Here is a 144,179-nt window from a genome sequence, read left to right on the forward strand (position 1 = left end):
CTGATGTATTTCTCCTTGCCTGTATATGTTCTCAGTTGTGCTTATTTCAAACTGAGACTTCTGCCTATATATCAACTCCAAGTAAAAGGAAGATGTAATTGCTGAAAGGATTCTTTTGGCATAGTGGCTATTTAATACAATTACCATTTATCAAGGAAGCAAGCATTAAAAGTAAGTCAAATTTTGATCACAGTTAAAATCTTCTTTCATGAACTTAGAAATTGAAAATATTTATATGGATCCCTTTAAAAATCACCTATGTTGCTTCTAAGTATTTTATGTAAAGGGCTGGGATCAGCTACTCCTCCAGTTGTTGTATATCCAGTGTTGTCAAAACCAGGACTGATTCCTAAAACAATTTTTGAAACAAGTAGTAGGTGGAAAAACTGTTTTCCTTCATAAATGTGTAACTTCCCACCTGCAAATCTGAGTATATTATAAAACAGCAGGTCAGATTTAAAGATACAGTATTTGCTAATTGAAAGAGATGGTATTGATTAATGAAGTCCACCTGATATATAAATAAAATTTAATTTATTTATTTATTGTTTAAAATATATTTTACTTTTATTGATTATGGATCTTTCAAACTCCCTTCAAGAAAAATATAAAGTACAAACACAAAGCCATGCCACTTCCAAGTTTCCAAGATCTGTTGGCTTGCATAAGTCCACCAAATATTTTATGAGAAAGAGTGTTTACAACTGTGATCAAGGAACAACTGAAGATCTAAGTCATCACTGATTCAACTAAAATTGGTGTTGCACTTATATGTTGGATTTTGGGATTTTAATGGTCTGCTTGTCTGGCTTTTTTTCCTCAAGGTGATGTGTCCATGAGGAAAGATACTTCTAGCCAATGAACATAGATTTTTTTTTAATGATAATAATGAATCGGTTGATTTTTGAAGGAAAGAATAGAGTCTGTGAAAGGGTAAAACCACTCTATAGAGGCTAAATGACCTGCAGGTCAGAATGTCAAAGCTGAAATGTTTGAAAGTGCACTTTGTCCTTCTCCTTTAATACAGCATTGAGATGTGCTTAGTGTTTTATTCTTTATGCTTTGTATTGATGGCATTTTTTGAAGATATTCTAGTATGGATTATTTAATATATATTGAGCTTTGAATATATATATGATATATATTGAATTTTGAACAAAGGGAAAGTATTTTTATTTAAATCGACCCTTCCTGAGACGTATCACTCTCTTTTTTCTTAAAATGATTTTTATATAGACAACTTTCAAAACTCTAAATGTCAGAATTCATATCTCTATTTTCCCATTGAATAAAAGTAATTGTTTTTAAGATTTTTCTTCATATTTATACTTACCAGGGCATATGCTCATCCATTCAGAATGTTAATTGATGGCAGAGTTCAATTTTTCTGTCATCACATGGGATTTGTCAAGGGCAGACAGCAAAAACTAAGAGCTGGGAGACTGCAAAACATGTGTCTTAGCTGAGAAAACATTGTCTTCCATCACAGCAGGCTTTCTGGTGTATTAGAAAAGAGCTATTATTAGGAAACTCCCTTCAATATTTCTAGTGATTTGAAACAGTGACACTCTTGCCTCAAATGTGTATGGTAGAATGTTGCTGAGTGTACTAACACTCTAGCCAACACTAACACTCCCACCCTGGCTGGATCAATGATGTGTGCACATATACCATCACTCCAAATCTGCATATATGGCTTTTGCATGTAAAATACAGGTTCTAGCACAATGCTTCCAAGTTCACTATGTCATGTATTGTAGCATTGTATTTTGAAAGTAGTAGCTGTTATCTGATATTTATGCAATGCAGACTCTGGGCAATCAGGTGTGTGGGACTGACAGCAACTTTTGACTGTTATTCTTTAAGAAGTTTGAGAAACTATGTAGTTTTGAAGGGCCATTTCCAGCCTTTTTCTTTCTGTGAGCAGTTCCAGACATGCACCACCCTGCCCATGGTTCAGGGCACTGTTCCAGCCCCCCCAGGCCATCATTCCCATCCTAGTGACTCTGGAGCAGGGCTGGTCTCCAGCTCCCCACAGCCTTGCCCCGCTGAGCAGGACCCACCCACAGCTTTGCATTCCCAGAGAGTTGCCTGATGCCCAGGGCTGGGGCTGCTCCTGCTGCCCAGCTGCTGGCTGGGGTGGGACATGCACTGGCTGACAGGCCCTGCCCAGATGGGTCTCCTGGGGAGCTCTCACCACCCCCAGTGTCTAACCCTGTAGGACCCACCAGCCCTTGTGGTGCTTGGAGATTGGGAATGTTTATTAAAAGCATATTAATCCAAAAGAAAAGAAAAAAGCTAGTAGGCCTTTTCTTAATGGAAACATTTCCCAGAAGACCTCTTCTTCCAAGCCAAAGCTAACATTCATAAGACTTTAGTCCTCTGTGGCAATATGTGTTAAATTCAATAGCACAAAATGAGTTGTGAACCACCACACTCTGAATCACCAAAATACTGCTGTATTATTACCAGACGTTAAACCCAACATCTTGTTTGAGTAGGAAGAGCAATGCAAGTTCAAGAAATCCTTGTGACTCAGTGGTGTGTGTAGGAAGCACTGTGGTGTTGTGTAATGGGACGAGCAGCCTGGAATTGATCCTGCCAGTTTTTCCTGGGGAAAACCGCCAGAGACTTGAGCTGTTAAGTCAATGTTGCGTTTTAATGAAATTTTTGGCACATCTAACGCTAAAAGTCCCCTGAAGGGAAAATATTGTGAATGCAGCTGGTAGCGCTAGAAGTTAGGTTTGTAGGTTGGGAAGGAGGTTGTTGCTTGTAGTGTTTGTTGGGAACTGGGCAGAGGTGCTGCTTCCTGTCCCGTGGGATTGGCCCTAGGGAAGTAGGGCTGGGAGCTGCCACCTGGCTCCTTGCTGTGAGGGAATTTGCTGGGGCTGCTGGCCCTGAGCCCTGGATGTGAACAGGGGGGCAAGAAACTCGATGGAACTACTGCATGGACGCTTGTGTCAGAGCTGTGATAAGTGAAATGAACCATGAGCAGAGATATAGGGGAATATACATGACATGTGTCTTGAGATATGTGTTTTAATATGGGCCAATACATCATGAACTTCATGACTGTGTACATAAGTGAGAAAGGAAGCAGTTGACAAAGTGTTTGTACTGAAATAAAATTTTACTTCAAACACTGCTTGTAGGCATCAGTCAATTTGGGAAAATGTGTTTTTTTTACTTGCCCTATGAGTTTCAGAAACCGTTTCAAAGATGCTTTCAGGGTACTTGCACTTGGGAAATATAGCTAAATACACTAGTGAAATATCTAATTAATAATGATGCAGTTATCAATTGATACTAATGCATACAATAACATTTAATTCATATCATAATGTGTGTGTGGATGTGTGGGCTTTCTCTTCCTGATGGCTCTGAGAGCAGTTCATTAAATTAGCAGCTGAAAACTGGAGAGTGTTAATAATTCCCATGTTATTTATGTATATCTTTGTGCATTGGACAGTTTATAGCCTATGTAGAATTATCACTTCTCTGTTGGGGTCTCTCTGTTATTTAACTTTTCTGCAGGATCCCACTGAAAGGAAACAAAAGCACTTCTGTCCCTCCCAGATCTGGACCCTGAAACAATCCCACTTCTGTTAACTCCTGATTATGGAACTGGGCCAGCTCAGCTACATTTCTCTGCTTCCAGAGTATGCAACCAAATAGTTCTACTAAAAGTAGGAGAAAGTTAGCTGGTGAAACAAAAGAGCACTTTAGAGAGATGATTTTATAATCTTGAGTGTATCTTTTTCTCCCATAATGTTATACATCATCAAAAGCTAATTTGGTATTCTCCAGGGATAAAGAAAAGGAGCAGATCTAGCCTGCAGTCTTCTGGCAAGCCCAGAATTCCTTGAGGCTTGTTGCCTCAAGGCCCTAAGCCTGTTTTGCTCAGTTTCTGATTGTTTATATTTCTCTTTCCATGTTTTTTTTCCATCATCCATACAAAAGAGCTGATTCTCAGATTGTTCCTCCTTTCCAAGAGTTCCATAGATTAAACATGGAGAGGTTGTTTTGCAAAGAACATCTACATGCATGTTGGCCACCCTGTAGTGTGTTGAGAAGCCTCTCTTTGGACACGTGGAGAAACTCAAGTGAGAACAAACCATTTAAGAGTGGGAAAGGCTGTGATGGAGCACAGTTAATCACATCAGTATGGAAGTTTATGAGATCTCAACATTCCAGGCAAAATATTTTATATGGAGGTAGAGTTCAGACACCTTGAGACTGCTCTGTGCTATGACTAAAAGTGGTGTTTGATTTATGAATGGAAATGATTAGGAAATTCCTTTTGAAAGCTCTGTTCTGGTCAAACTTAAAACAGTTATGTACACCTATAAAGTTCCAGCTGCTGAATTTGTTTGCAGCCTTGTGAACACTCATGACTTAATGAAGTCAACAAAAACTGCTGACAATTTTTCACATGCAATAGGTGCTTGAGTCTTTGAAACTTTGACTCATTTGTGAACTATTGTACCATTTTGATACTTGCAAGAAGAACATTTGAGACTATAGTATCTTCCAATCCAGATTCTCCACCTACACTGTGCTGTGAGAGTCAATCAATGAAAGAACTTTGACATAAAACAAAGTATTAACCCGGGAGCAAAAGATAATTTGATCATCAAAGCTACTGTTTTTGATGGTCTGTAGAGAAAGAGGAATGCAATTCTAAATCTAATTAAGCTGATGAGTGATCTCTCTCTTTCTATTAAATAATTTTGACATATGCTGAAAGCAGTTTAACAAAATTCTAAGCTGCCTTTGGAAGATCCCACTGGGCAAAACCAATGAACATTCAAGTGTGATTTCAAAGTTTGGCAAGACAAAACTGCAATGTATGTGAAAGAACTGAAGGCCACATACTTAATAACTTCTCTGCACGGAAAAGGTGGGGAAAATGGACTTTATAGATATCTCTAATGGAAAATAAAAATGTATGAGCCTTAAGAGACCTGGCTGTGATGTTCCATGGTACTGAAGGCATTAAAACTATACATTTCTTTAGTGAATCCTGACTGCATTTCTTCAATAGTCTATAGAATAAACTCTCTAGTTGACTTACTTGACTCTGAGACTAGCTCTACTCCTTAAAGCATGATGCTAATAAGACTGATGGTGGGAGTTCAATCCACTTATGGGACTTCAGAGTTGGATTTGGTGATGCTTCTGGGTCTCTCCCAACTCAGAATAATCTATGATCTACTTTAGATAACCATACTTATATTTGGGAAGAAATCACTATCTTGAGGCATATAGAACAGAGTCTTGGTTTGTGCTGGACTTTTCCGCACATGGTTTGCTAATGCAAACAAAAGCTACGGATGTGGCTTCTCTGTTCAAGATATTTGTATGGAAGCAAGAGGGGGAAAAATAGAGATTAAAGAATTATGCTTCACAATATTAGATGTTAAAACTCATAATAGTTTAAATTCTATGAAATATTTTTTTATAAAATGGTAAGATATTTCTGAATTTTGTCTCTGAAAGACAACCAAAGAACTTTGCCATTGCCAAAGTTAACTGGGACACTTTGTTGTGCTTTTAGGGAGATAACAATTAGATGTAAAACCATAATCTCAAAGATTCAGTAGTTTGAGTTTTATTACATGAAAAAGGGATTGAAGTGCTTTAAATCACTAAATTAGGTACAATTCCAATGTGATAATGAATTCAGCAAAGATCTTTTCCAGGAGCTGGTATATGCCAGGTTAGACGTCCGATGAGATTCCCAAGTAAAATCTAAGGCTCTTAAAATTAACAGCAAATCCATATTTTATTGTAAAATTAATATTTAATTTTTAATAGAGAAAATTAAATTGGCAATTTAAGGTATTTCACAAGCCCTGTTTATTCCAGTTTTCTCCTGCTCATTGTAAGCTTGTGTGATTGATGTTAATCTGCTCAGTAGCCTTCTCTTGGTTGTAGCGAACTTTGCCCAAGCTTTTTTCACCCTGGAGTGTTTATTTCCCCCCCCCACCCACCCACCCAGAGAGGGTGGAGGCTTGTGTGGTGGGTTTTTTTCTTTTTTAATTTTAAGTTTGTTTAGGGTTTCTTGTGTGTGTGTTTTTTCTTTTTGTTTGCTTGTTTTTGTTGTTTTTGCTGAGTATTCTTACTACCAATTGCTTTGCTTACTTCTAGAAGTGATGAGATTCACTGTGATGTTAAGGATGCATTGGCTTACTACATCCAGGGAACTTTTTGTAACCTCCTGTTTTCAGAGATACATGGCATGGAGTCAAACAGCTCTTCTGTAGCTCTTTGAATGCAAAATTCTGCTGCAGTCCTTTCACCAGCTTGGCATAATGTTCAGGCATACTTGCCTGTCTTGTCAGTTGTTCAAGAAGGTGCATCAGAACTTGTTTTTTAATAGGGAAATATTCTACTGTTTACCTTCTATTTTGCCCTTTTTTATGTTCTTTGAATGTAAAGGTGAATTTTCTAAAATGCAGGTTGAAGGAAAGCAGACAAGAAAGGTCCTCAGAATCGTATTTTACAGTGCTTGAGTATTTTGATACTAGTGTTATTGTCTCTTTCGAAACAGAAGTTTGCTTTTATTTACAAGTCTCCTGAAATTGTTCAGTTTTCTTCATATTTCAGTAAATGAATTAAGCATCCCCACTCTCCCATCCCTGTCTCTTATGATACTCTCCATATATGTAATATTCAGTAAAATCTGTCTTCCACTGTTTGCTAAATGTATTCAGTGTTTGAATCAATATTGAGGTTTGCTATGAACAGTTGCGGTCAAGTTTATGATAAATTATCTTTTCATCAATGTTATTAAATGTAGCATTCAGACTATTTGCCAATTAATATGCTGTCATCTTGGAGGAATTTGTGTGAAACTGGATTACACTTGCACAAAGAATTCCTGTAGTTTCTTCAGGATACAGAAAATTACATTTAGGATTAATCTTCTTTTCTCTCCACTTCTTTCCCCTCCCCCAACAACTTTTTTCCTTTCTCCTCCTTCTCTGTTGATGTACTCATTATTTTCTGAATGAATGCCAACACCATAGCAGATTTTTCAAAGACTCTCATCGTAGCAGACATTTTGAGCTACGGCTTTGACAGATTGCACATTTTGAAAGTGCGATACTGTAGCAAGCTTTTTAGTAAATTTGGCAGACTACATACTGTCTTGAAATCCACTGATGAAAAGTGAAAAATCTATTAGATGTAGGTTGGCAGGATACATGTGACCTGCTGACAGGCTGTGTACATTTTTTATTCAATTCTAGGAGCAAGGAATCCAATTCTCAGGGGTTTATGAAAAATTGCAGTAAATGTCACTTACAGAATGAAAAAACATCTTGGAAGATTTCGATTGAAGAGATGACTAAAAAAAAGTATTGCAAAAGTCTTTGTCTTACATACAGGGATTTTACTTAAATTATAAGCACTGAGTTATGAACTTGCTGGACAGCTGGGTGCAGAGAGTGGTGGTGCTGCATCCCTTTGGTTACCAGTCATTGGTGGTGATCCCCAGCAATCTGTGTAGGGTCCAGTCCTGTTTAATATCTTTACCAATGATCTGGATGAGGGGATCAAGTCTACCATTAGCAAATTCACACACCACCAAGGTAAGGGGGGAGTGTTGATCTGCTGCGGGGTAGGAGGGCTCTGCAGAGGGATCTTGACAGGCTGGATTGGTGGGCCAAATCCAACAATATGAGGTATAATAGGACCAAGTGCGGGATTGGGCACTTTGGCCACAACAACCCCCTATAGTGCTGGGGACAGATGGTGACCAGAGAGGGACCTGGGGGTGCTGACTGACAGCAGCTGAATGAGAGTCAGTGTGTGCTCACCAGGCCAAGAAACCCAGTGGCATCCTGACCTGTATCAGGAATAGTGTGGCCAAGAGAAGGGATTCTTCCCCTGAAATCAGCACTAGTTAGGCAGGACCTTGAGTACTGTGTCTAATTCTGGACCCTCATATTTAGGAAGGATGTTAAGATGATGGAGCACACCAGAAAAAGTTAAAAAGGCTGGTGACAAGTATGGAGTACAAGTCTGATGAGGGGTGGCTCAGAGAACGGGTTGTTTAGCCTGGAGAAAAGGAGGCTCAGGGAAGACCTTATCACTCAGCCATACAGGTGCCTGAAAGGAGGTGGTAGCCAGATGAGCATTGGTCTCTTCTCCCAGACAACCAGTGACAGGACCAGAGGACACAGCCTTAAGCTCCACACAGGGAGGTTTAGGGTGGACATTAGGAAGAAGTTCTTCACAGAGAAGGTTGTTCAGCACTGGAATAGGCTGCCCAGGTAGCTGGTGGAGTCACCATCCCTAGAGTGTTTAAGAAAAGACCGATGTGCTACTCAGTGCCATGGTCTGGTTGACAAGGCACTATTAGGTCACAGGTAGGACTTGATGATCTCAAAGATCTTTTCCAACCTAATAGATTCTGTGATTCTGTGAGAGGATTGGTAGAGAATAGCTAGGAACCATGATAGTAGTGTATTTTATAGGGCTAAAGAGCTGCTTTGATGATGCCCCGTACTTGAAGAAAGAATTTGCGAACAGAGGAAAGCCTTTCATTTACTAGAGTTTAAAATATAGCTTACACTTGGAGTTTCAACTCTCCATTTTTGATGTTGGGGCTGGGATACTCAGCATTCCGTGATTACTCTGCAGGAAGGAGCTCAGCTTCCAAAAGGAGAAGTTTTACAACAGTTTATTCTCAGGCAGAATGCTGCTCTGAGGAGTTTCCTTTGTGGCTTTGAAACCTGTTACCCTTGGTGGCTTCTCAAAAAGTGTATCTATTATACACATTCTTGTATGGAAGGGTTAATACCCAGTGCATCCAAATACCAGAAGAACCCTGTGAGTGTGCCTGTGGTTAACCTGCAGTATCCTGAGTTTAGTTTGAATACTCTGGTCATGAATCTGGCAAAGGGGTGACAGGACCCTCCTCTGCATCCTTGACAACATATTGTCACTTCATCTCCACCTTTGTACTGGCATTGCCTTTTGGCAGCCTATGGTTAGTTGAACCAAACTGCTAATCTAGCTCAAAACTAATAAAAGTGCAAAACAAAAAAGAAGTTAGCTTACAGCTGGGTTGGGGGCTCAATGGGCACATGGATAGTAGTACTTGGGTAAGAAGAAGAGGAAATCTACTGTTAGGGAAGACAAAGAGAGGAACTACATTTCTGTTAGTGGCTTAACTTTGAAGATTTCTTTAATTCTGTGCCATTTACACATCAGAGAAATAATTGGCTTCCTAATTCTTGCCAAAACTGTTGTAGGACTTAGATGATATTCAAACAATCACATGTAAAAGTGGAGGCATCTACATTGCACTTCATTGAAGTGTAAGCGCATCCTAATTGTTGCTTTTTTATTCCCCTCATAAAAGTCCTACCCTAAATGATAATAATAGTGAAATATTAAAACAGATCTTACCAAAACAGGTAAATTGTCTATCAAATTTTCTGTCTGTATGTGTTTGGGTCTTTCACAATTTTGCATTGCAATAAGAATGTACTGTTCTCTTATTTTAATATTCTGTATTTCCATTGAAAATATGTAGCCTTAGCACTGACGCTGTTGTGATGTACTAGTAAAAGAAGACATAAAAAACTTTACTTAATACTTTCTGATTAACATTTGTACAGGCTAAAGCAGATGTATTTCCTTTCTTTGCAAGATTTAGGGATAATAAACTGGAAAGAGGATTGATAATGAAATGATGAAACAGACTGTTTAACAAGAAAAAGGACTATAAAAATTTTTAAAACTTAAAACTATTGATTTTGGAGTCCATAACTTGGGTTTTAATATTCAAAGCCGATTCCTACTTCTAATACTAATTTTGTGTCTAAAAATATGAATAATGAATGCATTTCTCAGATGAGAAACAGGATGTAGGAATTATGATTCCTAACAAATTCTCTAAGTTAAAGCCTTGGGTTCTTCTTTTTAAGACTTGAATAAGAGACCTTAGACTGTTTTATGGAGACCTATTCTGTTTTAGAAAGAAAACACTGGAAGTTATTGTCCATAACTTAAAATGTCACAGGAAGTTGCAGATAGAAATGTTCTAGGGGACTGGAGGTGTTTATAGTTTCTCTGAGTGAGGAAGATGTGTGAGAGAGAAATTAAAGATGCTTACAAAGATGCTTATAATGAGATTCATACTGATTTTTACATATGAGACACAGCCAGCTGCTGATACTCAGTGTGGGTCTCTCCTATGAAGCATTTACACATAGCAGATAGATATCCAAGAGAAATGTTGCACAATTGTAGACAATCAAACAAATCTTGGCCATGAGGAAAGGATCTGAAGATGTTGGGAAAAATAGATTATTGGGAAAGGTCCTCTTTCCAGCACAGATATTCTCCCATCTCACCCCAACCCTGCATCAGAAGCTGCTTGAAGAAGCTGCATGGGTCAGGCAGCCTGGTGCTGATGTCTGAGCACACTGGAGAAAGAAAATTAAAAATAGATGATACAGAAGGAAAGAGGATGGGGGCAAGGGATGTTGGGAGATAAAGGCAAGCAGACATTGCTATTAGGGAATTTGGAGAGCCTGGGGTAAAGTGAAAGGAGTATGCATGTAAGGGCAGAGGAGGAAGTATTTGGTGTTTGGCATCCTTTACTTTGGAATGCAGGGTTGTCTGACTTGTGGATAACTGTACAGAGGTTAGAGAGATACTAAAGTGGCGAGAGTCATAAGGCTGGGCCTGGCAGGGTAGATGATAACACACAATAAACTATAAAAATCAAGATGGCATTTCCATTTTTGTTACAAAGGAAATATTTATAAAGAGTTAAGATGATATTTTCTGTGTTTGCTATAAACAGCATAGTATTTTTCTGTGAACCTCCAGTGTATTCTATTGTGAAGGGCAGCATATCAGGCAAAATACAACATTTTTTGTTTTGCTCCACTATGTCAGCTCCCAGTTTAAGTACTAATTTAGAATAATGTACCACCCATCAATCACAACCTCCATGTCTTCCTACTTTCCTTTATTGTCATCTTCAGTCTTAAGCTAGCATGTTCCAAATATGTGTCAGTCTTTAATCAGTGTAGCCAGAATGGCATCCAACCTTTTGCAAGTTCTTGTGTACTTTTTCTGAACCGACATGTGATCTGTCAGATTCACACCTCTTGAAAATGTGAAGATGTAGGCAACAGGGTTAGTATAAGAATTATGTAATTGTGAGACAAAATGTATAAATGCTTTTCAGTAAATTCCTTTTCTTAATACCATATATAATAATACTGCCAGTTCATAATTTCTAGTAAATGTGTGTTTAAAAAAAATGGTTCCTCAAATTAAAATAATTCTCCCAATAAAGACATAAATAAATACATAAAATTATCATCCTTAGGACTGAAGGCACTATCTTAAGGAAAAAGAAAATCGCATTGATTGCAGATCCTTATTTGTAAGGCACAAGAGAATTGAGAACTGTAAGGGGTGACTTTCAAAAGGAGAAAAAAGAAACTTTTTTTCTCCTTTCAAAAGGAGGAAAAAAAAGGAGTAAAAAAGGAAAAAGAAACAGATTTCTTACTAGTGGTCTTTGTTGCTCTCTCCTTTTTTTTCTTTTATTTTTAAATAAAAAAAATATTGTTTCCTCTTTGAATGCGCACTAATATATTTTACTGAGCTATGAAACGACTTTCTTCAGATCACTGGGGAAGAATTGACATTCTTGCAGATGCCTGTGATCAAGCTACTTATAGAAAGAATTGAAAATGCCTTGCCAGCTGCATGCATTGTATTAAATTCAAATGTACAAATATCTTTGGACTAATCAGTTTTGCCCTCGTGTGTCATATACAGAGGAATCTGCGCAGACAGACTGCACTGAAATATATTAGGGACTGAGATGAAGCAGGCATCCACAAGTGACTGAGGGCTAAAATTGCCATGTGAACTGTTCACTTGCTCTCAGGTCCCTGTTCAGAAATATGAAGTCCCTAATCAAGGCCTGTTGTGTCTCAGAGATAGTGACAGGTGAGAGTAAACTATGCATAAGTCCTGGGAAGAGCTTGATTTGTCAAGCAAATGAATGACATACTGAAGATGATGAGTTCAGTTTATAGTAAAGAAACACTGAGTAGCATAATGGTTAGAGTACTTTTTCAGCAGGGAAGATCTAGAACTAAAATCATAACTTTTGTTAAAGAGATATGAATCCTGACCTCCCACTTCCCAAAAGAATGCCATGGCCTGTATCAGGGTACAAGCAAGTCTAAGCTGGCAGGGTGAACAATTTCACCTGTGACAAAGGGTACAGAAAGAATGCTCAGCTGAGATCCTGAAGAGAAACAAGTTGAAACCTAAGTATGAACACTGGTGGGAATGTTAGAGAGTGAGGAGAAAGGATGCTGCTGGTGTTGCCTGTGCATTCTGTGTTAAGGACCTACAGAAGGGGTACATCAGCAGCACTGGAAAACAGGATCACACCTTACCACAGAAAATCCACAAAGAAATGGTTTGATTTTATTAGTATAACAATGCCATTTGAAGTGCTTACTTACTCATTTACATGGCTCTTGTCCTAATCAGAAGCCCTCTGAATTTGATGAGCTTGTCCATTTCCAGTGTAGTCTTAGGCTGTAAATTTAAAATTGCCTCTGCCTGTTTCAAAGAAGTGTTGTATTACATTTCAGACAATGTTTACTGGTGATGATATGAGTTGTCATTTTGATTACAAAAAGAGGCTCTGAAGGGAGTTGCTAATAGTAGCTCTAATAGAGAGTCAAACCATAAAAGACTAGAAGGATTCAATATAAATTATAACTGTGCTTTAATTTACTATTGTTGTCTTACAAAATGTTCTCTGAGGAATCTTTTAAAAATAAGTCATCCATACAGCTGTTTTTAAAGGAAAAGAGACTCTGGCAGAATGGCATTGTACCTGTGGACAATAAAAATATTAGTATTATTTTCTTTTAATAATACAGTGCAAAATAAAATATTTGAAGTACCAGATAAGATATTTAAAATTGAAAGACTGTGAGTCTAATTCCTTTTCTCAGCAAAATGTGGTCCCTTCATTTATTGCATCTGAGAGCAATACGGTGTTAACCCCAGGCAGCATCAGCCATAAAGTTAAAGTGACAGCAAGATGTTCCTCAAGGGAGAATGTGAAGATGCTTCTTACATTTGCATCAAAGATCAAAGCACAGTTCGAGATAGGTGCGGGCTGAATGTACAAAATTCAAAGGACATTTAAGGCTAATAGCTCTAATTAGTAGTTCTCCAGACTGCTTTAGTGGCAGAATAAGAATTTCATACAACAAACATAAAGAAGGGAGTCTCTGTAGCCGAAATGAAAAAAAAAAATCTGATTTCAGACAAAAATTTACCAGCTTTTTTGTTTGTGTTGCTATTTTTTGTTATCTACTATGGAATAAGGTAAAACTAAGATTTTTTTTTGTTGTTGTTTGATTTGTTGTGGGGTTTTTGGTCAATATATACTTCTCACCTTTCAAAACAGTAACAGCAGTTTAAGACTATAGAAGCAATTTTCAGAGTATGGCAAGATGCCATATGCATTATCAGCTAAGTGATAATTTGTCATAAATTAAGTCCTCTTCCTTTGTGTATGGCAGGAATAGGCAAATCAGATGCTGTCCACAGCTCATTAATAGTGTTCTGAGACCTTGGGCAACAGGAGTGCTTGCTGCAGTCTGTCATCCTGACTTTTTTTCTCTCTCCATGCATTAAGCAATATTTAGAGTGCAATCAAGAAATCAGGCTGTTTTAAATCATCCTATTATCATATTTATTTCTTGAATTTAACTCCTGTGGTGAATTTAACTATCTGCTATTTTATGTAATTTCTTATATAAAGCCTCAATTTTAGAGGTTCCACAACTAGAAATAAACCACTTATAACCACATGCACTAGCATGGTTAAAATGTCCCTTTGTTCCCATCTGCTGCTTACGCAATTTGAAATTCTGTATGCGGGAAGTAAGGCTATTCAATACCCTGTGAATTAGCACAGAAGATTGACCCAAAGTGATATTATATTTTTCCTGTAATTGCAATGCATAAAAAAAAAAAAAAAGAAAAGAAAGAGATTCAATGACTTCTTTGTTTTTGCTGTAGTTTAAAATTTGTCTTTTAAAATAAAAAAATTTGCTTAGAGAAGTGAAAAGGTATCATTTGTGACCAGAGTGTAAGAACTGTAATATAATATGTCTAAAAACTTGTTTGTCTTTCTCTATTGGCTAACATCTGATTTGCCTTTTTCTATTGGTAAGCTTTCCTAAGCTCTGAGCTCAAGCCAATGAATCCTTTAGGGATGGACAGATATGCCCAAAAAGGCAACCTGAAGCCAGATGGCCCTGGGGATGTTGTGAAATGAGTACACATTTCAAAAGAGAAGCCCAAATAAAAAGAAAAAAAGATGCATGTTTTGCATTGCTCTTTGGGTTGGCATACCCAGTCTGGAAGCACAGAGCTTCTTAGGCATTTTGAAGGTGGACATATGAAATTACACATACAATGAGCTGGGATTCTTGGTCTATAAGGTTTTCCAAATGCCTCTTGAAACAAAAGGGATATTTTGCATATTAAATCAATTCCCTGTAGAATCAATAAGCCCATGGTAAAATATGGGGCTGGTGTGGAGTGGCAGCAGTATATAGCAATCTTGTACCTGACTTGAGAATTCAGTAAAGGAGTTACTCTGAGAGACTTGAGCTGTCCAACAGACCAGTCCCCATTTCTTGTTTCTCTGGAATTCTGGAACAGGGTATTCCTATATATCAACATAGTCTCTGTGATACTTTGCAGCAGGCTTTGAGGGTAAGCTCTGGATGCTAAATTATGAACACTAAAAATACGGCTACTGAAAAGAGTAGTTTTTGGACCTTTCTTGCTCACCTCATTAAAAGCTGCACAGATATTGGAACATTGCTCTTAGGGGAGATCTGAAGGTGTGCATGAATCTTTTAATTAACAATTTAAAAGAAAAATTATTCTCTTTGTGCATATCAGCTTATTCTTAAAATGGTGATCAAAATTATATTCAAGGTACAAAAAAACCAAGTCTGGCGTAACATGTTATACCTGTGGTTAGATTTCAGATATTTTCTGTATGCGATTAAAATTCATTATATCTTTGTACAAAAGCTTATTTAAGAAGTCTGGCATGAAGAAATTATTTGAGGGATTTGACTTTACCATATTATGCATTTAGTAGTCTACTAAAAATGAGTGTCCAGAATTGACAATAGTTTTGCCTTTAAAAAAAAGAATTCCAAAAGTAACTGCAATAATGAAATCTAATATATTTTTACAGAAAATCCCCAGTGTTTTTTATCAATTCAATTCAATTAATCCCAATGAATTCTTACACTAAGAATGCTGTTTTTAAAATATTGCCTTTATAAGGATTGTCAGAAAAGAAAGTACCGAAGTAGAACTTGGGAAGAGTGCCTTGCTATTTATTTGTATGAGATGCTCCAAACTTTCTTATAAAATAATGTCTCTTTCTTGATGTACATATCTTGAATTTCCAGACTTGGTTATTACTTAGGGATGGATCAGCCACCCGTTGCCTTGAGTGTCCTTTTTCCTTTTATCTTTTCAAGGTGACTTTAGTAGTTATGTCTCAAGACACAGCAGGAGCAGAGAGCAACAGGGAGGAGAGAATATCAGACAGCCTGCAAATATCTGGGCCATAAGCACAATTTGATATGTCACTATGTACTAACTGGCTGTTAAATTGTAGGGACAGCCAGGAGCTAACTTCACCTGGTTGATACATACTAGTACGTTAGTGCATGGACATGGAAATGAAAATAGCTATGTTTCTCTCCAAACCAAGTACAATTATTCACATGAAAGAAATTTTAAAATATCTTTAATCAAAGCCATCTAGACACTATATTAAGTACTGAAAGTATGTTTCCTAATTGTAGCAGCTGTAATGAAATCTTAGGCTAAGAAAGTGACTGAGGAGGGTTTAAGTTCTGTATCTGCCGAATGCCTACTTGTAGTTTAAGAGGAGAGTTCAATTCACAGCTGTCACATATGGGCATGCTGGAGTAATATCACAGACTCTTGCTCTTTTTCCTGTCTCTACTACCCCTCAGAATCTAAAAGCTTTTTATTAACAAAAGGAGAAATTATAATGAGGAGCTGTCTTAGCATAAGAAATATGGGTCAAAATGCAATAGGGCTTAGATAATTATTTTCAGTAAAGCACTCTGGCTGTTTTTGCTCTGAAACCACTTATGACTAAGAACTGGCCTCTGTGTGAAGCAGAAGAGCCCTGCTGATAGTGGGTTGATGTTCTCCATAGGAATGTGAGCTGCAGAGTTTTGGCAATGAAAGCAGCTGCCATTGTGGCCTTTTTTTCCCCCTTTTCTTTTCCTCTGTGTCTATGTCTCAAGAGCCTAGCTGATAAATTAGAAACTGTGATTTGTATTCAAATTGAAGATGGAAGAATATCTACTAACTTTCAATTTAATTGCTTAAGTTGCTGAGTGGGTTGTGTTTGAGGTGTTTGTTGCATTGCAGAGTGATGGTTCTGAAGTGAGAAGACTGCTTGTACCACTTAGACACTGCTTGTTTTGCTCAGAGGGGGAAACCTGAATGTATTGCTTTATTCCTATGTTTGGAATACAATGAATGAAAATGGTACCTTATGCATTCTGGGATCTCTGCCTGAACTAGGCAGACTGAAGGAACTGTAATGAATGCAAGAACAAAACAGTCTGTTAATGATTCAGTTTAAAAAGAGAATGGAAATATCTTCTGTCAGCTGACAGAAGTGTCTGAACTCTTAATGATAGTAGTTTAGATTCAGTAGAAAAATTATCTTATGAACAGCTGAGTAAACTAAACAGAGTTTAGTTTACTGTTGCTTACTCTTGCCTTTCTTGACTTCTATGCAACAAATAGGCAAAGGGAGGAATTGAACTTGTTTGAAAAATTGAATCAATTAAAACTGATAGAGTGAATACTTGTCTTGTCACAAGTGTATTTATAGCTCTGTTTAAAATAGGAAAGATGAGAAATTCATCAAAATGAAAGTGGGGACTTGAATGGATATAATGATAAGGGTGTTCCATTACATTTTAGATTTATAGATGTTTTATTTTGTACGTTTTCACTGCTTGTGGAAATGAGACAAGAAAAACTCCTGTCTGTGTTTTACTCACCTAACTGAATTGGCCCTAAACAGAAACTCACTTCTGCTGATTTGCCTAAAGTTTGTGAATTCAGTAGAGAAGGCTTGTGGTGGTGTTTCCACAGACAAGAATGCATGTGGTTTACACTACAGATGGAAGTGGATCTCTTCTCTGGGTTAACCACATATTCATGAAATGGAGGCAAACACTAGAGGAAACTAGAAGAACAGGACTTCTTTACTGGCTTTTTAAAACTACTACATGAATGTCCTTTAAATCCTCCCCAGGGATTTGTAAGCATATGCCAGAAATAAGCAGCTGACCTTAGGAAGAGAATTCTCCCCGTGCATCTGCTTGGGCTATAGGTTTATGGCAGTACTGAGCTGTGGAAATCAATCTTTTGTAATCTCTGCCCTTTATGCTTTACTCAGAGGGCTGCTGTTGCATCTATAAACAATCCATTTGTGGATCTGTTTGAAGATAAAAGAAGCTGGCATGCAAAAAATCTTTGACATGCTCTCCAGTTACATATCCAAAAGTGAATACTCAAAACCTGGTTTTGGGTTCACCTGATTGATTTAGATGTTTTTTACTCTAAAATGGTGTTAATGCAGATTGCATATTCAAGACAAGGCTTATAGTACAGGAAAGACTTAAAATTTTATGTTGCCTATAAAATCTTATCAGAATAAACCTGTCCAACTATCCTGTAAGCAAGGGCCCAGTGTATAGAGGTAACACAAATGAAATATAAAAACCTGCAGGTAGAGCTGTTTATGTCTGTGTACTGTACTTCCCCAAAGCTGTCCAAGACAGGAGGGAGGAAGGGTTGGTAACATTTTGTCACAATGATTGTATTATTCTTAAGTTTTTACACCTTCAGGTATGTTGACTAACTGAAAACTAGCAATCCTAGATTGGAAAAAAAACCAACACCAAACATCTGTTACTGTGGCTCTCTTTCCAGAAATGGCTACATTATATTTAACGGTACATATATGTAATCTTTTTCTTTCTTCGGTAACAGATTTATTTTGAAGTCTTGTTAATTTGCCTCATTGTGGTCCCTCCTCCTTTAGCCAGGTGGGACTGCTTCAGCATTTTTCCTCTTCTCTGTTTCCTTGGAAGAGCAGAAGTTTTCCTTATGTGTCTAGGTGACAAGCCATGGATGAAAGATATTTTTTTATTACTTTAAAAATATCTTTACGATTCCTTATCTTTAGGGACAAGGCTGTCTTTGCAGCAGACCACAGAAAGCTGAAGAGCCCTATGACTTAATATGGAGAGGGGAGAGAATTATTTCACTTCAGAAGTATGGTTCTCCCACTGAGGGTGTGAAGGGCAGGGGGGCCCTTATCTTGCAGCTTTAATGCTAATTGAACTGACCTTCTGGTAAGTGTGCTTTTCCTTGTAGGTTTTCTTCAATGCTGGATCCATTTGGAGACAGCATTTGTTATTTTACATAGGGGCTTCTAATGATGCAGAAATCCAAGTCTTCTCCACCATTTCCTTTGAGAATCTTAGCTTGTCTGCTTGACTATTTTTAGAAAGCCTTTTGTTATCTTTTCCTGGCTTATGAAAACTTAGGAGGATACCTTGAAAGTTATGTTAACATAGATTCTCTGATTTTGCCACAGTTTTCTTCAGTGATCTTTCTTCTAAAACCTAAAGCAGCAAAATAATGTAGCTGTTTACTGCCCCCCTTCCATTGGTGGGTAAGGGCTGAAGTGCCATGTAGACAAAGGCTGTCGTCTTCTGTGGGTCACAGAACAGCTCACTTTGGGGTAGAAATGGTGCTGTGAGGTATCTCATCTTGTGTTCAGCTTGATTCTCATCTGCTGTTTTAGGTACCACTGTTACTTTTGGCATAGGTAAGATCAGCACCCTTAGTTAAGTGGGTGACCTCAAGTTTCACTGACTTTTGAGTTTGAAAGAGAATTTAATTTTTCAAAGATCTTTTTATAAATTGAGTGACTGGTGTAAAAACAAGGTCAGAATTATTTACTAGAAAAGAAGGAAAAAAGAAACAAGGATGTCTTTAAGGCTGACACAATGAAAACGATCATGTAGAAAAATGGTAAATACTATGCTCACTACAGTGAACATCCAAATTATTCAGGCTGATGAACTGACTTAAACTACACTCGTTGCTCTGTGAAAGTATACTGAAATCATGCATCTTTTCTATTATCCTAGGTCCTAAAAAGAGCTCAATAGAAGTAATTGGATTTGCCATTGTTAGGATGGCAGCAGCACTATCACCCTGTGTAACTACTGTGTTTAGCTAAGGTTACCATTTTGTGAGGATGGACCTTCTTCATCCATGGTATTCTTCACAGCAGGCAGTTCTACCAACTCTGATCTCAGCTTCCATTCCAGTTGTATTCATTCCCCTCTTTCACCTTATCACAGACAAGCCAGAGTTCCTCATATACCACTTATGTAGTTGCCTTTCACAGAAAAGTATTGCAGAGGCATTCTAGACTTGGACAAGAAATTCCTGTTTGATGAGAGATCTGAAATTAAATTATAGTTTACAGAATTTAAAATAAATTTTGGGAACTATGGTTTAAAAATATTTGCTTTATTTCCTTGCTTTTAACATTCTCAGGAAGCATGAATATGGCCACTGGTCATATAGCTTATTTGGATGCAGTGTGCTCTGCAACAGCAGTGATACAAACATTGGAGTCCTCAAAAAAACCCCCAGGAGTTGTATCTGACTGGAGCAGCTGAAATAGTAATGAGCAGCAGTTAATGTGTGAGAGCAACTGGATTGGGCAGAGAGAATTTACAAAGAACACACTCTTCAGTTCTTCCTTGGATGCCATGAATTGTAGGCCAATGTTACTGCCATAAGCAGGTCCATATTGTAGAAACTATCTGTGAGTCTCTTTGTGTGCAGGCAAATGTCTGCTAAAATTGAAATATTTGTAGAAGCTAAAAAATGACTTCATAAAACTTCTTGCTAAGTACATATGGGTGACTGTTCTAGGTTAGGTAGCTCTAGGGATATTTAAATACCAGATCTCTCTCAGATGTTGGAATTAGTGAGTTCTGCTAATTACAGTTCCGTGTAAAGTTTACAGGAGGCTTGATATTACCCTGAAAAAATTGGAACTTCAGCTCTAGCTTTCAGCTACAACAAGAAGGATGTTATTGAGCTATTAGGATAAATTGCAGAAAAAAGTACCTTTAAGTATTTGATTTTGGTTTGTAATTGAATCTCACAAACTCTGCAGAAGCTCGTTTAGCTTTTACCTTGACCTTTCTGAATATTTAATATAGGTATTGTTTTAATGGCATACACACCTGAAATAACTATTTAGAGCCCTCATTATTCAGAGACTATATAATGTACGGTTACATCTGGTAATAGAAGACAACTGTAAAGCACTTTAGACAAACATGCTTTGCTTTACTGTTGTCATAAAAAAGAGAAACATATGGAACTTGGTGTTCCTAATGGAATGTATTGGTCTGGAAATAGAAATGCAAAATGGAGAAATCCAAGAGGTTAATTTCCATTCTACATTATGAAATTAGAAATATGCTGATCTGAATAGGAACTGTAAAAATGCATAATGTCTTTTGACAGAGATCATAAATCATGGACTTTTCAAGGCTATTAGAACAAAATTCCATCCACATTGGCAGAGCTGTTTTGAAGTACTTTTGTTAAGTAATGACTTGTGATATGTTTTGAAAAATATGGTCGCCTTTCTCAAATTATTCAAGTTATTTAAAAAACTTAATTTCATACTCAAATTTTCTAATGCAGTGGTTCTAAATTTATTGATATGTAAACTGCAATGCTTTTAAAATCAGGATGAAATGCTGAAGATAAAACCTTTGTATGCACTGGTATTATTATACTATCCACTAGACAGTAAAACAGACATGTAACCACAAGAATTACTGTGGGGTTTTTTTTCTGTAATTAATAATGTGCCTTGCTGTGATTTTTTTTGGTGTGTGTCTAGGTTTAAAAACATTTTCAGATAAATTATCCTGGAGAGGCTTTATAAAAAGTTCTGAAAGTAATAATCTTGTTCAGAATCTTATGTTGATTAACATTTTCTGTAGAAAACTGTTAGTTAAGTGTTACTCAGCATTAATAAGCATATCAAAGTTTTCTCCAATGATTGCATGGCATGGAACATCTTACATTACTGAAGAGAAAAAGGCTAATGTTAAATGACAAAAAGGCTTGCAATGTTTGTCCTTCAGAAAACAGAAAGGAGTTTTGGGTGTCCTGAAGGCCTACTGAAAATCTTTCTTTTTATCTCAAAAATGAAAACTAAAAAAGCTTTTATGTGCATTGTCGGAAAGGAATCAATATTTCTTAAAACTCAAATGTTTTTTTCTGGCAGTTCATGTGTGTAATAATAAAGACTCCAGTCTAAAAATGAAGCTTTGCTAACAAAACAGGACTAAAACTTTTATTTTTAGTGGTAAAAGATAATAAAGGAAAAAATGATTCATTTGAATGTCTATATTTATGACGATGGCATTTGATGTTTTTTTCCCAAAAATGTCAAAGCATTTTAGAAACACTCATATAACATAAGCTGCCAACTAAACACTGAAAAAACAAGTGTCTATTAGTGCCTCTACTTTGCAGAAAAATCAGAGAGTAGCAGAGTGGACACTGATTTTCCTGGGCATGCACACAAAATCACTGTCAGAGTAATGGAAATAACTAAAATTATTAATTTCTTATCTTTGTTTTTAGGCATGAAACCATGGCCTCTCCAGTGTGATTGAAATGTGAGGTTAAATGTGGCAAATGAATGAAGAAAAAATAAATGTTGTTTATATTTCCAGATAGTGAAGTCTCACTTCAGGCAAAATGTATGTGAAAAATTATGTTTTATGACTGAGGTAGTCTTTCTTAGGGCTTTCTTGGGACACTGGATTTGTGACAATGTGTTCAAAGCAATCCTTGAGTTGCTGAAATTTGCTCTGAATAAAAAAGTCCATACAACTATTTGTGAATAAAATAGCCTAAAAGATTATCCTGCATTTGAGGTATAGATTTATAAGACCATACTTCTATTAACAAGAAGAGTCAAGGTAAAGCAGAACCATCTGCTGGCTAGAAAGAAAGGAAATCTGGCAGTGTTTATAAAGTTGGTGATCTACCTCCACAGTTTTGTGTCCTCTGTTAGCCCACAGCTATGTTTATAAACACCCTTAGGTGAGGGATAGGATCTCAGGCTCAGAAAAAGGAGCCAGGGAACATTGTCTTGGTGATGTAGGCAGGAACCTGAGCAGATGTGGGAGTCTCTGCTCTGCCTCTTTATTGTATGATTGATGCATGACCAATGCTTGCTTGTATTTTCAGGAAAAAGAGGAGGGAGAACAAAGGAAAGCACTCTCCTTTCACATTGCCCCCTTATGCATCTGTCTATGGCTCATTTCATAAGGAAAGTTTATCCCAGGATAAGCTTCTCATTTAATGAAGATATTGATAGATGCAGATATTGGTGTGGCAATGACAAGGCAGACCCACAGATTTTAGCCACCTTGGTGGCTACAATCCTCAGATCATGCCACTAGGAGGAGTTTTATTGTCAGTCTCTGTTATGTTGTGCAGTTATGTTATTTAATGCATGTTGCTATCTTAGCTGATAGATACCACCTACATTACATTTGTGGCTATTTAAATTTTTCCCACCCTCCTTAGCCATCAAGTCAATTGCAGTCACTTTTAGCAAATCTTTTTCAGCAAGTAGATCTTAAAAGCCTGTTCTGATACCTGAGTATATATTGCACAGGTCTTTGCATGCATCAGGAGGAAATGTCACCCTGCTTCTTTTTATGTCAAAAGAGAAAATTGCTTGAGTATCATGAAGCAGCAGCAGCTCACAGGAAAGTGTGCTCAGCTAGCCCAGAGCCTATCCTGTTGTCCTGTGTCACATTAACACTCCAAATAGGATAATCAACAAAATAGTCAACAGGAACTGTGAGTCTGAGAGTCGAAATCCAAACCCTCACAATCTCCCCTGCTTCATCCTGAATAAGTGCTACTGGTGGAGGCTACAGCCTGATTGGTTTTTTTTAGCTGACTCCTCCAGACAGGTGACCCACTGCTGTTTCCAGTTTGATTTAGTGGATATTTAGGCACTTTCAGGACTTAGATGTATTTTTTACCTGTTTGTATGTCAGTGAATCCACATGCTTAAATTTCTCAGAAGAGGCTTCTGAAAGAGTTAAAGACACAGGAAAATGGAGATTTAGAGTTTTTGTGACATTAAGCTTAACTCCAGTGCAGCATGAATGCTGTGTAATTGATTGTTACTGTTGACATGTTACCTAATATGTCCTGTTTTCCTTCTTTTTTAACAGCTTAGAATATATTAAGTCCATAGTCTTGATAACTGAAAATATCCTTAGATTTAGGATTTTAAAATTACATTTAAATAGGAAATTAAATTGTTTAGGGGGAACGAGTTTTCTCTGATATTCTCTGATTATAGTTTATGACTTCTTTACCTTTCAAACTGATTTTAATATTTTTCATTAAATTTGGTATAGTCCTTCTTCCCAAGAGACCTGCCTCTTCATTATAACCATTTCCATCAATGACAAGATCACAGAGCATTTTTAATGTTAAATAGGATAGAAGGATAGAAATTAGTACTTAAAGGGTGAAACTATTAGTATTTCTGAGTGCTTCTATGTATTCATCACTGCCTGATACAGATCAGTATTAATAATGGGACTAGCCAGACATAATCCATCTGCTGGATATTCCTTTTCTTTCTATGCAGTGACTGTCTTGTCTTCTTTCTCAGACAGTGCCTGCTCTGGTCTCCAGACAGGAAATCCAGACATGGCCATTCATCAATGCTGCTATAATCTGTCTGATTTTATTAGCTTTTGAATTTTATCACCAAAATGAAAAGGAAGGGGGGGAAGGAGAACCCAGCAGTATGATTCTTCTATAGCTATGAGTCCTCCTCAATACAGTGAATTCAGAACAGACAAAAATTTAAGCAGGAAAAGGTACCTGGCAAATTAACTACCCCCTGCTACCTCCCTCTCCCATACCCATCTTTTACCCCCCTACCCCCCATGTTATTTTTAAGAGGTTAATCACTTTTTTTTTATTTCTTCTTCCACAAATGCATGTGGTGTACTGCAGTGGAGGTTTCTGGTTGATTGATAGTTTTCCTTTATTTTAGATTTTTGTGGTGCATATTGAATATTCCCTGTTGTTATAGGGCCTGCCTAGGATTGGATCTTGTTTTGGGGAGCAGACATGAGCAACCATTGGAAATTGAGCTGTTTGGAGCTGCTCTATGGATTGAGAAATTCCAGTGCCAGTGGTCCCAGATGAGTTGATTCCAGTTGGAATAACTGGTTAAGGCAAGAATGTTAAACATGGTAGAGACCAATGGAGAGAAAGAAGGAGTGGACTAAAGCCTTTGATTGTTTCTGGCAAAGTGGCATAAATTGTTTCTACCCAGGGCACCAAAACAGCAACTCACTGAAGACAATTAATATTTTAGTTGTCTTTACCCCCATTACCAAATTTCTGGTGAGGGAGAGAGGGTAAAATTTATGTTGTGAAAAAGTGTCTGTCTTGGAGCTGTGTGGAAATGATCAGATTTTCTCAAGGAAAACAAGCTGTTTGTGGATTCCTTTGGATATCCTGCTGTGGCAGTCCAGCTGGAAGATGAATGTGGATTCATAGAAGTGTGGTGTGTGCATGCAAGGAAGGAATTCCCTACTTACTGTCCTCTGTAGGACTGAACAGAAGTGAATGAGTAGTTGCCTGCCTCCAATTCTGCTCTTCATCCTGCTGCTGGGGAGGGAAAGGGGGAGAAGGAGGAGAAGTACCATTCCTAAGCCACAAGAAAGAAACAACATAAGAGTAATAAATTAGCTTTCAAAACTATATTTATTTGGATCTCCCTTTGCAGGGTATTTGAGCACCAGCCCAGTACACATCTGCTCACTTATGCAGAGGTTAGAAATGTCCACATTATTGAACCAGAATCTGGAAAAGACATCAAATTGATATCTTTAAAAAGAAGCAGATTAATTTTGGAACTTCCTTGATTCCATGACGAAATTCAAACATTCAAAAGTGTAATGATGTCAGTGGTATTCTTCCAGAAGGATATATAGCAGTCTGTAGTAGCAGCATTGCTATGTGGTTTGCTGTATTTTATAAATTCACTTGGCATCATAGTTTTAAGTATTATTACTGTGCCTTTACTGATTTTGCACTTTGGCATGGCATGTGGAACAAAGCAGTAAGTATTCTATCAGTAGAGATCAAAACAGCTTTTGTAGCACTTGATATGTCTAGAGTCTTGGTATGCCAGTAATTCTGTAGAGAAATGTCCATGGAAACATCTGTAAAGAGTCTAAAGTTTAGTGTTGGCATAAGTCTACAAGCACATTTATATAAGCTTGCATAAAATGGAGCCTGTGAGAGAGAATTCCTTCTATATTTTCAATTCCTCATTTTTGGAAAACCAAGAGCTGCTCCATTGCAGTTTATCAGAACTGTAAATACAGAAAGTATAGCTATTTGGCTGATCAGGATTTTCTTTCAAAAATCATACACTTCAAAACTCTGCCTTTTTAGGTTCATAACCTTGCCACCAATGGCTTGTGGGGTAGAACTTTTGTATACAGTGACTTTGTCCTCAAAATACCCATGCAGAAAGTAGGAAACTCATATTTGATCCTTTTGCCCTAAAGTGTTCAGAACACTTGTTCAAAACACACAAAAAGACAGTGTCCTCTGTCCTTCAGAAATTAACTCAAAATATCTTGCTGCAATTTGTTCTTAGATTTTGCAGCCTCCACATCTCTTCTTGGAGCTAAGGAAGTAATTAAAGAAAAAAAAGAGGGTAAGATTGCAGGGACAGGAAGACAAGCAGGAGAATAAAGTGAGTGCTGCTGCAAAAGACCACCTGGGTTTTAATTTGGTTGTCAGTGAAGTCTTGTATGGGTGAAGAGCAGTAGGTCACAGGTCTTGCTCCAAGGGTTGCTCCTTATAACTGAAGTACCATCACTGCTTCAGCAGGTCCAGTGTGAGAGGAAGCAGTGCTTTCTAAGAAACCAAGTGTAGGCAGGATGTGAGATGTGTACTCTGTTATTCTGAAGTCAGGCATTGGATAAGAGTAACTGTTACTAAAAAAGGTTTTAGAACTATAAAAAATACATTATAGAATTACTAAAGGACATTTGAAGTAATTACTGCCTAAATTATAGTCTTAAGCTATATGTAAAGACGGGGGAAAGATCAAGGTGTTACAGTGCACACCTTGGGAAATAGTTATTAAAGAAACAGTTCTTAAAAAATATATTTTTTGTGCTTTTGTTGTTTTTGTTTTAAGCTAATTAAAAACACCTATTAACATTCTTTATGGGAAAAGGTATTTAAAGCAATAGGAGCCTCTAATCAAATCAAATGGTCATTTCATGTATGAGGGAGTGTGCAAGACTTATTATTAATTCCAATAGCATAGATGGTTTCTCAAGGTATTTTTCCAGTTTAAGAAAATGCCTGGTTGTAGTGGTTGGACCTTGGCAGGCTGCCAGATGTCCACCTAGTTTCTGCTCTCTCATTTCCTGTCCTCTTATTTCCCTTCTTCTAAAGGACAGAGGAAGAAAGGCAGATGGAAAAGCTTGTGGGTCAAAATGAAGACAAGGGAATAATTTACCAATCAGTTTCACAGCAAAAGAGACAACTTGGAGAAAATCAATTTAATTTATTACCATTTAAAATAAATTAGGATGGTGACAAAACCCTTCCCTCTCCCCTCTCATATTTTCCCCAGGATTAACTCCTCTCCTTTGTTCCAAATCCTCAATTTGTTTCCCCACTTGAATGTCACAGAATGGGTGACTCCTTGTGGCTGCTGCTTTCTTTTCACACTTTCCCTTATACTATCTTGGGTCCTCTCCAAAGGCTGCGGTCCTTCAGCAAACATCTGCCTTCTCTGCTTTGGGGTCCTCCATGGGCTGCAGAGGGGATCCCTGTGCTCCACCATGGTCAGTCCACAGCTGCAGCAGAACATCTGCCCCAGCACCTGCTGCCAGCACCTGGACACCTGTGCACTGGTAATCAAAGAAAGTGAGGACACACCTACATAAGAAGGCATATTTATAGAATCATGGATTCACAGTGTCCCTGGGGTTGGCAGGGGACAACTGCCAGAGTTTTGAGTTTTTAACAGGAAAATACTTGGTCACTTGAAGTTGATAGAGTGAGGTCTCCTACCAGCAATTTAACTTGCAGCAATTCAACATAGGATCTGAGTGTAGAAGTGGGTGAGCATGGAAATGAAGGCAGTAAAATGCACATCTAGTAATTACTAGTGTACATACTAAGCATTGTGTGATAGATTGTCAAGCACCCATCAGTTTCTCTTCCAAAGAGATGAAGTCATGCACAAAGGCACTGTCTGAAGCTCTCCACTTTCAGTGTGGATGTGAGGTTCTCTACAGAGTGCTTAGCTCCCTGCCCATGCAGTTAGGACTGAGGACTGGAGCAAACTTCTTTTCGGGTTAATATGTAATGTGGACATAATGGCCTAGAACAATTGGATAGCAGCAAATCAACTTCCAAGGATACCCTCTTTGCACCACCCTTAAAGGTAATGGTTACATTCTGGCTCCATTTCTTAGTGAAATCATGGTGCCAAACAAAGAGTGCACATGGAGCTCTCTTTCTGCTACATAGTAGGAATAAGGAGAGAGCAATTATTTTTAGTCAGAAATCCTGATTCAAACATGCAGCTCTGAATCACAATACTTTATTTCTATCCTTTCCCAGACTTATGTGACAAAATTATTCACTTTAATTTCTGGGGGTTTCGTGTTACTTTTAGCTTCCTACATACATAATTAGTGTCTTCATCTCCTTTTTAGTGCTTTCTTCAGGAAATTTTCAGCTTGAATGGCTTATTTTTGCTTAAGGCTACTTAACAGGGATATGGCTTTCCTTGTTTCAAGCTAGCTTGCTTAATAAAGGAATATAATTGATTTAGCCTACCTACATTCCAGTCAGAGATTAGACAGATAAGAAATTCTTAATAAAAGAAGAAATGAAGAGAAAGTAACTTAGGATGATTTAAAACAGGAAGGATAGAAATGAAATACACATTAATGGGCTGCTTTACTCCCTTGAGACAAGAATATTTACTTGTGTCCAACTGCAAGGAAATGTTTCTATGCTTGAAGATAGAGCAAAAACATATAGCAAAGAATGTTGTCTGTATTCAAGCTGCAGATTGCTCTAGTTAGTTCTTGGTTACTGTCTTACCTGTCAAAGTGATATGTACAGGACAGTTACAGTAGACTTTAATCCCTTCTACTCCCCAAATATAACAAAATATGGTAAGGGGAATGTAAATGTGTTGTAGCTGTATTGTTTCAGGAGCAAAAAATCTTACTACTCCCTAAACAAAAGAATTAAGTAACAAACTGGACTAAAAACTATGTTATCTTTCATATGAATATCTATTCCCACTTTAATGATGATTACCCCTTCACTGTAGTCTTAAAAGGTCAGAGGTGAAAAATGGCAAGACATTAAGGTCAACATTTCTTCCAGCAGATGAAATATGCATAGCTTGGCTGGCCTTTGCCCTGCAAATACAGAGAAGTTTAAAAAATGTCATCATTAAGTATGACAAATACCATTGATTTTTCCTGTTAGATGAACCATCTGCCTTTTTGATGCTAGGATGAATTGTCTGCTTCTTGTCAGTAGCAATGGTGGTATTTGTTTTTTTTTTTTCACTTGAATGCTCAAAATTTTTTCTCATTGAAGGTCTGCATTCCTGGAGCACAAGAGGTTTCTGTAGCCTTGTGGCACGAACAAACCATCTGGCTTTGTTGGTGTAAAGGTTATTGCCCTCAGCTCCTTGTTTTTCTGTCAAAGGTTATTGTCCTCAGATCTGCCTGCATGCTGCTCATATAGCCACTCCCATTTTTTCCCAGAAAAAATGAACAGGCTAGCTTAAATAGTTTAAAATAATAGTTCTGCTGGGCAGCCTTCCTTTTTGATGGGTGACTATTGATGACTTTTAGAATCATAGCACCATTTTGGTTGCAGAACCTTTAAGATCATCAAGTGAAACCATTAACCCAGAACTGCCAAGTTCTCCACGAAACCAGGTCCCAAAACACCACATCCACATATCTTTTTTCTACTTCCAGGCATGGTGACTCTACTATTTCCCTGGGCAGTGTGTTCCAATACTGCCTTTTCCTGAGGAATTTTTTTCTAAAATCCATTCTGATACCATTCTTCCCTGGTGCAACTTCAGGCCATTCCGTCTTGTGCTATTACTTGTTTCTTGGGAGAAGAGATGTACCACAACCTTCTTTCAGGTAAGTGTAGAATGTCATGAGGTCTCCCCTCAGCTTTCTTTTCTTCAGGCTAAACAACACCAGCTTCTTCAGCTGCCTCTCGTAAGACATGTTCCAGACCCTTCACCAGCTCAATTGTCCTTCTCTGGACATGCTTCCAGCACCTCAATGTGTTTCTTGTAGTGGAGGCCCCAAAACTGAACACAGGATTCAATGTGTGGCCTCATCAGTGCCGAGTACAGAGGGATGATCCCTGCCCTAATCCTGCTGACCGCACTATTTTTGATAGAAGCCTGGATTCTCTTGGCCTTCTTTGCCCTTTGGGCACATACTGGCTCATGTTCAGCCGCTGTCAACCCCCAGGTCCTTTTCCAGTGGGAAGCTTTCCAGCCATACTTCCCCCAGGCTGTAGCTCTGAACAAGATTATTGTGATTGATGTGAGGGACCCATCACTTGGGCTTGTTGAACCTTGGCCCATCAGTCCAGCCTGTTCAGATCCCTTCCTACCAATTAGAACATTAACACTCCTGCCCAGCTTGATGTTGTCTGCAAACTGATTGAGGATGTCCCAGATCTCATCTGAACCATCCATTAGTCTATTAAATGGGACTGAACCTGATACTGATCCTGGGGAACATCATGAGTGACCATGTGCCAGCTGGATGTAACTCCCTTCACTACCATTCTCTAGGCCTGGGTGTTCAATTATTTTTTACCTAGTGATATGTATTCCCATCTAAATCAAGAGCAGCCAGTTTCCCCAGGAGAATTCTGTGGGAAATGGTGTAAAAGGCTTTGTTAAATCCCAGGCAAACAAGATCTACAGACTTTCACTCATCCACTAAGGAGGTGAAGTTAGTCAAGCAGGACCTCCCTTCCTAAACCCATGCTGTCTGGACATGATCTGGTGTCCTACATGTGCTGTGTGACCACACTCAAGGTGATCTGCCCCTGCAGACCTCCTCCTGCACTGAGGTCAGGCTGACAGCCCTATTATAGTACCCCAGATCCTCCTTCAGACCCTTCTTGTAGATGGGCATCACATTTTCTGACCTCTAGTCAACTGAGACCTCTCCAATTAGCCAGGACCACTGGTAAATAACAGAAAGGGGATTGGTGAGCACTTCCCCTGCTCACTCAGTACCCTGGGATGGATCCCTTCCAGCCCCAGACCTGTTGTGTATAAGTGGTGTAGCAGGGCATTGGCCATGTACTCTTGTAATATGGAGGCTTCATTCTGCTCTCCATCACTGTTTTCCGGCTCAGGGGCCTGTGTATCCCCAGAGAAACTGGTCTTTAGGTCTGAGGCAAAGAAGGCATTAAGTACCTCAGCCTTTTCCTAATCCTTTGTCACTATGTTTCCCCTTGTGTCCAACAAAGGACAGAGATTCACCTCAGCCCTCCTTTTGTTGCTGGTGTATTTACAGAAATCATTTTATTGTCTTTTTTGGTAGTGGCCAGTTTAAGTTCTAGCTGAACTTTGGCCTTTTTGATTTGCTTGCTACATAACCTCACACTATCCTTGTAGTTAGGCTGAGTCACCTGCCCCTTCTTCCAAAGGGCATAAATTCTCCTTTGTTTTCCTGCCTTCCAGTCAAAACTTTCTGTTCAACCAGATGAATGTTTGCAAAGAGCTGGTCTGTGTATACCTGAGACAACCACAGGTGTACTTTATTCTTCACCCAGAGTTAAACAAACTTGTTTCCTGTCAAAGAGTATTATAAGTTCTGGCTATTTACTTTATCTCTGCAATCATGTTTTGGAGTATTTCCCTCAGAAAAAGATGCACTGATGCACCTATAGTCTGTGTGATGTACATTTCCATTTCATAATTACTGGGTCAATCAATTGTAACTTGGATAAAGTATAAGCTGCTTTCTGAAGTGCATGAGCTTTATGCATTCAGAACACTACAATGTGATTTATAACATTGAATTACTGTAACTTGCTCAAAATAGGTTTGAGAGTAAACAGATTGTTTGCTACATCTTATTAGCACAGTGGTCAGTAGTGTCATATCAAAGTAGTCTGGATGTGTATAATTATGCCACAGTGTATAATGAATAGAGCAAAAAAAATAGAGAAAATAGAGAATTTGATCAAATAAGCACTTTATGGAAATTTTTTCTGTAAGACTTTCCAGACTGCTGTGAGGCACTAAATTGTTCTGCCATTCTTGGCTTACAGAAATGCACATACTACTCATATTTTCTCACTGCTCTGTGAAGTATTGAAGTGGAAAAGTGAATTGAGCTGTCACAGTTCTTGGACCACTACTGCGCTGGGGACGTGGCAGGGTGTTTAAGCAATCTCACTAAGTCAAGGACTAAACTACTGCTGGATTTCTCAATTCTAATTTTCTATTTATCTCAGTATTATAACTGTAATTTAACCAAACTGTTAGTCAATTATATGCTTGTTGTAGACTCCTTGGCTCAGGCATTCTTAATGTTTTATTGTATATTCAAAGATTATGTTAAACATTATGGAATTTAATCATTAATGAATGCATTTTTATTAGGGAGGAACTCTTTCGTAAATTAATTAAAATTATCTTCTGTCAAATTCTGTCATTTGAACACCAAATCCTAATCATGCCAATCTTCGGGAATTGAAACTTTTGCCTGTCTTTTTGTTTTTTTTTTTTTTTTTTATCTTACAGTATTTTCTATTTTTGGTAATTGTTCTTAGCTTTAGTTCCCGAAGAACCTTTGAAGGCAGATGCACCTGACACCAGAGTAGTTTAAAAAAATCTCTCTGATTTCTGTACAATCATTTCACAAGTTTTCATACTCAGCAATGTCTGTACAAGTATGTAAGAAGTAGCTAAAGGGTCCTGACTCTCAGGTTCTGGTCCAGCAGTACCGTAGGGTCTTGGACCAAGCCTCTGAAACACTGAACTTAGTAACAGTTGGTAGCATTGTCTGCTCAGGACTTTTTTCATTCATGAGGAGTCTCCTTGTGTTTTCAGCCATTCCCTGACAAAGCGTTACAAAATCCAACTGTTCCATATGAAAAATTATATATGTTTTATTGCACATCTCTTAGTCCAAGAAGAATAACAGGTTTTGTTTTTCACTGAACCATACATTTATCTAACATCCATAGAGTCAGTGCTAAGGGAGCTCAGGGTCAGAACTTGGACAGAAGCCTAAACAAGCCTTTCAAATGTCTTTTTCTGAAAAGCAGAGTTTGTATTTTTACAGTCTACTCAGGATGATTGGGTTATACATTATATATACTGGTTCTTACATATCACCTATGCTTTGAAAGGCGACCTAGAATAGAGGCTAGACTGTGATAAAGGAATAAGGTATTTATTGGAAAGGCCTTCAGAGGCCTTCACCTTGAGCAGTACAAGAGCCTGGCCGTGGCTCCACCCAAGATGAATGATAGGTCACAAGTTTTCACACTATTATAAGTTTTGACCCATTTACATATTGGGGTTAATTGTCCAATTAAAGCTCCCAGATTCTCTCCTCAGTTTGCTGCTGTTTATACTTTTTGGGCCTGAAGCTGCAATGGTGTCCTTGGTTCTTGGGCTGGAAAAGGATTGTTTAGTCTGACTAAACTGTGAGTACTTGCTAACACTTTATAGGAAGTTCAGAGCTATATACTAGTGCAGTACAGAATCTGGAAAACATGAAAGCTAAAACTTAAGGCATGATCAAGTGAAGGTATGGAACCTCACTTTTGGTGGATTTCATAGAGCATTGCCTACATGATTTGGACATACTCCAACTGGAATCAGAAAACCTGCCACCAACTGCTGTTCCATTCACACTTTTTAGACCATTACATGTTTAATTTAGCTTTAAGTTTGGATGCTCTGACTGGTAAAATAGTTTTACGATTTTAAAAAATTTTGTAATTTTGTTTTAATTTTGTTTTTTTTTTTTTTGCATGGGCTCTCTGACCATGCTGCTTCATGAGATCACTACTCCGAGGGTAACTATGAGTGGAGGTTTGTGCAGATACACAATAGAGAAATGTAAATTCTCAGATTCTTCAATTCTCACTGAGCTTCTGTGCAAGTGATTCCACATAGCTGTATATACCCCTCATTTTGCTGTCACCTTTGAAATCCTGCTAGTGGCTGCAGGATCTGAGGCAGCTGTCTGGTTTGAGGAATGCTGCCCTAGCCTACACAGAGGGATGTGTGAAAGCTCTCCAAGGCTTGTCAGCGTGTGCAGTTTCCACTGTGACCCAGGGTTACTTATGAATAGGTGGAGCATGCTCATTGTTGTGTCAGTCCTCTTCCCTTTTCTGGTACAGAAGTGATCCTATCAATGATTTCTAATCACACAGCCACAACAAACACAGGCTATATCTGGTGCACAGACATCTTCCTTTCTGCCAGCAACTCAAAGCAGGAGAGGCAAGTAGGCAAACCAAAAGTTGCTCTGTACCTTACTATTCACTAAAGGACCTGCAGTGGGAATGCAGTCGGAAATCTATTTTAGCCAGCTGAATGTTATTCAACCCTCAGCAATATCTGTTAGAATCACCTGAATTCTCTGGCTGAAGGAAGTTTTTAAGACTCTTAAGAGAATCAATATTCTTAAGGAACAAACTTCAATTCCGGTAAAATCTTTGTGATGCATTATTAATTTCTGTTTAAAATGTCACTGAAAATTTCGATATAACATATCTAATGTTATTAGTAAGTCGGTAATTCTGAACCATGTGTCTGGGCAGTCCCATTTAAGACAACAGAGATACTCATATGACAATCTGATGTGCCTTCCTCTTTAGAGTGGCATTTTGATGTACTCAGGAGTCTTTCTATGGGTTATATTAACAATTTTTTCTTTGATGATTTGAGAATATTAGCTTTTACTATTGCTAAGTTTAGGATTTTCCTTCTAGAAGGGTTACTAGGATTAATTCACTTTGACACTTTACTGAGACTGCTAGAAACAAATTTGTGATTATTTTGTTTGCTCTAGAGTGTGACTTGAAGGAATCATAAGAAAGGGTTCAATTTTTTCCACTGGACAATTCTGCTTAATGATCTTTGGCCATTTCTATAATATAGCGTTTTGTCATTGATGATTAAAATATTTTCAAGAAGACAAAATATTTTTCTAATGGATTTATTATGTATTTTATTTAGGCAAAAGTAGCTGTAGAGCTCAATTAGCATGCTCAGATGCAATCTTAAACGCTATAATTTCCTGTAGTACCTGCAGTGCCTGTGTTGCCCTGCAAGCTGAACTTTTTAAGTGCTCAAACTCTTTTAATACAGATTTTATTGATGCAATTGAAGTCAGGATATAATTATATTTTAAGGTAAATTTTAAAGTGAACTGATGATTTGTGGTCAGGTATGATGGTGAAAAAAGTGTGAAAGGTTACAGATTTTGTAATTTGTGAATTAAAATGGGTTTGTAAGTGGTGTCGTGGTTGCACACAGATGAAGTCCAAAACAAAGACATGTGTCCAGACCTTGCTTATCTCATGCAATCACACCTGGTGGATGTATATAGGCTCCTAAATTAATATTTCCAAACAGTATGGGAAAGAGATATACTTTTTATCTACCTCTAAAAGAAAGTCCAAAAGAATGCCCAAACAACAGACACCTGTGTGATAGGGACATTTATTAAATATGATGAAGGTTGTAGGACTTGTTTGTGTGCTTGATTTGGAATAAATGCATTTCTTTCTCAAGTAGACTGTGAGCCCATGCCTGCAGTCTCTTAAGAAGTGCATTTTTAGTAACTAGAACAAAACATAAAAGCAAGTGCTTGAAGAGCAAAGAGAATTTGTTAGATTTTTTTTGTAAACAGCTTTTTGAGGTCATCTGTCTATATGGCTTCAACAACCCTCTGTCCTTTTTTTTCTGCAGTAGTCATGTGTGCTATCATCATCTCTGTGGATGTGAAAGTACTCAGGGCTGTGATCCTTTTCCACACCTTCCTTTACAGACTTTGAAAGTGGCATGCAAATAACGTACTCATTAATAATAATGTACTGTGAATAATTAGATGCAGATAGGTAAATAACCTTTTACTCTCTGTTGATATGTGAAAACAGTAATCAAACACGATGGTCCTCCTGCACACATGATGGACACATTTAGAAGTGTATCAGACCAAGAATATGAGTTGTTTGAATATAGAGGGAGTCACATGGCCATTTTGCACCAAAATAAAGCAACAAAATATAATATCTACAGGTGTATGTGTAGTGATTATAATGTGATAATAATGTGCAAGGCAGAAATGTTGGCTGTATTGTGCATGTAATGATAGTGTGATAGTCTGGTACGTAGGAAGAACCAAATGGTTTATGACCCACATAATCATGTAGAAAGATCATTGCTTGCCCTGCCTTGGATTCTATGAAGAGTTTTTACTCAGCTCTGGATCCACACAGGTTTAGTATATGCAAATTAGCCTGACTGCATTTAGGTTTCCCATGTCAGAGGACCAGACTCTGCTTTGAATTGACATTTGGGTCTACTTAGAAATAACAGTAACTTAAAAGTAAAGAAATCTTAGCTCTAACAAAGCTCCTTTTATCCGCCAAAATGAATTACCCCATTCCTGTAAGTTACATTATGTGATTAAAACAGAAAGGCTCATCTCCATGAACACAAAGGAGGAACTACAGAGGCCCAGAGGAACAACAATATTGTCAAATTTTGTGAAACATTTCTAACTGAACTGTTAGGAAAAGTTTGCTACACAGGGAACAATGCAGGATAGCATCTGGGGCAAGGATGTACAGAACCATTGTTGAAGGAGCTATCATGCAACAGCCAGGGACTGTGGGCACTGAATAGGTTTTGATCCTAAAAAATTACTTTCCCAGATGCCAGTGGAACTATGTAAAATCAATCTACCTAATGTTTCAAGAAGATGGACTATCATGTTCTCCACTTTCAGTCTGATAAAAGTTGAATAATATCACTGAATCCTGTTATGTGCCTGCCAAAAGCCATCTCGCAGCAGGTCTTGTTAGGTGAGATAATTCATTAATATAGAAAAATACCATAGACTTTTATAGTGCCATAGACTTCTTTGGGGTGACAGATGCTGTAGATACAAATCAGTATTTCTAATTGCAGTGGTTCAAATTTCTCTGTTCCTGTCCATAAATTACTATGGTGTTGTTGTGCACGCCAGTTATGTGTGTGTATTTTGGGGGCTAGAGTGAGGGGGCAGAGAAAGAGATGGAGAAGAGAGAGAGAGAGGAAGAGAGGGAAGGAGAAAAAGAGAAGGGAAATTTCTTAAGAGATCTGAGAAGATATGTTTGCAGCTGGTGAAAGGTACATTTGCTAAATAAATGATATAGTTCTCTTTTCTACAAGGTTTTCAGCAGAGGAAAATGGCTTTAGTATTTGTTGACTGGTTTTAGAATAATGTTGAGAGGCTTTAATCTTGCAGAAAATACAGATACTTTGAATGGACAGACATGTGGAATAAATGGCTTATAGCTAATCCCCTGTGAATAGACATGGCATGTCTAAGGCTGGTTATGGATCTCCTGTGTTAATTGGTGAGAATGAAGTTGAGTTCTCCAGGAATAAATCAGAGCTGTCAAACACTATCTAAAATGATAGTCATTTCCTGGTTGGCACAGATAATAATGCTAATGGTTGTCAGTGGAATCTTTGCACAAAAGATATTACATTTCCCTACTATTTTATCTTCTAGTAATGTCCTTATTTTCTTTTCACTCGTTAAAATCTTAAAAGATGCACACTATTAACCCTCAGCTATTCCCAACAGAATTTACAAGTTAGCTACAAATAAAGCAGTGGACTGGTTCAACAATTGAAGAACATGTATTTTGAAGTGAACTTAAACTGAGCCCATTTAGGACGTTCTTCTCCACTGTTTTCCCAAGATATTTCTTCCTTTTTTTTGGAGATGGATTTTGAAGACCTCTGGCCTGCAGGATGCACTGGGTGTACCTCACATCCTAAAGTCCTGCAAATGGTGCGACATTTATTTCCAAGGTCATCACATCTAAAATAAGTTAGAAAGGACAGATCATTCCTGTTGACATGGCACAACATTGATAGAATGAAGCATAAACTCTATTGAAACACATAGAAAAGTGTAAGTGAACTTATGCTTTGCTCAGGATTCTTGCAGATACAAAAATTTCCATTTTCTTATGTCTGTGTTATTCATTATAAAAACTGAACCTCTCTTTTCCTTACTCCATGGTGTTTCACTAGAATATTATTTTCTAATATGAATTCTTCAGAGTCCTCAAATTTCTTTCTTGTTTTGATTTTTTTGCACTTTTACATATGTTATGAATAGAAAAGAAATGAGTCTATTTACTGCAATCTTGGGTAGACAGGGAAAACTCAGAAGAATTCAGAAAGAAATTTGTCATGGATTGAAATGGGACTTGCCCTCCTAAAACTTAAGAGACTTCCAAATTATTTTTTTGTGTCCTGTAACGTGCCCAGCCCTGATTACCAGCACTCAGGCAGGCTTGGGCAGCTAAAAACAGATTTGGAAAAAATTTCCAACTTTAGACTTTGCAAAGGATTAAAAAAATATTAGTTTTAAAACTTGTTTACTTAAATAACTTAAACAAAAATTCAAATGTTGATATTTCAGATGTGTGTGTAATTACAGCAATACAAAATTTGAAAATTTCTTCAGAAGTCTAAAAATATGTTTAACAACTGGAAAAGAAGGAAAGTAGGGAGAGACTTCATTTCCTCAAGTGGAAATAATGTGATTTAGATAACTGGTTTCTCAGTAAGAGTAAGAGATAACATTGTTAGATCTTAAAGGTTTGGTTTGGATGTTTCTATTTTTAGATTGCCTTAATGACTTAATTTCTAGACAAAATCAGCAGTTTCTTAAATAAGCACAAGAAAACTGCTAAAGAAATGCCACCTGACACAGGACAGTAATTTGCTATCCACCTGTGTATGGAAAAGTGCCGTAAACCTACTTAGGGCAGAGGGTTATGCCATAAACCTCCCCTTAGAGGCTCTGTGACCTCTCTGGCTCTCAAGGTGCTGAAACTCCCATTACAGCCAATGTAGATGAGATCACAGGTGCTTGTGGCCATTTGAACCACTCAAGTCACGTTCAGATATTACACGAGGAAAGCTGAACTCTTGTGGAGTGGTTCTAGAGGCCAGGAAGAATAACAGACCTTCTAGATGGAATTATGCTCTTACCTCTGGATAATTGAATTTAGCACCCAGTTAGTATGGTGCAAGGAGAGACCAGGAATAGCTCAGGGATTGTTGGCCAGCCCTAGGGATACTACATTCTAGTCATATTGATAATGTATTAAGGTGCTTCAAATGTAGTGCTTTGTAGACCAGTGTGTTATGACAACGAATGTGTTTTAGAAGAATGTGACTTGCTCTGATACTACTATAATGGAGGTTATATAAATGCTTAAGTGAATCAGATATGCAAAAATCAGCTACATCATAAAAAAAAAAAAGGAGCTTAATTAGCTGAATAAATAATTAACTGAAAATAGTTCCCTTGCCCATAATACCAAAATTGATTTACATAAACAATGGAGCATATTGTAGGAAGATGTTCTGTTCTGCCACTCATTGAGAAATGCAGCAGGAATTCTTAGAAATGAAATAATTTTCATACAGAATGTTTTACTTCACTCTAGCAACTAAAATATTATTTATATGAAATCCTATTTAGTAGAGGCATTGCCTTGACATAGGCAGATTAAATATATGTCTTGAGAACCTGTCCAAGCTCTTTCCTTCTGATCTTTCTGGGTATGCATCATGAGTCCTTACTCTATAAATAATGGTCTGTTCCTGATGAAGAAAGCCTGTTTTCTCTCGAGTACAGAATGTGGTGTGACCATCGATTATGTTTTTCACATATAAATACCTGAAGTAAAACTTTGCTTCCTCAAAGACTAGTGGAATAATTCTGCAGTTGGGCTTCAGCACTATTATGTCTTGTGATTTACTCAGCTGTAAAGAGTACTTGCAGGTAAAATGCCATGTGATACAGTGCTGCCTTCAGAATGTCAAGGACTGATAACATTGATTTTTCAGAAGTGTTTCACTGAAAATTTTCAAATCAAGTAACTAGAGCTCACTGCATTAGAGATACAGGAGTAGATTAGATTAGCTTTGCAGAGTACAGGCATCTAAAAGCACTGGGAAAAACTGCAATTTCACTGAAGTCTGAGTTCAGCCAGGGTAGAGCTCAGGGAGATGGAATTGGTTTTTTTGAGCTAGTATCTGTACCTTTTGTGTTGGATGGATGTCTTGTAAGGTGATCTCTTCCCAAGTACACCAATACACTTATGCAGGTTGAGTGTATTTCAGTATTTTGCCTATAGGTACCTACAACTGATTATCCAAAATTCACAGATCCTCTTTGGGTTTTCACCCCTTTTTATGAAAAAACAGCTAACAGGTCCTAGAATGTTTAATCTTCTTTCAAGGCTCACAATTTCAGAGCTGAAGAAACAAAAGGATTTGAAAGCTTAAAAGAGAAATTAGAGAAAGAATGTGAATATTCATAATACTAAGAAAATGTCTCCTTGTAAATGACAACTTTATCTTTTTAATATGATATAGGTGAAATGCAAGCTCATTTAGCATTAACTTCTCACTAAAGAGATAATGGAGGTTTTATTCAGGCAAAACCTGATCTTTACAACTATTAAATGTGTATTTAAAAGTTTATTTTATGAGTTCATTAAACTATTGTTTTCATCAAAAAGATTTTTATTTAGCAATTATAAATTCTAAACTTTCTTTTCTTTAACTTTTATGGTGATTATCATATAAATATACATACATATATTTAGAATTAACACAATTGGGAAAATCTTTCTTAATTTTACTGCAGTATGAATTACTACCTTCAGAAAGGTTCTGAAGCAGATTGCAGGTGATATGTCTTCATGACTTTTGGGAGAAAAAAATGCTGTTTTCGATATTCAGCTTGACAAATTCCTTGCTTGAATGCCTTCATGGAGTTTTCACTCAAAAACTACCCTGTGCTGTGCAAATTGCAAGAAGTTGAAAAGATAACACACTCCATCAGGAATGTAATGTAATACACTGATACTCTTGAAGTGAAGCCAAGAAAATGAATTGTCACTAACCCTAAATCTGTTCAGTTAGATAAACTCTCATTTGAAGAAAAAGAGGTTCCAGAATCTAACATTATTAAGCATTTATTTGTATGCTCACTTCTGTGTAGATTTTTTGTTTATACATTGTGCATTGTATTTCCAGATACAACTTCTACAGGTGTCTTAAATATTTCAGTGAAAACTATAATACAATAATGCATTAAAACAATAATACATTGAAAACTTTAGGATGTAAACGCTCTAAGAAAGCTGTAATAATTTCAGAAGGAAATCTTGCTATCGAGGGAAATTCAATTGAGACATTCAGCACAAGGAATCTAAATATCTGAAAGGTGGGAAAAGGCCTATTTATGACATTGGAGGAAGCAGGATCTATCCCTAAAAGAACTTTATAAACCTCTGACACATCCTGAGTCTTAGCTCCCTGCTGTGTCCAGGGTGATGGACAGCACCCAGTCAGCAACCATGGCCTGGGAAATACCCTGCAGCCCCCAGTGTGTGGGAATTCCCACCAGCATTAGTCAGAATGGAGAGTACACATGTGAAAATACAAACTCTGTAACATTTACTAGGTAGAGGTAGGCATTTCAGTTAAACTGATATTATTTTAGAAATCTTTTCAAATTTTTAAACTTCTTTCAGGTTTCCATTGGAATATCACCAAAGTTTGAGCAATATAGTTTACAGGGCCACAGGTGGACATTACTGACTTGAGCCACTTGCATGCCTCAAACATGTCTTTATTACTTTGAAATCTGATATATCATATGTAGTTTGTGTGAGTCCTTGAAAATCCATCCTATTTTTGATTAATGCATTCCTAGATTTAGGATTCAAATATGATTCTATTGTATTGCTAATTTTCTTAAAATGAGTAATCAATTTGCAGCTGCCATTTCCTTAACAATGCAAATACATTAACGTGCTTCTAAAAGACAAAGGTACAAAATTATTTTCAAATATTAGTCATTTAGCTAGCACTGATTAGAAGCCTTATACATTATTAAGACTGTATAATGAGTTCTTCAGTGTTAAAAATGATTTTGCATTGAGATTTATTAGATGCTTGAGCTTCTCTATATAATAATAGAACCAGTTGATCCACCCTGGTCCCTCCCAACTTTACCCATTCTATGATTGTGGGAATCCATGACTTGACTTGAAACCATACTCATTCATTTATTCCTTTTCCTAGAAATACTTATGTAAACTTGTAAGTTCCATGTCTAACTATGTACTCAAAACATGGAATGCTATCTATTATTTATATTTTTATTTGTTGAGACAAAAATGATGTATTGATATTCTATGATTCTCTTTTCAGCTGTAATTATACTCTAAAGACTAGAGATCATAACTAAAAGTCTCAAATTCTTCAGTTCAGGAAAAAGATTTTATCACCATACTTTATGAAGATGTGAGTTGAATTAAGGACTAAGAATAGCTCTTAATGTGCAGACATTTTTGGTACCAGATAATAGCTGAAAGTATTAATTAAATGGAAGTGAGAACTGCAGCAACTTCCCCAAGAGGTGTCTTCTAGTAGAAACATGAATGCATAAGGAAAAATGGAACTTCTTTTTCAGCTCACTAGTCATAGCAATGTTCTGTTTGAAAGACTTATAATAAAGTCTTTTAAATTGGGTTCAGCTTATATTGCTGAGTTTTTGTTTGAATTGGAACATTCAATTTGTTTTGGTAACTATTATTTAACTAAAAAATAGAAATGCTTTAAGTTCCATTAAATTATTTGTAATAGAGTTGTGAAACCTTCAGAGAAATGAGATGAATAAACCAGTGATGACTTGACTTCACCATTTTTTTTCTCAGATTTCAAGTTTAAATTATTCTGTGAACTCAGAATTATCTTTTCAGGTCTAAAATGTAGATTAGGATGTAATTAACTCCACCTGTTTTTTAATTATAGAGCAGGATTTAGAAGGGAGTATTTTTCCTGCAGTTTAAGGTCCAGAAGTGCAATCAAAGCAATCTGCATCCTACCAGTAGTACTGTCTCAGGATTATGTGAAATACATTGGTTTCCCTATTTTTAAGAATAAATTTGCCATTGAAGCATTTCAGAGTTCTTCTAGAGGCCTAAAGTGGATGCATTGAATAAATTATTTTGGTAAGTAAAAATTAAAGAAAGTTGTAATGAGCAAAACAGTAATATCAAAACAAAGTCAGTTAATCATCTTTCTGGAATAACTCAGTCTGACAAGTGATAATTTAGAAGATTTATTTTGATTGAAAACCATGACTACTTACAGAAACAAAAATGCAACTGTCTAGTTTGCTGCAAAAGAGAACACAATCTGAAATGAGCTCATTAATTTTACTGTAATATCTGATTTTATTTGGTTAATTGCAGAGTAGCACTGATTAATTATTTAATTACCACAAAACAGACTTCTGTATCTCAAGCCCGAGAAAAGTCTGGAGCTTCATTTAAACTCATTAAAATGCTACTGTGTGGGCACATGAGAATGTCTCTCTGGAGACTGAGATCAGAGACAAATGGAGCTGAAGAGGTTTCCACCTCCACAGACTGCAGTTCAGGTCCCCTTTGTCCCCTGGAGCAATATGGGAACAGTCACTGATGGCTGCTCTCTTGGTTTTGGTATTTGCCACTTTGTGTTCATGCAAGTATAACAGATGCAAAGACTCTTCTCCAAATGAAGGCATGAAGTAGTACAAGTCTTCATGGCACATCCACATGGAGTGGATATCTGAGCACTGCAGCCTTTGGATAGCTAACCAAGGGAGTCTGGAGAGAGATTTAGCTCATGCTGACACTGGGTACTATGTTGCTTTCTGCCATAACTGGATTTGCCACTCCAGAAAGCTTTTTATAGATCTCATGTCATATCTCCCATTCCCTGAGATCTGGTCTTTCTCAAGGTCTTGGGGTACCCTAAGTGCCTTGCCCTATTCAAATTTGTAATGTGATTTGTGGAAAAAGGAGCACAATCTGTAAGGAGCCAAGAATTTCTTGCCTGCCCAAGTGAAATAGGACCACGGCAGGTGCTGGTCTGGTTAAATTATACTTCTGCTGACAGTACAAACTGACCAATTTAAATAATTTAAATTATAGAGATGAAGTTAATAATGAAATTAAGATATATATCTCTATACCTCTATCTATTGAGGAGCAAAAGAAGCAGAGCAGATATGTCAGGGGGTACAAATGAGGTGCCACAGGTGAACCCTTCTCTGGCCATGCCCTCACTCAAGTGTGCTGTCCTGAAGACAGTGAGCAGAGCTGCAGTGGTGACAACAGAGTCCAAACTGTAGTAACTTTATTGCTTTGTAACTAAAAGGATCAGGGCAACTTGCACTGTATGGGCTGAGTAGCATATCTACTGTCTGCAGGAATGTTTGGGCAGCAGAATAAAGCTCCATATCTCAGCTGACAGTGGCTTGTGGAGACTCTTTGTTTTGGGAATCTTTATTTCAAACTGCTCCACCCAACGAGCTGTTAACAGCTCCTGTACAACAACAGCACTGAGACAATCACTAATACCATTCAATATGACATAGTATTAAGCAATGCTATGAATATTTAGCAAATGTCTTTAGTGTGCCCTCAAGTGAATTCTTTAAAACTTCTCTTGCCACTAGCGCTAAAGATGAAAAAAATTTTTTATACCAGCTCTAAGAATGGAGATCAAATACTTGGGAATTTATGCCCTATTCAATTTCCTAATAGCCATTAATCTTCAGTGTCAGTCCCATTTCCTTGGAAAGACATTCCAAATTCTAGATGAAATAATGGTCAGGGCAGAAATGCACGATTCTGTAAAACTGTGCAATTATACAGAGTAGGAAATTTTAGCTCTTAATTAATGAAACAATTGCATTTTACTTCAATACTTTTCATAGCTATTTTATATACAAAACAACCTGTGCATATAAAAATGCATATGAATTTCCTTTATGAACACTGTTTCACATATTCAGGGAATGTAGTTAACAAAAAGATAAACTTGCTGTGCTAACATTTTTCCTGCCCTTCCAGACTAAGCAGGGCATGTATTTTTATAGTTTAACAAGCTTTCCTATTAAATTTTGAAAAATGAATCTATTATTGACATGCTTGAAACATATTCAATTAGTCTTGATTTGGTATATTTGATTTAAAGGCTTTTTATTATTTGTTCCATGTTCTAACTTGACAACTTAGAAATGGAATGAAATTAACCTGTCAGGAAGGATTAATGAACAGATATTTTTCACAAGTTTAGATGATTTACAAGAATTTCACTGCAGCTGATCTTGCCATTGAACCAATCTTCATTTCTGAAAATGGATTAAAGGTCCATATGATGGTATCCTATACTTTCATATACTAATTAACATCCATTTATTAGAGGGGTAAAATGAGGCTATGTAAAGCAGTGAACTGCTCTGTACTATAATTAAAGCCAACTTGTTTCTTATGTTAAAGAATGAACACATTTACAGATTATTAGTGTGTGCATTAAATACAAATAAGCATAACAGATGGAATAACTAATTAACTGAATGTTATTTGAGCCTATTTTTATTGCAATAAATATCTTGTAAATGCACTGCTTATCTGCAGTACAGAACTATTTATTGACAAGGTGTGTTTCTCTGCTTAGTGAACTATTAATAGTTCTTAATGAAAAAGTACATCAGAAGATGCTTCTATAGTCTGCTACTAAACTGTGAATAATTTCTTAATTCTCAATGTTCAACATTTTCCAAATTCAGTTATCTCTAGCTTTGATAATCTGATAAATGGCAGCAGTGGAAGGAGCAGACTGGAGTGTCCCTTTAAAAAAATTGTTTCCATTCTGCCTCATCAGACTCCAGCTGAGAAAGAGTAAGGGCAACATCTTTTGTTGTAAAACATATTTGGTCAGATTATCAAGGAAGAAGAACTTTATGTTGTGATTTTACCTGCAGTAAGTTTCTTCCTTCGTTGCATATGGATTATTGTGGACAATAATAAAAGCAGAAAATAATTGTAAGATATTTCATCTTCTGTAAAAACTCATTAAAAATACTTTATTTAAGTATTAAAAAGCAAATTTTATGTCTGTTCTAAGGAAACATAAACCACCTGGCCTCCGTATGAAAATACATCCTTGTTCTAAAAGCTAGTGACTGCAAAAAATTTGTTGTGCAGTCGGATTTTGATTTAGGTAACTGTCTGGCTTCTGACTGAGATGCCCCAGTGATGTAATGTGATTAATGCAAAATAAGTATCTTATTTCTGAGGTGGGACCAGCTGACCAGAGAGACATCTCCTTTCAGTGGATGGAAACAGTCAATCAGGTGGTTGCACACATTGACTATTAATGCCTGGATTACTGCCTGGGTTGTATCAGGGGCTGCATCAATTTGGTTGTGGTCTGTAGTCAGGCACAACTACCAGCATAGAAAGCTGAGGAAAAGATGGTAGAACCATGCTGAATAAATTATTTGGGGAGCAAAACAGTGGATAGTGACTGATGTTAGAAAATAAGAGCAAATGGAGAATAACAGCGGAATAGGGAAATCTGGCTGAGAAGCCAACAGGGAGATCTTTTTTCAAATCAAAACTATTTCCTCTTGTTTCCTATTCAGTTTTTAACAGAAATTATTATTTTGGCATTTATTATTTTGTCACAGCCATTTCTTGAATTGCAAAAATGCAAGAAAATTTATTCTCATCTTTTTGAAGTCATTCAGAATCTTACCTAAGACAATTTGCATCCAAATTAAGTTAAAGACTCTTGGTGGATTTAGAGGAAAAGAATTGATCTCTATGTTTTAAAAGTACTAGGGAAGATACTTTTCAATTCTTTAGAAATCATGTGCAAAATGGCTTTGTGTAGATAATCCTTCTTGATTTCACTATTGTAGAGTAGTAGATATTCTCCCTTATCCTATTGTTCTCTCAGGTATACCTTTTACAAATCAACTATCTTGAACAAGGTAGTGCAAACTCAGAGATTTCATTTTTTGGGCAATGTTTGTAATTTCTTAAGCTGCATGTCAAAGGTTATGTCCATTTTCTTTTGATCTACATAAGAGTGAATTTCATTTTATGCACAGCATGTTCATTTCGTATTGGAATGATATTTAAAAAAAAACAGTTCATTTAGTAATTTCAGTATATTGACAAATGGGCAGGATTAAAAGTTATTCAAACAATGACTTGTCAGTGTATCATTCTCACCACAATGCATTTTAGTATTAACAAGACAACTCTGCCTCTCTTATGGTGGTAATTTTAGATACAGCAATTTCTCCAGGACATTACTTTAGTAAATAGACTTTTACTATTCAAGTTCAGCAAGTTGTAAAATATGAGTTATCCCGATCATTTAATTGAAATACAATATAACATGTCAATATTAGGAAAGAACTCTCTTACATCTAATATATTTTTCCATGCTTTCCATATGAAGAAGACTTGACCTTTAGTCAAGACAGGTTCTGTGACTTTTCTTTAATAAAATGAAAAAAACTTTGAAGTAAAGAAGTACCAATTAAGAAACAGGGTAAAATTTCACCAGCAATTTGCACAAATGACTGACTGTTTAAGTTTTAGGCACATTAGTGCTAATATTTTATCTTGAGTAATCACAGGTTGCTAAAAGTTACTGGACAAGGGTTAAAATAATCCCCATAGAGCTTATCTACCTTGCAGTATAATGATTCCAGGTTCTATTGAATTGATAAAAACATCTTCTAATCCTGGGTAACCCTTCACACTGCCAATATTCCAAGTTCCCATTGATCTTTCCAGTTGTGTTGCCATATGGCCAGGTGGCTTCATCTTTCCTTACATTCATTCCAGTGTCAGCTGAATAAGCAGCACACGCAGAACATGGCTCCGAGTGCCTGGTTACTCTGGATCAGGCTTAGGCAGACAGGGAGACCCAAAGGAGACCTTCAGATTCCCATTCCCCTCTGTAAACCATGCTGGGGTTGTTGCCTACAGTTTAACTGCACTTCTGTGTACCTTCATTAATCACAGAGGCCTGTATGCATTTCTGAACCTCCAGCTCCCTCTTGCCCTGTGCTCCCTTCACTGGAATCATTGCTATTTCTTATTCACAGGGTGCCAGTTGAGAAGTGCCCTGGAGGGAGACTTATTCTTAGTATATGGACACACCTCATTGTGCTAGTGCTGAAGGAAGGCCTGGAAAATCCCTTCTTCCATTTGCCAATTCACCTTCTAATTGACCTATATTATTTTCCCACTCAATACAAAATTTATACAGCTCTAAGTGTTTTTATTTGCACTCATCATTTCTGAAATGCTGAAATCGTTTGTATCCAATAAGAAGGCTCAAGTAAAAAAAGTGTAGATGATTGATTTTGTGCTTATTTTACTACAATGAAATGGTATTGAGGTACATCAGATTTCTATTTATACCAAATTAATGCTTTCAGTGTGATTTTACTCTGGGATGAATTAGATATTAAAGTTAAATATGTCTGAGAGTCTATTTTCATAATCAAAGCCTCACTCTGAGTTTTTTTTTTTTTTTAATTTAAATAATTTCTATCTTTTCCTGCCATAGCATAAGGATTATGAAAATGAGGTTCATGCCCATATACAGGGACCCATAGCAAGGACTATTTTCCACAGCTGTAGTTTTGGTATTTATAATTTTTAAAGCCACAATCAAAAGAACACTGCCATAGCAGAAGCATTTTTGCAAAGGGAAATAATCACAGTGTTTATACTGGTTATTAATTTTTTTGCTTTGTGTTCCTCAAGAAGACAATGCAAGAAGATTACATAGGTAGGTAGGTAGGTAGGTAGGTAGGTAGGTAGGTAGGTAGGTAGGTAGGTAGATAGATAGATAGATAGATAGATAGATAGATAGATAGATAGATAGATAGATAGATAGACAGATCTCCTTCATTAAAATTGCAAAAGTTTCTGGGGCCAGGAAAGCAATTTGTGAAAGCGCAGAGATAAACACTTTACACAAAGGAAATTAATAAAATGTTCCCCAGTGGCTCTGAAATGAGGTTGCTAAAATATTTTCCTTGCTGTGCATGGGATAATGGGGTCATCACAGAAACAGAGTTGCACATTTGGACCACAATGGCACAAAAGTTCTGCTTCCAGCAGCATCTGCCAGCTTTTTGCCCCTCTACCTGGGGACAGGGTGCTCTGCAGAACCACTGGCCCTCCCAAGTCTTTCCCATGAGGGTGCTGCCATAGTTATAACCACAGGAACTTGCAGAATCCTTCCATGGGTATGCACTGCTGGAGGTTTGCATCTCTGAGGCCAAATGCATTGCTTGCCTGTAGACTGAAGGTGAAAAAATCTCTGTCAGGCTTCTTACTTCTGTCACTCCATGTGTAAATATATTTTCTCCCATTATTCCTTTACATACAAAATGAAATATTCTCTTGAACAGTTGCTTTCGAAACTATTCACAACGGTGCCGCAAAATAGGACCACCTCTAACAAATGCATCTGGTAATAAATGTTAAAGAGAAACTGTGGAATAACAGAAAAAATGGGAAAAATAGAGAAATTTCAGGGTAATAGACCTTTAGTTCTACTTGGTGGTTGTCAAAGCTTTCACAGCATGAATGTAACAAAATGCAATTGCTCAAATCTATTTCTTGTTAGTACAGTCTCTAATAAATGAAGAAATTTAAAGGCTGATTCAAATTGCAAATCTTACTCAACTTCTAATAAAATGATTGCAAAATTTATGTTTTTGGTTTTTTACTTTTTTTTTTTTTTTTTGTAGTGGTTGAGTAAAGAAAAAATTTTAAGAGAGTTTTCTGCATTAACATGTGCCTGCTGTTGCATGCACAGAAAGAGGAAGGCTTATTTTCCTGTTTAAAAAAAAGAAGTGTAGAAGTGAATTGTCATTAATTTAAAATTATACTGTAAGTAGACTAATGCTTTCTGGGGAATGGAAAAGCAATGAGATGGGTTGATGGAAACTTATAAATTCTATGAAAAGAAGTCTGCTTCTGCTTCAGATAAAAAGTATATAAAAAGAAAAAATAAAAGAAAATATTAAGTGGAAAAAAAAAAGAGAAACTAAATGGGATGTGTGTGTAGAAACTGAGACAAAGAAAGATCTGTTACACAGAAAATTTGGAATAGAGTTTCATGAAAGCTTTGATTGTTTCTAACTTGCTGTGGAACCAGTCTGCTGGAGATCAAGACTTAGTGCTTTTTAGTCCCTCTTTGGGCTTACTGAGCCTGTTTGGACAAGTTCAAAACATTTTACAAGTCCAAGCTTTCCCTGCAAACATGTTCACTGTAATAATGAATAAATTGCATCTCAGAATTCCAAAGCAGTAACAAGTGACTTCTTTATTCAATATTCATTTCTATGCATGTGCTGAGAATTGTGCAGGGGATTTTCAGTTTTTTGTAGAAAAGAGAAATAATCATTAGCTAGAAACCTTTGCTTGGTCATCTCTCTTTTATTCTTGCCTAACTTCCAAATCAGGCCAAATCAGTGTAAAAAAACCCAAAACCAACAAACCTTGAAAATTTTAACGAAAAATAATTCTGTGTCTGTTTCACCGAAAGGACACAGAATGTGAAGGTTCTCTGGAGTGTGCACTCCTTTATATGAAATGCTTTATTATCTTCTTGCATTTTTACCTCATTCAAACAAAAGCTGTAATACTACCTCAATTGTGAATCCTCTGGGTGTGAGATGAGAGGACATTCAATACTACAGATCTGTTAAGAGGCAGCTGTTACATTGCCATGGAACATGATGACATGGTACGTATTCCTAATCAAAATGTTTGGTTAACAAAAAGGTCAAAGAAGCAATTAGTGGTGGAATACAGTTCTACTGTGTGCCACATACTATTTGACTAAAATACAAACTGACAGCAGGGCAATTCCTGCTGTTGGAATCACAGAGCTGACCTAGGGCACTCTATCCAGCTTAGTTTGACCCTGACAGCTTTTGACCAGCTATTTGTTGTCATATCTTTCTTACTGAACAAGATGACAAATATACACAAGACCTCATGCTCAAATGCTGCATTCTGTGAGTGAAGTGAGACAGATTTTGACCTTTAATTGGTAGAGGTCTCTGGTCTTGTGACTCCACATCTGCTATCTTTATTGTATTGTAGTGGACAGAAATTCTGTTAACTACTGTAGCAGTATGTGCTCCCAGAATAGGAGAAATGTAGCCGTAGTTAAATGGCATTGGAAGATTTTTTATTCCACAAGAACAGTCCATTTTTTTTAAAAAAAAGATTACTCTGACTTTACAGAAGAAGAGAGGTTTGCTCCAAATAAAAAGACTCTAATAATTCATGCTACTCAGCAGTGATGCAGAGGCCTAACAAGAAAAAACGAAAGAAAGAATTTGGGCTCAGTCTGAAAATAGCTGAATAAATAAATAAATAAATAAGAACTTTGTCCAGGGATAGAACATTTGAATAAATATACATTAAAAATATATATATCTATAAAATAAAAACATCATCAATTTCAGAAGTTAACCTTTCAAAAAAGGAGGAAGAAATTACTAACATTTTTTGTGACAATACCCAAAATGGAAGCACTGTTTAATTTATTTTTTTCTATAAAGGATTAATATTTTTCAGTTGACTTTTAGGACATGTAGATTGCCCAGGTAGAATCGCTTACCATGGATGTTTTCTTTTGTTATCAAATAACAGTTGGCTAAGCCTTGAAATATAATTGCTTTATTTGATATCCATCTGGTTTGTGTGCACTTCGATTTTTCCGTGCCTATGATGTTGGTATCTGAATATGTTCAGTTGTTTGTGGACTTCTATTCTATCTCTGAAAACTAAGTTTGCAAACTATAAATTGAGAAAAACTGCCTTAGATAAATAAGTATAGAAAGGCACTTCACTGGGAAGCTGACCTGTAAAAAGAGGGTCAAAAATCAGTGAGCAGCTCAAGAGAGAACAGCTTATGAATTAGCACAGAAGACTATCAATAACCATGTGGCTTCTCATTCCTGCTCTTGGACCACTTTTGTTAAGCCTTTAATGGGTGAGCTGGCTAGATGAATATCTCGTGATCTCAGTTTCTTTTGTCTTAGCCCTTCCACACACAGCAGCTCCAGGAAGGCATGCAGAGGGTCACTGCTCAAAGGCACCAGGCATTTTCAAGGTTCCACTCAGCTTCTTCTCAGTGTCAGAGCTTATGGTCTCCTGCTCTTACCAGATCCTTTTGCCTGGAAAAGCTCCCAAATAAGTGTTATTTGCCACTTTCCTCTGGTTGTTCTTCCCAAAGGTTGCTGTTAAGCCTCCATTTTTATTAGTTTTGCATTCAGCTACTGGCTGCCTGTTTCCCTTTCCAATGATTGTTCCTCAGACTACTTTTTCCTAATTACAGACTGCTAGCCTGCAGCTAGAGTCTATCTCACACTCAATCACATGCTTTTTCTGCTGAAAAATCTGGTTTGCTATTTTTTCCCTGGTTCAGCAAACACACCCTAGAATGGTGCCTCAGTCCTACCTATCCTATTTGGGAAGGATGACAGGACTATCAGTACATTAACACATGTACCACAATATTTGTGGAAGTATCCAAACTTATTAGATTTAAAAATATAACTGCATTATTTAGGCTCCAGTGAATCATTTAAGATCTCATAAAACACTGCTTCCAACATTAATAGAAATCAAGAGAGATTTGAACATCTTCACATTACTTATTATTTCAAGCTATTTTAAAATAAAGTATCTAATGATTAATGGCAATGACTTATGATGCGAGAATGTTTAGTGGGTATGACGCTGCCAGCACTAAGTATTTTTTTCTTATGAGAATGTAGTTTCTCCATGGAGTCTTTAATCATATAGTTGATTTTAGTAGGCAAATAGTAGACATCACATGAGGATTATTTTTTGGCAAGGATTTCCACATCCAGGCTGTTGTCTAAGAAAAATGTTAATGATAAAAGCAGGATAAAAAATGTTTTGACAGTAAAACTCTTAAAGTAACAGCCAGAGAGGTATTACAAACACTAGTGTCATCTAGGTAATACAGAGACACCTGCAGAGATCTGCAGAAAAAGATACTGGAATTATAGAAGAACTCTATGGTGTGAGATTGAAGGAATGTGAGGAGAAACTAGCCTATAAAACATATATTTAGCAGAATGTAGAAAAAGAAAATTAGGCAGAAAATAAGGCATTTGTTTGCAGCACGAAAAAGGCTCATAACTGGATTTGTGTCATAAGAAATACCACAATTCAATCTCTTATTTCAAGAGAAAGCTGTGGTAACAGTCTTGATGAAAGTGTATGCTGATGAATACTCTGTAAATAGTAATCATTTGCAATTATTGCTAGTAGTTGGATGTTGTCTCTTTCTGTTTTACGTTTGCATTTCATTCAAGAAGGGTGTGAAAGGAATCTTCTACTCCAGCAGTTCGGCTTCTTGTCCCAATTAAAGCTGCATGAAAAGAATTAAACTCTCCAAACTTTATACAGCTTAAAAATGTTAGTTGGGATGTATTTGTTTATTTATTTATTTATTTTAAAAATTCAAGTCCCATCAATTAGGCCATTCTCTCTTCCTAATACATTATCTGCCTGTGGTTGAACACTGGGGATTTGTGTTCTGAAATATTCAGGGCTTTATTCAATTGTCAAAAGACAGGTTTCTAACTAAGATACCATGACTTAGTCACATGGAGCTGGCTGGGTGCCTTTAAGACCTGTGGGACACTTGTGCCCCTCTAAAAAGGGAGTTGCAGTATCTTATATCGTGCAGTGTGTCTGTGTCAGGCAACTAATTTTTAAGTCAGAAATGCTGAATTTGGAAGCAATCAAACCAACAATTTTTCTTCAAACAAAATTAAAATGTTTCTTAATGCAAATTCTTCTTTACTCTCTGTTAAAATGCCCACACTAACATATAAGACCTGCAGGAGACCTAAATTCCTTGTGTCGGTCTGGAGGTGTATATGGAAGTGTCATTTGGTGAAACAATGTCAAAAGGGAGGTCTAAGTTGGGCTCTTGCCAGAGCAATTCATTGGGGTCCATTCTCAAAGGGTCCAGAAGAAATGGGGTATTGAGAATAAACTTCAGTGCTAATTGATGACCTCTTTCTCTGATGATCTTCCTAAAACAAAAATATTTCTGTTGAGCTGATGTACCTCCTCCCCAGTGCTCTTGTAATCCACTGAGTCTACAGATCCCACGCCAGTAGGTCCCATTGTGATGGAGTGGGAACAACATGGTCTCTGCCACAGCCAAAAAGCTGGGCAGATTACTTGTTGGAAAGGCATCACATAGGAGTCCAACACATCTGTTTGGCTATGGCCAAGTTTATTGGCCAGGTACTGTTATCTACACAGTGCAAACCAGCTCATGTTCACATAAGATCCAAAGCAATGATTATTGCACTCTTGGAACATTCCTTTAGTTCTGCTCAAATTCATGCTGAAGAAAATCCCTATGTACACTTTTATGCTTTTTTCTGGGTTATTGTTGGATTTCTTGCTATTTTTATGTTAAGTACAGAATTTTAGCAATTGCTACAATCCTAGTGCACACAGCAAGGGTCCTGGGACAAATTTGCCATCTCCTGTTTAACATTTCCTTTGTGAATTTATGTTTTGCTGATTTTGTATTATACACCAAATCATAGCAAATTCACTAACATCCCAGGAATATTAAGTGTTGCGGGTTTTTTTTTTTTTATTTTGTTGGGTTTTTTTGGGGGGGGGGGGTGGTTGTGGTTTTTTTTGGGGTTTTTTTTGTATTTGTTTTGTATTTGGTTTTTTTTTTTTTATTTTTTTTTAAGATATGAACATGAACAAGCTTCTTCTATGTCCTTTGGTAACTCTAACAGAAAAATAGGCTCTCTTTTCCCCTTCCCCCTTTATCTCCTGCTTTTACCTTTCCCTTTGATGTAATTTCCTGGTCCTGTATGCTGTATGCCAGGCCCTGCAACCTCAGGTCCTTAGACTGAATCTGCCTCCAGCAATAACAGGGAAAACAATTGTGCTTTGATGGTTCTGAAGAGCAGATATTTTTATGACTTAATTTTCCAAAACATAAAAATATATTTTTAGAAATATATTTTTCCGAGACACCACTGTTAACTTTAATTTCTGTTTATATTCTTAATATTACTGTTCTGTTTCATTTAGCCTATGAAAACAGGTTGCAATAAGAGAGGTTGCCATTTGACTTATAACTTGCTCCTGCTGCTAATTCCATTTTATTTCATATTTTACTTACAGTCAACAGAAATCAGTCCAGCAGACACAAATGGTTTTGCCAGCATGTAGAATATCAGCACAGAAGCAAGTTATAATATATGTTTCCAAACCAGATGAATGTCTTTTTTCTCTGCTGCAAGAAGTAAAAGGTGTCTTCTTGGCATTCCCCACCAAGTAGCACTTTACAATGGAGCAAGATGTTATGGTGCTTCTTTACAGTCAACATATGTAAAATCAGATTCTGTCTAGTCAGGTTTAGACACTGAAAAAGACACTTCTCTTGGCTGTGACTGATATTCAGAGATTATGTGGTTTTGTGTTTATCTTGGTTTTCTTTCACTTTGTGCTCCCATGCCAACTTCTGCTCTTTCCCACTTCTTCAGGTGTTTCGAAAGCAAGAAAGCACTGTAGTTTGCTCCAAGAAGAGTGGCATTACTTCCCACAATATAATTCAAAAGGACTTGCTAAAATATTTGGAATTTCCTCAGTAAAGGTTTTTAGCTTCTGGTGTGTGTTTTGGGAGCTTGTGGCTGGCTCTGCTTGCCCTGCCCAGATGCAGCTGTGCCCTTGGGATGGGCAGGGAGCACGGAGGGTGACAGCCCCCAGCATTCTCCAGTCCAGCTCCCCAGGGCTCCTAGAGGAAGACTTTGGGGCATCAGAGGGATGCAAACTGCTCTTCACATGCTACATGCAATCACACATATAATCACACATATCATCTGTACAATTTATTCAGGATCCAGAGCCTCTTAGGCAGAACTGCAAATTAAGAGAAAGACAGAAAGAATAGATGCATTGCTCACTCTTTAAACTCTCTCCATTTCTGGCTAATCAAAATCCCGCAATAAACAGGACCAGTTCTGTGCATGCATCTGTTCAATATTCAGCCTATATTGTCAGCACTGTCTTGCTGAATTCATTGAGGTTCAGTGCCTTTAGCACCTGCAAGATCAGATCCTTGACTGTAACCAGATGGTGGCATTGTAGCATTACAGCAGTTTTCTAAAGTTGTCATAATTTCAGTCAGGGTAATCCAGAAAACTATGAAAAGCAGAGAATATATTTTAAAGTGGAACTCACTATAAAAATGATGCATGTGCATCTAGAGCTGAAAGAGGGTACATAAGCCAAGGGTTCTTTTAATCACTAAAAATAATGAATAAAATTTAAGTTCAAAGAATGATCACCAATAATAATAAATAAAATGTTATATTTAAAGAGTAATCAGTGTGTAGGAAAATCCAAGCAGGCAGTAATACTTAATTTCTTAATGGAGATCCTTAGTATTTTGGAAAAGTTTATGCAATATTGGCTCTGAGAGAAATTTTAAGGAAAAAGGAAGGGCATTGGCATATGTCTAAAAATGCATTAAATCTGAAAAGATAAAATTAGAGAAATAATATAATTTTATCATACCTAACTATTTTTTTTATTTTCTTTTTTTTTTTCTTTTTAACCAGGAAAATTATGTTATGTAGATTATGGCACAGAAGCATGAAGTAGAAACATAATAAATCTAAATGCAATTCTGCCAGATTATTTCACTGTCATTTCCTATAAGTTATTAACCTCCTCATCTTCATTCTCTCCAGTTCTGAAGTAAAGTGCTGCAATGCTTTCAACACTGAAAGTACTGATTAGTTAATATCTGCCAAACATGTTGGAAAGCGTTTTGTGTTAACAATATTTTATCATGTTGCTCACAAAAAAGGGTCACAAGGGAATCACTGTTAACCCATTCTCCAAACCAGCTGCTTTCTGGTACCTCAATAATTGTACGTGGTTGGTGACATTCCTGGAGGGCAGCACTCAGCCCCCATTCTGCTCACTGCAGACCTGTGACTCTTTAATCTCACCACCAGCCTTTCTTTTTACTGTTCTTTTACCCTGAGGAGAATGAAAGCATACCACACATCTCAAAACTGTTTGCAAGAGTAAGCTGGTTTTTTGGGTCTGAGACTGGTCATGGTTCTAAACCCAGGGAGGCAGCACAGCAACCTATGGGCTATACACTGCTGTCTCCACTTGGGTGGAGTGGTGTCTTTCCTAGGATAATTTTAACTGAATGCCTTCTAAACAGTAATTAAACCTTAGCCATCCTGTGAGAGGAACTCATGGTTGCCACCTCATAGAGATTTTCTGAATCATAGGATTTTGCACAGGGTCTTGATAAGTGAAGAAACTTTATCTCTGCTGCTCAGCTCCAGTCCTACCTGTCCTCTGATCTGCTGCCTGCATGAGTTGTCTGCTTCTTGGTGATTGAGCAGCTGACTGGGGATGCCCAGAGCCAGGTAGTAATTGCAGAGAAAAAAAGGAACATGTTGGCAGGCAGTGCTAGAAGGAGCCCAGCAGTTCTGAGCAACTCACCTAATAAAGTGCCCAGCTGCTAACTGGAAGATGAGGATATCTTTGTTGCCAGCCTCTGAAAGCTGGGGAAAGACCACCATGGAGGAGTGGGATTGAACTGAAAATGGGAATAACTGAGATGTAGGCTAAAGGTAGAGGGCTAATTTGAGTTTGTCATACCTTATCACAAGAGTAGGGCTGCTGCAGCATCAGATCTGCAGTCTCAGTAAGTCTGTGAGAGGATGATGACAGTTCTTACTTGCTTACATGGTACAGACAACGTGGACAGGAATAAAAGGAAAAGAGAACAAATGCAAAATTTTCATGAACCATGATGGACTTCTGACTGAAGTTACTGATTCTGGAAGGGACTATGTCCTCACCATCACCCTTTCACTTTTGCTTATTTGTGCAGGAATTCAGTGTAGTTGTGAGGTGCACCTTTGCTGTAGTTAGCTTGAATTTGCATACAAATGAATAATTTCTCTCAAATAAAATCAGTCTGGGTGAAAATACCAGCACTAGTATGTGTAGCCTCTGAGACCTGCAGGGTGAATGCCACAGATTTTTTTTTCAGATGCCATATGCTGTTTTGCTGTACAGGTTATTTCCTCATGCCTTGTGGCACTGGCTTCTGCTGCCAGCCTGAATTTGCATGGTGGGTGTAGGGTTTCACTAAAAACAAATCAAGCAGAAATAACCTCTTTAAGATCTGGCATGTTTGCATGAGTTTTAGCCCATACCCTCAGGGAAGAGTGAGCTTGTGTTGAACTAACCAAGCTAAGGCATTTACTGCATGGAGAAAACTTGACACAGGAACTACTAAACTCAAGATCATTTGAAGAGACGACAGTCCACAGGAAATGTGATTTTGTTCAGGATCACACTGGAAGGAATTGTGACAAACCTGGCTATAAAAACTGGTAGATTTGGCCCTACCTTCTTGCTTGAACTGGATTGCAAAAGCATTTGCTCATAAATCATCCTAAAATAAATGAGGACAAAAAGGAAGGTAGTTTTCCTTTCATTTTAGGAAAAGACGGGGTTAGCATATGGCTTTTGTTTTACCATTGATTTTTGCAGAAGCCCATTGAGCCTGTTTTTTTATCTGAAGCTGAAAGCTCATCACTTGTTCAGCTTTTTGTCTCTTGTGCTGTGGGCGCAGGACGATGTTACGTGACATGAAGGCATAGATAGGGACCCAGGTGTTGCTTCTGACTAAAAGCCTCTCTGTTGGAACTTCCTGACTAATTTCCCTGATTACAAAGACAGCAGGTGTCAAACATATCAGAAAAAGAACAAAAGACTTTATCTGTCCATACTTAATTAAAGGCAGAAGTGCGCCTCAGAAGGCCATGAGGGTAATAATGTTTTAATTTGTTTTAACTATGCAGGAAGAAAATTTAAGATGATTGCTGAGAACAATGCAATTAAAATATGGAATTATTTTCCAAATTTTTCTTGTTCTGCTTTGATTTTTATAGAAAAGGATTATGTTTGGATTTCCTCACAGTTGCTTTTTAAAAAATACAGCACATGATATAAATTTAAAATATAGAAGGTAGCCTGATAAATATGCAGAATTATATCATCTTAGCTTTAGTTTAAATGTCACTGAAGGAATAGGCTTTCAACTCCATCATCTTCAGTGGTTACATTATTGGACTTTTACCAGTTTAAGTTTTGTATTACATGAATCCTATCTATTCATCAAGTGAAAATGTGGCTCACATATCTTATGCTTCACCTCGCTACTATACGTTCTGCATGAATTCAGTCACCCTTTCACTTCTGTACAGCTTTTCAGCATAAAGGATTAGGAAAAGAGATGTAATCTTTGTTCATAAAAGGCACTTTCCAATGAAAGGCACATTCGAATGAAAATGACAGTCATATGTTAGTAGTTTAACTATGCCATGTTGTCATGGGATATCACTAATTTTCATATCTAAGTTGTAATATTTACTTAAATTATTGTACAACAAAACCTCATCTATGCCCGCCCTAGAAACATTCCGGGAAAATATAGTTGCAGTGTTTTCATATTATTTTCTTTTTTCATTGCAATTAAAAGACTTAAGATCCCTGCATATTGCAGTATTCAGAGTTAATAATTCAGAAGACTTATATTATAGAGTGTTTTTTTAACATTAATTAAAATGTAATGTATCTGCTAAACACCAGGGGTTTTGCAGGGGAGGAAGAGGACATACTGCTGTAGTAAGGCTAGCAAAATACCCTGAACTGACTACTCAAAGGTGTAGCATCAACCTGGGGGTTCAAGATGCTTTGAAAATGACAATTACTCTATAAATAAAACTGCTGAACCTTTAGATATATTATTTCCCTAGATTTGTAATCATTCCATAAAGACTGTGATTCTACTTCTTGCACTTAGATTAAATAGTTAGCTTAAATATCTGTAAAGGCCTTTCTGAATATTCACTTTCTTCAGGATTTTTACTATGCTAAAGAGTTTAGTACCATTAGAAGTCACAGTCTGAATTTCTGATTCAAACTTCAGTGATCAAGATGGAAGGGCTCTTGACTGGCTTTGAATCCAATTCCAATGTTCTGATACAAAGAAATGAAAATATTTCAAATGTATACTTTAAAAGGTGCTTATATCAGATCATAGGAATTTATATTGGACTCAAGCACTTGCTTAACTTATTTTCCAAAATTAAACCATAACTCACAGTTATCCCAAGTGATACTCTATGGCATCTTCAATGAATATTTGCAATTAGATTCTGCTACCATTGGTTAATGTCCAAAGCCTCAAGCTTTTGAAGAATTGGCATAGCTTTAATTTGACTGGTCTTCTAAGTTTAGTAAGCAGTTGTGGTTATGCTGCTTGGGAAGAATTTTGGTTGTACTTCACTGTCACTTATGGGAATAGCTAGGATGAAAAAATAGACTTGTCACTGAAGTAGTTAAATGTGACATGAGAATACACCCAAGGATCCTCATTTAATAGAGAATGTTATGTTTAACATTTTTGTTTTATAATTTTTTTTAAGATGAGAACAACACTAACAGTACTTATGTCTTCTTTTCAGCAAATTTGGGAAGCTGGCCTATTTCTCAATATTGAACATTTAAAAACCCCAACCCACTGGATTTCTAGAGTATGTATCTGAAATAGAAAAAGTTATTGTAGACCACAGAGCATTGCTCTTTAGTGGAGGAATATGTCTAATAGGAAAATTCTGAATTTTCTATTATTTTGCTCTCTTTTAATAATATCACAGTTTAGCGTCCTTGATCCAGGGTGTAAAACACACAAATAGTGAGGTACACTTAATTTTTGAGTTTGTCATGATGATGAATGCAAAGTGGGCAAGCAAATAATAGCAACAGATTGCCTAATAATTGAATGCTACTGATATGCATAAGATAACAATCAAATAAAAATTAATAACCTACATGTCAAAATTTAGATTAGCTAGAGAAAGTTAGTGCTCCTCCTCAGAGTGTGCATGAAAAAAGCAAAGCAAAGGGTTTTCTATTCAGAATAGGAGAGCTGAGTGAAATAGGAAAGCTGGTGATTGGGAAAATGGTTGAGTTTTCCCTCACTTGGAATAAATGTCATACCTCTTATACTTTGGCTGACGGCAAAAAGTGACCAGGGTTATTAAAAAGAAAACATAAACCCCAACAGATTCAAAAAATACAGTTCCAGAAGAACAGTGTGAGACCAGCAAGGTGATAAACAACATGCATTAAGCTATACCAAGGTAAAGCTTCTGACTAAATTTTCCCAGTAGGGTGCCTGTAGCTGGGCAGCTGAAAACATATTTAAGTTAATCTCTCAGGCTACAGTTCAGGGAAGCTCTTCAGTACATGCTGAATCAATTTCTATTCAGGAAGACTGTATGCACAAGACTAAATTTAAGCATGCGTTTGTACCCCATTGATCTCAATGGGATTTAGGCACAGACCTAATATTAAACATCTGTTTATATATTCTCTCAAATAGGGACATTATACCAAATGGAATTCAAAGTATTAGTTTTGCGTGTTTCTTTAATTTGTTTAAATTCAAGAGACAAATAAGGAATTTTCCTTCTGCAAAGCATTTTATGATCACATTATATCACAGCCTGTTCCACTAAATAACAGTTGAACTGTTTTCCATTCAGCAGTTAAAATGCTTGGTTGTGTGAAGCTGAGCAGGACCATGGAAAGAAGTTCTGGAAGCGTGGCTGCCAGGCACGTGGTGGATGCATTCCAGCGTGTGCCTGTTCTCAGATCTGCAGTGCTGTAAGGAAAACATCTGTAGTACAAAGCTTTGGGAGTGCATTTCACCTCAGTCACCTTTAGTTGTTGAAAGCTTCGTGAAAAGCCTTACTGGGTCATCCTACACTTCTGTTGTAGTGTAATGGAAAAAAAAACAAATGGAAAGATGTGGATATCCTTGGAGGACGATTCATCTGACTTATCTTAGATAAGTATTTTAATTGGGGAAGTGGGGCACATTTAACTTTTTTTTTTTTTTCCTGGAAAATTTCAGGGTATAAGGTGATGCATTTAGACATCCACGCCTCAGATATCTAAGCAGGGTCAGAGGAGTTCTTGTGCAATATGTACATTCACACATCAAGCACCTGGTCATTAACTTAGCAATGTTCAAGTAAGGGAATGATTTTTTATTAAATAAGTATGTGAAACATCTGTCTGGCTTTAGCTTCCTTGGTGTTTTTTGAGTATTACATGTTGGTAAAATTCCAAATCCTGGAAATATCTGTAAACTAACTGCATTGATTAAGGCTATGTACAGAAAGATTTTCTACTGGTCAGTTATAATTTGACTCCTATTAAAACACCAAGGTTTTTGTGTTAGATTTTCATTTTTTCCCTGAAATATTTTGGAAAATAAGAGGGTCTTTTTTTCTGGCACTGTTGGTATTCAAATGGTGGAGGGTACACCCCCCTAAAAATTGTTGGGAAAAGGGAATGGTGAGAGTGTGCCACTAAGGTGAGCAGATAGGCGTGCAGTACTTCTAGCTGTTCATCTTCCTTTACCTGGTAGTCTTAGATTAATTTTCCCTCCCTTGCTTTGTCCTGATGTTTTTTGACATCGGAGCACAGAGTACTAAGTGTACATTTTCTGATCCATTATAATTTCTTGTAGGAGTCTTGCAGTCTAAAGGTGATAAATATATTTACTTTCCCTAAAGGAATCAATTAATCACAGAAGTCAGAGATCAGGGTATCTATTTTCTCCACTCATGCAAGCATAGAATATATTCACTTATAACCAGTCTCAGAACAGATTTTAGACAGAAGCTCATGAGGTAGGTAAACATTAACACATTTGGCAGGAAGCAAAGAGTTTGGGTTTTTTTTAATGTTGAGATTCCTACAATTAAATACTGTCACTGTCTTAGGAACATTAATATAAGAAAATGATGAGAAATATAAAGCTTCCTCAAGTTAAGTTTAGGCTAATCAAAGAACATCCTACAGTGTATATTTAAAGCCAAACCATTTTGATGTTGTCTTTTCAGGCACACACATTTAATATCTGTGTTTTCTGCATTGAGTTTACATGTATTCCTTAAAACTGGGTATTTCTTTATACCTTTGTAGCCCTGCTGATGCAAATGTTAAATGAAACCAGCTTCCCTTTGATTTTCAGAATAATACATTGCTTTACTTGAGCAAAGCATAATGATGTGTTATGCTTTTTGGTGATGGATTACCACCTGGCCCTTTCTGGTGTAGTATTGCATTCCTCACTCCTAAGAGTTAAAATCTTTTTCCATTTTAAACAGCTTACATATTCTGGAGGAATATGTAAAAGTGTGGAGTCACCACACAGGAGTATGTCAAATCAAGATGCCTCATAAATAACCTGTACTTACTTTTGCACAAAGATGGTAAAATATAATTAAATGCTAAGAAAGTTAAAATTCATGAATTTGTGAACAGTCCGTGAAAAGAAAGAGTAGCTAAGGTTTGTAAAGGGAGATACTTTACCTTGTGCATGCAGGCATGATCCTTAAAATTCATGGTAAATTGTATCTCAACAGTTTTATGAAAAGCAATAATTCATGGAATCAGTGCTTTAATGATGCTACTGAATTTGGCTGAAATGAAATGATTTTTGGTTGCCACCAGAACACATAGCTCATGGTTTCTCCAGTTGTGTTCTCACATGAACTGTCTCCTGCAGAATTGTGCCCTCACTGAAATAAAACTGGGGTTTGTTTCACTTGCCTGTTCACTCCTAACATTTGTGTGTCAAACATACCACTGGAAGTTCTAATTCACAGACTAATCAGTCCACAGCAGATGCAATGTGCTTTTCTGACCCCAATGTAGGGAATTTTGAAGGTATGTTTGTCATGTGGGACTAAGTCCAGCTTTGGTTTTCCTCCACATACTAACAGATTGGCATGATCCAATAAGTTTTTCAATATCTCTTCTACTCATATTGCCTCAACTACACTATCAATTTTTCTAGACAGCAGCTTGTTAGTTCCGTCACCTCAGGTAGGTGCAAGATATAGCAGCTCTCCCTGGAAAGTGAAACTGATATTTTCACACACATCTATATATAAGAATTGTTTTAAAACTTGATTCTGACATGTCAAGCCCTGAATTTTCTTGCAGTCAATCAGTTTTGAAATTCTAGGGCTTTTTTTCAGTTCAAATAACTATTTCAGGGGACCAGGCAGCATTTCTCACAGATTTATACATCTGACTTTCCCTGACCCTGCTGTATTGGCATTCCGCCACACAGAGCTGGGAGCTGGAAAGGATGAATGTTTCCCATCCAGCTCTGAGAAATGCTGGGCTGACTCTGGCACAATTGCAGCAGACTTTTAACCACAAAAGCTGACATCTAATAAACCAAGAGCTGAGACAGGATTATGTGTAAAACCAGTAATTTTTGTATCTTATGGGAAGTGTAAAAGAGCAACAAAATATGTGAGATATGACTAACAAGACTGCAGCTGACGTGAACTTTCTGATGTGGAATGACATATTTTTACTTGGGAACTGAACCCATGTCATATGGAACCATTAACTTCTTGAGTGCTCAGAACAGCAATGAAACTTTGTTGCACAACATCAAATGATCCTATTCTCATTTACTGTCACTATCTTGCCAGAAAGAGCCTATATCAACCACACAATTAGATTCTACCAGCGTTATATCCTAGGTAAGAATTTATGGATGTAATTGTTAATGAGCAGAAATTATTTCTGTCTGGATCATCCTCAGTTGAGCTAAAGCCTTTTAAAGCCATAGCTCAGCTGTCTAGTTGAGCCTTGATTTATCCTAGCATGAGCAAGAAAATGTTCTTTATGGCAGATGTTGGTTTAAAAACGTTCAGGAATCTTGGTGTAGATCTTACAGTCTCTAGGTGTTTTGTTTGTTTGTTTGTTTTATTTGTGCATGTGTGCTTCTACAGCTTCTTTTGTAAAAATTGTAAAGAATTTTAACTTAGAAGAATCTTTTATGCTTTCTTTAAAACATCTCAGATAATTAATGAATTCCATAATTTGTGTGGAACTCCCATCTAAAGTGAGAAAAGGCTAGGCCTTGTCATAAGGTGATGAAAATGTAGCTCTCACAGTCCTTTGCACTCCAATAATTACTTGCTGAAGTTAATCTCTTCCTATCTACTGCCCTCAGGAAAAAGAACTACAGACACAAATCCCAGGCCCAGTGACACCTCCCTTCCCTCTGGACAGATAATATTTAAGGATATAAAAAGTAAAAGCAATGGGGAAGTGGCCTTTATTCTGGACTTTTTAATGTAGCATTAGCAAAACCTATTCTCACTGATTTGACTTACAAAATCAACTAGAAATATAAAGTTGCCCAATGTAATTAAAACTTCTCATGGAAATTACCAGCTGAATATGAAAATGTTTCAACAGTTTAATAGTAATCAGATATTTTTAACCACAAATTTTTAACCACTTGGAGGTTTTATTTAGTTTCAAAAATAGGTACTTGCAAAATGCAAAGAAATTTCTTTGCATTTTGGTCATTTGATATTTATGATTGGGTTCAGTACTACAATTACTTCTAGTTTCTCTCTTCAGAAGAAAGCATTGACAATGTATTTGAAATAACATTGCTACCTAGAAAGATGATAGTGGGACTGCCATGCATTTATTTATGCAAAGAATATTCACAGTATTCTTGGAGAAAGCAGTAATGCTGTGTACAGGCATTCTAACTAGTTGGTTTAAGCTGCCAATTACTGTGGATGCTAATTTTGCAGTGCTACCAGGATTTTATGTTAATGTTATTGAACAAAAGCCTGAAGTATATTTTAATTTAAAACTACTGAACTATAAAATTGAACTATTAGACTTTCCATGAATTTAAGTGGACAAAGAGAATATTATGTCAAAGGCTCAATTCAGTCACCTTCGAGCCATTACACCTTTTGAAATGTGAAGCAGTAAGTTGATGTGGTCTATTATTTTAGGCTGAAGTCCTCCCATGGTCCCTGCTACTACCCTTAAATAAACCTCATTCTTCCCTGCACTCAATGCCAAATATTAACATAGAGGACTTGAAATGAATACACTCCTTTCTTCTATGGGGTACTCAGCATGCTCAGACAACTTGTTTCAGGGCACCCTAATCACATCAAAATGAAGAACTTGCCTGTCAACTTCACCCCTGCATAACCCTGCAATTCTCCACACCTTAGCAAGCACAGGATTCCAGAATAAGGTAGAACAGGCTCTGGACACCCTGTCCTCTTTCTTGCCTTCTGGGTCTAAAGCAAAACTGGAAAACTGCACTACCTGGGCACTTACACGTGTGTATTGCTTCTGTTCTCTGCTTACTGTCTACAAAAGAGACAAGAAAGCAGTAAATGTGTCATTGACATTACCCCTCTTGTGTGCCTGGTTGTGAAGTCTGATGGCTTAATTGACCTTGTGCTACAGCTGGAACAATGCAAGAGGAAGGGACCTAAGGACTGGAGCTGTGCACTTTGCAGTGTGAACTCTCAGTCTTTTCCAGGGTTTGAGAATGGGAGTTACATCTCCAGAGAAAAGGGTGTGAAACTGAGGTGCCCTCAGCACCGAGGGCCAGGGCACAGAAGATGTCTTTAACTCCTGCAGCAGACTCTGAGCTGCAGTACTAAATGCAGAGTCCTATTTATGGAACTAGACAAGTGTGTTTATGCAGTTGTAAGGAGCAATGGCACACTTGTGGGAGCAAGCTGTGCCTCATTGCACCCAGCACCTTTTCCCCTCCTGGCAGATCTGAGCCACCAGGTAAATTATCGTGGTTTAACTCCAGCTGGTAGCTAAGTCCCATGCAGCTGCTTGCTAAATGTCCCCATTTGTCATCACTTGGTGGGATGGGGGAGAGAGCCAGAAGACAAAAAGTGAGAACACCTGTGGGTTGAGCTAAAGACAATTAAAAAGATAAAGCAAAAGCTGCACACACAAGCAAAGCAAAACAAGTAATTAATTCACCACTTCCCGTGGGCAGGCACATATTCAGCCATTCCCAGGAAAGCAGCCATCATGTGTGACAGTTACTTGGACACACAAAATGCTGTAACTCTGGATGTCCTTCCTTCTTGCTTCTTTCCCCACCTCTTTGAGCATGACACCATATGGAAAAGAATATCCCTTGGGTCAACTGGGGTCTGCTGTCCTGGCTGTCCCCTCCCAAATCCTTCTGCTCCACCCACAGCCTCCCTGCTGATGGGGTTGGGTGTGAAGGAGAAAAGACCTTTATGCTGGGTAAGCTCTGCTCAGCAGTAGCAAAAACATCCCTGTGATAACTATATGTTTCTTTTCAGCACAAAGCCACAACACAGCACTATGCTTAGCTGCTATGAAGAAAAGTAAATCTATCCTAGTCAAAACCAACACATACAGCAAGTGATTTTTCTGACCTTTACATGTGTCTGAATTTAGAGACTGTAGCTGCAACAAGAAAGATATATACACGTATAAATTTTTAAGAGCCTATCTCATTTGTTGCTGCACAGTAATTTTAGAAAGAGACCTAGACAGATTGCAATGCAGTCACGTGTGAAGATGGGACAGTGGACTGGATCAATGATTTAATCAAAATGTTTGAGCCTTTTATTGCATTCCAGTGGAGGAAAAATGCTTTTGAGCACCATGTGTTCAACACTTGCAACCAAATAGCAGATGAAATATTTGATTCATTTGCAGCAGACCTTTGGTTACTTTCCAGAAAATGCTCGACTGTTTTTTTGATGAGATCACTGCTAAAGTTGTTGAGGACATATTGTGGTACAGGCTGAATGTTATTCCAACTCTAGTTTTCTACATTTTTTCCTCTTAAGGAAGAGTATCCTCTTAAGGCTACAAGTTTATTATTAGTGATGTAAGCAGTTAATATTCGAATTATGTGGACTCTAGTGTAGGGTACAAAACCTACAGGAGACTGATTGGCTCAAGCTACAATTCATAGACCACTGGATAATCTGGAGAGTTTGTGTGTTCTCTAGAGAGAGGCCAGGGGTCTGCATTTTTTGACCCTTGAATCCAGTTCTCCATCATGTGTTTTTTGTTTTCTGTAGAAAAATACCTGACCCCAGCTCTGTACCTATTGCTGACATCAGCAAGAGTTAGCTGTAGATGCTGTGTGCTTCATCTAACTAGGACAGGAAATAGTGCATCTTGGCTCCCTCGGTGAATCCTACTCTGGGCTGCATGATCCTTGGAAAAAAAAGTGGCACCTCTTTCCTTTATCTGTATGAGGCAGTGCATGATTCACATGTGATTAATTTGGGGAAAGGAAATAGGATAAAGTAAAAGTAGGGCAGCACAAAGTACACAGTAGATGTAGACTCCAATGATTACACAACAAATCCAGTTTGTGTAACATCATATGATATGACAAAATTAAACTAGGCCAAACAGTGAGTGTTTGAAAAGGCACCTCCTTTGTCTGGGAATTTAATACAGAAAGCTACATGTGAGCTCAGCTGTGGCCATATGTCTTCTTTTTTTTGGTGACATTTCTCAATGAAAGGAAAGATTTGGTGTTTCTTTTGAAAATATTTGTTTTGTGGGCTAATGATTTTGCAAAGGTGTTTCTATCTACATTGTTCCTTAGGCAGAGCTCCAGGAAGGTGATGTTTTACATTCCCCATTCCTGTCTGGCTTTGATTTTTATCCCAGCAGGGAAATATGAAGCAAAAAAGGACAAAATTTAGTTCTGCTTAACTGTGGCTGAACATGCAAAATGCTGAAGATTTATTTAGAGGTAAAATGTGCCACATTGGTACCTAAAGAATTAGCTCTTCTCTTCTATGTCTCTCTAATTCTTTACTCAAGGATTTTTATGTCTTCTCCCACCCCTTCCCCAACTTGTCTGTCCTATGTGTGTATTTGTATGTATTGAATACATTTACCTAAGGCTCCAGAAAAGTTTGATTTACAGAAGAAAAGCATCTTTATTGGAACCCTCCACATACACATAGATTCAGTAATATGTGGATGAAAGTGAAAAGAGGGATTAAAAAGCATTATGTTACTTCTCTACCAAATAGCAGCAGATGCCAGGGACTAGCAGGTCAATTTAGTTTCCTGTTGGGTAGAAAAAAAAAAATCAATGATTCAGAATCTTCATAATATCTTTCTTTCAGTTATGTTCTCTGGTTCCCAGAGAGAATTGTTTACACTTTTTGGTTGTTCCTTCATGCAAGAATGAATCTCAGTAATCATGGTGAGCAAGTCAGATCCAAGAGTAGGATTGGAGAAACTATGTCTTGCCTGAACTGCCTAGGCCATTCTCAAACTGAACTCACCTTGCCACTACAAGTACAGTTCTGTAAGTTTTCTTAGAAACTGAGTTCTGTGGAAAAGTTTTTGCCTTTCTGAAATATTTGGCCTAGTTCCAAGTCAGTGTGGCCAATTATTCTTCTCTTGCATGGGTACAGTCATTACCCACGTACTTGGTATCCTAAACATGTGAAAGTCAAAGATACAAACCAAACCACCAGGAAAAAATATTTTCCTCCCCCTTTTTATGTCCTTTTCTTCATGTCATTAAATTACAAAGTCACTACTTCCTACCCACAATTTTTCCAGAGTTGCACTATTTCTAAAATTCTGGTTTTTTGTCTTCTCTTCATTGAGTTTTGAAAATGTTTTCTCTGCCTAGCTTTTCAGAACTCTACCTCATAGTGGAGGCTAAGGAAAGGGAGACATAATTCCAGTTCCTCTGCACAGGATATGTCCCTTCATGGCTGGAGGAGAGCTGCACAAGGCTGCTGGTAGAAGGAACTTGCTGCAGAATGCACTGGGGTGGGTCATGAATGATGGAATTACTGAGTCGCTGGAAGGGAAAGGTATAAAACCAAGCGGTGTCAGGAGAAGGCTAAGAAGGCGACCACAAGTTTAAGTGTCTGAATAGTAATCTGAAGTTCATAATGTAGAATAGTCTTGCAAAGTGTGAAAAAATGGAAAGCTTTCCTAGTAGAAAAAGAGAGTCACAAAAGCTGCACATACTTTGCTCCATAAAGGTGAAGAATGGCACTGAGCTTGCCCATTAAAGTATCTCTGTTCAGATGTCTCCTTGAGGGTGAGATGTCAAGGCCTCCATTAGAGGTAATAGCGAGGCAGTCAATACAATCCAGGGAAACTTGAGAGCAACTGGATGACCAGCTGACCTGTCAGTTCCTGTTTTAGAGCAAGCTGAAAGCATAGACTAAATCTCAGTTGACTGGAATGGATGTCATTCTGGATGCAGTCTAAGCTTTCAGCCAAACTCTCTTTGCTGTCGACAGAGAAAAATCAGACTTGCAGAACTCTTTCATTTTAATCAGTTTGTTGTCACCTATTTTGGGCTATCTGAATCATTCAAATTAAAGCCTTGATTCTGTTGCTCATCCACTAGCATTCAGTCCATTTGAGATATCTAAAGGTATCTTGTCTGGTTGCCAGCCACCACGCCAGAAAGGCATGGGTTTCCAATGGCTAACAACATGTCATATCTATCAGATCTAGGCCTTTCAAATGGGACTAAAAAACTATGTGTAGATGGTGAAACTGAGCCTGAAGGTCTAATTTTAAATTATTAATTGGAGTGACTTTTATCCTTGATCCTTTCTGTTTTATGACATGGGTGTTGGAATTATTTAGTAATAAAAACTACTTTTCATCTTACTGCTAAAATGTAACTGATTGAATGAATATTTTATCTCTGTGTATATCAACTGAGAAGAACCCAACACATTCTGTCCTAACTAGAGGGATCATCCCTCCAGTGATGGTTTATTACGTGAGGTGTGGTACAGACACAAGTTTGGCATAACTGAAAGCAGTTACAGATTTCAGTTTTATTAAGGTTCATGAAAAAGCAGTCCATTGAGTGAAGGCAAAGTTGCTATTTACAAAAGGGTCTCAAGAAAATACTCAATATTTCTTCAATAGTAGTAATATATGCACTTCTTAGAAAAATATCTTGTTTTGGATTTTTATATATTAACTGATCTTATTATAAACCCAATACATGTAGAGGTATTAAGTGAAAATACAGTAGTGTGCTTTTATAGCATTTTCTGTAGGGTAGATTCTGTATTCTGGTGTATGCAGCAGAAAATGACCCCCTGAGAATCTGGGTGCACCAGTGTTCTAGAATACCCCTTGGTTTTCACTATGACATAAATGAAAACGTTCAGTTTCAATGTGCTAGAAAACGATATTGCAAAATGATGAAAATAAAGTAAAAGTGATCATATGTTTTAAATAGAAATTAATTGCATAATAACTTTACTGTCTCACTCATGAAATTGAAAACAGCAGATCAGTATTATTCACAGTATAAGAAATTGGAGATATTTTTTCTTAATATGGGTTAGTTGGGGAGAAAAAGGGCCCAGTTTTAATGGGAAGGACTACTGCCACAACTTTAGTGATTTAGTCGTTGAAAATGACACTGGCAATGGATCACAATCATAACGACATTCTTTAGATGTGGTATTCAGATCAAAAATTCTCATTGAAGAAATGAAAAAACCCACACTTGCATCACACAGAAAATACACATTTCCTTAATAAATTAGTTTGCTCCAGGCCAATTTAGTCCAAGGAAATCTTAAGCATACTACTCTGCCTGCTGTTCCATAGTATTTTATCATATTGTTAGTCTGAAACATAACTAATTTGGCAGAGATATAACACATTATTTCTGCACCAGACATCTCAGACAATAAAAGCAAAGGTGTTTGGGGGACTTCTCTGTGACAGTTTCAAATAAAGATACAGTGACTATAGGTCTGAGAAGGAAATGCATTACAGAGATAGGCAAATTAAGTTCCACACTATTAGATACTCAGTGTATTACACATTAGTGGATAACAAGTGCAACTAGGAGAGAGTGTTGAGAGCACAAACACTACAGACTCGCTCAGTTTTTGCTTTGTTCTATGAACAGTTCATCAGATATCAGAAAATACAATACAGTCTATTTTGATTTAGAAATGACTGTGCACTTTTGTATATTTCACAGTGAGTTGACTTGTAATTAAAATCATTACTTCTGTTAATGACAATGAAAATAAGCTATATAACTGTTTACTATCAGCAGAGTAATAAACACTTTTTCTTCGCAGTATGCAGAACAAGATCTGGTAAAAAAGAGAAAAGAAGACTGGGGTTTTTAACTAAACCATAACTTGGAAATTACCCAAAGATGACACATGATAATTGACAGAAGTTATGATATAACAAGCCAAGGAGTAACACAAAAGGTTGACACATCCGGGTGTGAATTGTATGGCATGCTTTGTTTTCTGTGCTAAAAGAATATTCCTCCAGAAAGTGTTCAGAAAAAAGGTATTTTAAAAGACCCTCATTAAGATAATAAGGGACATGCTTCATTATTATATATTCCATCTTTCTGTCTCCTTGTCCCAGTCTCTTCAATCAGACTGTCACAACATTTTCATAACTTTTTCATTATTATACACAAGTGGAATATCAAAGATGAAAGAAGGGATAGAAATTAGATGGCTGCAGAGTATGCATGTCAGTTGGTCATGTCAGTAGTGGCTAATTATCCCATGTCTTATCACTGTATTGTACAAGCCATACACACAGCCAGCAACGAGCTGTTCATTGAGGATTCTGTTAAAATTAACTATGGCACCTAAAGCCACAAAAGCAACCAGTTTGAGAGGAGAATATTGTCAATAATTAGGTCCTTTCACCATTGTAATTACTTACCTGTACTGGTAACTACCCAGAATACTATCAGCCACATCTTACACAGCCCATTTTTTTCAGCACTTCTCTCAGTTTGGTCCTGCATGACAACATAAAAATGTATTGAATATGGATCTCTTCTGCTGACTAGGTATTCCTTAATCAATTTTCTTAAAACATTTGCATAATTTATGGTAAGCCTTGAAGTGTTTGATCTCTGCTCTCTCCTGAAAAAAGAACATCTGAGATTGTACAGAGTTATTTTCTTTTATCAGAAGAGATCATGAAAATAGAGAGATTAAAAGTTAATTAAAATATAAAATAGGAATTTTTACCTTAAAAAAAAGTGAGGGAATTTATGGTGTCATTAGAATTGAATAATCTGGTCCATACTGACATAACTGAAACAGTGTGGAGAACAGAGATACAGATACACCTAATCATTCTTATGAAGACCCTACTGGCAAAATAACCAGGCTTTTAAAATTACCATGGACAGGGTAGTTCTTTTTAGGTGATTTATAATGTCTTAGAATATCACTGTGCTTATACTCCACATGGTTGTGCTGAGGAAGGATCAGGGAGTCATGCACTGACCTTCTGCCTCCAAATGCCTACAGAGTTCTGGCAAGCACTTCTTTCTTTCCATCTAGCACCTCATCAGGTGTGAGTAAAACTGAACAAAACATTTCTGATGATATTTCCTTTGGGCAACACTAGCTCTATAGAGGGAAAAATTTTTGGTAAACTGTGCCTATTGTGTCAGATCTCTGAGAGGGGTTAGTATCTGGAAACAAGGACTTAGCAGCCCAAAATTCTCCATCTCCTCAGCAGCTATGGTGCCAAGGGACCACCCAGGCAACCACAAGCATGTTTTGGATTTCCCCAGACTCTAATTTTCAACATTTCTGTTATGTATCCAATTCCTATATGTTTTGGTCTTTTAATGCATATTTTAAAAAAATTTCTCAGGGTAAGCCTGCACTGACTGAAGTTGAGGAGTTGCAGGGTTGAAAAGGAGAACTCGCACATAGCTGCCGTTGAGTCGTGCATGTGCAGTGCTGGGGACTCTGAGAGACTGTCACATGAGGAAGCTGCTGCTCTGGGGCAGGGTTCCAATACTGAAATCCAACCAGAAACTTACAATACTTCTGCATCAAAGAATGTCTTACCTTTTCCACTGTATTACAAAAAAAGCCCTCCAATCACAAAACCTCTCATTTCACCTTTTTCATAATGAGTCTATCAGCAAAAAATATTAATATTAGAATATTTTGGATAGAGTGGGGATTCTTTTTTCCTCCCTGTTAACATGACATGTTCTACCTCACAAATATAGGCACAATAGTCTCAAAATATTGATAGGCAGATAGTAAATAATGAGTACAATCACCACTCTACTCTGCTAAAATCCTGTCTGGACAGTTTTAGTGGGGTGGAGATGCGTTTATAAGGGAAATGTGACTGGAACAGTTGTGCATGTGTGCAGGCCCTCTGCTCATGGAGTGCTCCTGTGCCAGAATGAGAGTGGTCAGTTCATTTGTTACCCTTAAGGAGCAGCTTTGCTAAGACCTGAGGCAAAAACAAATGCTGTAAAGGTTCAGAATAAATTACCAGTGGACAGAAAGCCTTAACAAAGGTGATCTTTGCTTCCTTTCATGAATGGGCTGTGATGATGTGGTATTTGAGCTTCCTGGCTCTGATTTACTTCTCTTGGTTGACCAAGGGGAATGTTGGAGTGTTGTTTAGAAGATTATCTGAGATAAATGCAGTCATGATCTAATTACTCAGATTGTATCCCCTAATAATTGGGTTTTCATTTGATGTTGGGTGTCACTCAGCTCCCACTGAAGTTAGGGAAAAGGCACTCTTTGAATTCAGCTGCTGTCGGATAAGACTGTGGGTGTAGAGCACTGGCACATATTTCAGCTGTCAAAAATGTCAGCCTCTGCCATACAAGTGACAGTAGATAAAGCAGGATTTAAAACCTGAGAAGGTGTCTTGGTTTGAAAGACAGGCGTCTGCGAGAGAAGGCAGGAGTGACCCTTGGGATGGAGAATGTAAACCCCTTCCCTCCAAATTGTGGTAGTTCTGAAATTAAGGGGCTCTCAGGCAAAGATCTGGGAATAGGAATAGCAGTTCTTTAGTAGTGTGTGTAACAAGGCAAACAAACAACAACAGCTCTGGCACTGAGCCCACACAGAGCCCGGAGCCCCGGCCCGGCCTTTGGGCCGCGGCGCGTTCCCCTCGGTGCAGTTCCGGGCACGGCTGCAGGGGGCGCCGTGGCGCACACGGCAATGGCGGCTGGGCCCAGACGGGAGGGGATGGAGGAGATGGGATGTTTGCTTCACAAACCCTGGGGCAGCCGGTCCCGGTGCCCCAGCAGGGCTCTGAGAAGCAGAAAGCTGGGCTGGCGGGAATGAGCAGAAATCCCAGGGCGGTGGATGAGATGTATTGGAAACTCCCCAGCAATAGCGGGAAGCTGCGGCAGGTGCCAGCAGGGTAGGGGATGCGGGGCTCAGCAGCAGAAGTACGGCGGGTCCGGCTGGGTTATGGCAGTGCCAGCGAATTCCTTTCCCCAAGGCACGGGTCCGACCGCCCTTCTTCAAGGCCCAGAGAGAGAGAGCGTCCCCAGTCCCCCAGCCCTCCTCTTCTTCCTGCTCTTTTTCCTGCCTCTCTTCTCGTGGTATCTCTGTGCTCCCAAGAAAAACTCCCAAAAACCAGAGGAGTTCCCCCTCCCCATGTCTTTGTCTCAAGCACCCAGTCATCAGTGCTTCTTAGCGACTCAATGGGAAAAAATTCCACAAGTAACGAGGAAAGAAAAGGAAGGAAAAACCCAACCCCCAACAGAAGGAAATTTAAATATGTTTCAACATTTGCTGCATTTGGAAGCTGAAATGCTGCCAGCAATGTGATGTGTGTTTTTATATGCTGTACAAGCTTACATTTTTGTTTGGTTTTCACAATAGAACAATAATCAACAGACTGTGGCCTTAGACTGGGGCTCTGACAATTCTTTCTGCTTCCACTTTATTATCATATGGAGCTCTGGCTTTGCACATTTGGTATTTCATTCTTATCGCAGCATAATTATTCAGATACTGGTCTGAGAACCACCAGTAATAATGCATTCTGCCATAAATGATCCTGTGGCTTTGCCTGATTGCTCCTCTCTCTTCTACTTACTATTGGAATGGTGGTAGCCTGTGACCACTGACTGACTGTTCTAGGAGCTACATGCAAATACACATATGTATGTGCATACATATGTGTCTTTATAAACAGTGCAGGCAGCCAAACATATGCACCTAAGGTTTCACAATGAAAATATGAGTTGAAAAAGCTGATGGTTGCAGTGAAGAGATTGACAAAGTGCAGTGTGACACATTTATGACCTTTTTCACTCCAATGGAGGGGAAAAAATGTTCTAGCTGTGATTTATTTCAAAGAGGTACAACTATCGTTGTTGATTTGCAGAAAAAATTTGGAAGGCAATTTAATTACCATAAGCTTATAAACCCTGAATCCAGGGGCAGACATTATGAAGTTTCACACAAAAATCTAGAGGCCTCGTTTAGGGTCAGGCAGAAATATCAACAGACTGATCACAATGTAAGCAATAAGTTTAATAGAGTAGACAATTAGATAAACTTAGATGAACTTATTCTATAGAATAGAATAGTTTGGGTTGGAAAGGACCTTTTTAGAGGTCACCTAGTCCAGCTTCCCAGCAGTGAGCAGGCACATCTTCAAGTAGACCTGTTGCCCAGAGCTCTGTCCAACCTGAACTTGAATGTTTCCAGGGCAGTGGGGCATCCCCACCGCTCTGGCAACTTGTGCAAGCATTTCACTACCCTTGTAAAAGGTTACTTCCTTGTATCTATTCTAAAACTACTCTTTTTCACTTTAAAACATTACTCCTTGTGCTATCACCACAGGCCCTGCTAAAACGTTCAACTCCATTTGTCTTATAAATTTCCTTCAGTTACTGAAAATCCGTTAAAAAGTCTCACTAGAGCCTTCTCTTCTCCAGGCTGCTCTGTCAGCCTGTGTTCATAGCGGAGATGCTCTCCCTCTGATCATCTTTGTGGCCCTCCCGTGGGCTCACTCAAACAGGTCAACCTCCTTCCTAAGCTGAGGATCCCACATCTGGATGCAGTAGTGTAGGGGTGAGGTCTCACAAAAGCAGTGTCAGGATCTCCTCCCTTGCCCTGTGGGCATGCTGCTTTTGATACAGCCCAAGATTTGGATCAGCTTCTGGGCTGCAGGTGCACGTGGCTGGCTCATGTCCAGCCTCTCATCCACCAGCACCTCCAAGTCCTTCTTGGCAGGGCTGATCTTTATCTGTTCTTCCCCCAGCCTTTTTTGATACCAGAGTGCCCTGACCCAGGTGCAGCACCTTGCACTTGGCCTTGTTGAATCTCATTAAGTTCCTGTGACCCACTGCTGGATCTTGTCCAGGTCCCTCTGGATGGCATCCTGTCCCTCAGGTGTATCAAGCACACAACACAGCTTTCTACTGTCATTTTCTGTAAAAGAAAGGGAGGGAAAATGAATAACTAAGGTGACATTAGCTCCTGAACTTTCCTTGTGATAGAATTACATCGCTAAAACTGTCCTTGTTTTAAAAATGTAGAGATTCCTGTATAATACATTTTCTCAATTTTTGTGCAGAATAAATTGACCTGTTTGCCCCCTCAGGAAGCTGAGTGTAATCATCTGCACACAACATTTGGCAACTCCTGCTCTATCAAATGTGAGGGAGGGACAGTTGCACACTGTGATACTGGCTCTTCAAAATACTGTGTGCCTTCAAACTACTGCAGTCCCTACACTGGAGGATGTGTAGATGCACGCTTCTAACCAAACCCTGTCTGTAAGAAAAGAGAGAAAGCAGGTAGGTAGTCTGGTGATAAATGTATTTCGTGTGTTTCTATAGGATCTGTATCTGCATGGGGCATTCCAAAATGAGCAGTGGCCAAAATTTTTGTGAAAAAGAGTAATTGCCTCAGAGCTATCAAAACATTTGCTTTTATTTCCTTAATTACAGTACCTTGTGACTGCCATTGTTTTATGGTTAAGTTTCTTACTCCCTCTTTAATACTTTGAATTTTAACTACTCAGAAATTATGGAAATCTTTATTTGGGAGACAGGAAGTACTTTAGAGGGACTTAGAAATCAATTTTATGGAAAAAACCCCCAAACAAATAAGCAAAAACTCCCCACTACTCCCCCAAAAATTAGAACAAAAATTAAAGGTCTAAATATCAGGGTTAGCTGGAACTGGAATTGGTAACCTGGATATTATTTATGAAAATTCTGTTGTGTTTTTATTTCTGTCTGGAGCAAACTTGGAAAGGATTAGAAATATCAGAGAAACAGGACCCCTGCCAGCTGGGGATTTATAAAGAACAACATTTTATTGTACTCTCACAGCTTTCCTTCAGTCTTCTGAATTATGTTTAGAGACAGATTGATTTAGAATACTTTCTTTAGAACCTGAGGGTAGGAAGCTTATTTCATTTTGCCAAAAAAATGTTGTATGTGTGGGAAGAAGAGGGGAATCTTGTAAAGTAGGGAGACCAGTGTATTGTACACAAGCACCACCCTTCAGTGAATGAAAAAGCAAAAGTTGAAAGCCTTTCAGGCCTTTCTAAGGCAGGGTATGGAGCTGTCAGCATTGTCAGTACAATTTATTCACACTGTTCCAGTGCTTATGAAAGCTACTGAGCAGCCTGATCTATAAGTGATTGAACAGAACAATACTCTGGAGCTTTGAGTACAAATAAAAAGCCACTATTTCAGGCTCCATGCATCACAACTAGTGCTTTCTAGGAACACTGCCAGTCTAAATAAAACACAATCTTGCTGTAATTTTATACAACACTTGAAAAGAAGGCTCAGGCAGTGCCCTTCATGAATGCTGCTCTACCACATTTTTCCATAACCAAGTGATAATTTGACTTGATGATATGCATGCCAGATTTAATTGTGCTTTCATATTCTGCTTTCCATCAACTATTACACTTGTCTTTGTTAGCTGATTATGATACAGAATTTCACTTTATTATGCCAGGATTTCCTGATGCCTCATTTACTCAATTGAGTTGAAAAACTAACATCTAGCTGAGGTGTTGGATCCATTATGCATGTGAGTAGTGTATGTGCTATACAACACACATTTCATTCATCAAGTCTGGCCATTCTTCTCACTATAAGCCTGAAAGTGCAAATGCTCTTCAAGTCTGAAATTAAGACAACAGTACCAATCCTTTTATCTCTGTTGGGTCCTTATAACACTCTCTCATGAGGTGAGGCTGGAAGTAGCCATGGAGGGCAAATCCTTAGTCCTGCTTCACCTGAGAACAACTCTCTGTAATGCACACAACTTACTCTTTGTGTGGCACCTTTCTGGTCAGAAGAGCTCTAGCAGAAAAAATTTAGCAGGCTATTGACAGGATAGGAACTTAGCTGATGACATGCAACAGTTTGACAATTAATGAATGTGATAGATCTTCGAAGATGTACATTGGAATGCAGCCGTGGCAGTTATTTTTAATTCACTTGGTAGTACAAAGACTTCACTTGTATGCTTAGATACTTTTCTATTAAATTTAATGAAAGATTTCATGAGTAGAGGCGTTATGAAATTTTCAAATTTTGTTCACTTGTATTTTATGGTCAAGACTTAAAATTTTGTGACTGTCATGTAAACTAACTTTTCCACTGTTAGAGAACAGTGTATCTCTATAGTACACTCTTTAGAAAAATATTGTAATTGCAGTTTCTTGGAAAGTCCAGATCGTTGGGGTCTTATCTGTCCTATATATATTCTTGCCTCAAATAGATTGGGGCAATATATAGTCTTGACCCAGATACAGTTATTCAAAAGAATTCGTTTAGTCTGTGAAATAATTTGTGATCATATATTGATAAACCAAACACATTTTTAAACTCTTCTTTCAAATTGCAATCCCTAGTGTAAAAAATTAATGGTACTGACTCAAAAATTATGAGCTGAAAACACAAATTGCAGAGAATTTTTTATTTAACTTTTGTTTTGATCATTTAAATTTCATATTTTCAGTGTTTTTTTTCTGAAACTGCAAATGTGGATGATTTGTTTTATTTTAACAGAACAAAGGTGACAAGAGATAATCATAATAACATGACTTCAGAAGGAGAAAACTGCAATTCTCATGAGACAAAGATATAATCGTGAAAATTTACACTGCTATATTCTTCAAAAAGGCTGCTTTTTATTAAGATGCTGAAATAACTCTTTAACTGTAGCAGGAATCTAGTTTTTCTGTAAGCCAGATTAAGCTGAAATTTGCTTCCATTAAATATGTAATGATCATCAAGACTTACTGACGTGATGTTAATATTTTGCTGAGGTAAAGCCAAAGTCTACATTTATTTTGAAGGACATTAAATCTTTCCCACATTAAGTTAGTAAATGTCCTATATTAATTTCCTTAATTTATCTTATTACTACCAGGACTAACTAAAAAGAAAATATACTGCATAGTGAAATAAGGTATTAAGGTACTTCAAGAACACTGGGCAACAGTGAATAGATGGTCTTTGAAAAAACTAAACACTGGTGCTTCCTGAGCTTGATAGCTGTTATCTGTTCCTAAGTATGCACTTCTGTATGTTAACTCTTATGCAGTGCTGGTGACACAGTATTTCTCAGGTACACTATAATCATCAGTAACACTTTGTGTTTGCCAAGAGAAAGGCAATGGAACGTATGGCAGGGTCTCCTTTTGCTCATGGGGGAATCCAGACTGTGCATCAAGTAGAATAAAGAGTGTAATTCTTAAGTTAAAATGGATGTTTAAAATTGTTCTGAAGTATACCCATTATTCTCACTGTCTGTAAAGGGAGCCCAGAACAGCTGGATCATTTCAGAAGCCGCGGTTTCTGTAAGTAGATATCTGAAGAAGATGAATGTCCCTCTAGGTCTTCCTGTTATCAATCTCTTTTGTTTTTGTTTGATTCTGGAGATCTGAGCAGCTGGACAAAGTTGCCCATTAGCTAGCTCAGCTAATATCGACCTGACATGGCTGGGCTAGGACACCAGCCAGTCTGCTCTATTGTTTAGTGTTTTACTGATAAAATAAGGGTTCTGATGAATTTATATAGAGATTAAAATTTACTGAAAAACGTAATTAGAAAAGAAAATCTATTGGATGCCTTCTGAACCTTCTGCCCCAACCTAATAATGAGCAAATAAACGATTTCTGATAAAAACCCTGCAAACATTGGCATGCTAATACAAAAATTTCTCTCCATCCTGTTTTTAAAGAGAAACTAATTAATTATGGTTGACTTTTAACAGCATGAAAATAGCTGAATAGAAGCTACTGTGTTATAAAAATGTCTAGACTGCATTTTTGTGAAAATAAAAAAGTTATTTAGAACACTGTGATAAAAAGGAAAAGAATGGGAAAAATGATGTGGCACAATCTTAGCTTTCGAAGTGGCATTATGTTTTCATTGCAATGAAGTACTTAAAAATAAAAGGACCTTATGGTGATTTGACCTAATTTATTTGCACACTATTATAGATGTCTATAAATTCACTCACTTCCTTAGCTGTAGTTTCCACTGCTTATATACCATCTCATTACTAGGACCAAAATCTGCTCTGCTTATTTCTTCTCTCTATCTTCCCCAGTGATGTAAAAAAAAAATAAATATAGAGCATAAGTAATATGAATCAATTAGTTACAGAAGCTATGAAAAATATAGATAATGAATTTCATAGCAAGTCTTAGGCCTTGAGGACTGAAAACAACTGTGCAGCACTATGCAAAGGTATGAAAACAGGTCTGATTGATAGGCTTCACAGAAGGTGACATCTTGAGGCGATGGGAATTTTACTAATGATTGTTGATAACAAGTCCATATTTCTTATGGGAATATGGAGGTTTATAGCAATGTTAGTGGAGGATTATCATTGTCTAAGTTTCACCACTGTTGCCAAAATTTTACATACTGCAAAGGGTTATACTAAAAACTGGTGAAGAGAAGACCTGAGAGCGCTGGTGTGTAGGGGGATAGAATATAAAAAAATAAAGGCAGTATAGAAAGTAATCTTACCCCTAAAGAGTTGCAGCTGGGCTAATTATTAAAGATTAGGATTAGAATTATTAAAGTCAGATTAGGTCTGACTTTAACAGGCAACCGCTGTAGCCAATAAGAAGAAGAGTGTTATGAAAGAGTGGGTTGGTTGGTTGAGGGGCAATGGGAGTCAGTTGGCTGCTGCATGAGGATGGAGGAGTCAGTGCTTGGGGAGCTCTCCATGGGACACGTTAAGGACGTATGAAACTCTTGCAATAGGGAGACAACAATATGGAACCTTTGCGATATAATGACAACAAGGTGCTTCTCTGAAGAAGCACAGTTAATAGGAAGGATGGCTGCATTGCAGGTTTTAGTCAAACTACTGATGTTTGGGTAAGCTGACTCATGACATCCTTTTACTCTCTGAAGTTGTTTGCACCTGTTTGAACACCTGCCCAAAGCAGTTTTGAGAGGAACTCTTTCTATTCCTGGAAAAAGGGCTATGTTTTGCTCCCCTAACCACATGCTTTGTGGTTGATATACTCTTTCACATGTGTGTTTCCTTCTTTGTCATATAAGATTCTCTTCTATAGTTGAAAAGATTTTGAAACCTGTAGAAGAGTTTGAGAATATCATGTATTTCCCATCCTGCAAAATTTGTTTTGGAAAAGTCTAGAAAAAGCAGAAAGAAGTTTGAAATGAGAAACAACCGTAGGATAATAGCAAGTAATAAAAATTGCTGAGGCATGGTGTTGAAGGGAGGGAATTAAAAACCGTGGTGAAAGGAGACATGATGGCATCTTGGTGTGGGACAAGAAAAGCTATTTGGAAATCTTTTCTTGCTGAGAGTGCCAAAAATGGTTTTGAGAGAGATTTTTAAGTCCTCTCCATCAGGAAGAAAGACTTTTAAGATTTGAAGAAGACACTATGACACTCTTTTAATTTGTTTGCTTGAAAGTATGTAGGTGATTCAAGTAAACTTGGTTGAGAAGACTAAAAAGAAAGATCATGAAAATCAGGAAAGGGCTGAGGCATAAGCATAGGAGTATTTGTAATACCTGTTTCAGATGTTACTCAGGGATTGGCTTAGAGTAAACTGTACTATTGGCTGTACTCCTGTACTACAGGAGGACAGTTTATTGTTAAAAGGTGATTAAAAGCATTCTGTGCTCTCAAAACTCAGAGGACCTGTCTAAGCAAAATGACTGAGAATATGGTTGGAGGTGGCTGTTTCTCATCAAACATTGATCTTAGGACGCCATAGCTCTTAGTGTCATCAGACTAGGACTTTGAATAATGAAATATTCCAAGAGAAGAGAGAAAAAAGTTTTGCAGACAATCACACATACTAATATGGAATAAAAGAAATGAACCAAGATAAGCATGGTTTAATAGGGCCAGTCTACTGACTGATGTGAGAACTACAGAGGAACTAAATAGTGTTTCTTATAACATAAAAAATATATGGACTATTCAATACAATTATAAGCCAGCAAGCCTAAAATAAAGGAAAATGAGCATTTCCCCATCATAAAATCTATTTAAAAAAAACCAAAACTTGTCATGACAGTGTGTTGTGATAGTCAGAATACAAGCTGATTGAAAAAGGGCATTAGGAAAATTTATGGAGTAAGTCTTGGTCACGGAAGTCTAATTGAAATGTTCAGCTCAGGAACTCATAAGCTTCTGACTTCCAGAAACTGAGTAAAGTGAGTCAAAGGTGTGTTCACTACCTATATGGTTTCTGTTTATCTTTTTGTGTGCATCTGCCACTGGCTACTACCATAAAAATATATTGGAGTAAGTAGAAAATTTAGTCTTAAATTACAGAAAACTTGGTATATCCTAAACTAAAAAATGATAGACTACTTTTCTCAAAACAATACATTTATAAAAATAGAATCGGAAAACTCTCCGAGATGAAACAAATGTTTTTTTTTTCTCAACAAGAGGGGTTGAGTAAAAAAACATTTGAGTTGAGTATCCCTTTTCATAAGGATGTTATAGTAAATGTTACTGACCTGCCAAAATATAATTTTCTTCCTTGTCTGTGTTTAGAAACATTAAAGCTGAAATAAGTAATCAGTTAAAATATTTTCTATGGATTTGTTCTCTGATGAGAAAACAGAAATAGATTGCTTTTGACTGTTTAGAAAAATACCAGTCAAGTGAGATGGGTAGCAAAAAGTGACCATCTGTCACATGTTATTTTAGTGTTAACCTCAGCCTCATAAAATTGGGCCCTCCCAACCCTCCTGTGGTAGTGTAAAGCTATTTCAATTCTATTCACGCCCTCTGGGCATCACTGTGATTTGGAAACCTAATAAAGTAAGTCATCAAAGAACAACCCATGTGTCCAGAATTTGTATTACTACACTATGGGGAACCCAAGCAGTGCTATCCTTTAAGCCATATGTCTTCTAAAGCTTCATTTAATGACAGAGAAATCAATGTGGTTTTGGTGAAAAGCACCAAAAAAGACTAAGTAAGAAATATTACACAGGATGCTGACTCTGCACCAAAGTTCTTCTTCCAGAGGATCAGAAATGTACTGGAAAGGTCTGAGGGCCCGTTGTTCCTTCTTCTTGAATCAGAGGAGTCAGCCACTGTCCATTATTTCTGAATTCAAGAATGCAAAAATGAAACAAGGCTTTTCCTCCTGTGACCCACATTTAAAATTATTTCTGGAAGGACAAAAATGAAAAATCCCTTAACTTCTGCACTTTGGTGTTACAATTAAAGGAGTCTTTGCCCATTATCTTCATAGGATATATTTGGAAAGTCTCTTAATAAGAAATATGACTTATCAAGAAGAGACCTGAGAAAATCCTGTGCCGCAGACAGTAGTTATTTCATGTCAACGCATAGACTTAGACTTGCTTGATTGCCATGGGAACCTAGTCATTTTAGCAAACTGCAATAATTATTTTCATCCTGAACTAGCAGTTTAATAGAGATTAGATGAAGTAGATGCCGAAGATGTTAATTTTCCTTCATCAGCTGTAATGGGAATATGTGATGACTAGCTAAGATGCAGCTGTGTGTATTCTAGATGTGTAAGCATATAGAAGATGAATCTTTCATGTATTGTTCTCCATCTTTCCATGCCCACTTCCTGGAGTAGGTGAAATCTTGTAGAACTGCATATGGATTCACCATGAAAGTCCCTTATTGATCAGGAACACAGTAAATAATAGGTTTAAAGATCCATCTGGCAGCAAAAGCAAGGTGACTTTGGATGATCAGCATTCTCATTTTCTCTGACCAGTGAACTATTAAAAACTTTAACATTTGGGAGGATCTTTCTCCTTCTGGAGTGCTTAATCAGCCACAATTGCTATAAAATTGCTATAAGTAAGAAGACTGTTCAGTTCTTTTTAGGTTCTCAATACCTAAGAACCTCCACATCATTTTACTGTGACAAGAGTCACTGGATGACAGAGGGGTCCAGATTTATGGTTAGTTCACCTGTAACAGTGATGACAGACACATCATTACATACAAATTGTCCAGTTCTTGAATGATCCTTCACATTAATTCCTTTAGAATTGGGGATGAGCATGAATCCAGTTAATAGGTAAACATGCCCTTTAAGTCAGTATTCTGAATTAGGCTTCAGAATATTGTTCCACTTTCATTACAAATTCAGCTTGTAAATCTTTAATGAAAACACATGCATTCTTCAGACTGACATTATTATACTTATGCTTTTTGAATATATTCATTTATATAAAAGATCAATTCCCAAGGAGAGTGTTGTAGCTCTTTCATTCCATTTGTATGGTACACAAACATTTCTGAAGCAATATATTCTCAATTTTCTTCATAAATATTAAAGGTGAATGTTGAGTGAAGCTAGAACTGAGTCAGCATTTGTTAACTTTTGTTTGAACTCTCACAGACTGGCAGGTTTAACAGTGATTGGAGTAGGAGATTACATATCCAGATTTATAGGCTCTTTTCACCAATATTTTCTTAAAATTTTTTGTCTTTGACATATAAATAAAATTATATAGCCTCTTAGGACCTACAAAAGGCAGACAGAAACAAACCCTCCCAGTTCCACAGCTTTCAATTACAACAAAGCCCTGTGAGGGAACCTTAAGACAGTGCTGAGTTTAAGTGCTGATTCTAACTGTAGTTCATAATTTTGTACCCTTCTTTGATTTTATGTTCATTGAACCTAGAGATTTTTAAATGCGGTCTTAGGAGGAGATCAGGACCTTCTTGCTGAAGAACTTCAGTGGTGCCAAGATTTTTTGTGTTCTCTACAGAGGGAATCAAAGGAAACCTTCAAAAGATTGGGTTCATTACATACCTAAAACTTAAGGGCAAATTCAGTGTCTATATTAATGAATTGGATCCTATCTTTGAAGTTCATCTCATTTAAAGACCTTGACAATACTGCTAAAGAAATTTTCTTGTTATTGAAATGCCAAGTCACTTCTAAAATAAGGAAAACCTTTTTCATTGTCATGGGAGATTTAAAAATCCCAAAAATGTCTTCCAGTATTTAAAATAATGAATTTGAAACACAAAAACGTCAAAAATATTTCCTGAGAATAAAAATATTTGTTTTCAAAATTGCATGAAACAATACTTCTATATGAATTTGGGAATCCTTTTGTTTTTGTGAAAAATGTTTTCATCCCTTTTCCAAAAGGTTTAGAGTTATTCATTCTGATCACCTGATTTTCTGATGATTGTTATTGATATTCAAAGTAGGAAGAGTAGATGAAGAAGAAAACACCATGAAACTTTTCTCCCAAGATGGGGAAAAGTTATGGCATTAGTTTTGTTACTTGTAGTTGGAACCAAGACAATTTTTTGTAATTAAAACAAAGAGAACTAGTAAACCTGTACACCTGTGGTGTTCCTGTTGGCTTCATGCCAGAAAACTCACAGTGAGACAGGGCAAACAATGAAACTCTGCCTGAACCTTCTCTTCTAAGCATCATAATTCCTGAGACCATAAACTCTGAACATGTCACAATCAAAGCCGTTAGCATACAATATATCCTGGGTATTTTATTCCTCTCTCTGTGGAGGCAGATTGCCAGGAGCTGATAGAAATCCTACTGAAGTCAATATGGATCTTTGAAATGACATCTATAGGCTTGGAATGGGTTCTTACTTCAAACCATTTGTAGCTCAGAGGAAAATGTTTATACTTTATCATCACTAACATGTCACAAGTTTGAAAATGACATTTGCTCAGAACAAGATCTTCAGGGTAATAAATTAGAAAATGTGTCTATATTTTGGAGGAAATTCACAGACTGGAAGAGGGGAAAAAATATTTTGCCAGTAGATGGAATTTTTGCTTAAGGGAGGTTTTTTTGGACTATCAAAATCAGTCTGGTGGAAGTGGACTAGCACAAGTGGAGCAGGAAATAGAATAAAATATGCTATGGCCTGTTCAAATTATGTTTATGAAACTTACAGCCTTGTTTATTCCAACAGTATCAACTTTGAGTGGCTGTGATTTCTGCCAGTCAGAAATTATCAATACTCTGTAAATAAGAGCAATCCATTAATCTCTGCTGGTAGAGAGACTATAGTTGTAACTAGAATAATTTATATATAAATGTTAGATAAATCTTGCATAATATATCAAAAAGTGTACACTTTATAACAAAGTGTAAATCTTGCATAATATATCAAAGTGTAAGAAGATTTTAGGACCCTGACAAGTGAGACTGCCACTGACTTTGGAAGGCTGATCCATAGGCTTTCAGCTTGATCTCTTCTGTAATAGAGAATGCTTTTCTATAACTGTTCAAGCAAGACAGTCAACCAACTGTGACCCACTGGGTGCTCTAAAGACTCATATGTTACACAAAAGATGTGCAAATTTTAACACAGTCTTAAAATGGTCTCTAGGGTTTAATCATAATAGCAGTACAGGAAGCAACAGCCTCTGCTCTGGGTTTTCAGATCTCCTTAAATCTCTTTCTGTAATCTGCAGTATATGGCTAACACAAAGTAATTTATATGGCTTCAGTGCCAACCAAAATGAGGAGGGAAATCTATTTACGATAGGAGAAATCCCTTCTACCACTAAGTGCTGCAATCAGTGCTGGATAGAAGCCCTTTAATATAACTAAATTACTTATAATTTCAAATTGATATGCACTGTTTCTTAGATAAAAAAAATATACAGAAATTAAATTACAGAGGGAAGTAGCTTATGCCCAAGATATGAAGACTTCTAGTTTTTGTTCAGAGGAAGCTGAGAAAATTCCAGGTATAAATTCAGGGATTAGAAGTAGGTAGTTAATAATTCTATATTTTGCAGCTTTTTTTTTTTTTTAACCTTTCTGCATTTAATTAAGCTCTGTTGCTTTAAAAAGATATTTTAAAATTTCATTATAATCTAAAGTAGACAGTTATATCTCTGTAATTGTATGAAATTGTGAGTGGGGGAACAAAAGCTTAATGCTGTTTTGGGGGAAGCAAGCCAAATGTAAATTTATCCCTGCAGCTGATTCCTCAAGGGCATTGGCACGTGCCACTGTGTATAGCAAAAGGAACATGACCCACCTAATGCATGCATGATCTCCATAATGGAAAAGAAAAAAGACTAAGGTCTATTGAGGTCTAATAGAGGGCAGGGACCAGAATTTTGAGCAGATGGTATTCAGGGGCCCACTGGCTGCTTGAAAGCCAGGGAGTGGAGAGAATAGGCAGATAGTAATTAGCAGAAGGTGATAAAAAAAAGGGCAGCCAGGATCCCCCAAACATCTGTTTAAAAGAATAAAGAGCCTGGTCTGACCCTGAGCCTTAATGATCTTAAAGGATACAATTTAATTGCTTGGGAAAAAAAAATGCACACACACAGTGCTGAGCTACCGTGAATCCTGTTTTGAGAGCATTGCAGGAGTTTGAGTAATTATTAATTTGGTGTATTTGTTTTAGAAAGATTATAATGCAGCATTAAGTCAATAAGTGAAGTAGTTATAATAAAAAAATGCCAACTGTCTTTTCTAGGGATCAGCAGGCTCTTAAAAAAATTTGTATTTCAGATAGCTTACAAATTAATATGACTTGCACTGCATTCTAAAATGCCTATTTTGACTTGTCATGTATTTTTATGGCTACATCTGTCCTTTTTCCTGTGGTTTTTTATTTTTTGTTTCACATAGAAAGAACCTAGATCCTTAGTTTGTTTGAAGTATTTTGACCTCTGTGGATAGCTGCTAATTACAGCACCAGAGACCTGATTACAGAGGTAGTCATTTACTAGAGACCAGTTGCTTAAGGATTACTGATGAACGTGACCAAGGAAAGTGCTGATTCCCAGTAAAATTTGTCCTGATTCTCTCCCCAATTCTTTCTAGCAATAGTTGGATACCAAACTCCATGAACAAAGTGTCAGAAAGCATTGTTTACATGAAAGTTAATTTTGTTTTACACAATATTTGAAAATGTAGCTTTTAATAATTTAAAATGGTCTGTTTTGCGTTCCTTGCTGTTTTCCAGAATGAATAGCTTAATTCAAAGGTATTAAAAAACCCTCAAACCAAAACAACACAGACTTCCCATTTCCAAACCAACGGTAAGCAACAGTGCATTGCAGTATAAAGCTAATGATTTTCGAAAATAATCCTTATGTATCAGTGTGAATGCATGTGTAAGAACCGATTGTATTGAATGTTTTAATTTGCATTCTGGAAATGGGGGTGAAAAGCATTTTGAGAAAAATCACAGGTGATCCTAAATTGGATGGTGCTGTAAACATTAGAAAAGAAAAATAAGTCTAAAGGGATCTGAAAGAGATGAGAAACATGAGAAGAAAATAACAGGGTATGCCCTGAGGAGGTTGAAGTGTAGTATGGTTAGTAGATGCAGTGGAGGTGAAGTAATTAAATGTGCATATGACAGCTATCCTATAAAGCTATTTCCCTGCTCAGCATTTTTGAAGTAACCTTTATAATGATAAAAATAAGTAAATTCTAAAACAAACATTTCTGAAGTCAGAAATGTATTCAGAAAATCTGCAATAGCATACATAGAAATTAAGGATTTGCAAAACAGCATTTCTAAGATTCCTCATTAAAGCATTATATTGAAAATATCATTTTCCCCTGTTTCAGAGATAAATGTATATTAAAAGTTGCATACAAAGTTTGCTTCAAGACTCTGGAATATCAAATTTATTTATTTAATCTAAGCTTAGATTTAACCTCAACTTTCACTTATAAGCACATCATGAACCCATCAGCATTGTGATAACTTTACTATGTATCATTCATAGTTAAATTCGGAAACAAACCCCCAAGCAGTGAAACTCCAGTAGGTTTCAAAAATTATAAATTGAGAGCCTTAATATATTAAGGAGAAGTCTGCAAATGTGATCAGCTCCCTTGAAAAGTCTTGACCTATGCAGTTTCTTTAGGATTATATCTCTGAAATGAATGGAAAAATGTAAAGAGATTCTTGGACACACACTGATCTCAGCAAAAGTTAAAAAGATCCCATGCTCCACAGGGCTCTTCTAAATTCAGAGTAGCATCAGATAAGAATAGAAATGTGATTGTGATAGTATTATTTTGCTCTGTGATTCATTACTTTTGTAATAAGCTTTCACCAAAAATAAATGGGAAATTTAGCAATACAAAATGTTAATGAACTGAGACCCCAGTTTTGCGTTGTCTTTTGTATGGATAGATTCCATAGTGTATCCTTTCCTTCTTTCATCTCATTCCAGCTTGGGAAGGAATTCTGCTTGGGAAATTGCAACACAAGAAGAGAGGTGCTATGAAATGGTGTGAGCCACACATTGGTAATTAGGTGCAAGTCAGTCTGACAGACTTGGTAAAAGAACCCACATCAATATAATTTACACTTTCTTGTACTGTGCCCCTTGGCTGAGTTATCCATGGGCTGAAGTGACAAATATAACAGCATGGGTTTGCACATCAGTCAGTACAGGAGTGCATCTGCACAAAATGCAAATTGTTTAAAATTTATACAGTTCTTGTTTCTTTTCATTTGTTGTTAATTCTTTTAGGAAATTTTAGTCATCTTAAAGGACTAGAAAAATAATTTTTTCTTTAGAAAATGCAATTCTTGTGTATTTTCTTGGTTGAAAATCCAAGGCATAAAAAGAAATACTAGGAATGGTGAAATTTACTAAATTGGTGAATCTGACCACAATGTGTACAATGTGCAAGAGCTGGAGGAGAAAAGACACCAGGCTCCTTTGTGTAAATCCCCTCTGAATTTTCTTCATATTTTATGAAACCTTATTTCCTCACTAATTTAATTTTTCCTACTGTTTCTAAGAATTATTGCATATTTGGCTTGCAATCCTTACATACTCAGGGTTTATAGAATAAAGGGAAAAAAGAACATTAAAAACTGTTTGTGACTCTAATGACATTGCATTTATTTGTTCCTATTGCAGTACAACAGTCTAAACATTTTTTATCACTTCAAAGAATTTACATAAAGCTTCTGATTTCTCCTGGAATGTGGCTTTTTGTGATGTGCTTGCATTCTTTGTGTGTGAGCCTCATAGGCATATTTTTCACATCCCAGGTGATGGAACTGTAGGCATAATTATTATAAACTTTGTAGTACTTACATAATGATCAACATTTGTGGTGTAAAGCACCTGGAATATATTTTGATAGTTATAAGAATACTTCAAATGATGAATTTCAAGGCTTTGATTAAAAAACAAAATGTAAGAGCCCCTGATATTAATTTTCCCCTGTATCACTTTGGCAGCGAAGAGTTACTTTCAAGCCTTTATCTAGTTGCAGAGCCCTGGTAAAGGGCATAGATGTAAATCTGCATCAGAGGATCCTGGAACTGTTATTTCTGTAGGAATACATGTGAAAACGTGGACATTGCACAGTGTCAAAGGTATACATCCCTTTGTGGGTGCTACCCTAGCTATGGTTGAAACAATCCTGTCATCGGGCTGTTGCATGCCATTGTCAGCTCAGTGCGTCAGTGAGGATGTCACCTGGCTGGAGGGCTGGGGAGAAGCGGGACTGCACTGAGCGCCAGGGATGTGTTGGCAGCAGGCAGGACGCGCCGGTGCCTGGGGACTGAGGGGTCACAGGAGCCGGGCTGAGCCAGGGATCAGGCATGGCTGGGAGTGGCTCCTTGAGGGCAGTGGGATTTTCTCAGGGAGAGCCCTGCCTCTGCCACCCGGTGTGCGTGAGGAAGAGAGGTGCCTTGTAGGTTCTGGGTGGGACATTTGGGAAAACACTAAAGGCTGCTGGATGAGCTGGCTGGTAGCCAGGCAAGAGCTGTGGGTCAGTGAGGGCCTTGCATGATCCCAGGCTCTGCCCTGTGCCCCTGCTGCTGCCTACCCTCTTGTTTCCCCACCTACCCTCCTGTTTCCCCACCTGTCTGCCTTTCTGCCTGCCTGTCCACCTTCCTGCCTGTCTGCTTACCCATCTTTGTGCCCTGCTGCCTTCCCACCTGCCTGCCCACTCAAGGCTTGTCCCTGGATCCTGCCCAGCGGGCAGCAGGTGAGATCCTTCTCCAAGGTAAATCAACTTTCAGTTTACATAATCCTCTTGTCTGCTTTGGTGAATTAGACACACCTAATACAAGTAAGTGAAGGCTGTCTCTTAGTGAGTGAATTTAGTATCATTAGCTAATGACCAGGTAATGACTCCCCCACTTCACCCTTTCACCTGCCATGCCACATGTGACAGAGGAGCCCATGGTCAGAACACCCCTGGCAGGGTGGGCAGCATGGAACTGATTCATCAAAGACACCAATGCTAAACACAGGGTGATGGGGCTCAGGCACTTCTGGTTAGGTGAAACACCATCTGCTTAGAAAGCAGGTCACACATAATTTGCCTTCCCTAAATTCATTAAAAATCAGTGGGTCAAAGTCAAATGTGACAGGTAAGAGGTAGAATGAGTATAAATCATGATGAAAGGAGCATCATCTGAGAGAGCAGCTACTGCAGCTCACATGTAGCAGGGTCTTTTGGAGGATGTTTATGCTGCATTGTCTTAGTGCAGATGGGACCCAGTGTGAGCTATGAAAACACACAAGGGAGATGCTAACAGTAAACATTATTAAAGCACAGATGCTTTTTGCTCTGTAACTCTAGGATTGGGACTAGTATAATAGAGTTCTGGTGTTGTTTTACATATATGTTATAAACATACATATATATTCATACACAAATGAACTTTATATTTAGCTAGATAGAAGGAATATATCCATATATATATTCATGTAACAGATTTGAATAGTTCTCAAAAAATGAGAAACATGTATTAGCATGTATTAGGCCAGGAGAGACAATCCCCAGTCTTGGCATCGATTATCCTTTCCTGGTGAGGGACTAAGATATTCCAGCACTATAAAATCCTACTTAGGCACAAGTCACTATCTTTGAATTTCAAATTAATTTAAATGCAGTTCTTGCTTACTTGTTATACTTAGTACTTGGGCTTCTGTGTTTTCCTCACACCTGCTGATGACAGCATAATCCATCTTAAAGGAGGGAAAAAGTCACAAAAAAATGCCTGTACTCAGACTTGTTTGGGATGTCATTAGTCATCAGAGGAAAATGCAAAATCTGCCAGAGTGAACACAGAATTTTGATTAGTCCTTAAATAATCAGAGAAGAATCTAACAATCTTTAAGTGCTATAAACAGTCTTAGGATGCAGACACTGGAGATTAGCTTCAAGGGTTTCAGTAAACTAGGATGTGAAGAGTCCATTTCTGTTTTCTACGTTTATGTTTTCTACATATTTTATGCCCCCTTTTTTTCTTTTTAACATGTTAGAAGCCATGCCATGCTGTATTTCAATATGTTTCAAGTGACCTGTACAGTACTTTGTATAGCTTTGTTCAGGAAACATATCTATACAGATGTCCTTGGAAATGTACTTGGATGAGTCCTGTAATGTCGCGTTCATGGGGGAAAAGAAAACAAACCCACCACACCTGCACCTGGCAGTGTGTATAGAATGACTGGAGTCATGGCCCCATCATTGTTAAGTCTAGGCTGGACATTGATGACCACAAGCTTTGGTCAGGTGTGAGCGCGTGTTGTACAGTGATGTGTTTCTGTTCAATCAGCCAGAGGCCTGATGTGGTGTTTATGCTGGCTGAGACTGTGGCTGCCCAGGATATCAGAATAGTTCCTTCCTAGCTCCAGCTCACTGGGTTGCTGTGTCACTGGGAGGCTGTACACCTGCACTGGACCCAGCAGATGTCTCCAGCTCATGGGCAGCCAGTGGTGAGGAGGCCCCTGTGATCAGTGTGCCAGGGCCCCACAGCTCTGTGCCTTCATGCAGCTCTAGGGCAGATGTCCATGTCCATAGTCAGTCCCATGTGTGGAGGTGCTCCCTGGAAGATCAACATGAGGAGGATGCCTTTGCATCTGCCTTACACTGCTGTCCACAGCACACCCGGGCTGACAGTTCACATCTTTGGTCCCAGATCCAGGACTCGGCCATGTGAGTTCATGGCTGGCAAGGCCTGTGAATGTCCCTGTTTCCAGAAGGATGGGGTGATGAAACTGTGTTTGAACAGGCTCTGCTGGGAGAAACATTGCCTCCTTTTCAGGGAAGGCACACAGTGACAGAGGATAAAAGCTGGGAGTAAGAACAAGAGAAGAACCAGATGTCCTGCTAGGCTTTTGTTCCTCTGCTTGTGCAGAAACACAATTAAAGCTGAAAAGCATGTATTTCTGACTCCATGGGACACCTGCAGCCATGAGAAAAGCAATGCCTGTGTAAAGTGTCATTCTGAAAAAATGGGGAGAGCACCAGTGAATGGGAAATGCTGAGGTGAAAAGGTAATTTCAGGAAGGTCTTTGCTGAGTGCATTTGACAATGCAGCAGAACAGCCTACAATGCTCAATTTAGCATTGAGAAGAAGACAGACTTTTTCATTTTGGAAGATGATGGCTCCTGATGTATGAGACAGCTCCTGATGTACTCCACTTCTACTAGCAGAGATGTGAGGTAGGAATGCTGACATCTGTGCTGTGAATTAGGAGGCAATATTTATCTCATGTAAGGTTCTTGGTCCATGGTATTTGTGGGTCACATGCACCAGGAAGTCAAACACATCAATTACTCAGGTATTTCTTTAGTTTATTGGATGATCATTGTATGTTCTGCCATTTCCCAGTTCTTATTTTACAAGGGGTGGTTCTCTGTTGTACTGATGGCCATTGTAATGATCAAACAAATCTTTGCTGTAGTTGTTCACTGCTTGATGACCCTACCTCTACTGATCTTGCCTTTTAGGTAGTACTCTGCTTATGATGGAAGTTCCTAAGATGGATGGTTTACACCTAACCATTGATGACACTCTTTACTTCTTGAGGCAATTGCAAATGCAATTATTTGCCGGGAATGGAGCAATGAGATCTCTGGAAGAGATTCTGACAGATTATCTTAGTGTGTTATGATATCTGTGCAACAGTGCTGAAAAACGTTTTTAACTCATTGAAGGGGAGCAGAGGGAACTGATAGTCAAATTTAGCCTGATAATGACATCTGCACCAGGATTCTACTTTCTTACCTTAGCTGAAGCAATACGTGTGTGATCAAAGAGGCCAGTGGAAGATGGAAGCAGAAAGCCAACAGAGGTACAATTGGCTGCTGAAGTTTATTCATCTTTCTCTGGTGTGGCAGATAATTTGTTTTTGACTGCTGCTTTTGATTTTACTGATAAATATATTGCTGAGTTGCCACAGCCTTCCTCCAGGCTCATCTCTGACCATCCATGTCCATGTACATTCATTCCAACTCTGCCTGTCCTTGGCCACTCTCACCAGCAACTCTGCTTTTTCATTAGGCTCCCAAAATAAACCCTCTATGAATGGAAGTAGAAACCTTTGTACAAAGGAAGGAATAGTGTATTTGGTTCAGAAAAAAAAAAGGTAGTAATTTTATTTATGGAGAAGATAGTATCATCCAGTTTAAGAACATAAATCTCTAGGTTTTTAGCAGTGAAGATTAAAGGGAGAAATACAGGGATTTAGTAAATAAAAAGTGGCAGAAAACCAACATACTTTTTAAGGTTCCTACTGGAATTCAGGAGAAGTAAATTTTTCATCCATCTCTGAAGTGATCTAAAGAACTGCAGAATGATGGGATGCTGTATAGAGGCAATGAATTTTTATAAATGCAAAAAATATCCTTTAGCAAGAATTACTTTAAAGTACTCCAATGCATTTCTGAGAGATGCTTTAGAGAAATCATAAAATACAGTCCTTAATCAAGAATTTTAGAGGGTTTTGAAATCATGTTCTTGACAGTAGCCACTTTATATCTACTGGCTTATGAACAGACTGAACCTTTGCAGGATCAGGACTGAAGGCCATAGTTCTGCAAATGTTTATGCATGAGTAGAAAGTAAGAACTGAGTCCTAAAAATCACAGCATGCTGTGGGTGAGGAAAAAAATGTAGAGGAAAACCAGAGAAAAGTGATATTTCTCAACCATAAATAATACAGTATCCTTCAAGACAGCCCTTTCATAGAATTTATGTGTGAAATGAGATTTCTGCTTTCGTAAATGAATGGCATTTTAGGATTATTACAATGGAAGAGAAAAATCTGCAGCCATTCAGCAGCTCCAGAACATTATTGAAAGAATACTTTAATTAAAAACCTAGAGCATCCCCCACTTGCCTGCCCTGCTCCTGTCCTGAAAAGCACTCTCCTTGCTTTCGTGAGCACCAGCAAATCAACCCTGTTAGTACAAGGTAGCTCTTGTTTGAATTGTGTACCCTGGAGATGCATAGTTAGTGCAAAGGAACTGTTCCTGGGGGGGGTTCAGATTCAGAGAAAGGAGAGAAATTAAAGTGCCCTGCATATGTGATCTGGATCCTGAGAAGAGGGGTGAGATAAATTAACTGCAAATAAATTTTGTGAATTTGAACTTGCTGGATAAAATTTGGGTCACAAAGCTATTCATCCAATGCTTTTTACAGCTAAATTTTCTATCGGTGGTGGATAATTTTTATGGATAGAAGGCTAATGCCATTCAGTAAAGGTTCTGTTTACTTCCAAAGAGGTGCATTCACAGCAATGTGTATAGATCCAAAGTGCTGTCTGGGACTCCTCAGAATCAGAGAATATTTTGGTCCATTAAATAAACCAGTAACAAAAATCTATTTCCACAGTGAGTTGAAACACAAATTGCCAGATTCTTTTGGCAAATATCTGCAAGAATAAATTCAGAGGATATGAAATCTTTAAATTTAGCTGAAGTACCTTTTTATTGGTAGGAATTATTTAACCCTTTTCAACCTTTACTTGTTTTAGATTTCTGCCACTTGTAGAGTGAGAAAAAAAAATCTGAAATAAGAATTCATAACTTCATATTGAAAATGCTATAATATAGAAGCATAATATATTGAAGGAAGAAGAAAGCCAGCCCACAAATGCCAGTCTGCCTTTCTATCCTTTGCATCTTCCAAGCTGTTTGTTCTGATTCCTTGCTCCTTACACACAGCTATGTCTTCAGTACCAATCTACCCTTCAATTTGGTTGCAATCAGTCTGTGTCATTTAAGTCATTAATTCAAGAGGCCTGGATATTATTTTGAAAGAAGCCAGCACATACTTACTTTCCAAGGAGATTGTATGTGTTGCTGGTAGAATTTTGTTTAGAATTTCCCTCCCATCTTCTCTTAAAGCAGCCCTATTCCTGTGCTAGGGACATCTCCTAGACAAGGAGGGCAGCCCTGCCTATGGCTCGTTACATCAGGGACTTCTTACAGCCTCCAGACCCCTATAAAGTCAGAGGGCATATAATTACTTTAGCCAGAAAGAAAGGTTCTTAGGAACTCTCTGTCTCCTAGAGGTGTGCCTGGATTCTAGACGGGGTGCATTTCTGTAGTTTAGCCCCTGCAGTGTGTGTTGGACCCATCAGCTCAATGTAGCTGTCTGGCCAGGGTAATCTCCTGGTAGAAAAAGGCTGCATTGTGCAGCTGGAGTGAGTACCAGGCAGTGGCCCTGCATGGAGCCCTGTGCTGCCATGAGTATCTGTGCCCTGGCAAGTCAGCTATTCCCAGAGAATTAGCTTGAGCATACTGACAGGAGCTCCAGTCTCAGCAGTGATACTACCTGCATATCTGGTTCGTGGCAGTCAGTTACACCTTGTGTTTATATTTGTCAAGCAAGAATGTCTCACATGTATTAAATGGCAAAGCTGAAGGACCTTTTTGGTAACTTCTGCCTGATGCAGCCACTGTCCTAATAATTACTGAATAAAAATAATTTATTCAGTAAAATATTCTACACTGGTACATACTATCTATGGCCAAGATAGTATGTACCAGTATAGAATAATAATCTGTTGTGTAAGGAGTGGGGAGTGCATTGCTGAAGGCTCAGGTTTTAGTCTGGTTCAGCACAATCACCCAGACCTGGCTCTGAAGGAAGGTATAAACCAAGAAGAAAGAGTAATGGTGGAGTGTATTCTGAAAAAAAAAGATTTAGCACTGGAAACAATGTACCATCTCCTGCCCTGTTGCTGCATTCTCATCTCTAGCTGTTCTTTCTCTGTGTTAAACATTTGCTCTGCTAGGAGTATTTTAATATGTTTATAGCGACTCAATTTCTTTTAAAGGAAGTGTAGTGAGTAAAAGTCTCTGGTCAGATTCTAAGCATGCATAAACATACATCTACTTTTGTTCATTCCACTTTGGGACTGGAAAGTGCCTTCTCAAATACCCAGCAGCTGCTTGAATATTCCATGGGTAAAAGTTCAAGGTGATGACCCTGTAGCTCTCAATATATTGACCCACAAATGACATAGTTCTGACTCTGTTGAAGGTTAGAGTACAAAAGACACTAATTAGTATGCTACAGCATCAGGTTTCCCTATATTCTTCTTATCTATTTATTAAAAGATACATGCTTTTGCTATTCTCTGCCACTGAGTTTGTAATTTCCCAAACTGGTTTCATTTATGTGAAACTGGCCATTTTGTTGCCGACTTTTATATGGAAGCACTGGGGAAACTGATGGTGTCTGAAGGGTTTTTGTAGCCCTCAAAACACTGGAAAATGTCTGTTTCACCCAGCTTACAGTCACACAATAAGCAGTCTCTAAGCATTTTGCCATGCCTAACATTTTGCTGCCATAGGCAACCACTTAATCTGCCTACACAGGAGCTAGCCCTGAGGGGATGCAATATGTGTTGGAAAGGGTAGATTTATACTAAAACATTACTTTTCAGGGCTGGTAGAAAAAATAGCTGTTCATTTGAGATTTCCTGCTTTATTCTCAGCTGCTCCAATAACTGAAGTGTTAAAGATTTCCACAATCAATGTTTCACATGGATTGCTTCTATAAGCAGGTTTGTTTCCACCTCAAAATCAGTACCGTATTTCTGCTTTAGTTTTAGCCTTTTATCATATAAGCATCTTCTGTATAAACCAGACTTGAAAGGGACCCTTGTGAACCATGAGGACACCAAAGTGAAAACCTATGACAGCCAGTTGGAAATGAATTCAGCTCTCATGGTTTGAGTCTCCTTTTTGTTTACATTTGCATTAAGTAGCACAGCAGAAGGAGGCACTGTGCCCAGGCTAGAGGGGGAACCCCTCTCCTTTGGGAGGCAAAGTAGACACTGAGTCTCCATTTAAACCTCATTATGACATCAATTCATGTGAAAAAAGAAAAATCACAGGTTTGTGGTTAATGCCTGTAATAAGCCCTTTAGAAACAAGCTGCCCTGGCAACGTTATTTAATCCTGCTACTTCCAGGCTTTTTTTATAATTGCATATTCCTCTGCTGTAAGAAACCAGGATTTGTTGTGAGTCAGGTCACCCTGTAGCTGTTTTACTTGAATGAAGAACTCAATTCACACTGCTTCTTAGAGTCTGTTATGACTCCTCTAATTTAAGACTGCTACCTGAGACAGACATATTTTATTTGGCTTTTTCTATGTTGATGGAATGTGAAATCTTGCAAAATTATCTCCAAGTGCCACTATAGAATAAGACTCACAAGGCTCATTGTGATAAGTGAGAGCAGAGTAACCATAAAACTTCTCAGGTTGTCTGCACTCCACATGAGATATTTGGGTCTCGGTGGAATCAAGCATCGCACTCCTGTCACTGAGTGAAAGAAGAGTGGCTTGCTAAGGTTTTTTTGTGAAAGGCAGATTTTCCAGGAAAGCCTTGTTCTCCCAAATGTATGTTAAATCAGCCATGAATGACCAGAACTTCTGCATTCCCATGTCTTAAAGAGAGCCATGCTTCTTGGAAAAATGAGCTTTCAGCTTTGCAATGTTTTATGTGTTCTATTCTTATCCTAATTAATTATTGTTATGATAGCTAATGAGCATGCAGAATGGACAGGAAAGGTGTTCACTGGCAAAGAACAGCCTCGGTTTCGGGATTTGAAAATAGCAGGCTGGGTCTCTGGGTAGTGAATACACTTCTTTCCCCTTCTCCACAGGCTGTGGGCTTGATTTTTAGCTCAAGCTGAGATACAGACATTACAAATGAATGAGAACAAGTATGGTTTTAGGCCACCTTTGTGTTTTGTTGTACTTGCACTCTGGCTGGTGGTGGGGTTGGCCTGAATTACAGCAACTCCAAGGCGAATCTAATTTACACTTGGATTGCCAAAAGTTGTTCTGGCAGTTGAAAATAGTGACATCTGCCAAGGGTGCAAATGCAGCCCTCTGTGCTTTTTTCTGATCACGTTGCATGGTATAAGAGCATATGCCACATCAACTGCTACTACTGGCAGCAAAAGCAGTCACATTTTCCTTCCATCAGCAAGCCTTCAGTCTCCTAGGCCTCACTTGAGGCATCTTTAACAATGGATGTAGTTGTAGTAATCACGAGTGTGCTGGCTTTGTTTCACTGAGAAAAGTTTCACATAGGCAGGACATTTCAAATGTTCAGTCTTTTCAATCATGTGTCCTCTTAGGATCAAGTTATCAAAGAGACCATTAAATTATTGACAACTAAGGAATTATGCTCCTGTCTTGAATCTACAGATTTATGTATAATGTGACCTGACTCCTATATCTCAGTAGGGGAAGCTGTTTGTAAATATTAACAACAGTTCAATGTAAAAAAGAAATGAAAATCACTCCTTCAAAGAGTATTTTTTCTTTTTTATCTAATTCTCCTTCTTAATTCTCCCCCAAAGTCTAGGGCTATACTTTTGCCAGGTATTTGTGACTGTCTGAAAGCTTGTTTTGGTCATTCTGGAGAGTTAATGCATCTGAGCTCACAGATCCTGCTAACGAGCATGATTCAAGCTTAGCATAAATGTTAGTACAGTAATCTTCATTTTCTGAGTTTGGAGATTAAACAGAACAAATTCATGTGCAATATGATAGAGATCTGTGAAACCATGGAAAGCATAAAGAATCTGTATCAGGACCAATCACCTTCCCTTCCAATCCAAGAACTCAGGGTTATTACCTTAAACTAGGAGGAGGAAAACTCTAAGTGAACAAATGGAAGTGTTTCTTCCGTGTCTAGCTAAGCTGTGGAAATCCTTTCCACATGCTTTGGGTGTACTAAAAGCTTACAGAAGTTCAACGGGAGTCTGGTGCATTTCATCAGGAAAAAATAAAAGACATTATTAAACACTTATTGTTGAACACATAAACATCAAGGTCAGGAAGTCATTGAGGCCTTGGTAACTAGAAGCTTGAAGATTAGTAAGTCAAGGGTCATTTGTGTTTTCTTGTACTCTTCCTTGGACATCTGATTTTGGCCACTTTTACTTTTGGGCTGATCCACTGTGGCTGCTCTCTGTTTCATTATGTTATTTGTTGCCCTACAGATGCCTACAATGTTTGTGAAATACCCTGCATTGATGTGTAAGTCACATGCAATCTTCAAAGGGCCAACTTCTTCCCAGGGACTAGCCTAAGGTGACAAACTGAGATTTTTAACTCTTAATTGTCAAAAATTAGATGAAGTGAATTCTTCCCTGCATGACATAAACATTTCCTAGAGAAAAGAGTGTTCCTAGTTAAGGGAAGCTTGACTGAGAAAAAGATTGCTTTCTCTCTGTGTTCATGAAATTAGTTTGCACAAACAAAGCTTTGCAAGTAGGAACCTTCTCAAGGAATGAGCCCTAAATCAGGGCTCATTCAGTCTGAATAACCTGGATAAAAGCTTATATTTGAAGTTAGCTAACTATTTATAAGTAGATTTATATACTATCCAATCAACTGTAGACTTCTCTGAGATTTTTGATTTTGGGGGATATGAAAGATATGTTGATAATAATGTTTTTAATTTGTCTATGTCAATATAATTTCCATCAGTCAAAGATCATAATCTAGTGTTGTGAAATTGTATGAAAAAACTGCTTTGATAGTCTTCTTTTATACATATATTTAATAGTCTTCAGACTTATATACAGTTTTATATTAAACTAATAATTATATTTAATATACAGTAAGTTAGAAATTAAGTGAGGCTACTAATATAAATCAGAAAACCCCTCTTCACTATTTTATTTCTCTATGTGAGTGCTTAATAAAAAGTCCACATGACAATGTAAAAGGGAAATATGGTGTCTTTTCATGTCTTGATTGCCATAATTGTATAATATTTAATAAGATGCAGAGGAACACCCTAGATTTAGGAGCATCTTAGAAAATTCCTTTCGACATACTTGGCTGACCCTTTCTTTGCTGGTGACCCTAAGTGACAGAGCAAGTAATGCTATTAGTGTTTTCATGAAAGGTCTCACAGTAATGGTTGAATGTTGACATATTAATGAGGTTTAGATGTAGGTGGAAAGACTGCAGGATCTGGAGGCAGCTTGAAGTGTTATTTGCTAATTAGTGCCTTTCTGTAGTCATGCAGCCTTAGAGCTGATGCAGAGCAGGCCTGGAGTGGGATAGGACATCCTTTGGTAGAGATTTCTTGGCAGTAATCTGCTTTGCAGCTGTTCCAGGTGGTTTACAGGTCTTGCTCTAGGTCTTTGAGTTTAAGAAAGTGTTGGATTAGCAGAGTATTACACAGAAAAAGTGTGTTAGAAGCCTGGTAAGAATAGAAGCCAGGAAAGACCCAAAAGTTAGGAAATGTGGGAAATAAGGTTGTCTTGCGTATTTTTACTGCTCTTTCTCTGTGTGCACATGATCTCACCCTTAATTGTAGGAACACATTGTGGTTGATGAGATCCCAGTCCCAGTCACTGCTAACTTTCTGAGCAGCTACTCAGTAAATTGTTTTTGTTCTTCAGTGTCTGACCTCTCATTTATTTCACACCTCTCAAAATCCCCTCTAGAGCTCTCTTTTTTGCTTATCAATGTGATATTGCTGTTTTCTAGACATCACTAAGTCTACTTCCCTGTATTTGTGCAGAGAGAAGAGATGCTATTCTCTTTTCCACGGACGAAAAACTAAGCATAGCAGCTGTATCTGAGATGGTCAGTCCTAAATGCAGTGTATGCTCTCCTGTACTGTACCCATAACTTTCTATTTCCCTTGAAGGGTACAGGACTCCTAAGTGAAACATACCCATTTATTCCTTTGAGACAGGAAGCATAGCCCTTCTAGGAGAATCTGGGTGAGGTTGTTACCACTCAGCACCAGTCATGTGCTGTTCCTGGCTGTGATTGTACTAATAACTTAGTAGAATCCAAGAGTCTCTTGAATCTCGTGCATTTGTAGTATGAGTGGCATTGATCATGCATGAAAGTGGTGCTCCCTTCCTCATTCTGATGCACAGAGGGCACTGTAAATCACAGGAACAGCTGAAAATATGCCAGGCAGTAACTGAAACAAGACAGACCATAATCCTGCCACAATGACTCCTGGTTCACATTTTTGGTAGTCTTTCTTTCTTCCCCTTCAAACCCAAGGGAAATTAAAACTGTTCATAAATGCTTCATAATGAAGACATTAAATTTATTGTTGCTTCTTGTTGTTTTTTGCTGGCAGTATGGTTCAAGAGCTGGGTTTGGTACTTCTCTAATTTGCAGATTAAATTAATGAGAGACAACTTTTCAGGCTTGGAAAAAACTTTCCCTTAGAATTTTATTACATTATTTTGCCCTGTGGAGCACTTAAACTTTCTTACGGAGAAGTTGGTGTTCCTATTGGTAACACATCAGGCTTTATTTTTAAAATAAACTTGCCAAATGAAAACTGCAGCTCCATCAAACCCTTCTGTTTTCTCCCAAATTCCAGCTTGAACATCAATGAGTACACTTAGTGGCTAATACTCAATGTCTAGTTTATAAGCAAAAAAGACCTGCTCTTGACCTCCCTTATTGTTGCTATCTTCTGAGAGCTACAATGGAAATATTTTAAGACTTCAGGAACATGAAAGACTAATGACAGTTTTTATTTAACATTTTGCCCAGGTAGCATGAACCATCAAATAGAACAATCAATTAATTCCTTAAAGTTGAATTGAAGACATTAGTTGGTATATGACCCACTGATCAAATTGCACAGCACTTAGAGGACAGCAATGTATCTGAGCAAAACAGTAATAATTTTATATCTAGTGCTTTTGGAAATAGCTTAATCAAATTATAATCTTAAGTAAAAAGAATAACGAGGTATTTATTTCAGAAAGGATTAAAAAACCTATCACAAAATGATCACTCTTCTATCTTTCCCTGGATAAGATTTCCTATGATTTAAATTTAAACTAAGCTCTAGATGAATGCCCTGCTGAAAGGCACTTGGACATGAGCTGTTTACTTTAAAGTAAGAGATGAATGTTCAGTTCTCCTCTTGAACAGTGCACAGTTTTCCTGTAATAACTCTGGAACAAGTCAGTGCCTTATTGAACCAAGGAAAGAAAGTGGTAGTGTTCTGCCACATCAGAGTGATGGCAATCTGTTTCTCTGAAGTTTGTGTTGCTCCTGTGTTTCGATTAGATTATTACTGTATTATTTTAATGTGGGGCCAAGTGTTTTGTAAAAGGGCATGTGCATTTTTACAGTTGTATTTATGCATGCCAAGAGCTCCCAGCTCTCTAACATACTCTTTTGCATGCTTAGATACTAAATATGTGAATGTGGTTGCAGTAGTTGTGAACATAGTTTTTAGCATAGTTAAATGTCTCTTAAGTTACATGGCCTTAAGGAAAAAAAATCTTGCACATTTTACTTTGGTGGTTTATTGATAGCATTTAATCTGATTTGACATAATGTTAACATGAAAAAAAATCACTTACCATCTTTCAGTAAACATTTCAGAGGCTTGTCTTCTATCCACACTGAAGTATGTATGTATTCTTATTTCAGATCCTGTACCCAGAGTCCATAGTGACTTTGTACACCTATTAAAGAGCTAAGAAGCTCTGCCATGGTAGATTTTGCCTGGGCAATTTTGTATTCTTTGCCTGCTCTTTCACACAGAATACATCAGATGGCAATTTCATTAATCCCAAATCACTTATGTATAGCTGGTCTTCACCCTTCTTGCCCTTGTTGTGTTGATGTGTGGAAAGTGAAAGAAACAAGTATCACTGTAGAAGTGTTCATGACTGCATGAACTGTCCATTCCTGCTTTTGATTGGTGAGTCCAGTGTGAAGAACCCAGACCTGAAAGACAAGAGGTATTATTTTTTTCTGCCTCCCACATCTAGAATGAGTTCCCCTTGTAATCTCTTCCAAGAATAATGAAACACTATGCTCTCCCTAGCTTGGATTTAATTTCCTGCAAAAATTAATAAGTTTATGCTGGCACAAAATGAAGATAATTTCATAATAGCCATACCACAGCCATGTCTTTTGGATGTAGAAGTTTTTACAGATGGTACAAAGACGTGGCATTTTGTAAAAGCAAATAATGAAGGTGTTGAAAATGATGTCTTTAATGTTGCCTTAAAAATGTCTATCTAACTTCATAGTTACCATTTAAACTGCTAGCTGCTGCTAGCAATGCAGTCAGCATACACTCACCCCTGCATTAGTTATAGAGTATTTAGCCACGGTGTGTAGGGATATAACAAAGTCCATTGCCACTAAGCAACCTCTTATTTAAGAGAGAGAGATTCTCTTGGTACATGGAGTTAATACCTTGTGTTTGACAGTTTTCAGTGTGGGCTCAGCACCTGACTGAAATGCCTATTGTAGATGAGGCTAAAAAGACATCTCCCTGTCACTCAGCCTGTGCTGTGTTGTGGACTTTGCCAAGATGTGCAGCTCTCCTCATTCAGTGCTTTGCTCTGCAGTGCTTTAACAAAAGGCTTCCATGAAATTCTCTCTCTCCTGCTGGCCTGTGATAAATTCCATGTGTCAGAAGTTGCAAAGGCTTTTAAAGAGGGTAGCTGGAAGTGCACAGCATCAAATAATTATTTTCCCATGTAAATGAAAATTGCAGGTTTTTTTGCATCTGAAATCAACAGGAGTGGCAAGACATCTGGCAAACTGCTTTATAGCAGTTTTACCTCAGTAAAAATGTTTCAATTTGATTGTAAAAGAAGTTAATTGGTTATATTGATTAATGTGCAGCCTTCATTATGAACAATTTCTGAGTACCTCCTAGTTCCAAAGGATATCTTTTACAGTGGTTTAAATTTCTGCTTTTTTCAAAGCTCTACTAATCACCAAGAAAAAGCTGCCTCCTCTGTGAAGAAAGGATTACAAGTAAGGATTACCTTTGGGGGAGTGATTTAGCTGATTCAGCAGAGATAGTGGACTTCAACAGAGGAAAATTGCCTAATCCTTCTCTTTTCATTTAACTGCAGAATTTTAGTATGAGACCAGGAGAAACCAAAGAGGAAAGGACAGAATATTGATAAGTTTCCAGATACGATAGCAATGAAGACCATAAATCTTTTGACAGAGAAATGTTTACAATGCAAAATGATGAGAAATGTTTATTTTGTATTTATGGCTGAATTGTACTCATTGTGGAGAAAATTGTTGATGCTTTTTCTCTTTTTTATGGCTTCTTGGAATAGACTGATATGCAACTACTGCATTCTAAGCTACAGCTTATTTGTCATCTAGAACTTGATGCACGAGCAAATTACAATGACAATAGGAAGATGATTAAGCATTTTTTTTTGCCATATAGAATGTGATCATTCTTCCTAATTATCTCCTTACACTTCCAAACTGGCTTCCATAAGACAAATAGATATTTGCACATGATGCAATAGATTTTGAAGTGACGGGGACATACTTCTCTTATCTCAGTGATAGATTTCCCCCTGCTTATGAGTTTTATCGCTTTCAACATTTCTGTTCTCTGATGGAATGAAAAGTTTATATAAGGATACTGAGAATAGTCCTGAGTTTAGTTGTACAAAACAACAGCATAGTTTTGTTTACTGCATATGAAATTATAGCTGAACTTCTTGGTCTGTCTTAATTACGTAACATTCATACAATGGTAGAAATAAAAGTCTTAATAAAATCAGTCTTACTGAGAGAGACCCTAAAGATTCAGGAAATATTTCTCACATTAGGATGCTTAAGCACAGATTTACAAAATATTTCAATATTAACTTCCCTTTAGAATCCATAATATTTAGCTCACAAATCAGGAGACGTGAATTAGTACGTCTACATTCACTACTTCCAAAGTGCTAGGCACCTCCACCCTGCTATAATCATAATCAGCGGGTATCAGCACTATGCCTCAGCTGCAGGAATATGGATGTGAAATATCCTGTGAGATGATGTATAGTATCACAAGTAGACTCCAGATGACAATCTGGAGGAACTCAGGTCTTCTGTGAGAAGTGGCATATTGCCAGTACCTTAAAAACCCAAGGAATTTCAGTTGTGTTAGGTGATTTTGTTCAGCCAACTGAACCAAGTCCCTGCTGGGGACTAGGGACCCTGAGAGGAACACAGAGAATTATTCAGCTGACCAGATTATAGTATCTAATTCAAATTCCTAAATATAACATAGTGGCTATCTAGTGTCAGTTGTCATTTTTTCTATCTGAAAAATGCTCTCGATCCCCTTTTTCTTTTGGTTTGTTGTGGTTTAGGAATGGTTTTCTCTAATTTAGTGATTCCCACTTAAACCATGTGCCACTCCCTCACTGCCCCCCTTCCCCTATCCTTCCCAATGGGGTTGGAGGAGAGGAGAATTGGAGGTACAAAGGATAAATAAAGATCATAGGAACCATTTCCTGGAACCAGCAATGAGATAAGAAAATTATCAGTAACAGCAACAATGCTAATGACAGGGGCTACAAGAAAGGAGCAAATGATTCAGGATGAATGCTTTGCCTGCCCCAGGGGACACCTCCCTGGAAGACTCCTTTTCCCTGCCCAGCAATGACATCAGGTGGTTTAGGATCACCTCCTGTCCCAGCTGTACCTGTACCTGCTCCTGGCTACTGCAAAAATTAACCCTGTCGTAGCCAGAACCAGGAAATGGTTCTACTAGCACATGGGCATTTTAAAGCTATAATAAACAGTCATTCCTGTTACCAGTAATTGAGGTGAAGACAGTGAATACTTGAGTTTTCCAGAATTCTCAAAACAGGGTCATTTGGGTTGTTGACAGACTGGTGGCTTTTGAATATTTCCAAGGACGGAGAGTCAACAAACTATCTGTTGTAGTTAATCTGTTCTTGTTTTTGACCTCCTTCACAGTAAAAAATGTTTTTCTGATGTTATACAGAAAATTCTACTTTATCAACACCCATCCATTGCCTCTAGTCCTTTGATAGTACCACTAACAAGAGTCTGATTCCATCCTCTCTACTGTCTCCCATGAGGTTTTTATACACATGAATAAAACAATCCTAAGCCTTGTTTTCTCTAGGGTGAAAAAGTCCAACTCTCTCAGTAACTTCTCATATATCATATGATCTAATCCCTTAATAATTTCAGTTTCCCTAAATCACTAGGTTTCTATTCTCTAAAACAGTTGTATTTCTTATTTACACCACATACTTTCAAAACCTGTTTTAACTTGAAATTTCTCTTTCAGCATTTGTGAAGAGCAAACAACATTTCCACTTTTAATTATTGCTTATTTTCCCTGATTTTCACCTCTAGCCATAGAATTTCCTAGTTGCCAAACTGTCTAAGGAAGCTGGAAGCATTCCTGAAATGCCTGGCTGATTTTTCAGTGTCCACAAGCCAAATTATTTTGTTTTGAGTATTTTCTTTTCAAACCACATTAATGAGCTTGGGAAGATAAATTATTTTTATGCTCAGACAATATGTAAAGAAGCTTTTAGATGTAATTTTGAATTTTCTTCTCCGTTCACAAGCTGCCTTTTTCCTCAGTCCAGTAATTACCACCTTTGCCACCCACAAAGCCGGTATTCAAACAGAGAAAGATGAAAAAATAAATGCATAATATTTGCTGAATGATTGTATGAGAGTTTGTATAATTTATGCAAGTTCCCTACAAAGACACTAACAAATGATTCCTTGAGATGTAAAGACATAGCCCCATTGAACAACAGGCCATCAAGGACAACCAACAATACAAGAAATACGTTCAACTGCCTCGGAAAGACTTTTGTCGATATTTTGATTTAAATCACATCTAATCCAAGTTAAGGAAAAATGTTGCTAGGTAAACAAAAATTAGTCAGATCCCACTTTCCCAACCTCAGTGTGGCTGATGAGCTTAATGAATAACCAAAGCATCTTATTCTCTTAGCGTTCAGTTGTGACCTAATTTTACCTGCTGGCCTTGCAATTGGTCTCTAGGATCAAGCAAACGATGGCTACCTCAGTTTGGGATCTTCCCGAGGTTTTATTTCCACACCATCAGTGGAAAGGAATTGCCACATCATCTCCTGTGTGAAACTACATTTAAGGAAATATTCCATGTGATGAATCTGCAAAACCAGCTATGTACATCAGTGTTTGGAGCAGCAATAGATTATATCCAAGAAACTTAAAAGTTCATTTTGCAATTAAGTTTAACTTCACTTTGCAGTTGAATATTTATTTTTTTCAACTGACATATAAATAATCTTATCCTATAAATCACACATGAGTGAATAAGAAAATGTTTCCCTGGTATACAGGCAAACAGGCCAATTCACAGGGACTCTAGTTAGCATGTCTGCATGAAGTGCATGTAGTAATGGAAATAGTATAACATCTCTGAAATTGCTCTTTCACATTACTATACCAGAGCATTCTATGAATTCTGATCAATAGTCTCAATATCCCTGTAAATTACAAAGCACCTCTTTTGCTGAGACAAGTATAAATATCTGATTCTTATAGTTCAGATAGGGAAGAGATATGAATAACTTTTTAGAATTGGGAAAATGAAAGATCTGTTGTCATTTATTTATTTCTTTACCTGTGATTAGATGTCTTTGGCAGGGAAGGATTGGCAGCTTTTTTGATTTATGCTATTATCTTAATGGAGGTAAGGACTTCTGAACTCAGGATAAGAAATAATTTTTGCAATTGAGAGTGTGCCTCTTTGGCTATCCTGTTCCTTGCCTACGTGCTGAAGCTGTGAAAAAGCTTAACTGATTAGGCTCATTATAAGACCCTTGAGTTTTGGGAAAAAAACTCTAGTAATTTTTAGTATTGAAGAATAACAGACTTGTGTGTATGGGGCTTGTCCTGAGAAAAGAAATAAAAGAATTGAAATGTAGTCTTTTGAGAAAATTCTTCTGCTGGATATATGTGTCTTACCAGACTTTAGAAAATAATAGCAATCCTTATAAAACAGGTTTTATTGAAACCTGAAGACTATTTGCCATACATTCCATATTATGCTCTTTATTTTCTGTTAATTGCATCAATTATGGGTTTTGTTAATTTCTACAATAATCTTATCCTTCAGTTCACTTATTAAATTGTTTTTGTCCTGAAAACATGCAAGGAAATCAGTACCTATTAAGAGGCAGAATGGTTTTCTGAATTGTACTTAACTCTTCTTTATGGAATTTTGTGTTGGAATCTAAAAGGCAGCAATTGAAAATAAAAACAAGCAAACTGTACCTACAATATCTATGATTCATCTATTAATTTGAGACAGGTTGTTGACATTTCTTATATCCTACAGTAGCGTTTAAAATATTGTAAAAATATTTCATTAAATTTGTGTCTGAAAGGATCTGTTGCCTCCTTTTTTCCTCCCTCAGTTGACATAAGAGATTTTGTTGAGGAAACTTCCTCTCTTGATTTTCCCTAAGTGTATATTCACCTCTACTAAAGATGTTTTCTTGGGAATCAATGTTTGTCAACCTTCTAAACCAAACTGTGCTATACATTGTGCTCTGAATGTATAGCAGTTGAATTTAAAGTAAGGGGCAATATTTTTTCTTCTAATTTTTATCTGGAGAATTAAAAAAAAAATCAAGTATGAGTTTCAGAGAATTTCCAGGTGAAATCCACTAAATTGCAGGAATATTTGAGATATTACAGGGAAATGATATAATGACAATAAATTTGCATGTAGCGGTACAGCGGTGGAAGTTGGGAATAATCACATTTATTAATTTTGATCATTTCACAGGAAAAATATTTTACAACTTGAAAACCTATTTTTGATTCAGAGGTCCCATGGTAACAGTCACCAAAAATCAAATATAAGGGAATTCAGGTGTGGTAAAGACTGCATGCTTTTACTTTTTGTCTATCATTTGAATCATAGGTGCTCCAATCTGGGATAAAAATAAATTTTGTAGTGGCATATTAATGAATCTGTCCTGAACAATTATCTTAAAATGATGAGGATATAAATTAAATTTTTCTCTACTGTTTTGGAGGAATCTTCCACTCAATTCAACTGTCAAATCAAGTCAAATGTCAGCATAATTGGTTGCAAAGTAGTCCTTAATAAGTCCTTAGTAATCAGTATTTCAACTGTCAGTCTAATTTAGTGACTGCAACATTCATAATTACAAGAAGTTTTAGAGCTACAGTTAACCACTGGAGAGGCAGGGGGGCCCACAGAATGCTTTGGTGAGCTGTCAAGAGATCAGAAACATTTTAAAAATTGAATGTGCTTTTAACCATTTTACAGTTGAAAAGGAGTATGTTAAATGTCATCTTTAAAGGCATCTCTGTGATAATAGCATGGACCCAGCGAGATGTGAATAATACAATAATTTGCTGCCATTTTACTAAGTGATATGATAATAACACTGTGCCATTACTTGGAATACTTCTTATTAAGTGCTTGCAGATTAAATATCAAATGCCCTATTGTTCTACCTAAACAACTTATCCATCAATTTTCTGATATTTTCATCCAAAAGAAAAGAAAATTTTATATGTTACCATAGAGTTCCTATAGTAACAGTTTTGAATGGAACACATCCACTGTGCTGATAATAGGAGAAAACAAAGCAAAACAAACATTGCTGAATTAACATAATAGGCACCAAGCTGCAGGAACATTTGCTTGTGTGACCTTGGAATCCCTGGCTGTGACTTGTCTCAGGGAAATTAAGTATAGCATTTAGCATGATCTTACAGAAGATGATTAATTTAAAGGATTGTTTTCCCTTCCTTTCCTCTGGTATTATTTAATACTGTTTAATAGTTCCATGGGAGAGATGATTCCAGTAGAATATGGAATTGTAATTCTTTGTATGTATTTCCACAGCCCCTAGAACAGAAACAGTCAGTTAACTGTTGTCACACTTTGCTGAGATTTGCTAATTTTTTGGCAAATCCCCCTGGCTATTTAAGAAATTTTACTTGGTGCATCTCCCTCGGAGGTAGAGAAGTGGGGCTTCCTGGTTCCCAAGCACCTGGGAGAATATTTCAAATAAGGTACATTTCTTAGGGCAAGATACAGAGGATTCAGCTGACCAAACCTGGACCTCTACAAACCCTAGCATCTTTAGATTCTGAAAAACAACTCACAAAAATTTTGTGGTATAATTAGTCTATCTTTTTTAGATGTCTATTTGCAGGTATAATGAACAGATCCTTAAAAGTAACTGTTCTTTCCATCAAGCCCAATCTAGGTGAGGTGAGTCCTATATTAAGAAGTTAGTTGTGTGTAACTAAGCATCTGATTTGCTTGCAGCATTCATACATGCACATTCCATATTCTGTTGGAAGTTCATTTAAAACTTAATTGGAATTTCTGAAAAGAAAGTAACAGTGGGAGACAAACATGGAAAATAAAATTCTGAAGAGAAACATTCAACTGCAGTGTCAGCAGAATGATACTGTGGCTGCAGCACTGACGGAAGGCAGAGGCTACAAACTATGAAGGTGGGAGACGTTTTCAGTACTTTCTCCCTGTAATGTGCAAATTTAAAATCAACTTTATAAATAGAATACCACAGTTAAAAGTGTAGCTACAGCAACTGTATATTTTTCATACACATAGTAATCACCAGTCTAAAATTGGAAAATAGTTCAAATTGTACATTAGTAGCTTTCAGAAAAGCTTAATGAAGAACTTTAAGACTTGAATTATGGTGTCAGGAAAGCTAAATCTACAAGCTCCTTATTTTTCATGTTATTTCACTTTTTTCTTTTAGGTAAGCAAAACCCCATTAATTTTTGTTGTGTAGTAGGCTGTAAATGGGAATCATAGCTATGTGAATCAAACTGACAAGAACTGTGGATGAGTTGTGGCAATAGTTCCAAAGTGGAAGAACTTTCCGTATAAAAATCTTATTCTTCTTCTGCAACAATGATGGTAATTTTGAAGTAAGAGAATTTACGCTTGTGGTTGGTAGAAGTAAGGGCAGAATCTAGCCCATCTCTTGCTTTTAAATGTCTCAATCTCCAGGAATTTATGAATTCCTGGAAATATTTGTTTTAACTTCTAGACTTTGATTAGTCTCTCTAGCTTCTTTGGAATAGCCTGAAAAACTAAAGTTAAGTAATTAATTCCACTAACATAATATCTCATAATTAGTAATGTTTGTGGCATTTTTTAATGTTTTCCAGCAGTAGGTCATGTTCCTGTTTGAAAGCTGTCAGAGCAACTTTAGCATATACAGATAGTAGCAATAATTATAGTACATTACAGGACTGCTTTTGCTCCAAGAAAAAAATCTCATGGATTGTGAAATGCACTTATCTCTAGTTTAAAAAAATGACTTTCTGTACTTAAAAGACTTGTGTGCTTTTTTAGACAGTATGGAAAAGGTTTCATTTTAACTTTTAACTTGTAAAGCCAAATACAAATGATACAGTTTGGAAATTTTAATCAGAATTAATTTCTTTTGGTGCCAGATGGTGTAAAGCTGTCAGATTTGTGGGGTTTTTTCAAGATATTTCTTTCAAATTGATAATGGTAACGTGTGTAGCCATTTTCCCCTGATTGCCAAAATATCTTTCTAGACATAACTGCACACTGTGGCAGTGTGTGTCAGGGGCAGCATGGTGGGGGTCTGTCCGTGCTAAAAACAACTGGCAGCTGAAGAATGTATTCTTTTATTGCTGCTTTGATGTGTTACAGCAATTCAGCCAGATACTTTATACCACTTACTTTTTTAGAGAAGAACTAGCAGCATACAATTTCCTGCTGTGAATCTGAGATCTGTTTGAGATGGGAGAACAGGAAAAGGGAACAAAATAGGCAAACTCATCATGTATGATTTTATATTCATAAGTTTGATATGTGTATTACAGAATTAAAAAAAAAAATTTAATAAGCCTTCCTTAGGTGACTGTGTCATATAGATGCAGAGAGTCAAAACCCTCTTGCTTTCTGTAGAGTTTGCTGGCTACCTCCTGAACTTTTTGAATCATTTTAGATTTACTGAGCTTGTTAGAATTTCAGATCAAATTATAAAGTGGTACAATCTCACCTCAAGTACTGTGTGTGATTTTGGATTCCACAATGTAAAGAACACAGAAAGCTTTTGGAAACTGTCCAAATGAGGGCTATGAAGATAGTGAAGGGCCTTGAGGGGAAGCCCTGTGAGGAATGGCTGAGGGCACTTTGTCTGTTCAGTCTGGAGAAGAGGGGTGTGAACAGACCAAGTCTGAAGCCTCCTTGCAGTTACAACTTCTTTGTGAGGGGAACAGGAGGGGCAGGCACTGATCTCTCCTCCTCTCTGGTGACCAGTGACAGAACCCAAGGGAACGGGCCGAAGCTGTGTCAGGGGAGGTTTAGGTTGGGTGTTAGAAAAAGGCTCTTCACCCAGAGAGTGAAGCTTGGGCACTGCACAGGCTCCCCAGGGCAGTGGTCACAGCACCAGCCTGACAGAGCCCAAGAAGTGTTTGGACAATGCTCTTGGACACATGGTGTGACTCCAGGGAATGGTGCTGTGCAGGGCCAGAGCTGGACTGTATGATCCTTGTGGGGCCCTTCCAACTCAGCATTCTGTGATTTTATGCCTTATTTGAAAACTTGGTACATGAGGGTTTCTTAATGTTTTTGAAACACAAGTATAGTTTTATGAATGTTGTGTAAGTGAAAGTATTATCTGTTATATATCAGAGATTTTTTCTATCACAATTCTGTTTTATTGCAGAGGTGGTATCTATTGTAGATACCTTTTCTGTGCCATGTCTTCGTGATTTGAATAGCTATAATTATGTGAAGTTTTACATGGTCATAATATGGAGGGATTTTTTTTTTCTAAAGTCAAAATAATAAGTTACAGAAAGCAGAAAAGCAAAACTCCAATATTTGGTAGTGATTCATGCAAGTGGAAGTCTGTGTATGAAATAAATCTTATTGGAGACAAGAATATTGTTATGGTAAGAATACAGACAACATGGTTCTTAGTGTGAATTTTTTGCTAGATTTTAAGCTATATAAAATTTCAGGGCTGTGAAAACATGAGCCTCTTATGATTAACATTGTCTATTATTTGGATACAATTTTTATATGTAAGCCTTGATTTTGTTTCATGCATTTTTTTTTTTTTTTATTTTGTGCAATTGTTAGTAACTTGTTTCTGCAGACAAAAATAGTCCATTATATAACTAAGAATAGTACCAGAGTGCAGCTCTCAGGGTGTATGAACCTCTCAGTAGCTGTATAAATTAAAAGTCCTTTTGAGATTTCTCAGGCATTTCAGTTAGGCTACCTTGAAGATAACCAGGATGACACAGTGGATCACTGACTATTTAAGGGGCCATCAGAGAAAAGGCATAATCAGGGCTGGCTTTAATCACTGTCAGTGCTATGAGCTCCACTGCTAAAACTACCAGTAAAATCTGAGGCTAAGGCAACAGGTCCCTTTAAAGCACCTGGATTTGAATCCAGACAGTTTCCCTCCTCTACTCAGAGCTAGCAGTGCTCCAGCCTGGGCATCCTGCAGGAGGCTTTCTGCTGATGGCACAGCCCCAGCAGCTGGGGCTGCAGGACAGAGACCCCAGTGCATTGTGTGGCACTGCAGGAATGCCTGGATCATATGCCTGTGGTGGGGGGATGTGAGGAAAAGGGTGGTCACGTGTATTTTGAGGCAGGTATGTGAGATTTCACCAGGGTTGAGGTCAAATCTCACATACCTGCCTCAGAAGTGTAGCACCCAGTAGAGGGGTTATCCTGGACTCAAGTCTAATGAATAAAATCTTTGCTGCCTTTCTTGGGATAGTTCAGGTTGGATGGAACGTAAGGAGCAGTCAGCTTTGAGCTGACCCAGATGCTTCAGGGTCTTATCCAACTGGGTCTTGAAAATTCCCAAGGATGAAGAGAAGCTGGACAACCTCTGTGGACAATTTCTTGCAAGGTTTTACCATTCTCACGAGGGAAAAAAAAAGGGAAAAAACCAGTCTGAACCTCTCTAGTTTCACTTTATGCTCTGTGGGTTTCATCTGCTCACCATGTCCCATTGTAAAGATCCTGATCTGTCTTCCTACAGCCTCCCTGTAGGTTCTTTGCTCTGCTCAAATCCATTTTTCAGGCTGCATAAGCCCATCTCCTTGCCAGAGTGGCAGCCCTTTGCTGCTGATCCAGCCCATCACCCTGGTGCCTTATCAGGCAACCACAGCTGAGTGCAGTGCTCCAGCAGTGGCCCAAGGAGTGCTGAGTGGAGGGGGACAATCCCTTCCCAATCCCTTCCCTCCTTGTACTGGCTCTGCTCCTGCTGATGCAGCCCAGGACATTGGTGGCTCTCTGCTGCCAGGGCACTGCTCAGCTTCCTGCCCACATGAATAATTTAAACACACACAAAAAAATATAGTTGAGTTTCTATTTTTAGCCAAATAACTTATTTTTAGCTGTCTCCCTTACAAATGTAGTCTTGCAAATATGAGTAGAGAAAAATGATGTCTGAAAGCTGAACAGAGGAAACATTCATTTTAGCCTCCAAAGCCTGCCTAGTGTCCTCTATATATCTATGTAAATGGCTTCCTTTGAGAATGAGGTTATAGGTCACCCTATATGTTAATTAATTTGGGGGCTTATGTTATCCAGCCATGAGTCTTCTGTAGCCATTGAGACAATTTCCTGTGCCAGTTTCAAGAAACCATTTAAGAAAAACTGGTAAAAACAAATAACTTCTCAACAAAAACTTCACCTCAAAATCCTCAGACCAGATCTGCTGTTTGGAATCTTGCTTTGGGTCCAGCCAAAGAAATATCAGCTGTCATGAAAATGCCATGAATTAGATTCCTTGAGTCTAGTTATGAAACTAATATTTTATGTTTCAGCATAATTGAAAATGACAGGAACATTTTCATTGTCTTTGCATGTGTTGTTTTTAAAAATTCTATGTGTGACTGCTGTGGTTTTCCTGTATTTTGTAGTTTCATATGTCTTCTGGGAAAATTAATCATATGCTAGTAAAGAATACTAGAATATATATTAACAAAAATGAGTATTTTGGAGAAGGTTCTTTTTGTTTTTCTGAATGGCAAGGATTGTTTATCACAAACTTGTAAGGCTTCAAAGGTAAAATCAATATTAATCCCCCAGTGAAAAGTAGAAACATCCACTTTGTAATAGTCTAATCTGCCACATTTGACACAACTGCCTGTTTAATGAGAAAACATAATTAAAATCAGTAAGATATTTTTAAAATAATTTCTTAAATTGGCCTAATGTTCATATCTTGAAAAAAAATTATATTCTTATATTCCTTAGTTTGGACACAATTACAGCTTTTTTTTTTTTTCTTTGAGTCCTATTTCAAAATGAATTTGAACTCTATCAGCAAGCATTAAATAAATCTTGTAGCTTCATGAAAGTGATAGAGTTGGAACATATCAAAAGGTACAGGTTTCAGAAATCATATTTTACATACTTATGAAAACTTTTTCCTTAACCTGATGTTTTATTATCAGTCTTTTTTAGCTCTACTGGGCATGGGGAGAGTTTGTGGTTGTTAGGGATTTTTTTTAAACTTGCAATACAGATTAAAAAATCAGCAAATGTTCGTACCTGTAAAATTTATCCCTTTTTAATAGTGGAGTTTAGGAATACAAAATAATCTTTTTTTATCTTAACTAACATGCCTGTTTTCTCACTACTATAAAATTTACTACATCAATACCTTCAAATTTAAGTGCAACATTTCTTATTTACCAAAAAGTCCCACCTGGTTACTTAAAAGTTAAATGACTAAAGTAATTTACAATTATCACTTTTCAATCTCATAATTAATGCAACGATAGAATCCGCTTTATTAGGTATAATATGTGTGACTGTGCAAAAAATCAAATCAAAATACCAGGAGTAATACATTGTTTACTGAATTTAAATAAGAGCATGTATCTAATCTAATAGAAACAAATTCCTTAATGCACATCTGCATCCTCTTTCTTTGAATCCTTCTCAACCTTTGAGCATTTTTTAATAAAAATACATTTAGGATTTTTTTTTCATGTATAATCACACAAGTCTTTTGTTTGATTACAGCTATGACATTCTGATTTATGATGAGTTTTCTCCTTCATGCATTTTGTTGAAACTTTTTTTTTGTAAACTAATAGAATATCCTGAACTATTACTTTTAAATCCTATCATTACAACAAAAAATACCACTTACCATGCTCTTTTATGCTTAATCTTTCCAGTGCCAGTGGAGCTTCACCAAGCAATATGGTTCTTAAATATAAACAATCAAGTTAGAACACCTTTCAAATGGAAATCCTAAATGATGGATTGTTACTAGCAGGGGGTCCATGCAGGCATCTTATAAGCTTATATTAATGGCCTCACTCTTAAAATCTTGTATGGTTCTAATTGCATGAGATATAAATAGGGTGCATATAAGAACTGCAGAACTTTCAACAGAGGAAAACTATTACCAAGCTTTAGGAAAATTCTCCAAGAGGAATAATATACTATGAAGAAAATATATTGGAAAAAAAAAAAAAAAGGTTTTTTTGGTTCTTTGCATTCAAGAATGGTTTTAAGATATAAGGATATATGGACCTGAAAAGTGTCATGCTTTTTGCAATTTGACAATCTGCTTATTTTCAGTATGTAATGAGTGTACAATTTCAAAAAGTGTCTGATTTATTCTGAAGTAAGAATGATTGTTGTGTATTTTCAGTGGAGAGGAGTAGGCTGTAGAAAACTAAGGGTGGCCAAAATCTAGTGTGAGGAACAGACTCCAAATACCTGCTCAATCCTTGGTACTCTAGAACTGAATATTTTTGTCAAGGGATAACAACCATTTCTTTACAAACTTCTGAAATGGTTTTGCAGTTTTTAAGATGGATAATTTGGTTTGGGGTTTTATTACTTTTTTTTTTTTTTTTTTTTTTTTTTTTTTTTTTTTTTTTTAGCAGAAGGAGAAGAAAGAAAAATCAATACTGTAATCAATCAGAAAGGCACTGAATGATTCCTCTGGCAGTCCCCCACAACAGCAGGTGATGAGGTCAGATAAGGACATGACAGACTGTCAGTGCTGGGTAAACCTTTTCTCCTGGGTGAATTAATACAATATTTGTAGCTGCAAGGAAGAACAGCCATTTCTGAATGGTCCTTGAAGGGGTTGCAAGAAGGGTCAAATAACAGTTATTTCAATTAGCCCTATAGTTAAATAACAAGTCAGTTAGGTGACCTTAAGTCAGTCAAAATGGAAAAAAACCAAAACCAAATAAATAAAAAAAGCAAATCTAAGTGTGAAATTCCAGCTTCCCTGAATTTTTTCATGCCCTCTTTTTACTTTTCTAGTCTGGTTTTTAAGTGCAGTGTCTATTTGCCAGTTGTGAAATCAATGTGTGGGCTGTGTCAGTCAGTCACATCAGCTGCGGGCTCCTTGCTTTCCCCACAGGCTGCCTATTGTGCTGTGTCATGTAAAAATTATGTATTAAGGAGTAAAGATGTCTTTGCTATCTTCTGCCTTTGGTAACTTGGATTCTTTCAAATTATGGTGATGATAAAAGGACAGAATCATCTCCCCCACTTTATGAATTAAACTACTCAGAAATCCTTTAATCTGTCAAACCCTCTCACAGGACAAAAAGACTGTGCAATGTAAACGTGAGAAGGCTTTTATAAAACCCTAGCTAGACTGCTGCAGCCTGCGTTCCAGTTGACCTTTATTTTTAACATTTGTGTATGCTTTTAATGCATAGCAACAAGAATATTACACAATGACAAGCTGTAACCCCGTGTGGCGCTCTGTGGAGTTGAAAGCAGAGCTGGGCATTGGGAGAGGGGTTATCACAGGGCTGTTATCACTCAGGTGTGTGGTCATTACTGAGTGAGGCTCACTTGTGAAACCAGTGCACTTGTTAGTCTTCTAGGTCACTGGCATGAGAGGATTAGCTGGTAGGATATGGTTTTGTCCTCAGCTATCTTGCTGGGTGAAGCAGGATGTAGAAGTAGCAGATGATCTCTCAGTCTAAGAGCAGGTGCTGCAGTCCTGGTTGTGTGTAAGTGATGTTTATAAGCCCTTTTGCATATTTCTCCTTGGTGGGACAAAAGCCTGTAATGGCAGCTTGGCAGAAGAGCACTGAGTTTATCACTCGGCTTTCTGAAACACTGTATTTAAGAACAGAAAAGAACTACAGAATTTCTGCCATGAGGGTTTTTTCCTAAGAGAGAAGCTGCATTAAATACCTATACTATGCTATTGGAGTGTCTCATGCAAATGTTTAACCAAAAAACACCAGCCTGAGATTACTTCAATTTATTCTTAGAAATAAGAATCCAAAAAGAATCAACAAAGAAAGTGTGCAAAACTGTAATTTAAAATTGGTGTTCTGCATTTCTTCCTCTCTACATAAAAAGACTTGAGGCAATTAGATCCTTAGGCATCTGTGTCTGGTGATATGAAAACCCTTGCTGGTGCCCAAGGTGGGGATTTCTGTCTTCTGTCAGGGATGCCTAAAAATGTGGAGGCAAGTGATTAAGCTTCTTTCACAGCTGATGAAATAAACTCCTAAAAAGAGTGATCTATCTTCTGCTACAATATCTTATCTAAATTAAGTCAGATGAACCTCTCTCTGGAGGTAACTGTTTCACTGATTAATGAAGTAGATAAGTCCCACTTTTGAATCCATATTTATCTAAAAACCCCTGTTTTGCTTCAAGTAATTGTAGCAGAATATCTGATACCTCCATTATCTGAGCACTGCCCAAGCATCATATCTATTTTCTAGTTCTATTTGTGCCTGTATATGTGTCAACTTAATCTAGACAGCTAGGATCCACTTAAGAAAATCAAGAAATCAAGGCAAACTCTGCCTAAATCCTCTGATGCTCCACAAAACTACCACTGATTGCTAAGAGAGTACATCTATCTCAATTTCTGTAGAAATTTTTACTCACTTGAGATGCCTTATTTTTAGGCCTGTCTCTTCCAAAGCTGATCATAACTCAGATTTATCTCTTGAATGCATTTAGATGTGAATGAATTGCAAAGATCATCAAGTTTTATATAGGAAGCATGCTGAGAATCTGAAGCATGTGAGATCCCGTGTCACATCTCATCCTGAAACTATACGTTGTACTTGCCTGTCACTCAGAAGTGCAAAAAAGATCATATTTGCATGTCAGTGATATTCAGAATGGGATTATTATTTTTTTATTAGGAGCTGAATTAAAACACCATGCCAATGATCCTGCACAACATTTGGTGGTTAAAATCTGGATTAAGCATGGGAGGGAACATGCCCTTCTTTGTCTGTTAGAGCAAGAAGTAGCTTCTAGTATGTGAGGAATTACATAAACTGATCTAAGTAGTCCAGCAATGAGAAAGTGCTTGTTACAATAAGGGAATCTGATTATAAATCAGGAGAGTGTTTTCTGCCTGTCCCTTTTGGTACCATAATTTTGCTGCTGTCAGCCTTTTCTTCCAGAGCTGAGCTTTGAGCTGCCCTAGAGAAAAGTGTTATGCCAATACTAATGAGAAGGGTAGGAATGTTTGGGACTAACTGGGGAATAATTCCTTTTTGTTTTGTTATCTTGTGAAATAATGGCAATAAAGATAATGCTAATGAGGTACAAATCTTCCAAGCATTAGTCCTATTTGACCTTGGCTAATGAAGAGCAGACAAATCTTCAAAACTGAGATACGGAGATTGCTGTGAGATAATGACCAACACAGCTGGGTAGCCTGAGTGGGTACACACACTGGGATGCAAATCAAAGGTGTGAGACAAGACTGGGTATGAAATCTAAACATATTTTATTAAGATTACTTATATCCCATGCAATATCAGAGACAGAAAAAAAAAGCCCGCAGACCAACCCAGCTGCACATCACTATAAAGCTCAAAATCCTACTGTTAAGGTGTGTGCAAAAGATCCTCCCTTAAACCCTTGTTGTAGATTGGGCTGACATAAGCCTTCTTCCAGTGTATTCCTTGATTTCCAAAACTTCTTAAATATTTTGGAAAGCTCTTGCAATAACATCAGCCAGCTCTCTCAAAACCCTTGGGTGGATGATGTCTGTCCCCATCAGCTTGTGGGGGTCGAGATCCTCCAACAGCTCACACACCAACTCTTCTGTCACTGAGGGTAGATCTATTTTTACAGAGATGTAAGACTGCGTTTTTTAACACTGAGGGAAACCTGACACTGCCAGAAGAGACATCATTTTTTTTTGGAAGGATGTCCCAGTGATAGCACTTACACTTGTGAGTACCTCTCTTTCTGCCCCTAGTCTATGTTTTCATGATTCCAGTCAGTCTTAGAATGATGGGTGTCTGAGCAGGGTTTGCTGTGGTTCAAGGAGTGTGGAAAAAAATAGGGAGGCCAGTTCAAAACTTAAATTATTACACTTTGGTCTTTGGCATAAAGCAGCAGAATTATGTGCTGCTAAAAATATGTCAGTATTTTGACACCTTGGGTATGCCTGCTTTTTCCTCTTTTTTATATATGTCTTCCGTGCAATTTAGAGAAGTAATGTTGGAGTTTTGCCAGTGATGTTACATATTCCAGAGATTCCTTCAATTCCTTCCTCTGATCAGATATTCTGGTGTCATGATTGCTTTGTGTTTGCAGTCACAAAGAGCCATCAGAAGCATACAAAAATGAATTTTCTGTCTTGTGATTTTTGCACTGTCTTGCTTTGAACATTTTGGTGAGGGATGTAAGGATGGGTTGAAGGGGACATCAGTGAACTTTGCCTATTCTCCAGGATGCTTAGACAGGATGCAGAAAACACATAATATTAGAGACCTGTATAATCCTCTGTCCCTAAGATGTTGTTAGAGATTGCTCTTGATAGTTTCACTTTAGCTACTTACCCATGAGGGAATGTTTTTGAACTCTGACTGACACTGGTTATTTATACAGACAGACCAAAGATTTCATTTTTAGACATATATTAGCTTTTTGTTTATTTTCCTTGCCGAAATGCTTCATAGTATTTGAAAACAATAAAAAGGCCAGATAACCCCTTGCCCCATGTCCAAAATCTGGATCTCCTGATTAAGCCTGACACTAATGATTGTCACTGAAGTGAGAGATGGGTACATTAAAGTTGATTAATCGAACTTAAACTTTGTGGATTTTTTGGTAAACGCAGGGAGTTTTAGTGTATATGGCTAGGTTTTTCTCCAGCAGTTGTTGAAAAAAAAATCTTTATACTGAAGAACTGCACATTAGACCCATGGAGGAAACCATATCTCCTGAAAATTTAAATAATTTTTGTTCCACTTTTTCCCTTAATGTGCTCACTATGTCTACTACTCTGTTACTGTGAGGACTTCCTGTATCACCATTTAAAGACATGGATTTTTACAATAAGTAAGACAGAAATGCCAATTGACTTACAACTGTCTATCAAGGATAGAGGTTTCAAGATGCCCTTCTATCCTATTTTTCTTTTAGTAATTTTAGCCTCTGCTAAATCAGAGATTTCATTATGCATATTTGTTATCAGTGATTAATTTCACAAAAGCATATCCTACAAAACAACTTTAATCTTTTGCTTATGGATCATCACATATCAGTGTTAAAAGGCAGAATTAGGGACATTAAGAGAATCTTGCAATTATTGCTTAATCATGACACAGTTTGAAGAATTGAATCTTTTAAGAGGAAATATTTTAAATCAATGTGACACTTGAAAATTGTTTTAAATACTTCATGCATTTTGATCTGTGAAATTATTCTTGAGGAAAAACAGATGAAAAGCAGTATTGCAATAAAAATTCAAGGAGCATATTTTTTCATTAAATATTTACCAGCCATTCAAACTTTAGCGGTTTTACTCTGCAACTGAAGAAGAGTCTTTGGGGTTTACATCTGTAAATCTTTGTGCTGGTGCCTACCAAAAGGGATTAAACCCAAGGCAAGCCTCTGCCACAGTTGTAAGTTATTTAGTAGGCAAATTTAGAGTGCAAGTGTTCTCCTGTAAATTTTAATGGTTGAAATAAAACTAGAAGTATTAAATAAAAATTAATAACCAATTTCTTGAGTGCAACAGAAATTATGGATGCACCGTATTTGCATCATAAAAGAAATATGATAAGCACATGTGTGCAATCTGGTACTGGCTCTTCAGGGCACTCATTCCTTCTTGGAAAAGAAGACAGAACACTGAAAAGGAGAGAACTCTTTTTCCCAATGCACAGCTTTTCAGATGGGGCTACGCTGAACTAGTCAAACATCTTAAATCTATTGTTCAGAATATACTTTTCAATTGCAGTCAAAGATACTACATTTACTTGCTTTAAAAGATACTTGCATATTTTTCTTTTTTTTCCTTATCTAGAAGCTTCAGCTTCCAGATCAGCAGCAACTGGGATTTGGGCTGAAAATACTCTTCATGTATCTTATTAGTCATATTATGTGCATAATGTTAAATACATTATAAATGTACACAGGAACACACTTGGGTCATCATAGGACACTTTCTGTACTGTTGGGAGCAATGTAATTTGTTTAACTGAAGAAAATTAATTAGATCACATTATACTCAGGATTTTTTCAAATGTGAGTCAGTTGCAGAAATGTTGCTTTTATCTTAGTAAACATAATTTTATCGATGTTATTCCTAATGTTATTTTTATTATTGGTGTTTTGTCTCAATCTCCAGAAGTCAGATACCATGGAAAAGTGAGACTGTTTTACTCACAAACTAGAATAAAAGTCCCATAGAAGTCTGTAACATATCCTGTTCTGTCAGTTCTTTGCCTCCTACCACTTCTGGTTTATCCCTTTATTGCTAGACATAGTAATATAAACATTCTAATGTGGGGTACCATATAAATATTTAAGATGTTTGCTAGTCATATTTCTTGTTTCTATTGTTGGTGAAATGTTTGATATTGATTTGAGGTAAGTGCTTTTTTATTGAAAAATAACTTTATTTTCATGAAACCTGGCATGATGAGGAGGGAACAGAGCTGACCAGAAAGTAGCTTTTTCCTTTGTGAAAAGTTTGGAGTTTTATGAATTCCTTAGATACTTTTCTTCAGTCTTTTCTAGAGGTTTGAAATTTCTGCCAAAGGAATTTCATAAATGAAATGGTCTGTTTTTCTGGAAAAGTTTAATTGGAAGATATTGGGACAGCTTTAGGAAAAAATCTGATTAAAAATAGGTGATCATTTTGTTCTGCATTTGGAGAAATGCAATGCTGAGATAATGCAAGAGTACTTTTTTCTGCCAAAGACAAAAAGTGCAGCCATTACACCTGCACTACTGGCCTTGAGGTGCTGGGGAAACATTTCCCTGAAGTGCCCCATGCAGATGCAGATGTGTGCAGCACCCCCATCAGCCATGCAAAAAAGTCAGATTAAATTTGTTGATAGATGGGAGGGAGAGCAGGAGTGCCTAGCATGTCAGTAGATAAATTTTGGAGTAAAAAATGCATGGTAAGTATTAGAGTCCTTCCCTAAACTGTCTACCTCTCCTTGAATGTGAGAAGGACAATGGTCAGCTGCATCTCCTCATACTATAATGAAAAATAGGTAGATTTTGATTGACTTGTCTAAATATCATTGCCTTCAATATCATCACATCCAGATGCAGAAAAGATCTTGTTCTGGGTCTGATTCTTTATGTACTCCACAACACAGTGTCACCTGTCTAGAGGAAACGTGTAGAGAAGGTGTTCACTGTTCTGGTGTCTACTCTTAAACACCACAGGCCTTCAGCTCATCAGATAAAGGTCAAGGACCAGAGGCACTGAGGGCAGTCTGTACTTCCAGGTGGTTTGTCCAGCAGGACTGCTGCTCTGCTTACATCTGCTCTGTCTTGTGGTTGGGATTCCTCTGTCCTTATTTTGTCTTCCAAATTTCAACGTGCTCTTACCAGCTGATCTTTTTAGTTAGAACAACTCACCAAATTTTTACATGGGGTGAAAATGCACTAAGGCACAAGATGTGGTTCTTGGGACAGTCTTATGCAAGGCCAGGAGCTGGATTTTGATGATCCTTGTGGGGCCTTTCCAACACAGGATATTCTGTGATCCTAGGATTCACCTCAGCTTAAGTAATGTATCTAAAATAAATGGAGTCACCATTTGAAGACAACTTTTTTTAAGTAATGAGAACCAGAGAAGCAAACTAACTCTAAAAATCCTGCTTTTTGTCATCTAAGTTGTCTGAAAGTGATTTTCATCTTTCAGCTTGGACAGCTGGCTAGTCTGTAGCTTTTATCAGTGGTAAGCATGAACAACAGTGGACTCAACCAGTAAACAGAGAGGAGCTTCCCGAGCTGTCTGTCTTCATGACAAGGGCTGACACAGTTTGCACATTGTGAGCTTTTGCCCTCTTTAGTCTTGTTCTGCCTTCAGTCAAAAGTGATTATCACTGTAATCCCATCGAGGTTCAGAGGTCCAGCACTACAGAGGCAGAGCAGTACTTGGGTGTGATGCCTTCCAGCAAAGCCTCATGCTGCAGGAAATGCTTCCACAGCACTGTGAAAGGTTCCCTTTTTTCTTAATAAAGCGTGGTAATGATGGCAGGATGCTGTGGGCAGCAGCAGTGCCTGTGATGCTTCTGTTACCAAGAGCATCCAGCCATTCCCCTCACTGACCCCTCTGCCCAGCAAGGGGAGCTGCAGGGCGATGCTGCCAGGGCTGGCTGCAGCTCTGGGGGTGTCTGCTTGCCAACAGTGGGGCAGGCAACAGCCTCTAGTATGGCAGTGCTAAGGAGAGGTAAATTTTTCATAACTGTGTTTCTAATTTTTTTTTTTCTCAGCTGCTCTAGAAAGCAGTTTATGGAAATGCAAATGTTGTGATAACAGTTCTGTGCAAGCTGATGAAAATGTTTGATAAATTAGGTGAATTGCAGGCTAGGTTTTCTCAGCTTACAGGATTTTGTACTCTTCTCTCCCATTTTGACTCATTTTTTGGCACATACCGTGTAATTTTATTTCAGTAGTCTGCTTAAAATTTCGGGTTGACTTTTCACTCTTGATTCATATTAGTCTTCTGAATTGTGGTGTGTAAGCTGTGGTGACAGGGACTTTCTTTTGGGGGCGGTTTGGAACTGTAATCACATTTTCGCTTTATCACATCTTCATATTCTCACTTTTCCAGCGTGCTGGCCCCTGGCAGTTGATTCATCATGCGTCCCTAAGCAAAAACATGGACTGGGACACAGAAAGCAATAATAGAGTAGAATAAATCATATTACAGTCTCATGTCTGGGGGGAAAAGATCAGAGAAGGCATGCTAGCTGTGAATGTAAATGTATTGTATGGCTTCTGGTTTGTCAGCTCAATTGGTGTGGTTGTGAATTTATTGAGTCTAGGTTTTGAAAAATGCAGCACTGTCTGCTTTGTTCAGAATCAATACCAGTCAACAGAATAAACCAGATTTGACTGGTCAAATACTCTGGCAAATTATTTCATGTGTGTTTCATGAGAAATATTGTATATGTTGCTCCTACTGAAGTAATAATTACCGATATAAACTGAAATATTAAGTGTATGCCCATTGCATTGGCACATGCTTAATATTTTTATAGCAAGTACAGGCAAGAATACACTCCTAAAAATTGCATGAGAACAATAAATGAACGGGTAATTCTATCACAGATATTTATTTAGGCACTCATTTGTTTGTTTTGCTTTTTTTCCTCCACATAATTAGGTGCCTAATTGTGTGAGGAGACCTACTGGATTTCCATGTGTGAATAGCAGTGATTCATTGAAGAATACACTTGCTCTAAGCATTTGTAGTACATTTTCTGGAAAGCTGATGTGAAAAATTACATTTCCAGATTTTCTTGAAAGAGTTCACGATTTAAAAAAAATAAAAATCCTTCCTTTGAAAACTCCCACCACTCAATTTCAAAATGTCGTAGATGGGATTTAGTACTAGACATCATAAAATTGTAGGTACTAGGGTTTACAAACTGTTAGTTTTTTACCTATGTATCTAAAGCTACAGCTGCCTGTTATGGTACAAATAAATTCAGTGCAGCCTTTACTTGTAAAGTTTTTTCTTATCCAAAATTCTCCATACTATATTTCACTACCAAAATACATACAAGAAGAGGGAAGATTTTTTTTTTTAGTCAGTACTTTTATATCATACACATTTTCTTTGCTTTGGAAAAATGAAAAGCAAAGGGCTACCTCTCCTCCGTCCAGACAATCATGTATTTTATGAAAGCTTGACAGCATACTGTAATAACTAAATTATAATGAACACAGGCTGCTCAAAAATAAAATGTTAGTACCATTTATTGAGATGACAATGCTATAGGTTTGCTGGTCTTTTTTTTTTTTGCTATCTCTTCACTAATTTGTGTGTCCAAAAGTCCTTGTGTACCAAGTGGAGAACAAAGCTGTGAATATGATATGCTAACAAGACATACAAGGACGTGTTGGAGAGTCCATTGAAGGCCCCAAATTGATTAAGGTATAATCCTTTGGCACAGGAGGATGGGCTGAGACAGCCAGGCTTGTTCACCCTGGAGAAAACTGATCAGTATGTACCTGGTGATGGGCAGTGAAGACAGGTTCTTTTCAGGACCAGAGAGGCTGTGGAGTTTTTTCTATCCATTCTTTACTATTTCTTTACATAATTACATGCAGCATGTAGATTAACCTAAATTTTCCTTGGGTGTTGTAAGTAGATGTAGGGTCTTCTTATGTCTGTCACTCTGGGCAATGTAACAAAGAATTATGCTTTTTATCTTCTAAATGCTTTTTATAATTTTTTGTTTCTGTCACTTTTGCACTTCAAAATGGATTTTATTATATTTTTTCCAAACAAAGGTTGTTGTTTCTTGTCCCAGGTAACAAGTGACAGGACAAGAGAAAATGGCCTCAAGTTGCTCTGGGGGAGGTTTACATTGGATATTTTGAAGAATTTCTTCACTTCAGGATGCCCAGGCAAGGGGTGGAACCACCCTCCCTGGAAGTTTTCAAAAAACTTATGCATGTGGCCCTGAGGGACATGGTTTAGTGGTGAACAGGGCAGTGCTGGGTTAACAGTTGGACTTGATGAACTTAGAGGCAATTTTGATTCTGAGAGAGGCAAAACCTCACAGAGTAGAAGGGGAAGAAGCAATGAGTACAAGCTTTCCTGTGACTCCCCTTAAGTAACTACTCCTAGCCACGGTCAGCAGGCTGTGGAGATAACTTTTTTAAACAAGACAAAGTAGTTCTTTGTATGAGCTGTTTGTTTCTTCAAAAAAAACCCCAAAAGAAAAAAAAACCCAAAAAAACCCCAAACCACCAAAAAAAAAAAAAACAACAAAAAACCCCAAAAAACAACATAAAAGCATAAAAGCACCCTAACAACCTACCCAAACTCATGGTTTATTTTATTATTTTTTTAATTTGTGATCCCAGCTAGGCTCAGAACCACTTGAAACCTCTGGGATTGGAAATGAGGAAAACAAAGACTCTAAAGTGCTGACAAAATCTTTTATTCAGAAAATTATGATTCAGAGGAGTTAAATTGTACTAGTAAATGGGCCATAAGTAGGTACAAGAGTATTTAGTTTTAATAAACAGGTTCTGGAAATACATGTATTTGCATTCCCTCCCTTAAAATCCGCAGGTGGGGATTATAATCAGTTTAATCTTTTGTTAGTCTCCCTCTCAGAGCAAATGGTGTGCTGTGCTTTTCACAGGGCCAGACACCTGGGGAGCAGTGACAGCAGGGAGGTCCAGGAGTTGAAACAAAATGTTCTTTAAAGCAGGTGTGTTTCAAGTTTCAGAATGGAACCTGTGTAATGTTTATATTAAAATATACTGCATCTTACTGGCAGACTTAGTGTTAGACTTTGACACATTTATTTAAATTCTTTTTTCTTCTTTTGCACAATTGACTGATCCCTCTATTTGAATACATTAGGTCAGAAACTAAAATGCCGCCTCTACAATTTCACAATCTGTATGCAAAAAGAGCATGAATGGAAGTTATAAACACCCATTTGGTTTCCTGGATGGTGAAATGTTCCTTCAGGCTCTGCTGGTTTAATCAATGCATGAAATAGATTACATTTGTTTAGGGTGGTGATAGCCTGAGTAATGCATTGACTTCAGCTGGAAAAAGAATAGCCAGCAAAACTTGAGGAGGAACAGTTAATCCACCCACATTAACAACATAGCAGTGTGATTTTGAGACAGAGTGCCTTGGAATTGCTATGCAAATTTTGTACATGTTAATGTGAAACAAAAAATAACTTAGCCATGTTTTAAGTAATAATAAATAAATCATTATCATAATAATGACTTGCTCAAGGATTGAAAGTATTGTTTTAAAACGTTTGCTCTTCATTCCCAAACTCCTTACACATGTCTAGATTTGGAAACTTGCATTATATTATTTATTATCTGCTGATGAAGCATGATGGGGTTTTCTGATTGACTTGCCAAGTGATTAGCAAAAAACCTGAATTATTTGTGATTGCTTCAGTTAGGGAGAATTATTAATACTATAGCTATTTCTGTTTCAGGAAATAGAGAGCAAAATTTTTGCTTCTGTCTGATTCCAGTGTGTTTGATGCTATTTTCATTAGAATTCAAGCCAATAAGGCTACTTTTTCAACCACCCTATGAAACCAGAACTGGTTTCATAATGGAAACTTGGTTCAGTTCCAGTTTGAGTTAAAATATGTTTTTGAATGCTGTGATAAGCCTATTTCATATCCTTATTTTGTTTTTCCAGAAATTTTATGCAAATTTAAATTTTAATGAAAATAGGAAAAATAAGAGCCTGTGTCTCTACTCACAATTTCAAGTCACATTTTTTATAATTCTATGACAGCATAGAAGCTGTCAAAAAGCTTTAAGCTGAAAAAAGTTTTAACCTTTTTTCTTTAGGGTCCATTAACCTATGCCTGGTGTTTCTTTTCCTATGATTATTTATTTTTCAAGTAAAATTATTCCAAAGCCACCAGCACATTCCAAAACCAAAAGCCAGTGGGAAACATTCTTTCATCATCATCCTTTTTTTTCTGAGAAAAAACCCCACCTCACTTGAAAGCTTCTATGTTCTTGTAACCTAACCTTTTATTTGCAGCAGTGAGAAAGTTAGGTTAGCATGTTACATACATAATCCTCAGGTGTTAGAGCTCCTTCAAATTTGTCACATAATACAAGCAGAGAGGCTGGTACACTCTGAAGAGGTGTCCCGGGTGCCCATGTGTTAGACTTTGTGTGGGAGACTCATGGGATATGTTGTGACAGAAATCTGAGGTTTCTACTCTATGAAAAAAGGAAAAATTCTGCCTCCACCACTCACTCCCACCCCTGTCATGTGAAAATATTTATAATTTTTTTGATGGGACCATTCTGTTTGACATAAAACTGTGTCTCTGTGGGAATAGTTCTGGCCTCCTGTGAGCTGGATCTACATTCTCCATCCCCTGTGGTGCTTCCATGGAACACAGCACAGTGTGTGGGGAGAACACAGGATAAGGTGCATGGTGTGTGTTTCCATTAGGGTCACTGATAGGGGAAATAGGACCTGATGTGTGTGAATACTGAAACCCATAACGAGTTTAACATCATGTTGAAGGGACTGGTTCAATTAAATTACAATCATGGACATATTTTTAAACATGTTCCAATAGAATATTTTAATAATCCAATCTATCTTAAGAGCTTCTCAAATTCATTGTTATTCTTTTTGTTAAAATGAAAAGGTAATAGTCTGATATCTGATTTAAAAGACAAATTCTGAAGGAAAGTCGCAGCAGAATTTTTAGCCAGCAAGGTGTACAAAACCGGTTTTCTTGCTTTTTGGGGGCTTCTAAGCATACCAGCATTGCAGATTAGATTTGATAGTTGATTGAATATCAGGTTAAGCAATTAGAGTAGCTACAAAATTTAAGAGGACATATGGGTAAGCTGAGAAAAAATGTAGAAAAGGGTAGAAGAAAGATCAGAGAAATTTGCTGGAAAATGAAAATGTTTAATTTGCTAACAGGGATCTTAGGCAATTAATGAAATCTAGTATTATTGAGGGTGCTTTCTGAGCTTTTGTTTGAGATAGCAAGCTCCACCTGTGTATTTGTTTGGTTCCTGTGCCTTATACTGAGGTAGAATATAAAAGAAGTAAAAGAAGATATTTCTGCTTCTTGCATACTGATGGCAAGAAAAGATGATTATACTTTGGTAATTATTCATCGAGATGGAATAATGAAATATGGCTATAACCAAAATAGCATATCAAATAGCATATATTGTTTCCTTCTAAGTTCTATAATTTGGGGAATTTTCTCTGATATGAAAACCTTCTTAATTCCTATGCTATGAAAATTTCCCCTTCCGTTCTCCATGTGAAACACAGTTCTTCTCCGTGCATTTTTATTACATTGATTGTTTCACTGATGGTACACATTCCCATCCAGAACTACTTGGGTACTATATTTTCCTGATTAAATTACAAACTCATTAGGTTTGGCAGGTTATTTTGTTATGCATTATATGAAATACCACATGTATCTAATATTTGATTGTATTTCACCCTCATTTTGCCACCGCAAAATGGGTAGCTGTGCCTGCTCTATCTGATTTACTAATAACTGTTATTGTCACAATATAGAGTTGCAGAACAAAAGCACCTTTTAGTAAAGACAGATGTGATGTTTTGAAGGAATTATCTTCAAGACCTCAGATGAACCTCCTCTTTGCACAGGGGGAAACCTGAACTGTTCTAATCCTTACAAGTCAATTATCATCTAAACTGCTCATTTCCTGCTGCAATTCAAGATTCATAAAATCTGAATGGGATATGCATTTTTAATGTTATGGCAGGAACCATAAATATTGTTCGCCTTGTTTGCCAGAATCTTAATACAATAATGACTATAAAGCTGCAGGAAGGAAAAATATCTAAGATGCATTGATTCAGTTTCATAACCCAATAATTCTGACAACCTTTTCAAATGATTAAATGGGCCTGGAGAAATCCAGGCCCTGAAGTATTATCTCCATTTGTGAAACCCTAAATGTTTTTCTGTTGATTTTTTTTCCCCCTTTCTTCTTTTAAATAATGCAGGAGCAGGTGCTGGCATTTCAGTTCAACTAATTAGTTTCTAATTTACTGTAAACATCTTAGAATTCCATGAGCATGTCTCAGTGGTATCTGAGAGGAAACAATCTACTGGTTCGATAAATCTCCCCTGAAATACCACTGAGAATTGACTGCATGAAGTGTATGGCCTTATTTAATATATCTGAGTTTTTTAGAATACACTGAAAAGCAAGATAGCAGTTCCAGGCTTTCTCTGATATTATCATTATCTCTGCAAAGACAATCTGAAGGAACCTTGTGTTAATGACCCATTGTTCTAATTTTAAAAAGCTATGAAATGTTGCATTGTGTTTCAATGCGCTATTGGAATTGGTCCAGACATTAAATGTGTTTGTAGTGATATTGCCACAGGAATCTTCAGCAATGCTTTGCAGTATTTTTGTGATTTGTGTATCTAATTTGTAGATCAAAATGTAGACATAAGTATTTAAATATTTCACTTGTTTCTGCGTTATTGACTTCATAAAATGGTTGCATTTACAATGAGAAAATTTGGTTGTAACTATTCATTAAAATAAACCAGGAACTTTGTCTAAATATTTTTGTTTTTAAAATGTTTATGAACGTGTTATATATATACACATTAAACTTAGTTGGTTTTTTTTTAAGATAACTAGAATTGGAAAAAATGCTTGAATTTCTGTATTAGTACTTTTTATTCATATATTAATTGTAAAACATTTTAAAATAATGTTATCTCCTTCTGTTTTTCTTCATTATTATTGATTGTTTTTAAATTAAGATAAATGACACTTTAAAGATACAGAAGGGTACTAAGTTATACATGCCTATTTTTTCTGACTTTGCCTTAAAAACCAAAGACAGTTGTCTTAGTACAGATGGTAGGATTTACATTTCACCATTTGGCTGGAGCCCTAACTTACCTCCCAGTGTGTTAGCAAATCCCTCAGGAATGCTCTGGAGCTGAACCAGCACTGGTGACACTGAAATCCCTCTCTCAGAGCTGCTACCCTTACCAACTGCTTGGCAGCATATGCACCTTTCCTTTCTCCAGCGCCCATCAGCATCGTTTGCCCTGGTAGAACCATTCTGGCAATTTGCAAAGAACGGAGCAAAGGACTGGCCGAGGCTAACACTACTTGTGTCCGAGGTTTCACTTACATTTTTTTATGTTCTGGAACCAGAAACAATTTTTCCAGGACACTTCAGAGGGTGATGCGGGGGGCTGAGTTGCTTAAAACTTCAGTGTCAGCAGAGAAAATATATTTATAAATGTACTTTCAAAGACAAAAAGCTAGATATGCAGGGTCTTGCTGAAAATGTGTCAGAGCCTATTAATACAAGAGTATACCAGGCTTTTGGTGTAGCTATTGCTTCTTGAACCTCAAAGATACCAATTTTTATTGTATCTGAATAATTCACTCCTGTAAGAATGAGGTTTTTCTGATATGCAATTTCCTTAAAATTTCATTGGATATTATGTAGGAAAAAGTGAACACTGATATAAATGTTTACTTTCTGTTTATTTACAGACATTTATTTATTTTGATATTTTGAATTCTTAACCAATAAAGGGAATCTTTAAAATACCTCCCATGAGGTATTTTTGTGTGAGTGGCTAAAAGGTTGAATGGCTAAAAAGTTGATACCAATTGGAACGAAAATGTCTATAGACAACTCTGATGCACAGAGTGCTAATTCCTATGTTTTTATGCAGATTTTTTCATCTCTGCTTTCATTTGATATCTAATTTCTTTAAATAAATTCTGTATTGCTTAATACAAGAAAAACAACATTGTCATTAAAGTAATATGTGTTGAGGAAAAGAAAAATAGCTGAGAGATTAGGATGTGTTTGGAAGAGAGCTGAAAAAAAATTAAAATACATATAAGCTTATGTGCAGGAAAAAAGTGTTAACAGAAAATTATGTTGATATACATAGGAGGAATCCCAATTGATGTGGAGTGGAAAATTATATAATTGCTACCCTTTATGTTGCAGGGCTTGACACATAAAGGGATAGAATCCTCAAGCTCCTTCAGATGGGTTTTCAGTTACTCTGGAACTGGAGCTGCTATGCACTGCACTGTCCTTGTGCCAGCAAAAGAATTTCCAGCCCCTCTGGCTGGAGATGTTTTTCTCATGGCATCACTTGTATCCTTGTTTCAAGGTTTTCTTGGCAGATAATCCCCTGTCCTATACCCTAATATAAATTAGCTTAACTCTATCTAACTAAGTTTAATTGATTAAACTGAGAGTGATGTGTGTTCTCAATGCATATTCCATGGTAAAGGAGGAGCCTCTGTCCTATTTCACAAGCTTTAAACTTCCTCCCATTGCTGATAACTCTGTTACAAGAACCAGAAAACAACATCCCCGCCAAGCTTAATTACGCAGATGCGACTGTTTATGAGAGAAGGATTTCCCCCCCTACAGTTATGAGAGTTAGAAATTGTCTTTTTAATATCCTGCCAAATTTGCTGAACTGTTTCCTAACTGAGCTGGACTGTCATCCAAATAGCCTCAGGAAATTTTATTGCTACATATCTTCACGCTGAAAAATTCAAGTCCTTAGTTTTCATGAGGAAACATTGGATTTTTTTTCCATGCATAAAGGATCAGATCAAGTTGTCAGAAGTTCCTGGTCTTCTTCCTATCCTTACAATAGATACTGGGAAGTAATGATTTTTTTGGTAAAAATCTGAGTCAGAGTGGGTGGTACAATTAGACTGTAATGTTGAACAAGTTATTGAATAACCTCTGCCTCTCTGCCTGTGAAACTGGGGCAAGTAAAGGCCATTTTAAAGCTAATAGCAAGCTATTAATTAGTGTTCCTAGAGCTACTTTGAGTTCTCATAAGGAAGATTTTATTTATATGAAATGATCAACTGGAATTCTCTTAGTGACCCTTTTTGTTTCTCACACCCAATTTTCTTCTTTCTATAGCTAGGAAATGGAGGATTTTGGAGTGTGATAGATGAGTTATATCTTTGTGGAGAAAACAGGAGGGTGTGAGATTAGGTAAATCAATCCTTACGAGCACCTCAGTGAAGAGGCACTGCAGTAGGAGGATGCCTGGGTCTTTGCAGAGCTGAGATCTAACAGAGTCATTTAGCAGAGGCTGCTGGATTGGTTTGGTGCCTGAGATTTAACTTTTGCATCTGACTGCAGTGGTTTTTTGTGTGGTAGTGGTTGTCATTCTTTCCACACGAGTAGCTCCTGGCTACATGTTCTGCTGTTATTAAGTCCTCAAGTTATGGCTTGATGGCAGTGGACAGAACAATTTCTTAGCAGAAAATTCTTAGCAAGTGCACAAGTGACTGCTCAGTGAAGCATTGTAATTAAAGCAGTGATGGTATACAATCTACTAAATTACTTCAGACTGTCAAAGTGGTGAAGCAAATGCCAGCTCAGAGTAATAAGCTGAGCAGTAAACTCATAAAATAGTTGTTCTTTGTTCTGACATGGCTCATTTAAATCTCTTTTTATCCTAATTCAATACCTGGAGAGAATCCTATAAATATTTTGGGTAGACATAAAAATGTTTCTTTAAAATGAAATTATTGGAGCCTTTTACAGAAGGCAGCAACTGATAGTTCAGTACTGCATTCCTACTGATGATGATTACTAGCAATGGGATAAACCCTAACACACAGAATTTTGTTCTGTGAATGTGGGAGAGAAGTGTGTTCAACTATTACAAATTTCTGTTGCACTGGGGTCAGTGGTTTTTGCTGGCTATTTTTTCTGTTTGTTTTTTGTTACTTTCAAACATTTTATCCTAAAAGCATCTCTATATATACACACTATAATTTCACCCATCTTTTACAGGGATGTAATTTACTAATTTCATTTCCTTTATATATAATGAGTTTGTTTTGATTGGGTTTTTTTTTGGTTTTTTTTTTTTTTTAATGGTTTTTTGTGTTTGTTATTTTTTAAATCAGAGCACATTGTAGGAATAAAATAAATCTCTTAAATCTTTGTTTTTATGCCTGTGTGCTTCATCACTGTCCATACTCATTTTCAATATGTTCAATAGAGCAGAAGGTAATGAGCATAGAGTGCCTGAAGTGACTGGATCACAATCTCTGTCATTCATAATTTACTGAATATTTAAAATTTTTTAAAGTTGATCGTGGGTGTGGAGGAGAAAAGATAAAGTGGTACTTCTCCCTCAGGATATCCATTTGGTTTCCCATATATTTTTGTATATTTGAACTTCTGGCAACTGGACTTTCACTGTTTAGTACTATTTAAAGGTAATGTTTTTAGCACTTTTCCCATATAATTAATGACTCTGGTATCCTCTTGGGTGGCATTTAGGTTTGAAAGAAGAAGCAATTTTTTAACAAATTGATGAGCTCTTGGCTCTCTGATTTTTTGAAAGCTCCTGGAATTGTGGGAAGAGTTCTTCTGTCCCAAATGTAAGTGTCTGAAAATTACTCATCTGATTCATATCCTAGGATATTCTCACAGTAAAAGATACAAACACCTCCAAAAGGTGAGTCACTTTACTTTAAGGCTAGATGTGGAATTAATCTTTTCAGATGGCTGTAAATCTCCACAGAGACAGACAGTTTTAGGTTAAGATTCATATCTCCTAGAGTAGGCATCTAAAACAGATCAGATCAGATGAATCCACATTAGGAGAAAAGAAATATGCCCTAGTGCAAGAAAAAAAAAATACTGTTTCTTGGCATTCACTATCCAGGGGCTTAGATGATTAGCTTAGACTTGAGATCTAGCTTGGAAATGCATTAAGTTGATTGATACTTGCAACACAGACTGATTGTAAACAACCAGCTCTGCATAATGTGGTTATTGGTTTGCATAAAGGATGTAAGTCCATGGAATTCAAAAGATCTCTGTGAATTTACATCATTGTCTTCTCTTTCATTGGTCATAAATTGCTGCAAGTTCATAGGACTGAAAACAGCCATGCTGCTTTCCAAGTGCTGAGAGGTTGATGAAGTAAGTATATTGAAAATTTTGGTTAAACTATGTTAGAAAAGCTTAGAAAAGCTTGCTATGTCATCTGACCAGCTATTCTCTAACAGAATTATCTGAATGCTGGAAACTTTGAGCTGTTCCTTAAAATGTGTAAATGCATACTGATTTAATTAACTTTACACTAGAGTATAAAATACCCCGTAGACAGATACTGAGATTGAAGAATTCTGGAATTAACACAGATTTCTACTGTCATTCCTTTGTTGAAACCTACATGACTCTGCTCTTTGGTCCTTCTGTAGCTGATAAAGCTGATATGAGCCAAATGTTCAGCAAGGACTAACCTATGACATTAACCTAGGTCCCTCCTCACCATTATCTCTCCTCCTCCATACTCTTGTTTCCTCTTTTATTTCTCCCAGCTTTTTCTGCAATACATGTGGGGGGAGGCTGTCTGCCATCAATGAAGGTTCTGCTTTCCAGTAAAAGCAAGTCTGGAAAAAAACATGGCAAAAAATTTCAGTTTCCTAATTTATTTCTGTTATTTTCTGGAGAGACATTCATAGGCAACATGTAGTAAATTCAAGAGATATTTGGCACGATGCTCTTACTGTTCATGCACAGAGCACCTGTGTGGTGTGTACTCAGAGTGTCTGAGACCTTGGAGACTCCCTGGGTGTCCTGTGAAGTCCATGTGCACGTGAACAATGAACATTATCCCTGTTGGTCTGGCAGCATATTCAGAGTCACTGCCCTGACTGTACTGCCCCACTTTTCTAGGAGGCCCAAGCCTCAGATGCAAGGCTACATTTACTGCATTATATGAAAATTTTCTATCCTATCTCCTGGTGACCCCTGTGGAAAGTTACCAAGTTCAATAAAAGCCTTCCTTCTTGATTTCTTGATTTTACAAATGGCCACCAATACGGTTTCTTGATTTTACAAATGGCCACCTTTTTCTTTCGGTTTTTGGCTGACAGCTGCATCTCATCTTGCTATAATTATCTTTTATCATGCTCCATTCATTTGAAAGCCAGCTAAAGTTTTGATTAGGATGCACTGAAACTACTCTTCCCCTCAGCAGGATAAATAAAGAAGAGAATATTAAACCCACAATCTGATTGTCGAGTCCCTGCATTTTTTTCTTGTTTAAAAAGCAGAACATATGGATATTTATTATGGGAACAAGTTTTTTGGGACTGCCTCTGATGCACTGACAGTTACAGCAACTTTGCTGAAGACAACTCTAGCATGAGCAGGAGAAATGAAATAAGGAGCTTTAGGAAACCTTAATTAGATGCCTCTTTTATACTCATTTGTGATCTGTGTCATGCCAGACCTGCTTCTTTTCAATCCATGTCATTATAAGCTTATCTTTAGCCTGTATTTTAAATAATAGAGCCTAACTATGTCCTTTTTTTTTTCTCTTGAAATTGGATAAATTCATTTATACAAAGTAGTATTTACTTTTGATACTTCAAAAGTGTGTGGGACTCAATTCAGCTTACACTAAATTGAATAAATTAAATTTAAACATAAGCAAAACTGGTGCTTTAAAATATTGGAGCACAAAGTTTGCTTATTTTATTCCAGGTGATGTCATCCATGACAGGACTAATGCTCCTTGGGCTCCCTTCCCTTCCCTTCCCTTCCCTTCCCTTCCCTTCCCTTCCCTTCCCTTCCCTTCCCTTCCCTTCCCTTCCCTTCCCTTCCCTTCCCTTCCCTTCCCTTCCCTTCCCTTCCCTTCCCTTCCCTTCCCTTCCCTTCCCTTCCCTTCCCTTCCCTTCCCTTCCCTTCCCTTCCCTTCCCTTCCCTTCCCTTCCCTTCCCTTCCCTTCCCTTCCCTTCCCTTCCCTTCCCTTCCCTTCCCTTCCCTTCCCTTCCCTTCCCTTCCCTTCCCTTCCCTTCCCTTCCCTTCCCTTCCCTTCCCTTCCCTTCCCTTCCCTGCCCTGCCCTGCCCTGCCCTGCCCTGCCCTGCCCTGCCCTGCCCTGCCCTGCCCTGCCCTGCCCTGCCCTGCCCTGCTCTCTTTGTTCTTTTTTGTCTTCTCTTTTTGTTGTATTGTGTTAACTTAAATCCTGTCTGTAGATTAAAAAAACCTTTTTTTTTAGAATTTGGATAATGCATCTCTTGAAATATACTGTGCAGTGATTAATGTGCAGCATACACATGTGTGCCAAGACTAGAAAGCTTCACAGCATATGCACAAAAAAATCCATACACTAATTTTAAGTAGGATAAATTTTTTCAGTATGTTTATAGATTGTTCCATTTGTTTAAAAATATTTTCACATACAAAATGGTCATGAATAATTCAGCTTCCTAGTTATGATATGATAATAAAATATTTATTTATATTTTAAATAAAGGAATTCTTTAATTTAAAGGAAAGAATAGTCAGGTAATTTTTATTTGACATGTTTGCTAATCAAAATTGATGTGTTTGTTAATTACATCTTTTCTTTGAATCTCTTCAAACTTAAAGTTGTCTACTCAGACCAGCTTCATGTAATTCAGCAACCTGGATTATGTTCAGTCCTATAAAACCTCCCAGACAGACCCATAAAAATATAATAGATCATCTACAGAGTGAACACCTCTGCTATTACAGTGTTGACAGCAAAAAGTGATTACATACATTTCATTGCAATGGTATTAGCAGTGACCTGCAGGAGATACATTTTCTCCCAGCACACTGTGAAGCCTGATGAAAAGTCATTAATATGGTCCATGGTCTGACTGCTATAGATACACAAACATATAAACTGTTTGAGTGATGAAAATGTTAAACTAAATCTTTATGTAGTGTATAACAATGTCCAGTACTTCTGCAGGAGAAAAAGTGGCCGGTGATGTTGGTCCTGTGCTGTCTTTTGACACATCAATAAATCTTGTCCTTTGTAAACTATCTATGGCAAATATATAATTAAATGAATAAAGGATCCCAGTTGTGAAACAGACCTTTCCCCACTGTTGTCCTCACTGAGCAAATGTAGAGCTGAGAAATGTCTTTGATTGCTTTGTCTGCCTGTAGAGAAAAAAAAAAAATCTATTACACAGATGTGTTGTAACTGTTCTCTCCCACCTTCTCCTATGGGCATCCAGAATGTTCAGAGAATTAACTCATGGCTGATGAGAATAATCCACCTTGATTTTCCAGAACAGGGGAAATAGCCCTGACTATTGCATGCAGATTTACACTGAGAACACTGACACCTGCTTTGTACAGTGCAGGAATGCTCCTGACAAATCCCAAACACACAAAAGCAGGCAACTGTTAGAGATGACAAGAAAGTGATGAAACAAAAGGCAATTAAAAGGCAGCATTGGTCAGGTTGATAAATAGCTGTCACTATAAACCATCTGCTGAAACAGTATAAAGAAATCTGTAGTCATAACACTGGAGCAATTATTTGTCTCATCTGTATGGTGTGCCAAGCCACTCAATATCATTTGAAACTTGGGCATCCTCACCAGTAAACAGGAAAGTTAGGATATTATTTTAGGTTTTGTACTTTGGCAACATAGCCCAGACCTCACTCATGGGTGGGTATTCCTGTCTGATCATTGAATATCTAAGACAAAAAAATCCTGTAGAGATGTTATACCTGTGTGAAGTGTGGATGTGTCATAGTTTTATTGGCATGGATTAACTCATAAAATAAAGATAGAATGGTATTAATTTTTTTATTTTTCTTTCTCTCCTCTCCTCCCCCCTGCCCACCCCCTAGATTTTATTGCTAAATTTGAACAGCTTGTGGTTAAATCATATAGCTGACAAAATTAATAGGGTAGCTAATTTTTGTAAATGTCCAGCTATTAGATCACTGCTATAATTTTAAAAAGTGAAGAAGTAAAGTTTTATCTGAAGTACAGTAATAAGGTGTCCAAATGTAAAGAAGAAATTTTCTGAACTTTGGTCATTCAAGGATGGTCTATGAATCTGAGTTTGGGAGCTATGCAAGACAAAAATGGCATTAACAATAGACTTGGAGAATTGCATCCCAAGTAACACAGGAAAAGGTCCTGACTGAAATATCTGGGATTAAAGCACTTGTGTAACATACAATTTTCTCTCAGGGTTTTCCTGCCAGAGAAAGCCATAGGTCAGGAAGTTGCTTTTAAAGATGTTTCAAAATTATGAGCATTTAAGGAAACTATTTTTTGAGGCTCTTCTGTAATCTCAATTAAGTGTTTCTGAGGTGATGTTCATAACAAAGGGTGATCATTATGGTTTTTGGGTTTCTCAGTGCTTTCATTTCAGAATTTAAAAACACATCTTTAATTGCTTAATACTAAAAAGCAATACAAAATATAGATATATGATACTGGGTAAGTGTAAAAGTAAGTAAAAGGACTAGCTACCTAGTCCTTTTAGAATTAATTTTTTTAACTTTTTTTTTAATGGAAGAAACTCATTACAATATCTACAAGCACTGCCCAGGTTTCTTTTTATTTTCTGTTCCCTATATTTTCTCCTTTATAATTAAACTTTATTTCTTCAACCAAATACAACTTATGCCTTGAAACTTTTCAGCATTGTAGCCTCTGAATTCAAACAGTAATTTTTTTTTTTAAATTTGGAAGGTTCAAATGGTACAGACATAAGACTTTCTATATTTTGAGCTTTTAGAACCTGAATTTTATTACTAGGAATATCTGAAATATGGTAGGTGTTCTGAATACAGAGAAGAAGCTCAGTGAAACAATAGACATTGTTTTTAAAATAGATTCAGTGTCACCATTAAATATCTTTTTTTTTTTTTCTGAAATAAAAAGTGCATTGAGGTGTTCATTTGAAGCACAAATCCTAAATAGAAATCTGTAGTCCGAGGACCAGTGTATGTGCAGACCATTTGTTCACATCTAGAAGCTCCATTTTTGAGGTCAGGAATGTGCAGTCTTGCACAGATAAGAATCATTCTGCTGGTTTCCATGCAGGAACCCATATTTGCAAAGAAAGTGGGCAGGACAACAGAATTGGCTCTGCATGTATTTATTACAGATAATTAATATGCTGTTCTGACAGCAACTGAGAAGATGGAATTTCTAGGAAAATTATGCATCCCTAAAATTGTGGGTTGTGAGAAAGCCAGGTCTCCTTACTTGTTCCAATTCATGCGAGGTTTTGTTCTCTGTGCTTCTCCTTTCTCAAGAAAAGTCCTTCCTTTTGGTCTGGCACAGAGCAAGCTGATATTTGAACTTGACCCAGTCCTTAAGAAAGCTGTTCTCTATCCCACGGCTCTCTGAAGTGTGACTTAGGTACAGTGCAGTCAAGGAGAATGTCATGGAATCATGGAATGGCTTTGGCAGAAAGGCACCTTAAAGACCACCTAATTCCAACCCCATGCCATGGACAGGGACACTTTTCACTACACCAGGCTGCTCAAAGCCCTGTCTGGCTTGGTCAAGGATGGGGGAATGAGGCATCTGCAACTTCTGGGGGCAACCGCTTCCAGTGCCTCATGACCCCCAAAGTAAATATCTTCAATGCCTTTATTCAGATATTCAGACAACTTGACAAGCAAACATCCAAACCACCTTTTTTTTATTTTTTCTTTTTTTTTATTTTCCTGTGGAAAGACATCCCTCTTTTGAGACTATTAGGTAACTGTGTAATAAAAACCAAAATCTTTGTTTTCACATGAAGTTTTAACATACAAAACAATTTGTATGTAATTTCATCCCACTGCAGGATAGATTACCAATTCCAGCTTCCATTTACAGATTTAATTTTCCAATCCCCACCTTTTTCTTTTGATCTTGTTCAGTGTTTTTTAAAGCAGTTACTGCAAGTCAGGCTTTTAAAAAACGTAAATTATGACACAATTGCTTTCAACCACATTATCTGCAAATGGTTAGAGTGCAATCAAACTAAGTGCTCCTTCCGGCTGTCTTGCACACATGCACTCACACACGCACCCAAGAAATGAAACCACACTCCAATGCACTCAGCTAAAGCAGCAGATGAAACCTTTTTTTCTGCTATGACCATGTGGCCAGTGAAAATAGGATGGTGTCCCTGTGTGGTGGCACCGTTCCTTTCCCTCCAGCACTTCCTTTCCTTTGCATGGTTGGGTTGTCAGTCCCACTCAGGGGACTGAACACCACTTTAGAGGGGTCATGTTTCCCTCCCACAGCAGCTGCTGCTCTGCTTTCCCCCTTTCACCTTCTGTATTCAGTAGCCCTTTCATTAGCGAAAAAAATCAGACACCCCAGAGCCCTCAGCCATGCCACTGTGTAAGAGTGGACACAAACCAAAGGATTTTT

This window comes from Melospiza georgiana, chromosome 4, assembly GCF_028018845.1.
Source record: "Melospiza georgiana isolate bMelGeo1 chromosome 4, bMelGeo1.pri, whole genome shotgun sequence".
Lineage (NCBI taxonomy): Eukaryota > Metazoa > Chordata > Aves > Passeriformes > Passerellidae > Melospiza > Melospiza georgiana.